Consider the following 143637-nt stretch of genomic DNA (forward strand, 5'->3'; position numbering starts at 1 on the left):
GTCACAACACATTTTTCAATGTTATTTTCACTCAGAGATGCATCTCGTAGCCAACTTTTATCCTGGGCTTTGCATTCTTTGGTGTACATTCCTTGGCCAGAGAACCACATTGCAAAATGTGGAGAAGTGCAGATTTCAAAGGGTGTGTGTGTGTGTGTGTGTTGGTTCCCTCATTGTTTTGGAAAAAGAGAATATAGTAAGTTAAAGGCAAATGGGACTGATTTTATCTCCCTTCCGTACCTCTATCCTCCAAGCACAGTCGCAAGAGGCATTATTCAAGGACACTTTCCTTGCAGGCAAATCTACTTAATGGTAGGATTGTTTAAGTAAAAATGGGTTTTCTTTGGGCATTATTTAGGTCTGCCATACATCTGGAATTTCCCAGACATAGATGGAATATGGCAGTCATCTGGGCGCAAATTCCTGAAATGTCCAGAAAAATCTGGGCGTATGGCAACCCATACTGGAAGTCTAGATTTTGGCAAATTTCCTTTAAAATAGCTCAGACTTATTTTGGGGGGATACAGTATTACCAAAAGAAGCTCAACAAGTTCTGTGTCTGGATTTTAACTTTTTGCAATCTGTCAACCCTACGAAAATCAAGTCCCATTAACTAGCCAAATTCCACCATTCTTTCCTCCCCTTTAAAAATTGACTGGCCAGTTTACCTGTGAGATTGCCTTACCCCAATATACCCACTCAACAGCTTCAAACTGCAGAACTGTCAAAAACCCCAGGTGCTGCATGACATTCATTTTGCATTTGTTAGAAAACAGTCTTTGGAACTCCCTGCCTATTGACCTCAGGCAGGTGCATTTGGTGTACTGTTTCTGGCGCCTGCTAAAAACATGCAGGCCTACCCAAGTATGAAGTATATTGACAAGCATTTAATGCTGCTTTTGATCATTTTTTGAACATTTTAAATAGTGGGTTTAAATTATTTTTGGGACATGAGTGGTGCTATGGTCTAAACCACCAAACCTCTTGAGTTTGCCGATCATCATAAGGTTTGAATCCATGCGTCAGATTGAGCTCCCGTTGCTCTGTCTCAGCTCCTGCCATCCTAGCAGTTCAAAAGCATACCAGCATGAGTAGATAAATAGGTACCAATGCGGCAGGAAGGTAAACGACATTTCAGTGCACTCTGGTTTCCATCAGTGTTTCTGTTGCACCAGAAGCGGTTTAGTCCTGCTGGCCACATGACCCGGAAAGCTGTCTGTGGAGAAACACCAGCTCCCTCAGCCTGAAAGTGGAGATGAGCTCTGCACCCCAAAGTTAAATTTGACTGGACTTAACCATCCTAGGGTCCTTTACCTTTACCTTAACTATTTTTATGGATCATTTTGTTATTTTCTTCTTTTTGGAAACTGCTTTGAGGTTTCTAGCAGTATATACATTTCATGAAATGAATGAATGAATGAATGAATGAATGAATAAATAAATCCCAGATTACAACAGTGCCCATAATTGATTAAGGCTCAGGAAGGGAGAGGAATATATATCTATATATCTATATATCTATATATCTATATATCTATATATCTATATATCTATACCTAAACCTATATCTATATCTATCTATATATCAATCAAACAAGGTCCTTCTCAGAGTAGGCCAGTTGAAATTAATGCACATGAGTTGGTCATGGGATGCAACCCAATGTCTTTGCAGGCCAATTTGAGGTAAGGAAATAAACTTAACAATTTCCTCATTTCAGCCAGGTGGGTGGGGTATAAATAAATTATTATTATTATTATTATTTATTGTGTGTGTGTGTATATATATATATATATATACGAAAGCAAATATATATATATATATATATATATATATATATATGCAGGTTTTGGTGTCCTCGGGTGTCTTCCCGTGTAAAAGTTGGGGTGTCTAGGCGACGTTTCGACGAGGTCTCACTCGTCATCTTCAGGCTGGTGCTTTCGGCTTCTTGTTACTGGAACAGAGCAGGATCTCAGTGTTTGAGTTCCTATAAATACTGTTGAGGGGGTGTGGTGTATAGCCTCCAATGTTCTGGGCAGAGAGGAAGTTCCCAGGCTAGTGTGCCTTTTCTTCTTTTGTTCCTTAATTACTTGAGGGATATCTTGAGTGATTTCTTGAGTGATATCCTGAGTACCACTTAGGTGGGTCATTAGGTGTGGATTAGTTGCTAAAGTCTTTGTGTCTTGACCTCTTGAACTTTGTGAAGAGTTTTTCTGAGAAGATGGCTGTACTGCACTTAGTTGTGCTCTGGCTTGGCTTCGTGTATAGTCAGAACACAAACCCAAACTTTGGCTCAGATATGTTGATGACACCTTTGTAATTTGGCCACACGGGAAGGAAAAACTGGATAGCTTCCTCACACATCTCAACAGCCTACACCCCAAAATACAATTCACTATGGAAATAGAAGCCAACAACCAACTTCCCTTCCTTGACGTCCTAATCTACAAAAAACCTGATGGCTCCCTAGGACACACTATCTACCGGAAAAAAACACACACCAACCGCTACTTACATGCACAATCACACCACCACCCTGCACAAATAAACTCCGTAGCCAAGACTCTCATCTCCAGAACCAAACGCCTGGCTGACAAAGACCACTTGACAACTGAGTTACAGAATCTCTCAAATGTGCTAATTGCCAATGGATACCAGCAAAACAGGGTTACGAAGCTAATCCAAAAAGAAACACCCCCCAAAAACCAAGACACAGAAGAAAACAATGGCATGGCCCTCCTTCCTTATATCAAGGGCACTACAGATAAAATTAGCAAAATCCTCCATAAACACAATATCAAAACAGCCTTTTGCACCAACCAAAAAATAGCCAATATCCTCAGAAACCCCAAGGATAAAATCCAGTTGGAAAACCAAGGGGTCTATGAAATACCCTGCAAAGTCTGCCCAGCCACGTACATTGGACAAACAAACAGACGAATAAATGCACGTATCGCAGAACACAAGAATGCCGTCAAAAAAGAAGAAAAAACTTCCTCTCTTTTCCAACACATGAAAGAAACAGGACACGAAATTAATTTTGCAGATTCCAAATTGCTCTTTAACATGGAACATCACCACAAGAGAATAATCATGGAAGCCATCGAGATAGAGAAACACCCTCACAACATGAACAAGCGTGACGACACATCCCGCTTGCCAGACATCTGGAAATTAGCCCTCCTCACAAAAACTGACACCAGATCCAGAGGCACACAGAACGCCATCACCAATCAACCACACCAGACCCAAACCCAGACCCTCTCCACAGATAAATTACAGACACCATCCAGTAGCCAAACCATGGTGGCACCTCCGGATGCTGCACCCCCCTGCAATCCCTACACAGATCTGGCTGACACAGGCCACAAAACCACAGCTCGCCCCTATACACGAAGCCAAGCCAGAGCACAACTAAGTGCAGTACAGCCATCTTCTCAGAAAAACTCTTCACAAAGTTCAAGAGGTCAAGACACAAAGACTTTAGCAACTAATCCACACCTAATGACCCACCTAAGTGGTACTCAGGATATCACTCAAGAAATCACTCAAGATATCCCTCAAGTAATTAAGGAACAAAAGAAGAAAAGGCACACTAGCCTGGGAACTTCCTCTCTGCCCAGAACATTGGAGGCTATACACCACACCCCCTCAACAGTATTTATAGGAACTCAAACACTGAGATCCTGCTCTGTTCCAGTAACAAGAAGCCGAAAGCACCAGCCTGAAGATGACGAGTGAGACCTCGTCGAAACGTCGCCTAGACACCCCAACTTTTACACGGGAAGACACCCGAGGACACCAAAACCTGCATTCCTGTACCCGTGAAAATCTACGAAAGCAAATATATATATATATATATATATATATATATATATATACACATAGAGAGAGAGAGACTAGCCATGAAAATGCTATACACCTGTCGACTCAGAAAGAAGTCCAAATGCATTCAGTAGCATTTACTCTCAAGTAAACATGCATAGGGCGGCAGCCAAAAGGGATTGATAGGAAATGATTGAGAAATGATCATCCCATCACCATTTCCTTAACAACCACCTCATATCAGGGGGCATCGCTAAGGCTGAAATCCTATGCATGCTTACTTGAGAGTAAATTCTACCAAACTCTGTGGGACTTGGAGTTATGCATGCGGGATCAGAGTTACAAACTCTGTCACAATGCTCATCTTCCCATTTCAAGGACTTTATATATTCCCTGGAAGGTCCCTTAAGATGGCTGCATCTCAGACTACGCCATTGTTTCGAGAAAGTGGCCTCTGAACTTTTGTCCTGACATTGTTTTGATTCCCCCCCCCTCCCCGCTAGCCAAAGAGTGGAATTCGCCATAAAAAAAAATGGAACCCAAATCTCAAGCTGGGTTTTGAAAGAGCCAGTTGTTTTGCTTCTCCTGGGCGCCGTGACCTGACCTGCTAATCTCTTTTTCTTCCCTTAAAGTTGTCTTCTAAATCTGAACATTAAAGGTGATTAGATACTGAAGGGACTTCTCATGCCATTAGTTAATGCTTCAAGAGTTTGCCTGGGTCCCAGGAAAGCTGCTGCCTAGTGGCAAGGTCAATACATCACCCTCCTTCGACTACGCCTGCACATTCTCTAGATGATATGAGCCACCGTGGTCTGCCTCGGACCGGCTGGGAGATCGGAGGGGGTCTGGAGACGAGCTTAATTTAAAGATGAGCCGCCCTTGGGCAGCCAAAGGAAATGGCGTGTCAGCTACGTCAAAAATAGATACTGTTGCGCAGATATATGGAGGGAGAGATGGACGCTGCCAGGGTCATTAATTACCCAGATTGCCTTTAAATGTCAGAGCAAATCCTCACCCATTCCTTCTTCAAAACTTAAATCACCGAGAGAGACAAGGTCAGCCCAAGTAGGCTGGAAGCCTGTAAAAAAAAACAAAAAAGAGCAAAAAAAAAAAAAACCCAAAAAACCGTGATGTTGTGTATATGTGCAAATGCCCAGGGCTGAAACAGATTTGAGAACCCGGGAATTTTCCCCTGGGAATTTTGGAGTTACGATATTCTCCCACTGTTCTCAGAAGAACTGATTAGGGTTATCACCCAAAGGCCTTGCTTGTTTAGGAGATATCCTGGTGGATCTGGTCTGAAGGGGAAGGGCTGTAGTGTACAGTGGTTGGAGCACATGCTTTTGTACGCAAAGGGCCCAGGTTAACTCCTAGGTGGGGCTATTCCTGTCTAAAAATCTGGAGCGCTGATGCCAGTCAGAGATTTGGAAGCTGTGGTCCTCTAGATTCTCCTGAACTCAAAACTCCTATCAGCCCCAGTCAAAATGGTCAATGGGCGGAATGATGGGAGCTGCAATCTGACAATAGCCGGAGGGCCAGATCCGCCCCCCCCCAATTTCTGGTACTGATAATTATGGGCTTGATTGGATCATGGTCAGAAGCTGCCTTATTCTGCGACAAAACACTGATCCTGTTTGTTCTACAGATTCCATATTTGAAAAGATGGGATAGCTGAATTACAATGGCATTTCAGATCTGAAAGTATTTGATGGCTGGCACATAGTGTAGCATGACTTTTTGACTGCATAGCTGGCATGCAATGGTGCAAGTATTTGGAAGCTGACATGAAATGGTGCTGAGTATCTGTCAGCATTTGGCTGATCTCATGCAATGGTGCATTCACTGTCTCGGAAGTTCTGCATTAAGGATTCTTACTATTTGACTTCTGTAAGAGCCGGTATGTAATGACCTTTTGTATTTGATTGCAGACAGCTGGTAAGATTTCAAACAGAGAGTCTAGAGTCACATTTAAATGCTGACTGAGGTACAATTTCACGTTTTGGTTTTCACATTCAAAACCCGAGTGCTAAAATGGGATATTGTGACACCCGAAAGATATTAACAAAAATCTAAGAAATAACAATATCAATGAACGAACAATAATGTTTATTTCCTTTCCTCTAAGGGGGGCTCCCTCCTAATTTACACCAGCAATTTAAGGGATACAAAAGTTATTTGCAAGATTATGTACATTTCTGATTAAAAATTCTAATGCTGTTTAATTTAATTCTAATTAAAAACATTTCAGCCACTTGAAGGTCTTCTCATTTCTCCAGCCAATTCATCTCTCCACCTTTCTGCAACAAAACCTACTTTAAAAAAAATCCTTATGAAAATCCACCAACATTTTAGCGCAAATTTTCCTAAAAAGTTTTTTTGTATGTGGTTTGGACTAAAGTACACATTTTTGGGCCAGCAATTCCCCCATATATAATTTGTATGTTGTTTTCACTAATAACTGCATTTGTATACAGATTTTCCCTAATACAGTATATGCATTTAGTAGATGTAGATTGGTTAGAGAACTGCATCGCAACATTTCGATAAGTGTGGATTTTGTAGGACGGTCACGTTTTGGTTCCCTATCATTGCAGACAGTGCGAATTTGATAGATTTGGTACTGAATGCAAACAGAATAGAATTTCTCCCGCATCCCTGGTAAGAATACAATTTGCAGGTGGAAGGGCTTGTATGCTGCCCTAGCTACCTCGGAAGAAAGGCAGGATCTGCTCCCTAAAATTATTCGGATTTTCCATCATTTGTTCATATTTGTGTTTTCTGATATTGCCACTCTTAGCATTGCCTGTACTACAGTATTTTTACCAGCCTTGGGCAGATTGGTTACATCTTTATGGAGCCTGAGCCCTTAAAACCAAGGAAGGAATAATGCTGGGAGCACATCACTAAATGTACATAAAGTACCATGGGATTGTAGTTGTACGCTGAAGACACACTATGTTTTAACAAAACTTACAATAAATGCACAATTGAGTGCAAATAATTGTAGTGAGACACTTACTTACTTACTAAAAGAATGTAAGAAATCAATAATGCCAACAGTATACTACAAGGCACCTGACAGAGTTACATAGGCAACACAGGCAGGTATCTCCCACTTTGTTGTTGTTTAGTCGTTTAGTTGTGTCTGACTCTTCGTGACCCCATGGACCAGAGCACGCCAGGCACTCCTGTCTTCCACTGCCTCCTGCAGTTTGGTCAGACTCATGTTTGTAGCTTCGAGAACACTGTCCAACCATTCTCTTTGTGCCCTCCATCTTTCCCAACATCAGGGTCTTTTCCAGGGAGTCTTCTCTTCTCATGAGGTGCCCAAAGTATTGGAGCCTCAGCTTCAGGATCTGTCCTTCCAGTGAGCACTCAGGGCTGATTTCCTTCAGAATGGATAGGTTTGATCTTCTTGCAGTCCATGGGACTCTCAAGAGTCTCCTCCAGCACCATAATTCAAAAGCATCCATTCTTTGGCGATCAGCCTTCTTTATGGTCCAGCTCTCACTTCTGTACATCACTACTGGGAAAACCATAGCTTTAACTACATGGACCTTTGTTGGCAAGGTGATGTCTCTGCTTTTTACGATGCTGTCTAGGTTTGTCATCGCTTTTCTCCCAAGAAGCAGGAGTCTATTAATTTCGTGACTGCTGTCACCATCTGCAGTGATCATGGAGCCCAAGAAAGTAAACTCTCTCACTGCCTCCATTTCTTCCCCTTCTATTTGCTAGGAGGTGATGGGACTTAACAATCTAAAATTGACAACAGAAGAAAATAGGGGAGGAGAGAAGAATGGGGAAGCGAATTGCTGCTCTTAACACTTGGTTACAGTGAAGAATGAGGATTAAGAGGATAAGCAAATAAATTTTAAAACAGGCAACATTTTAAATCCTCACCCTGAAAGTGAAACCCTGGAAGATTCAGGACAGACAAAGGAAATACTCTTTTGCTCAGATCCTGCTTCAGTTGGCCACTCTGAGAACAGAACTGAATGTTTGGGGGCAGGGGTTGCCTGATACTAGCAGGGATCTTATGTTAAATTTATCGATGTGACAGACAGTGAAACTCACAGAGTGGTTTTGCACTACAGTGGTACCTCAGGTTACATACGCTTCAGGTTACATATGCTTCAGGTTACAGACTCCGCTAACCCAGAAATAGTGCTTAAGGTTAAGAACTTTGCTTCAGGATGAGAACAGAAATCGGGCTCCAGCAGCGCAGCGGCAGCGGGAGGCCCCATTACCTAAAGCGGTGCTTCAGGTTAAGCAGAGTTTCAGGTTAAGTACAGACCTCCGGAACGAATTAAGTACTTAACCTGAGGTACCACTGTACGAGATTATATTCAGACAATAACACCAGTAGCTCATACCTAGCAAGGAATAACAGTTGCATTTTTTTTTTTTTAACCAATCTCTACCTCAAAACCCAATTCAATTATAAGCTCTCTGCTTAGATTTTTTTTAAAAAAGTGTTTTCCCTGTGGTGTAAATATTAGTGCAATACAGTGGTACCTTGGTTCTCAAATGGCTTAGTTGTCGGAACAAATTGGCTCTGGAGTATTCTGGTTTGCGAACATTTTTGGAAGCCGATGGTCTTTTTCAGCTATCGGCATTGTTTCCAGAGCCAATCAGAAGCCGTGCCTTGGTTTTTGAACGGTTTCAGGAGTCGAACGGACTTCCGGAATGGATTAAGTTTGAGAACCAACGCACCACTGTATAGCCTGTGTCCATGAGTTCCACTGTCAAACACACCCTCTTTGAAAGAGTTTATTCAGGAGGCTGTTGAGAGTTTTATGGTCTTTTGGTTTTGGGTCTTCCATCCTTGCATCCTTCTGCAGCTGTTATCAGCGACTTAGCCACAACCAATGTCCTACAGCAATCAATTAGTGCCTTTAATCATCAGGGTTTGGGGGGGAGGGGGGAAACAGCTTCTTGTTCAATTTGACTGAATCAACATGTTCACCTTCAAAGCTTGGCAGAACATGAGGTTTTAAAACTAGAATACTGCCACCACCTGGAGACTGTGTGGAACAACACCTTGCCCAAACCACCACAGGTTTATTGCTTCATCAACGGTGTCTCCAAAATTTTTTACTTGGGAAGACAGGCGAACTAATACCAGTGCACTGGAAGAAGCAAAGATCACCAGTGTTGAAGCAATGAATCTTCAACATCAACTTTGTTGGACTGGTCATGTTGTGTGGGTGCCTGATTATCGTCTTCCAAAACAACTCCTCTATTCCGAACTTAAAAATGGAAAGCGTAATGCTGGTAGTCAACAAAAGAGGTTTAAAGACTGTCTCAAGGCAAATCTAAAAATTGTAGTATAAACACCAACAATTGGGAAACAGTGGCCTGCAAGCGCTCCAATTGGAAAACAGCCTTTACCAAAGGTGTCATGGGCTTTGAAGACACTCAAACTCAGGGCCCAAGGGAACAACGTGCTAAGAGGAAGACACGCTTGGCAAATCCACACCGTGATCAACTCCCACCCAGAAGCCAATGTCCCCACTGTGGAAGGACGTGTGGATCCAGAATTGGCCTCCACAGTCACTTACGGACTCATGGTTAAAACTGTGTTTATGGAAGACAATCTTACTTGGCTACGAGTGATTGCCAAAGAAGAAGAAGAAGAAGAAGATTGATTTGTTTATTGCTTTCATAACCCACTTTTTTTCTCCAAAGAGATCAAGGTGGCATACATGACTCTCCCCGTCCTCATTTAATCTCCACAACAATCCTGCAAGGTAGTTGAGGCTGAGAGGCAGTGTCAGGCCCAAGGCCACCAAACAAGCTGAGTGTGGATTCGAACCTTAGTCTCCCAGATCCTAATCTGACACTCTAACCGCTTGGCAAACAAGAACAGTAAAAATAAAAAATGAAAATAATCTAAATGGCAAACATTTGAGAATATATTGTGCAGAAATAACAGAAATTGGAAAAGTGTGTTTAGGGAGCAGGGTATATCTCTACAGCCATAAATAGTACACAATTATTACACTATTGTGTAATAAACAGTCAAATATATACGTATTTCAGGGAAGCAATTTTGTGTCAATAAAAGCTCCAGACACAAAATTGCTTCCCTGAAATGCGTATATATTTGACTGTTTATTCTCAGGTGGATTATACAGATTCCAAAATACAGTAGAGCAGGTAAGAAATCCCACTGATGGGAAAAGAAGTACAGTATCATATATAACATTTTAATGCCCCCTGGTGGTAGAAATTAGTATTCTCAGCCAATCCCAAAGCACCTTATTATAACCATGTCCACGACTTCTCCATCTGTTAATGTTAAGTTGCTATTTATACTATATGGAAATGCATAAATATGCCCTTCACCCACAAGTCTCAAAGATCACTAGATATCCATAATACAACAGTACGACAATGCACAGGTGTACAAACATTTAAAGGGGGCTTTCAATGCAGCACTAGACTCATGCAGTATGGCTTTCCATTTGCTTACCAATTATTATTCTTATTAATTTATTTATAATATTTCTTTGCTGCCTTTCATCCCTAGATCTCAGGGCGGTTCACCAAAAAAAAACACCCCAATATAAAAAAACACACAAAATGCATAATAAAATAAAAATAAAAAAGAAACCGAGAATCCCTGCTTGCACAACACATTCAAAAGGATATCAGTTGTTATATGTCTCTTCTATTTTGATTGGTTTTGCCTCTATGATTGCAAAATAGGAAAGTCACTCTATATGTCTATGGTCCCCCGGTCCTATTCCCTTGCGAGGATTTCCCCCGCAGAAACTCCACTCAGAACCGGAAGTGGTGACCAGCCGTCATTTTTGCTCTGCATCCCCTTTGGGTGACTTCCCAATCTAGCCTCAGCCGCTTTAACAGAGGAGGAGCTTTTCCTCCGCCGCGCATGCGCTTTAGTGTGGGGGTGGAGCCTCTTGTCACGTGACCTCGAGCTATATTGCAACATGGCGGCGCCCAGGGAGCGGCGTGGCTTCCAGGAGTAATGTTATTGCTCCCTTGAAGCGGTTCTCGCTGGATTCTGGTCCTGAAAGAGGCGGAGAAAACGCAGCTGTTTCAAGATGTCGCGACTTATCGTGAAGAACCTGCCGAACGGGGTGAGAGGCGGTGTGCAGAAGGCAGTTTGGACGTGGCTCGCGTGGGGTAAAGGGACTCTGTGCCGAGAGCATAACAGTCTGATGGATCACGGCAACTGCGTGCTACTAGCCATAATGGCTATGCTTTATTTCCAGTGCTAGAGGCGTTATGCCTCTGGTTCCCAACTGAGGGGATTCAAAGGTGGGGAGAGTTGTTCTTGGGCTCGAATCCTGCTTTCCCACAGCCATTTGGTTGGCCAGGTTGAGAACAGGATTACTGGACTAGATGGGCCATTGGCCTGACCTAGCGGGGATCTTATGTTTGTATGTGCTTAAGGCACAAATGTGAACACAGCAGCACTCCCCACTTATTGTGATTCCCAGCAACTAGTATCCAGAGGCATACTTCCTCTGGCAGTGGAATTAGCACACAGCCATTGGGGCTAGTATTTGTCTAAGCTTCTTATAAAGCCGTCTGTGTTGGTGTTGATCGCTGTCTGTTGTGGGAGAGAATTCCATAGTTTAACTATGCTGCAGGGATAAATTTCTTTTCTTCTTTTTGAATGCTTCAGCATTCAGTTGTATTGGATGTCTAGCGTTACGGGAGATGGGGGTGTTCTCTACATCATGCATGATCCTTTACATCTCTATTGTGCTGCTTCCTCTTCACCTTTTCTCTAAACCATCCTTTCTCAACCTGTGGGTCCCCAGATGTTGTTGAACTACAACTCCCATCACCCCTAGCTAGCAAGCCCAGAGCTCAGGAATGATGGGAGTTGTAGTTCAACAACATCTGGGGACCCGCAAGTTGAGAACCGCTGCAATAGCCCCAGATGTTTGCCACTTCATTATAAAAACAAGCCTGATGGATCAGACCAAAAATCTACCTAGCTCAACTTCCAGCCTCCCACAGTGGCTTGAAGACTCCTCCTGCCCACAGACTGTCTGCTGCAGGGATGGGGAGCCTGTGGTCTTCCAGATGGTTTTGGAATCCCAGCTCCCACCAGCCCCATTGCTAGGGATAAAGGGTCGCAGCTCAGTGGCAGAACATCTGTTTTGCTTCCAGAAGGTCTCAGGTTCAATCCCTGGTAGGGCTTGGAGAGACCCTAGCCTGTAATTCTGAAGAGCCACTGTGAGTCAGTGTTGACAGTACTAAGGTAGGTGGACCAATGGTCAGACTCAGTGTTAGGCAGCTTCCTGTAATGGGAGCTCTAGTCCAGCAAGACCTGAAGGGCTTTGAGTTCCCCGTTACCGACATGTTGTGTTCTTAACACTGCTTGAACAAATCTGTTTCCTCTAGATGAAGGAAGAGCGCTTCCGGAACCTCTTTGCTGCATTTGGCACGCTGACCGACTGCAGTTTGAAATTCACCAAGGATGGCAAATTCCGCAAATTTGGGTTTATTGGTTTTAAATCAGAAGAGGAAGCCAATGTGGCCCTTGCCCATTTCAACAAAAGCTTCATAGACACAGCCAGAGTGACGGTGAGGTGTCTTTCAGATGCACTATCATGTCAAGTAATGGGGCGGGATGTTGAGGTTTTTTTTTTTTAACCAGGTGGGGAGAAAGAGTCGGGATTGCTGTGCACTACTCTGAACCTAGCTACCTATCAAGAAGACAAAAAAAATAAAAAAATAAAATCTGGAGTGGGTTGTATCCAACTAAGACTGCATTCACACAGCAGCTTATTCCATTTCCCTGTCGTTTCCTTGCCTATATCTGCACATGATTTAATTCCAGAAATATAATGTACTGTATTTTTCGCTCTATAGGATGCACTGCACCATAGGACGCACCTTGTTTTAGAGGGGGAGAACAAGAAAAAAAATATCTCCCCCTTTCTGCTCAGCGCCCCTTCAGCGAAGCGGCAGGATAAACGAAGCCCCTTCCATTTTTCATCCCACTTTGCTGAAGGGGCACTGCGCAGCTCTCCCTCTCTGCTGAAGCCAGGAGAGTCTTACTTTCCCGGCTTCAGCAAAAGAAACGCGTAGCCTCCGGAGCGTGGAGGGAGCACTCCCTCTGCGCTTCGGAGGCTTCGCGTTGCTATCACTGAAGCCAAGGAGCCTGCATTTGCTCCATAGGATGCACACACATTTCCTCTTAATTTTTGGAGGGGGGAAAGTGCGTCCTATAGAGCGAAAAATAAGGTATATAGCATAAGTTTACTGTGAATCTCTCTGTGATTTGCTTCCAGAAAACCCTCCACAGTACTATACATTCACTATATTCCTGGAAGTAGCCTTTATGTTGTGTGAAAGTTCATATATACCATATTTACTTGAGTCTAATGTGCCATCAAATCATAAAGACCTGCGCCATAACCATTTTTTATTCTTTTGCAGGTTGAATTTTGTAAGTCTTTTGGGGACCCACAGAAACCCAGAGCCTGGAGCAAACACTCTCTCAAGCCCCCAGTGTTAAAGGAAGCTCCTGAAAAGTTTACAAAAAGTTCTGGTAATAAAGAAGCAAAACAAGTAAGATTTATTTTTTAAAAAAATTAACTTTGTCAAAAATATCTTAAGGAAAACCTCTGGTGTTTGCTTTTCTTGGCCCTGTCTTTTATTCCCTTGAGAGCTGACTGCAAATTGGTATTAAATGTCTCCTGTCATTTAAAGTAACCATTTTGAAAACCCATATTTTTCAGGAGAAAAAGAAAAAGAAGAATCGACCGGGGGAGTTAAAGGAGGCAAGCATAAGCTATTTATTTATTGGCCGCATTTATACCCCACCTTTTTCTCAAATGAGCTTAAGGTTGTGCATGTGGTTCTCCCTCATCTCACTTAATCCCCCCAAAACAAACCTGGGAGGTTGGTTGTGGGCTAAGAGACAGTGACTGGCAGAAGATCACCCAGTAAACTTCATGGCCGAGTGGGGATTTGAACCCTGGTCTCCCAGGTCCTAGTCTGACCAGATTCACTGCCAACTTCCCATAAAGCATGCTACATTGGAAATGCCAGGGGTGGAATTACCGAAGAATAAGAAAGTACTGTTTATGTATGTGACAACCGTGGCTAGAATACTATTGGCCCAGGGATGGAAAGAAGAAAGAGCCCCATCGAAAGAAGAATGGATAATGAAGACGATGGACTATGCGGAGATGGCAAGACTGATGGGGAAGATCAGGCACCAAGAGGATAAAAAAATTAATGGAGAATGGCACAACTTTATAGAATATATTAAAGAACATTGCAAAGATTTAAAAACATTAGCAGGATTGACATAGCACTGTAACTTAAAACGACAAAGGATAAAAATGAACTACAGTGGTACCTTGGTTTACAAACTTAATCCTGTTCTTAAACCGAAACCGTTCTTAAACGAAGGTGCGCTTTCCCTAATGAGGCCTCCCGCTGTCGGTGCCCTTCCACCGTTCAGATTCCGTTCTTAGACCGTGGTAAAGTTTGCAACCCGGGACACTACTTTCGGTTTTGCGGAGTTTGTAAACCGAATCGTTCGTAAACAGGGCTGTTCTTAAACCGAGGTACCACTGTATAATTATTTGGATAAAGGTAATTAAGGTAAAGGTAAAGGGACCCCTGACCATTAGGTCCAGTCATCACCGACTCTGGAGTTGCGGCGCTCATCTCGCTTTATTGGCCAAAGGAGCCTGCGTACAGCTTTTGGGTCATGTGGCCAGCATGACTAAGCCGCTTCTGGCGAACCAGAGCAGCGCACAGAAACGGCGTTTACCTTCCCGCCAGAGCAGTACCTATTTATCTACTTGCACTTTGACGTGCTTTCGAACTGCTAGGTTGGCAGAAGCTGGGACCGAGCAACGGGAGCTCACCCCATTATGGGGATTCGAACTGCCGACCTTCTGATCGGCAAGTCCCAGACTCTGTGGTTTAACCCACAGCACCACCTGCATCCATGTCTAATTTAAAGGCAATTAGATGCAGTTTAAAAAGGAAGATAAATTTTGGAAGCCAAAGGCGGGCGGGGAAAGTCTGGGGGTTCAGGGAACCCCATAAAGATATGGATATGAATTATGGTTCAATGTAAACAAGTGTGTGTGTGTAAAAAACTTGTTTTTGAATTTTTTTTGGGGGGGGAAGAGGAAATGCCGGGGGTGGAACCGGGGACCTTCTCACATGAAAGACAGACTCTGCTACAGTGCGGGGAAGTCCCTTCATGCCAGCTTTTGATGTTCTCTCTTACCTTGGTGACCCCTTTTCCATCTCTCCTTCTTTTTGACAGCTGGAAGAAGAGGAGACGTTTCAAGACTTCCTGGCAGTGCACCAGAAGCGGTCTAAGGCGGCCACATGGTCCAACGATGCCAAAGTGGAGGAGCCCAAGAAGAGCAAAGCCAAGCAGACGGACGATTATCTGAACTTTGATTCCGACGGGTCGGAGAGCCTAAGCGAGAGGGAAGCCGAGGATGGAGAGGAGGAACGAGAGGAGGGAATTACCCGAGGTAATTGGACATAGGGCTTGTTTGGGAGACTCTGCATCTCACAAGTGGCTTTGCTCTGCAAGGAGACTCCAGCTCAGTGTTTCTCAGACTTGGGTCGCCAGCTGTTTTTGAACTACAATTCCCATCATCCCTGAACAGTGGTCCTGCCAGCTAGGGATGATGGGAGTTGTAGTCCAAAAAGAGCTGGAGACCCAAGTTTGGGAAACGCTGGTCTAGTTAGCATAGCAGAACAGCAGGGCTGTGCATGCATACACACTCACTCCAAGCCTCACGGGGGAAGGGGGTTGGGTCCTGAACCAAATTGAGCTGTGGTGTGCCCAGTTTAATTAGGGTTTAACACAGGGTTCGCCCAAGTTTTTGTGGCTTGGGCCGGTTCACGGTCCCACAGATGCCACGGTGGGCCGGAGTAGACACGCATGCACAAATGCTATTTCCAGCTTGGAGGAGGTGTGCACAGCTTCCCATTGGCTGCAGGAGCTTCCTGCAGCCAATGGGAAGCCGGCCAGCGTCACGGAAGGCGGTCCCCGCTCTGTTCTTCACCGGTTTAGCGAGGTGCACAGGAGCCGACTGAGCGAGTGGTGGGGGTCCATGGGCCAGTTAAACGACCCCCATGGGCTGCTTGTGGCCCATGGGCTTTAGGTTTCCAACTCCTGGTTTAACACCTTAATTACCTGTGGTTTTTGAGGGGGAAGGGGCAAGAAGGACGAGTGTCATTTCCTTGGTTTTTGCGACACCACCTGAGTACAGAATTGTCAGTTTGCATTTCTTAGTACAGAAAGTATGGATCTGATGAGTAGAGATCTTTCTTGTTTTGCTTAATTCAAGAGGGTTCTGGGAAGTTTTCTTTCTATGTGAAAGAAACAGGCAGAAGGCTCTAGTTTGGGTTATTTCTCCTGGGAAGCTGAGTACAGCTGGTTTAAACTGGTTTTGTTACCCTTTCTGCCAAGGTTGTTCTGACTATTATAGTCAGGCCAGGAGGAGCCAGGGTTTCTTACGTTCTCTTTCTACCTCTTTGTTCTAGTGTTCTGTATGCTGTAGTGTTAAGGTTTCATCTTATTATAAGTTCTTGTAAGTTACTTTAAGTTTTAAGTCTGATGCAACTGGATTTCTTATGGACTGTGCCAGTCCTGAATGTATTGGATTTGTGACCATTATGCTCATTTGCCTTCAGTATAATTCGTTTTCATAGGGCAAGATGTTTATTTATTTTAGTTCAGTATCTCATTAGTCCTAACCAATATTAGTCCTACTCAGAGGAAACCCACTGAGATTAATGAACATGATTTAAGTTTGGCTCATTGATTTCGAAGGGTCCACTATGCTTGTGGATATGGCTTAGGTGGATATAAACTGATATTTTAAAAGGCTGCCCAGTAATGCTGATTTCTTGGTGGGGCCCATAAAACAGAAATGAAAATATATAACAGGTTGCATAGCCAACTTAAGATCTACTCAAAGTAGACCTGTTGAAATTAATAGGCCTAAGTTACCCATGTCCATTGTTTTCAATGGGTCTACTCATACTGCTGGATGCAGCCCAATAAATATGTATGCACAATATATATGTATATTTACAAAGCAATAGAAAACGTTTATTTAGTTAAGCAATTTTATATCAATTTTTAATTCTTTTTTTTGTAAACCCACATACCGCCAACTGTTTTATGTCACAACAATGTAAAATATTAATAAGGATATACCAATAGAGTCAATATACTTTAATAACAAGTAGATGCAAAAAAATTATCAAGATAAGAGTCGGCACATTTTTTAAACACATTTACAGACGTAATAAAATTACATGTCTAAACAGAAAGGTTTCCAGCAGATGTTGAACACAGTGCAGTGAAGGGGCCTGTGTAATATGAATGCAAAATGAATATTTACAATACAATGCCACTGTTTGCAGCATAAAAGGCTTTCCTAAGAGAAAGAAAGATGAAAACCAGATGATTCAAAAGTACTCATCTCACAAATGGACTAACGGCACTGGAAACACAATAGAATTTTATTGAATTAGTTCATTGATCCCATAATAATAGAATAAACTATATTTAAACTCTGCATGGAAGTAAAATATATTTAAAGCTAAATTATGTACTTGTTAAAATTGGTTTGTTTGTTTGTTTTAAAAAAAGAAGACTGGGAGAATAAAATGTTTCACAGGTTTGGAAGAGACCACAGGAAAGTGCCAGGGCAGCCTCTCTAGGGAGAGCATTTAACAGCCATGGTGCCACCACTGAGGGGTCTCTTTTTCTTTGGAGAAATTTGCTTCTGTTTTCGTTTGTTGGGGGGCCCTGTAGCAGGCTCTGGCACCGTCCACCATGTGCCGAGGCCTCTGACTGCTTCCTCCCAGTGGATTAGCAGATCTTTATAGGGGGGAAAAGTTCTCCTCCTGCCACTATAAAAAGGTAAAGGGACCCCTGACCATTAGGTCCAGTTGTGACCGACTCTGGGGTTGCGGCGCTCATCTTGCTTTATTGGCCGAGGGAGCCGGCATACAGCTTCCAGGTCATGTGGCCAGCATGACTAAGCCGCTTCTGGCGAACCAGAGCAGCACATGGAAACGCCATTTAGCTTCCCGCCGGAGCAGTACCTATTTATCTACTTGCACTTTGACATGCTTTCGAACTGCTAGGTTGGCAGGAGCTGAGACTGAGCAACAGGAGCTCACCCCATCGCAGGGATTCGAACTGCCAACCTTCTGATTGGCAAGTCCTAGGCTCTGTGGTTTAACCCACAGTGCCACCCGCGTCCCTCCCTGCCACTATAGGTATTTACTAATAGTGAGACTTGCTCCCTCTATGGCAGGCATAGGCAAACCCGGCCCTCCAGATGTTTTGGGGCTACAACTCACATCATCCCTGGCTAACAGGACCAGTGGTCAGGGATGATGGGAGTTGTAGTCCCCAAGCATCTGGAGGGCTGAGTTTGCCTATGCCTGCTTTATGGCCACATTAACACCACACATTGAAAGTGCTACTCTACCACTTTAAACAGGCCCAAAGAATTCTAGAAGCTGCACTTTGTTTATAGGGTGTTGAAAGTGGTCAGGGGACCTTCAGAGAGCTACAATTCTCAGAGTTCCCTGGGCTATTGGGGTCTTCAGCTCTCAGCACCCTTAACTGCAATTCCTTAAGTGTGATGGCACTTGTTCGGAGAGGCTCTCTGTTACCCTCACAGAGCTGCCATTCCCAGAGTGGTTTAACAGTCAGTCCCTCTTCATAGGCAACTCTGGGAGGTGAATGGGAGTCTCCCTCTCTAAATCTGAAGCCATATTGTTCTGTGAGCAAGTCCTTTGCTTACCAGGTAGACTCCCCAAAAAGCACAGAAGGAGGTGACTCTCTGTTCCTTCTCCTTGTTCCCAACTTGCAGGAAAAACCTCTGAGGGCAAGATGGCGGCCAGGCAGGAGCTCTCTGACATGGACTACCTGAGGTCGAAAGTGGTGAAGGGCGATGGGTCCTTGCCTTCGTCTGGGGAGGAGAGTGAGACCGAGGAGTTAGACAGCAGGGGCTTCGATGGAGGAGAAGAGGAGGCAGAGGATGAGGAGCCCCGCCAGAAGCAAGCCCCAGGCGCTGTTCTCGCCACGGGACCTGGGCTGGATGAAAAGATCAAGGGACAGGGAAGTGTCACCAAGGAGAAGAAGAAATTGAAAGCTGCATCCCAGGTAGACCCGCAAGCCAACCCTAGATGGCATTCTCCTTATAGTGTAGACTAGTGTTTCCCAAACTTGAGTCTCCAGCTGTATTCAGACTACAGTTCCCATCATCCCTGACCACTGGTCTTGCTAGCTAGGGGTGATGGGAGTTGTAGTCCAAAAACAGCTGGAGATCCAAGTTTGGGCAACACTGGTCTAAGGGAAGGGAAGAGTTTTCAAGACGAGGGCCACATTCCGTTCTCAGCAACCTTCTGGAGGCCACATAGCAGCAGTGGTCGGGGCCAGAGTCCTAAAGGGGAAGGCAGAGTAATAAATGTAAATTTTATCTTTTGTACAGTAGTCTAGTTTCTGTTTCTTTGCTTATTACATTTGTATCCCACTTTTCCTCCAAGGAACTCAAGGTGGCATACAAAGTTCTCTTCCTCTCCATTTTACCTTCACAACAACCCTGCGAGGCGGGTTGGGCTGAGAGGCAGCGACTGGCCCAAGGTCACTTAGTAAGCTTCATGGCTGAGTTGGGATTTGAACTGTGGCCTCCCAGGTCTTAGTCCATGTTCGGATAGATATCGATCTGGCCCTTGATCGATAGAGCCGCGACGTCAGACAGCTTTACGATCCCAATCAATCGCTTACAGCGGTCCGGCACGCTTCCTCCCAAGCTGCGCAACTCCTGCTGTCTCTTCTCAGTCACGGCTTTTAGCAGAGTAGAACACAGCGTGTAAAGCAGTCTTGCTTCTTGTAAGCACACATAGACAGGTTCGTCTATTTACAGCTCTTTATTAAAACATTTCAGCATCAAAGTCCGTCACTGCTGGCAGCCATTGCCATGTCTCCCTCTCAGATACACAGAGGGAACATTCTTCTCCCCTCAGGGTCACAGGGGAACTGAACAAACAGGGAAAAAGCTCCTCCTTAGCTTCTGTCTCCTCCCAGCTTCTAACAGCTGACGTCGGAATGTGACGCACACTCAGAACAACTTAACCAGTTAAGTTCTGAACACTCACAGTCCACACTCACTGTTGATGTGCAAACCAGGTAGGTGTTAGGTATGTTGAACAGATTGTCTGACCTGATATTAGGCGGTTTGTGTTGTGTTCCAGCATGCCTTGGCCTAGAGAGATTATAAAGGAACCACCAAAAAATACCTCTTTAGACTTTCGTTGACGGCATGTGTCTTTCTTTGCACAGGCAAAAACTCCGGCCGGTGCAAATGAGCCTACCACTCCCTACACGGTGAAGCTGCGAGGCGCCCCGTTCAACGTCACAGAGGTAGGTGCCCTTTGCAGGAGCTTATCTAGGGCTCCAATCGCTCCATTCATTTAAAACGCTGTGATACCACTTTAAACATCCTTGACTTGTCCCAGAGAATTCTGGGAGCTGTAGTGTGCTATATATGGCTTAGGCCCAGCTATCTGAGGGAATGCATTATCCCATGCAAACCTGCCCGAGCTCTGAGATCTTTGGGGAATGCCTTCTTACCATGCTTGGTGGGGTTGCAGGAGAAGGGCCTTTTTGGTGTCTGCTCCCAGATTTTGGAACTCTTCCCTCTAGAGAAGCCAGACTGTTGTTTTAATTTTTGCAAGCTGCTTTGAGTCCCGGCCTGGGGAATAGGTGAGATATAAATAGAATAGTGATGATAAAGTTGGGGGACCGACCCCATGTCCTCTCCCAGAGCTACAGTTCCCTTTGTGGCTGAACAGTCAATTCTTCTTCACAAGAAACTCTGAGAATTGTAGTGTGGGGAATAGGGGCCGCCTAACAACTCCCCAAGGGATGTGGGTGGTACTGTGGGTTAAACCACAGAGCCTAGGACTTGCCGATCAGAAGGTTGGCGGTTCGAATCCCCATGACGGGGTGAGCTCCCGTTGCTCAGTCCCTGCTCCTGCCCACCTAGCAGTTTGAAAGCACCTCAAAGTGCAAGTAGAGAAATAGGTACTGTTCCGGCGGGAAGGTAAACGGTGTTGCCGTGCGCTGCTCTGGTTCGCCAGAAGCGGCTTAGTCATGCTGACCACATGATCCAAAAGCTGTACGCCGGCTCCCTCGGCCAATAAAGCGAGATGAGTGCCGCCACGACTGGATCTAATGGTCAGGGGTCCCTTTACCTTTTTAACAGCTCCCCTGTGAACTGACTTGAACTTCTACTCTCCGCAGCAAAACATCAAGGAGTTTCTTGTGCCTCTCCGGCCAGTGGCGATCAGGATTGCAAGGAACGCCCATGGGAATAAGACAGGTAACATTCATTTCATTCATTAAACTTACTAGTTGCTTGTCACCTGAAGGTTTCCAAGCACCATAACAAGTGGCCTTTGATGTGGGGATTTTTTTTTTTGTGGCGAAGGGTCATCGCTCGGTGGCAGAGCGTCTGCCTTGCATGCAGAAGGTCCTGGGTTCAATCTCTGGCATTTTCAGTTAGGACTGGGGAAGGACTCCCATCTGCAACCCTGGAGAGCTGCTGCCAGTCAGTGTAGACAATGCTGAGCTAAATGGACCAATGGCCTGACTCGGCATAAAGCAGCTTCCTCTCCTGCCCCAACGTAAGATCTGCTCTTTGTAAGACCTAAATGAAACGTCATAACGTTCTTCCCTGTGTGTTTTCCTCCCTCTCCCAGGTTATGTGTTTGTTGATTTTAACAGTGAGGAAGAGGTGCAGAAAGCATTGAAACGAAATCACGAATACATGGGTATGTATCCATGAGGAGGTTTAATAGTCAATTTAGTTTCTGAATTTCTAGGTTTGCCAAAGATGCTTTTCTTTCCTGATACAGTGGTGCCTCGCAAGACGAAATTAATTCGTTCCGCAAGTCTCTTCGTCTTGCGAGTTTTTCGTCTTGCGATGCACGGTTTTCCATAGGAATGCATTGAAAATCAATTAATGCGTTCCTATGGAAAACGCCTTCCCCCGACCTCTTCTGGCGGGCGGCATTTTAAAATCACCCGGGACAGCGGAGGACTTCTCCGCTGTCCGGGGCGATTTAAAAGCCCCTGGGAAGGCAGGCAGGGGGGACAAAGGCTTTCTCGCCCCGCCGCTCGGCTTCGGGACATCGTTCCGATGCCGGGCGGCGGGGGGAGGCTTTCTCGCCCGGCCGCCCGGCTTCGGGACATCGTTCCGATGCCGGGCGGTGGGGGGAGGCGTTCCTGCCCCACCGCCCGGCATCGGAACGATGCCCCGAAGCCGGGCGGCTGGGGGAGGCGTTCCTGCCCCACCGCCCGGCATCGGAACGATGCCCCGAAGCCGGGCGGCTGGGGGAGGCGTTCCTGCCCCACCGCCCGGCATCGGGACGATGCCCCGAAGCCGGGCGGCTGGGGGAGGCGTTCCTGCCCCACCGCCCGGCATCGGGACATGGTTCCGATGCCAGGCGGCGGGGGGAGGCTTTCCCGCCCCGTCGCCCGGCATCGGGACATGGTTCCGATGCCAGGCGGCGGGGGGAGGCTTTCCCGCCCCGTCGCCCGGCATCGGGACATGGTTCCGATGCCGGGCGGCGGGGGGAGGCTTTCTCGCCCCGTCGCCCGGCATCGGGACGATGCCCCGAAGCCGGGCGGCTGGGGGAGGCGTTCCTGCCCCTCCGCCCGGCATCGGGACGATGCCCCGAAGCCGGGCGGCTGGGGGAGGCGTTCCTGCCCCACCGCCCGGCATCGGGACGATGCCCCGAAGCCGGGCGGCGGGGGGAGGCGTTCCTGCCCCACCGCCCGGCATCGGGACGATGCCCCGAAGCCGGGCGGCTGGGGGAGGCGTTCCTGCCCCACCGCCCGGCATCGGGACGATGCCCCGAAGCCGGGCGGCTGGGGGAGGCGTTCCTGCCCCACCGCCCGGCATCGGGACGATGCCCCGAAGCCGGGCGGCGGGGGGAGGCGTTCCTGCCCCACCGCCCGGCATCGGGACGATGCCCCGAAGCCGGGCGGCTGGGGGAGGCGTTCCTGCCCCACTTCCCGGCATCGGGACGATGCCCCGAAGCCGGGCGGTGGGGGGAGGCTTTCCCGCCCGGCCGCCCGGCTTCGGGACATCGTTCCGATGCCGGGCGGCTGGGGGAGGCGTTCCTGCCCCACCGCCCGGCATCGGGACGATGCCCCGAAGCCGGGCGGCGGGGGAGGCGTTCCTGCCCCACCGCCCGCCATCGGGACATGGTTCCGATGCCAGGCGGCGGGGGGAGGCTTTCCCGCCCCGTCGCCCGCCATCGGGACATGGTTCCGATGCCAGGCGGCGGGGGGAGGCTTTCCCGCCCCGTCGCCCGGCATCGGGACATGGTTCCGATGCCAGGCGGCGGGGGGAGGCTTTCTCGCCCCGTCGCCCGGCATCGGGACGATGCCCCGAAGCCGGGCGGGGGGGGAGGCGTTCCTGCCCGGCCGCCCTGCATCGGGACGATGCCCCGATGCCGGGCGGCGGGGGGAGGCTTCAAAAGCCGTCCGGGGGCTTTTAAATCGCCCCGGACAGTCCCGGGGCGATTTAAAAGCCCCCGGTTAGGCAGGCAGGGGGGGCAAAGACTTTTGCCCCCCGCCCGCCTTGGGAAGAGGTCCAGGACCTCTTCCCAAGGCGGGCGGGGGGGCAAATGTCTTTGCCCCCCCTGCCTGCCTTCAAAAGCCGTCCGGGATAGCGGGAAGCGCTTCCCTGCTATCCCGGACCGCTTTTAAAATGCTGGCGGTGGGGAGCAAAGCCTTTCGCCCCCGCCGGCCTTCCTGGACCTCTTCTGAAGTCCGGAGGGGGGAAAAAGGCTTTGCTCCCCACCGCCAGCATTTAAAAAAAGGTCCCCGAGATTTCCCTATGGGCTTTCGTCTTGCGATGCAAGCCCATAGGGAAAATCGTCTAGCGAAGCGTCGCAAAACCCGAAAAACCCTTTCGTCTTGCGGGTTTTTCGTCTTGCGAGGCATTCGTCTTGCGGGGCACCACTGTACTCAGATACATGCCTAAAATTATAGTGTGTGAATGTCACAAACACATTACAAACTTGGGTACCATTTGGGTACAATATAATCAGAGCTTTGCAGATGACTTTGAACTTGGACCTAGGTTTGCCTCTTTCCTCTTCCCTCTCATTCTGTTTTCCTTTTGCGCTGTGTGTTTTTATATTTATTTCTCCCCTCCGTCTGTGTTTTGTTTTCACAGGTGGGCGGTACATCGAGGTATTTCCTGAAGAGAGCGCTGGGAAGGCGAAACTCCCTTCAAAACACCTGGCCCAGGTCTGGCAAAGGACGAAGAAGGATGATGAAGAGGAGGAAGACCTCTCCGAATCTGGGAGGCTCTTTGTGAGGAACCTTCCCTACTCCAGCACCGAAGAAGACTTGGAAGCAATATTTTCCAAATATGGTAGGCCTTCGGCAGTTGAACAATAAATTGCTCTGGAGTTCTAGCTCTGTGAGGGAAATAGCAGGAGTCTCCTAGTAACCCTCAGCACCCTTCGCAAACTACAGCCCCCAGAATTCTTTGGGGGAAGCCACAGTTTTTTAAAAGTGATATCACAGCACTTTAAATCTATGGTGCAATTGTTGCCTCAGCGCTGCATTGCATCTTCTTTGGCTGCTGCGTTCTGCAGCCACAAAAGTTTCTTTGTGGAAATGTGTGTTTGTTTCTCGTTCTCTCCAGGGCCCCTCTCTGAGATCCATTTCCCCATTGACAGTCTCACCAAGAAACCCAAAGGTTTTGCTTTCATCACCTACATGATCCCAGAACATGCCGTGAAAGCCTTTGCAGAAGTGGATGGGCAGGTTTTCCAGGTACGACTGATTTGGGACGGGCTGTCACTTTGTGATGAAATCCACAAGTTCCATCCCAGGTTTCTCAATTTTTCTTTTTTAAGGATCAGGTTGCAAGGAATGGGAAAGACCCAGCCTGGAACCATCTCAGGCTCTGTGGGAAGGGAAGCTCCTTTCGGTTTTGGTTCTGTCTCTGGGTGCTGACCCATAACGGGACCTTCATGGTGGTGGCTCCCACTTTATGAAGCACCTTCCCTGGTGAAGTGCTTCATTCAGTAGACGTCATTTAAGAACATTCCTGTTCATGAATTAAAAAAAATTCTTAAATATACGTTTGTTAAAAAACCCGAAGCCTTCCTGCTGGGGATAATTGGTAAGGATATCAAAGAAGAAGATAGAACCTTTTTTCAATATGCAACAGTGGCTGCCAGAGCCCTCATAGCACAGTACTGGAAAACACCAAAAATCCCAACACTAAAGGAGTGGCAACTTAAATTATCTGATTATTTGGAGTTGGCTAAATTGACACAGAAAATAAGAAATCAAAGAAGTGCAAAATTTAACAATGAATGGGATAAATTTAGGATATATATGGAAATAGAGACAAGGGGAAAATCAAAATGTTGATTAGAAACACATATGTATTAACAGAAATCACAGTAGGCATGAGAATAACGCTTACTACATAAAAAGTTTTATTAAGGAATAGACACAGCTGATAGATAAACAAGGTAATATTTTCCGAAATCGAGATAAAGGGAAGTCGATCAATGTCATTAAAGTTGTATGTATTTCATGTTTTTCTTTTTTTCCTCTTTTTCTTTTTCTTTTTCCTTTTTTTTCTTTTTCTGTTTCTTCTTTTTCATTTTGTCTTTGTACGTTTGTGAAATATATTTATGTCAAAATTTAACAAACTAAATAAATAAGAACATTCCTGTTCACCGAAGACTTGGAGGATGCTGCTGAAGTGGGGCCAGAGTTTGAGAAGGGTTTTTTCTTTTTCTTTCTTTATGTTGTCTATTTTCATGTGGCATGGAGTTCCAGAGTTGCTGTCTTTTCTCCTAGGGCCGGATGCTGCACGTTTTGCCCTCCACCATTAAGAAGGGAGAAGGGGAGGATTCAGATGCTGCTGGGGCGTCGTCTTACAAGAAGCAAAAGGCTGCCAAGGACAAAGCCAGCAGTTCCAGGTTTGTTTGTGTGTGCGTTAAGCCCCAGCGCTGCCTACTTATTGCTAATCTTACTAACTGTGTACAGTGGTGCCTCGGGTTACATACGCTTCAGGTTACAGACTCCGCTAACCCAGAAATAGTACCTCGGGTTAAGAACTTTGCTTCAGGATGAGAACAGAAATTGTGCTCCGGAAGCGCAGCAGCAGCGGGAGGCCCCATTAGCTAAAGTGGTGCTTCAGGTTAAGAACAGTTTCAGGTTAAGAACAGACCTCCAGAACGAATTAAGTACTTAACCTAGGTAAAATCAGTTCAGTTCCAAAACTGACACCGAATGGGATATTTATTTATTTGTTTAATCCCCGCCCCCCCCCCCGAATATAGCTCTCATAACTGGAACACCCTTTTCATGGGAGTGAATGCGGTCGCTGATGCTGTTGCGCAGAAGTACAACGCCACGAAGAGCCAAGTGTTTGATCACGTGAGTCTTCTTTTAAAAAATCATTTTTTATTGTTTTTTATTTATGCTTTTAAAATTTATACATTTCATCAATTTTACAATCCATTTAACATTTCAGAATTTGACTTTCTTCCCCCTCTTTCTGCAGTTCCTTAAATTTATTTTTTCATATCTTCTGCATATCCAAATTCGTTTAACTCGCTCATTTAATTATCTACTGTAAATACATACTCTTGTAAAACTGCAGGCTGTTACAATGACCCTGCTAATGTTTTTATTTGTTTACAATTCAACTATAAATATCCAGCAAACCATTCCCATTCTTTTATAAACAGTTTGTTATCTTGATTTCTTATTCTTCCAGTAAGTTTTGCCATTTCTGCATATTCCATAAGTTTTTGTATCCATTCTTCCTTTACTGGGACTTCTGTTTCTTTCCACTTTCGGGCAAGTAACGTTCTTGCTGCTGTAGTAGCATACATAAATAAATTTCTATACATTTCTGTCCCCTGATTCCCTAAAGAAAACTTTGGTTTTCTTTTTTTAACAAATAAATGTTATTTTGAACATCCTTTTCAGTTCATTATATATCATTTTTTAAAACCTCTATGCCATCTTTCAGCTATGTTAATGGCAATATCCATATCTATTTATGTATCTAAAATCCTCTCTTGCCAGGAGAACAAGGGGAACATGTTGCCTTTGTAGAATCACAGAATTGTAGACTTGGAAGGGTCATCTAGTGCAATGCACTTTGGAACTCCCTGCCTATTGAGATCAGGCTGGCGCCATCACTGTGTACTCATTTTGGCACCTGCTAAAAGCATTTTTGTTTAGTCCAAGCCTACCCAGACATCTAGAAGTCTGGTGCATATTTAGTTTCTTTCTGGTTTTAATTCTTTCGGATGTTGCAGTTGCTTTTGTCTGTTTGTAGATTGCTTTAAGGTTGTTGTTGTTGTTTAAAAAAGATCGGGTGATGTATATAAATTTTATGAAATAAATAAATGATATTATTGTCTCTTGGCAGGAAGGCAAGGGGAGTGTGGCCGTGAGAGTGGCTCTGGGGGAAACGGAGCTTGTTCAGAAGGTCCGACAGTTCCTGCTGGACAACGGCGTCAGCCTGGATTCCTTCAGCCAGGTAAACACCATGTGCCCCCGGGAGAGGAACATGCAGGTGTTCCTTCTATTGAGTTCAGATCATTGGCCATCTAGCTCAATATTGTGTACACTGACTGGCAGCAGCGGTCCAGGGTTTCAAGCAGGGAGTTTCCCCCAGTCAGAATTGCCCCTCTACTGGGATTTACCTCCCTGTAAAATGTGCATCGGCTTTGCAATCTTAAATCACTGGCTCATTATTGACCACACTGGCTGGCAGCAGCTCTCCAGGATTCTCAGCCACTGAGCTATGGCTTCTCCCCTTCGAGACATAGGAGCATAAGAAACTGTTTTATACTGTCATACCATTGGCCCTAGACAGCATCTTAAAAAGCAGAGACATCACCTTGCTGACAAAGGTCCATATAGTTAAAGCTATGGTTTTCCCAGTAGTGATGTATGGAAGTGAGAGCTGGACCATAAAGAAGGCTAATCGCCGAAGTATTGATGCTTTTGAATTATGGTGCTGGAGGAGACCCTTGAGAGTCCCATGGACTGCAAGAAGATCAAACCTATCCATTCTTAAAGAAATCAGCCCTGAGTGCTCACTGGAAGGACAGATCCTGAAGCTGAGGCTCCAATACGTTGGCCACCTCATGAGAAGAGAAGACTCCTTGGAAAAGACCCTAATGTTGGGAAAGATGGAGGGCAGAAGGAGAAGGGGACGACAGAGGACAAGATGGTTGGACAGTGTTCTCGAAGCTACCAGCATGAGTTTGACCAAACTGCAGGAGGCAGTGGGAGACAGGAGTGCCTGACGTGCTCTGGTCCATGGAGTCATGAAGAGTCAGACACGACTAAACAACAACCATTTGCCCATCTAGCTCTGTATTGTCAGCACTGAATTGCATCAGTTCACCTGGGTTTCAGGCAGGGATGTCCCCCCCTCCCGCCCAGCCTGCCCCAGCCCTACCTGGAGATTTTGGGGGTTGAACCTGGGACGTTGCATATGCAAAGCAGGCATCCTAACCACTGAGCCTACAGCCCTTCCCTTTAGACAGAGGAAGCTGCCTTATACAGAGGAAGACCACTGGTCAATTTAGGCTAGCGATTGTATACACGGACTGGCAGCTGCTCTCCAGGGACTCTTCCAGCCCTAACGGGAGATGCTGGGGATCAAACTGGGGATCTAAATGCAAGGCAGATGCTCTCCCACCAAGCCCATGGCCTTCACCCAGTATGTTGCTGTAGAGAGGCACACACTCTGCTTGTCTCTCTTGGGAGGAGAGGCATTTTCTTCCCTCAGAAAGTGCTGGATAACTTGGGAGGCCAGGTGGACTGCATTTTGGAGCCCGGTCGGAAATGAATCCTGCGCCTGCTTTCCATTCTAAGAAGAGGCTGCTGGATCAGGCCAATGGCTCATCTAGTCCAGCATCCTGTTCCCACAATGGCCACAGCCCATGGGAAACCAGCAAACAGGATTTGAGCGTTCCCTCCTGTTCTTTCCAGCAACTGGGATTCAGAAGCCTTGCTGCCTCCAGCTATGAAGGGCAGATCATAGCCATCCTGGCTAGTAGCCTTTGATAAAGGGGGGACCCCTGACCATTAGGTCCAGTCGTGACTGATTCTGGGGTTGCGGCGCTCATCTCGCTTTACTGGCCGAGGGAGCCGGCGTACAGCTTCCGGGTCATGTGGCCAGCTTGATAAAGCCGCTTCTGGCGAACCAGAGCAGCACACGGAAACGCCGTTTACCTTTCTGCTGGAGTGGTACTTATTTATCTACTTTCACTTTGACATGCTTTTGAACTGCTAGGTTGGCAGGAGCAGGGACCGAGCAACGGGAGCTCACCCCGTTGCAGCGATTCAAACCGCCAACCTTCTGATCGGCAAGTCCTAGGCTCTGTGGTTTAACCCACAGCACCACCCGCGTCCCCAGTAGCCTTTGATAGACCTCTATTAATTTGTCTAATCCTCTTTTCAAACCATTCAAGTTGGTGGCGATCACTGCCTCCTGCAGGGGCGAGTTCCATAGTTTAACTATGCACTGCATAGAGATGGCCTTTCTTTTTACCTGTCCCGAATCTGCCAACACTTTTTTAAAAAAGTTTTAATTTATACCTTTCAAGTTTATACATTTCATTAATTTTACAATCCATTTAACATTTCAAAAATTGACTTCCTTCCCCTTCTTTCTGCGGTCCCTTAAATTTATTTTTTAACGTCTTCTGCATATCCAAATTCATTTAACCTGCTCATTTAAGTGACTCCTGTAAATATATACTCTTATAAAACTGCAGGTTATTACAATAACCCTGCTAATGTTTTTATCTGTTTACAATTCATCTGTAAGTATCCAATAACCTTTCCCATTCTGTTTATAAACAGTTTGTTATCTTGATTTCTTATTCTTCCGGTAAGTTTTGCCATTTCTGCATATTCCATAAGTTTTTGTATCCATTCTTTCTTTTCTGGGACTTCTGCTTCTTTCCACTTTGGGTCAAGTAACTTTCTTGCTTCTGTAGCTGCATAAATAAATTTCTATACAGTTTGGTAGTTCTGTCCCTATAATTCCCAAAAGAAAAGCTTCTGTTTTTTATATAAAAGTTATTTTGAACATCCTTTTCAATTCATTGTATAATTTCCCTGTAAGCTTTAACCTTACTACATGAATCTTCCAACATTTAGTTTCATTGGTTGTCCACAAGTTCTGGCTCGATGAGAGAGGGAGGAAAACTTTTCTCTATCAGTTTTTGTAAACTTCTGTTGTGTTACCTCTTAACTTGCCTCTTCTGCAGCCTGTTGTTGTTGTTTAGTCGTTTAGTCGTGTCCGACTCTTCGTGACCCCATGGACCAGAGAACGCCAGGCACCTCTGTCCTCCACTGCCTCCCACAGTTTGGTCAAACTCATGCTGGTAACCTCGAAAACACTATCCAACCATCTTGTCCTCTGTCGCCCCCTTCTCCTTGTGCCCTCCATCTTTCCCAACATCAGGGTCTTTTCCAGGGAGTCTTCTCTTCTCATGAGCTGGCCAAAGTACTGGAGCCTCAGCTTCACGATCTGTCCTTCCAGTGAGCACTCACTTCTGCAGCCTAAGAAGTCCCAAACGTTGCAAAAGCTTCCTTCGTAGGGCAGTCACGATCTTCCCTCTTCTTCCTCCAGGCTGCGGGCGAGCGGAGCAAAACCGTGATTCTGGTGAAGAACTTGCCTGCAGGAACAGAGGCGGCCGAAATAGAGAATGCCTTCGGGGCTCACGGCAGTCTTGGCCGGGTGCTGCTCCCCGAAGGAGGGGTGACGGCCATTGTGGAGTTCCTGGAGCCCACCGAAGCTAAGCGGGCATTCACGAAACTGGCTTACTCGAAGGTGAGGATGTGCGGTGTAGTGGTTAGAGCCTAGGCCCTGGGAGACCACAGTTCAGATCCCCTGCTCAGCCATGAAGGCCACGGTGGGTGACCCTTGGACCACAGTCACCGCCTCTCAGCCTAGCCTACCTCACAGGGCTGTTTGCAGATGAAATGAGGAGGGCCGGGGTGTGTGTGTTTTCAGAACCACCTTTTGCTCCTTGAGTAAATAAATGAATAATTGTGCATAGCTTGGGCTTAGCCAAGGTGGCTGCCCACCGCGCAAGTAGCCTCATGGAACACCATGCACCCGCAGGGCTATTTCTGTGGAGCTCTGACTTTTAACTCCTTCCCCGACTACATTTAATTTAATTTAATTTTGTTTGCTTACTTATTTATATCTGTTACATCCATTAACTGGACAAACCCCTGTGTTGCAAAGAGAATGTCAGCAATGTCTAGGCAACACAATGACCATGTACATATGCAATAGAGAATCTTTATCGAATTCCTTCAAACCATAACAAGTACAAAATGAAATCTTTAGTCTCAAAGTCTCTGAAAATCTTTAAATGAAGTGAGGTACCAGACTTTGAAAGACAAGCTGTGAAGCTTTGTATATTCAGCAAATATGATGTCCAACACTGAACAGTGATTCTGGATATTGACTACTGTTTCGTAGAATTCTTCGTCAGCGTGGTGGGAGGATATGGAATTGCTTCATAAACCCATCTTATATTGAATGAATGTATGTAAATGAAAATATCAAATGCTGTGGAACAGTGCTCAAGTAATAATGAGAGTCTTTGAGACTAAATATTTCATTTTGTACTTGTTATAAAGATTGTCTATTGCGTGTGTACATGGTCATCGTGTTGCCTAGACATTGCTGATGATATCCATTAACTGAGTAGGAAGCCCATTGGGATTGGCTTCTGAGAGTACCTACGTAGACATTTGTCCTGGAAAACACCCACCATTGTCTGAGAATTCTTAGATGGGAGATGGAGTGGGTTAGATTACGAGAAAAATTAGCAGTAAAAAAATAATAACCTTTGGGATGAATCTGACTGCCAGTGTGGTGCAGTGGTTAAGAGTGTTGGACTAGGATCTGGGAGACCAAGGTTCAGACCCCCACAATCGGCCATTAAGCTCACTGGGTGACCTTGGGTAGCAGCCACCACCTCACAGCCTAAACTACCTCACAGGGTTGTTGTGAGAGAAATATGGGGAAGAATGTGCCATGTTGAGCTTTTTGGAGGAAAGGTGGGGTGTATGAAAATAGAAACTGAAATAACAATTTACAAGCCCGGATGCTAGGAAGTTTAAAGCAGCGGCTTCTCCTTTCTGCTGTTTGCACTAATGGCAATTTTTTGTCACGGCTAAAAATTGGCCGCTGTTTCTTTAATGCTAAAAGAACTAAGTCAGCATGAGTCAGCGGCCTACAATGACTCGGGCAACCTTTCACCAAATTGTACCTAGATATATAGAGTGGTCAATGGTTGTGTTGGGTGTGGGTTGGTTGGATGATAGAAAGCTGCTTGCATTTGGTGTGTGTGTGTGTGTGTAAAAGCTGTTGGTCGTGGTTGGAGAAGACTTTTTAAGAATAAAAGCAGCAATACTCTGCAAGAATACTCTTTCTCAAAGACTCTTTTGTGCCAACTAAGGTCTGAAGACTAGGCAAAGGAGTAAAAAGGAGGTCAGAACCTTTTCTTTTTTACAAACACTGATATTTTTCTCCCCACCACACAGTTCAAGAATATCCCCCTGTATCTAGAATGGGCACCTATGGGTGTCTTCTCCGGCCCTGCAAAGAGAGAACCCGAGATTCCAGGAGGCAAGAAGGAAGGCGATGGACAGTCTGGAACTGGTATGCTCTGTCTGTTTTTAATGTATGTGTGGGTGCTTTTTTGTTGTTGTTTTTAAATGGTTTGCCTCCAGACCCCCACTTCCCACTTGCTCTGTGGCCGGTCACCTTTTCCCTCCTGAAGAAATTGCGGGCTGGAATCTTGCAGCACTCTCCTCCTAGAGAGGGAGAGGGAATTCTAAAAGATGCTTTGCCCAAGCTCCTCAGGGTCCAATCCTGCAGCTTTAAATGAATGTACATGTAATGCAATCATCATCTGAGGCCCTTCTTCGTGTGGAAGACTGAAAAGGGGCAAGACAAGAACGGGCTCCCCAGGGAGACTCGTGTGACGCCTTCATTACATATCATTAGGCTCCAGGCCTAATTACCGTATTTTTCCGTCTATAAGACGCCCCCCCCCCCATGTATAAGACACTCTCTATTTTGGGGGACTCAGATTTAAGAAAATCCACCCTCAGCACTATCCGTGTATAAGGTGCCCAATAATTTTCAACATTAATTTTTAGGGGGAAAACCCTAGTCTTATACACGGAAAAATACGGTATATTCCTCTCCTAACAGGCTTACCTATAGCCTTTTAAATTTGTGGGTTGGGGGGGTATCATTTTTGTCTGTTACTATGTTACGTATTTTTGTGTTTTTATACGGAAACCGCCCTGTGATCCTCGGATGAAGGGCAGTGAAGAAATTTAATAAATGAAATTTAGAAATGCTGCCAATAGGGCCTAACTTTGGCCCATTATTTTCGTTGCTGCTTTGCTGAAAAGAATTTGGTCAGGTACAACCCAGGCTCACTGATCACATCCTGGGGGTGATCCTGCCAGAGAGGGCAGAAGGAGGAGCAAATCTGTGGTTGGCAGGCCCTGTTGGTGTGTTAAAAGTACTTCTTCATGCAGCACATAATTAACTCCCTGCCACAGGATGTGCCAGCTCGGATGGCTTGAGAAAGAGGATTAGACAAATTTGTGGAGGAGAGGACTGCTAGCCATGATGGCGAAGCTCTGTCTCCACGAGGCAGCAATGATTCTGAATAAAAGTTGCTAGAAGCCACAGGAGTCTTCTCTTGTTCTTGAATCCTGCTTGCAGGTTTTCCCACAGGTCCAGGAACAGGATGCTGGACCAGTTGGGCTACTGGCTTGATCCAGCAGGAATCTCTTCTTATGTTTTTAATTCCCAGCTCTGCTGCAGATGCCCTGATTTCGGCAACACGACCCTCCTCTGTTTTCATTTATCAACTTGCTTTTTGCTCCCCCCCACTAATTTTAAAAACATTTTTTTAAAAAAACCCACCATCTCCTGCTTGTATGTACTCGTTCCCAAAGGAGAAGGGAGGCACGGAGGCAAAGCCATACGTCCTTTCTGCACGCCAGCCCCAGCAAGCAAATTCCCCTTTTCCCATAGCCAGGACCCTCACCTCTAGATAAAGGGCTTTTAGCGCCGCGGCCCTCAGAAATCTGCTCGCGGCCGATAAGGGTCTCTGCTGCCAGCCTCTGGCACCCAGGGGAAAGTGGCAGTAAATTCCTCCGTCTGAGTACAAAAGAGCTCCGTGAGGCTGACTTCGTTTTATTATTATTGTGGAAACGGTAGATCGGGGGGAAAGGGGGGGTGTCTTCATTCCCCATGGCTCTAATCTGGTTTCTTTTCCAGAGAATCAACAAAGTGAATGTCTGTGTTTGCTAATTCGCTGCCTCTCTAGGGTCGTTCCCCCCCATTTAGAAAAGGCCTGTAATAGGAATTTTTGCCTGGCTTTAAATAAAGGGGAGGGGGACTCTTTTTTTCCAGACTGAGGGCCGCATTTCCTTCGGGGAGACCTCCTGGGGGCCACATTCCTGCAGTGGGCAGGGTGAGAGTCAAAAGTGGGTGGAGCAACGAATGAAACCCCACCCCCTCGTTTGTGCAGTAGGCTTGTTTCTATAGCTGCATACCCTTCATCCTTCAAGCATTATCAAAGTTCAGGGACAAATTTCCTCTTGGCATTTGAATAGATTCTAGGAGAGGATATATTTATTAGATATTATCCTTCCTTCCTCACGTTTGTGAGTTCAGCAGAGTGGCATCCCTTTTGCAGCTTAAAAGGAAGCTTAGATAGGCTAGTTTTAGCCTTTTAGTTTTAAATAATCCAGGATGCCTTAAGGCAGACTGGATTCTCCTGGTATTCTCCCCCCCCCTTTCTTCCCCACAAAACAATATTGACATAAACAGTCTTGTAAAAGGTGAAAATAACATTTACTGACTCAGAATATTTGTTGAAGAACCGCTTTGTTCAGTTAGCCTAAAAATGGCAATTCATTTACAAAAACCTGCTTTAGTCTTGTTTGAGATGGAGGCTGAGCTCCAATGCAGATGTTTTCATGTTTCTGGCTTGGTAGAAAGAGACGAGAAAGAGATTGTGCCCAGGCAGGTAGGAAACTACATATAGCTATGCCCTCCCACTGTCAGGCCACAGTGGGAGTGTCTTTCACAAAGTCTCTCTCTAGCAAATTTGCAGGAAAACTCCGTGAGTGTCAGCTCCTACCGTGTGCCTATCTAGCAAGACATGAATCGTTGGTTTGACTATGTTTTTAAATATCTCGCATCTTGGGGGGGGGGCTGGGTCTGAGGTTCCCCGGTTTGGGGCTAAACACAGAGAGAAGCGCTCCGCAAATGTTCAGCCTGGATGCGTCAGGTCAGAAGTGTGTAGAGCGGGCTTCTTCAGCCTCAGACGTTGTCTCCGGCCAGCATAGTCCAGTGGTCAAAGATGCTGGGAAGTGTAGTTCAGAAATATCTGGAGGTTAGTACAGTGGTACCTCGGGTTAAGTACTTAATTCGTTCTGGAGGTCCGTACTTAACCTGAAACTGTTCTTAACTTGAAGCACCACTTTAACTAATGGGGCCTCCTGCCGCTGTGCTGCCGGAGCACGATTTTTGTTCTTATCCTGAAGCAAAGTTCTTAACCCGGGGTAATATTTCTGGGTTAGCGGAGTATGTAACCTGAAGCGTATGTAACCTGAGGTACCACTGTATATAAAGCCCTTAACAGCTTGGGGGCAGTTTACCTTTGGGATCTCTTCTGTCTGTACCAGGTGCAACATGACACCCATTCCACATTTGTAAGAAATCAGTATTTCACCTACACTTTGGAACTCCCTGCCTCTTGAAATCAGGCCAGCGCCTTCCCTGTGCTCTTTTTTTTGCACCCGCTTAAAATGTTTTTGTGTAGATGAACCTATCCAGACATGTAGTTGCATGTGTTTTCATTCACTTATCCTTGATTTTAATTTTTTTCCAGGTTTTAGATAGTTTTAAAAACAACAACTGATAATTTTTTAAAAAAAAATTCTTCCTCTAAAAGAAATAAATGCTTCCTCTGACAGTGGAGGCAGAACACTGCCCACCCCTGTCTGGTAGCACCCTGTCTAGTCTTACCCTCCACAAATGTGTCTGATTCTCTTTCAAAGCCATCCAAGCTGGTTGCTGTCACAACATCACATGGGAACAAATTCCGCAATTATGGCGTGCGAAGGAAGTACTTTCTTTTGCCTGTCTGGAATCCTCTTTAACATTCAGGAGTGTCAATGTTCAGTTGTGCCACCTGCCTGTTTTGAGTCCCTGAAAAAGTGGGTAAACTGCAATGCTTGCTAACCACCAGGTTGCAAGCTTGTTATAATGTCCCTTCTTTTTAGGAGGGGTGGGAATCCAAACTAAATCTGAGTAACTGGCTGCTAGGTGGCGATGGCTGTGATCCTGCCTGATATTTTGCAGGTGATTGTGGAAGCCAAGGAGCTCAGCCGCAGCCAGTGGAAGCCGAAATAGAGGAGGAAGAGGAAGAAGAGGAGGAAAGCATTCCTGGGTGCACGCTCTTCATAAAGAACCTCAACTTTGTCACCAAAGAGGAGACTCTACAAGAGGTGTGTATCTAATGCCTGAGTGCATTGTGTTTATTCCCCAGGCCTCTGACCAAAGGCAGGAACTTCAACTTTTATTTTGCATTCACAACAGAAGTCTGTTCTGTTCGTCTGCAGTTTTCCTAACTGTTAGCTGCCTGCGTTATATCTGAGCTATTTTTTTTTACGTGAAGTAAAAGCCGCTTCCAGAAATATACTGGAATGTGGTGCAAGTTTAGCATTTGTTTCTGGGTGGTTTGCAAATTGTTTTTATTTTTCCCCTCCTCTGGGGTTAAACTAAGAAGTGCACAACTTTTTCCTTTCCAGGTTTTTTCCAAGGTGGGAGCCGTGAAGAGTTGCGCCATCTCAAAGAAGAAAGATAAAGCTGGTACGTCCTCTTGTCCAATTAATTAGCCCTTGGCACCTGTAGTCCAGGTTGGCAAAAACTGCTCTAGGGTGCATTCCACCTCCCTTTTTTGGTGAAAATAACAGGTGCTGGAACTCATATCTTGGTCAAAGGGTTACTATAGCAGTATGGATGCCATGAGCAGCAGAAAAAGAGTCAACATTACTTGGTACCATCAAGTACTGCCACAAAAAGCACCAACTTATGTATTCCCCCCAAAAAAATTATAAATAAAATATCATTGTGTCTTAAGAATCTTATTACAGCAGTTTGCATCAATATAAAAACATAACACAACAATGCAGCCATACCTTGGAAGTCAAACGGAATCCGTTCCGGAAGTCTGTTCGACTTCCAAAATGTTCGGAAACCAAGGCACGGCTTTCAGTTGGTTGCAGGAAGTTCCTGCAGCCAATCGGAAGCCACGTCGGACATTTGGGTTCCAAAAAACGTTCACAAACCGGAACACTCACTTCTGGGTTTGCGGCGTTCGGAAGCCAAAATGTTTGACTCAGAAGGAGTTCTACTTCTGAAGTACGACTGTATAAAAATATAAACAATGATGATGCTTATTATTAGCATTTCAGTGTGTACATGGCTCTTCATACTGAAGGAACCCAGGGCAGCAAACAAACCAAGAATGAAAGGTAAAATTAAAAATCTAGAAATGGTTAAAAGCATTATAAAGACACCAGTTCACAGGGTTGCCAGGAACAAGATATTTTAGCTGTCAAATGCCTCGGTAAACAGGGATGTTTTTGAGAGTCTTCCTGAGAGTCAACAGTGAGGGAGATAGATGCACCTCGCCAGGGAGGGCATTGCACAAAGGGGGAGACCCTGTCATGGCTCAATGCCAACCCCACCCGACCCCAGTGGCAGAACCACCAGCAAAGTTTCAGCTCGTTGGGCCAGTGCAGCGGAGGCTGGTCTGTTGGAGCGAGTGGGGCACTGCCCCACCTGCCTGCCTTTTTACGTAAAAACCAGCCCATGGGATGGACCCTGCTGTCATCTTCCTACTCTCTGTTTTGCTGTTGTGGAACTGAGCAAGCAGAAGGATGGGAACAAACCAAGAATTAATTGGCTTAGCCTGCCGTAGCCTTTGGCGCCACCTACTGTTGGCCTCCCTGCTTTCTGCCCTATCAGCAAACACCAGTCATCATGTCACTGTGGTCTCTCGCCTAGACAGCTTCCGATATTTCTGTCCCTCTAAAACTGGTAGGTAATGTTTTCTCTCCCCTCCAGTGCCCCCAACACTTTTTGCACTTATTTTCCAGGAGCGCTCCTTTCCATGGGGTTTGGATTTGTGGAATACAAGAAACCAGAGCATGCTCAGAAAGCCCTCAAACAGCTACAGGTAATGGCCGAACGCCTCTTCTGTTCCACATGCAGAGAGTGGGGACTGTAGCTTGTTAAGAGTGCGTGCTTGATGTGCTGAAGGTCCTGAGTTCAATTCTTGGCCCCTCCAGTTTACAAGGGACCAGGCAGGAAGAAAGGACTGTTCTCTGCCTGAGAGAGCTGCTGCCAGTCAGAGTAGGCAGTACTGGAATAGATGGACAAATGGTCTGACCTGGCGTAAGTCCGCTTCCTAAGTTGGGGAAGGGCCATAGTGCAGTGGTTGATCATCTGCCTTGCGTGCAGAAAGTCCCAGGTTCAATCCCTGGCCTCTCAAGATAGGGCCCTTGCCTTGAAACCCTGAAGGGCCACTGCCAGTCAGTGTAGACAAAACTCAACCAGATGGACCAGTGGTCTGTTTCTAGATATAAGGCAGCTTTGGGTGTCTTATACTTGGAGGTCTCTTGCATTCCCCCTTAGCAGTCTTTGCTTTCTTACAGGGTTGCTCCGTGGATGGTCATCAGCTGGAAGTGAAGATCTCCGAAAGAGCTGTCAAGTAAGTTCCTGACTTGGGAGTTGAACCTAGAATTGTACAGTTGGAAAGGGGACCCCAGGGGTCATCCAGACCAACCCCCTGAAGTGCAGGAATCGAAACCTGCTCCTAGCCTTGGCCAAACTAAAGCTCCTGCTTTAAAAACAAAAACAAACCAACCCAATTTTATTGAAGTAAATTGAACAAATCAATACAATAAACCTAATAGAGGTGCAAAAAACCCCCCCAGCAGTGCAGTGTATCCGGGAGAGACTTAATTTCATGTTGCACTATGGAGAGGGAGTCCTGTCTGTGTGTGCATTTGTTGTATATGAGATAAAACCCCACCAAACAGCATGGTTTTTTTCCAGGTTTTGCAGGCCTTTTATGTTGTTTTTTCAGCTAGTGCTGAACTCACCAGTATGGTGCATGCTCTAGCTATTTCCCGCTTGGACTACTGCAATACTCTGTACGTGGGGCTAACTTTGAAGGTGACTTGGAAACTACAACTAATCCAGAATGCAGCAGCTAGATTGGTGACTGGGAGTGGCCACCAAGACCATGTAATACCAGTCCTGAAAGACCTACATTGGCTCCCAGGACATTTCTGAGCACAATTCAAAGTGTTGGTGCTGACCTTTAAAGCCCTAAATGGCCTCGGCCCAGTATACCTGAAGGAGCAACCCCATTGTTCAGCCTGGACACTGAGGTCCAGCTCCGAGGGCCTTCTGGCGGTTCCCTCCCTGTGAGAAGTGAGGTTACAGGGAACCAGGCAGAGGGCCTTCTCAGTAGTGGCACCCTCCATGTGGAATGTCCTCCCATCAGATGTCAAGAGCTCACCCCTGTCTCTTTTGATCCACCAGATCAGCTGCGGTCTCAGCCCGGAAGAAGCAAACCGGCAAGAAGCAAAAGAGCTCAAAGATCTTAGTGCGTAATATCCCCTTCCAGGCAACCGTGAAAGAAATCAGAGAGCTTTTCAGGTAAGGAGGTATTTCTTGTAGCCACATTCAATGTCCCGTGTCTTAGAAGTGCAACAGTAGGGATTTGTTGATTCTGTTCAAGTTCAAGTCACCTAGCCCAGAGCGGGGCAAGTGCAGGTGTTGCTTAGTGACCAATCACTGCGGCATGATCCTCACATAGTGTGCTCTGATTGGCTGTGTAGTTCTGAGGGAGTTTTGTCTTTATACATTTCATTGAATGTATTCCTGCTATGGACAAGGCCTGGAGTATTTCCCCCTCAAGTTATATGCTGTTCTTGTTCAGTTGGCTCAGTACAGTGCTATCACGATCATCTTTCCTTTCTCCGGACTTCTGCCTGTGTTATTTCACTGGCTTTTGCGTCTCCCTGGACTAGCAAAGGGCACAAGCTGTGGCTTTCATTAGCCAAGTTGAACTGGCTGAAAACAAAGAGGGGGGTTGCCTTTAACAGGGTGTTGGGGTGGGTGTGATCTACCACTGCCTGTTATGGAATTGTATACTCTCGTTCAGGGTTCCTACCTGCCACGATCTCTTCAATGATACGCCGTTCCACCTCTGCACCCTCTGGTTTTCTGTCTCTCCCTTACAACAGTCTGGAAGAGACCCCATTGTTGGGTTGGAAAATAGAGACCCCCCTCTCCCTTCCACCCATCAGATGTCCTTGGGTGCTGCTGCCGATCAGTGTCAACAATATTGAGAGAGATGGACCCATTGGCCTAATTTGGGGCATTTTCCTCCCCTCAATTATGCCCTTCTGGAACTGAGCAGGGAGGAGGATGGAGCCAAAGCTAGCATTAGCTAGCTCTGCCATCTGCCATTGCTTCTGGGTCCACCTCCCTGCCTCCTGCCCCACCAGTCCCTGTGCGCAGCAGCTGCCGCAGGTTGTGATTCCTGCACTGCAAGGGGGGTTTGACTGGATGACCTTTGGAGGGCCCCTCCCTACTCTTAACAAGCCTGACCCCTTACCTGGCCAATCCCCTGGCAACGCCTCCCCAGGCAGGATTGGGCAAATGGCTGGGGTAGGTGGAGACCTCCAGGTATCCAGCCTGGGGAGGATGAAGCCAGCCCAAACTACCAGGAGCCACACTGGGATCTGGGGGGGCCACACAGGACTGCACAAAAGGTGCCCCCATTTGATGTGGGGAGCAGTCATTGCGTGGACAGACGGAGTCCCCCCAACCCCAGGCGACCCCCGAGCAGAATAATGGCTCAAGACAACATGCTATGGGATTAAAATTGCCCACAACTTTATTAAGTTTCAGATGTAGTTTATCCTTCCCAGTTCCCCGCCCGGGGATCTGGGAGACTTCAGGGTTATCCAGAATGCGTGGGGATTGGGCTGGCTCTGGAGAAACGTGTGTTCCAACAGAGAGCCCGCCCCCCGTTTTGCCGCCGTTGGAGGGGAGAGCAATGACAACCTCTCGGCGTATGGCCAATGCCTCCCCCCAATACCCCTTTAACGGGGAACCCTGGTATCACCATGGTTCTATGCTTTTTACACCCCTGTGAATAGAAGGGTTGTGTGGGTACCAACTGCTCTTCCTTTGCCGGACCGCCAGGGGGCACTCTTAGCCTTTGCTGGAGAGGAGAGCTCAAGCTCTCCCTGGAAGGCTCTTTGCTAGGCAATGATAGCTGCCGGGGGAGGTTAAAGGCTCTGGTCAGGTGGAGGTGGGAGAAACAAGGTTCTTGTGTGTGCGGAAGCCGGCGTCTGTTGCCTTAACCTGCATCCTTAGAAATGGTTGTTGGCCTGGGCCAGGGATGCTCCCCCCTGCATTGATGATGGGAATGGCTGGAGAGACGTTTCCTTGCTATTTTTCCCCTTCTGTTTGAGCTGGAGGAAGCGCTCATTTCCCCACCAGGATTTGCAAGCTTACAAATTAGCTGGGGGTGGGTGCGAGATGGCAGAGGGAGAGGGAGCACAAAGCACACATAGGATTTCGCTTCCCAGCTCGGAGCCAAAAGGGTGCCCCTCGCCTTTGTACCTTTCTCAGAAGCCACAAGTGTGGCTCAGAGCATCTCGGTGGACCCAAAAAACGCATGTCTCGTTTTCTCACCCTCCAGAGCGTTTTTATTTATTTTTTTTGTTTTTGGTTGTTGTTCCTGTGCTGACAGTGTGTAAAGGCTGAAGACTTAGAATTTACCCAGTGGTTTGGTTTTGGTTTTGATTTTGTTCGGGGACCTTCTGAGTACATGCCAGAATACAAAGACCAGCGCCCCTCGCCCCCTGCCTGTGAAACCCAGGAAAATTCAGGACTGGTGTCAAATCTATCTATCGCTCTTGTATTTCCTAGCGGGTGACTACAGTGGTGCCTCGCAAGACGAAATTAATTCGTTCCGTGAGGCTCTTCGCATAGCGTTTTTTTCGTCTTGCGAAGCAAGCCCATTGACAGCTTAGCGGATTAGCGCTATTAGCGGTTTAGCGGCTTTTAGCGATCAGCTGTTAAGCGGCTTAATGGCTTAGGAAAAGGGGGGAGAAGGGGAAAAAAACCCGAAGGAATTCGCAAGACTTTTTCGTCTTGCGAAGCAAGCCCATAGGGAAATTCGTTTTGCGAAGCGCCTCCAAAACGGAAAACCCTTTCGTCTAGCGGGTTTTCCGTCTTGCGAGGCATTCATCTTGCGGGGCACCACTGTATTTCTCTGTCTCTTTTGCAATGACTGCTGCATTTTGAACTAAGTGAGGGCCGGAGGACTGGTGATGACTGCTTTGCCCTTTGACTACTCTGCCTGCTCTGAAAAACAGGGGAGAAGGCTCCCAGGCGCAATGAGCCGAGAGGAGCATCGGTGGAGTCCTTCCCTTTTGCATGACAGTGGCATATACCCACCCCTTTTTTTGCTTTGCATATCTGCTTGTGAACAGGAGTTAGCAGTAGTCTTGCAGAGTGTGTGTGTGTGTGTGTGTGTGTGTAGAAACATTGGGATTGGGAAACGAGGGGTTAAAGAGAGCTTGGCCAATGTCCCATTTTAGAAGAACCTGGGGGTAGGAGCTGCTTCCTTGCTTGCTCCCTTGGCTAACCACCCATTAGTCTGACTAGGTTCCCACGTGCAAAAAAAGGCTTCTCTGAGCATGTGCAGAGTGCCTTTCCCTCCCCCATTGAGTAAGGGACAGTCAAAGGCAAGAGAGCAAAGTTGGCAGGAGCAGAAGCTTCATTCAGTCCCCATCTCACATTTAGAACTGTGGAACGCAGCACGATTCTAGTGCAGGTATAGCATGGAGAGAAATGAATGAGGTAGGAAAATGATGTGCTTGGGATCAGAGGTTATTTTAGGAGCCAGGGAGGAAAGCCACTAGGTAGGGGGAGTGGGTCATAGTTCAGTGTGAGAGCACTTTCTCTGCACGTAGACCCCAGTTCAGTTCTTGGCATCTTCAGGGGAAAAGGATCAGGTACCAGGTGACAGGAAAAGACCCTTCTCTGCCTGAAACTCTGGAGAGCCACTGCCAGTCAGAATTATCAATGCCCGGCTTGATTGACAAGTGCTTTGACCTGGTTTAAAGAACAAAGGAGGGTCTCCAGGTGCTTTAAATGGTTTATTATGAGCCCAAAGCATTTTTACGTGGGGTGGGTGGTGGGTAGAGGGAAATCATTTATCAGCATACAGACAACATAAAGGGAGGGGAAAGATAATTGGTTCGAAATACAATAGAGGAAAACTTGGAAAATGCAGTGTTGAAGGAGGAAGGTGGAAGAATGGCGCTCTTTCTCGCTTCATCTTTCAGCTCTATGTGCTTTTCAAGGCTCAGGTTAACTCTTCCGGGTGAGGCTCTTGCTCAGATACCTACAAAAGTGAATTTCGTGGGCATTTTCTCTCTCTTTTCTGTCTCAAGGGGTGGGGTCCGTGTGTGTGTGTTTGTGTGTGTGTACAGGAGCGGGCGAGAGAAATGACCAGAGTGGGTGGCACCCCCGTGGTACGACCTCAAAAATCCAGCTATGCCCATTGACCTAAAATGCGGATGACTGCTAGAGCAAGGGCTCTAAATGGATGGAGCTGTATGTGATTCTCAGGGACCCTCCTGCATGCCACACCCTCCCCCCTTGAAACTTTGTGCATTGAGCTTGTAGGCCTACAGGACAGTGCTACCCATGTTCAGCTGAATGTGCTTGGAAATCGCCCCTTTGATCGGGAACCTGAAAACTTGGGAGAGGATGAAACCTTGGAGCACCACTTTCCATCAGTGTAGACACTGCTAACTTAGATGGATCAATGGTCTGGCTTGATATAAGGCAACTTCCTATAATCTCATGTGATTTCATGATGAGAGCATGTGCGAATTTTGTATGGGACCTAGCCACAGAGACCCTGGGAATCTCACTCCCATTATCCTGGGTTTCTGTTGGTATGGGGGTGGGGAACCAGGTTTTCTTTTGCTTGTGCATGGATGGCTCCAGGTAATATCAACTGGTAATTTATTTTGCTTTTATTTGCTTATATGGAGTTTTAAGGATTTGCGAAATTTCTGACTCTTGTGAAAACCTCTGCCTTTTACTGTTATTAAGCTCTGTGTATGCAGTCTGTGATTGCTGGCTTTCATGCTGCATTTCGATTCTATGGTCTATGTCTTTTGTTACCTAATTGTGTTCTTAACTTCTGCTGAAGTACACCCAGAGATCTTTTGTCATTGGACAGCATCTAAGTATCTTAAACAAATAATTGCTCAGCTGTGTTTGGCGGTTTAGGTAGCTGTAGCTTAGACCAATATTATTTTACTTAAAACATTGAAATGTTTATTGTTATTTATTTATTCAAATGCTTGAAGATCGCTGTTCATCAGAAAAGATATCAAAGCGATTACGACAGAGGTATATATCTATACCATGAAAAACCATGTAAACATTTAAAATTGGATATTGAGTAACTGTTACGTGCAGATGTTTTCTGAATTGCCCGTGCATATAAGCTTGGCGATAGAAAAGCTTTCAGCAGGAGTTTAAAGACTAAAGCAGAAACTCTGTTGGCAGAGTATTCCACAGGACTGCCAATAATCTCAGTGGTCAAGTTTACATGTAAGGGTTAAGCCAATCCCTAAGGTACCCTGGACCTAAGTTGTTCAGGCTTTGTAGTAACACAAGACCTTGAACCTGTATTGGTGGTAGATGGGCAGCCCGTGCAAATATTTTGGCAATGGGGTCAGCTATGTGCCTCATCAGCTGTCTGGCCACCACGTTCTACATCAGCTGGAGCTTCCGAACCAGGCCCAAGGGCAGCCCATTGCAGTAGCAGACCCTCCAAGTGTCCCTATTTTCCAGTAATATGTGGGGGATATAAATAGTAAAATCATCATTATGTAATGGGACGTCCCTATTTTCATCGGAGGAATGTTGGAGGGTATGCAGTAGTCCAGCCTCAAGGTTATGTTGACATCTGCAGGTGTGGAAGTCGGTGTGCTAGACTGGCCATGTTAGTGGACTGGATGAGAGCCATTAAAGTGAAGCTCAATCCAGATAAGGCTGAGGCACTGTTAGTGGGCAGTTCCCTTCATCGGGTGTCTGAGACATAACATAGCCTGCTCATAATAATAATATTAATAATTTTATTATTCGTATCCTGCCCATCTGATTGGGTTGCCACTCTGGGTGGCTTCCAACATATATAAAAACATAATACAGTGGTACCTCGGGTTAAGTACTTAATTCGTTCCAGAGGTCCGTTCTTCACCTGAAACTGTTCTTAACCTGAAGCACCACTTTAGCTAATGGGGCCTCCTGCTGCTGCCGCGCTGCCGGAGCACGATTTCTGTTCTCATCCTGAAGCAAAGTTCTTAACCTGAAGCACTATTTCTGGGTTAGCGGAGTCTGTAACCTGAAGCGTATGCAACCTGAATCGTATGTAACCTGAGCTACCACTGTAAAACTTTAAACATTAAAAACTTCCCGATACAGAGCTGCCTTCAGTTGTCCTCTAAAGCTTGTATAGTTATGTATCTCCTTGACATCTGATGGGTGGATGTTCCACAGGGTGGGTGCCACTACCGAGAAGGCCCTCACTGCCTGGTTCCCTGTAGCCTCACTTCTCGCAGTGAGGGAACCGCTAGAAGACCCTCGGAGCTGGATCTCAGTGTCTGGGCTGCTCTTAATGCGGTTGCACACCCTCTGAAGGAGCGGGTCCATAACGTGGGGCTACTGCTGGATCCATCTCTGTCGCTTGAGGCTCAGGTGGCCTCTGTGGCCCAGCTGCACCCCTTTCTGGACAGGGATAGCGATAGCCTAACCTCTGGCTTAGTTTGCTGCAATGTGAGATATGTGGAGCTTTCTCTGAAGACAGTTTGGAAACGTCAGCTGGTGCAGACTTCAGCAGCTAGGCTGCTACAGGGGCAAGGCAGTTTGAGCAAATAACGCCAAACCTGGTCTGACTGCACTGGCTGCCGGCTAGTTTTTTCCCCCTTCTCTTTTTTGTTCCATGCACAGAGGAGCCCAGACCCACAGATAACAGCCTCGCTCCAGAGAACAAGGAGTCTTGCTGTCGGTTGTTTGTGCCGGGCAGCTCCTTCACTCTGGGCTTTAGAGCAAAGATATATATTCCAGAAGAGCATCTAAACAAAACTCAGCAGTGTCTTCGTTTCCCTCCTGCAAAACACACGCACACTGAAATGAACACTTCTCAGAAGTAGTTTTTCTCCTCCTGCGGTGACTGCAATCGAAATGGCAGTGGGCAAAGGATTTTTCTAGCTGGCAGCAGAATTGAAAACTCTCCCTGGTAGTTTTAGGTGCAAATGCAGGTAGACGGTGGCTGAGTTCTTAAAATGCCTAATATATATATGTGGGGTGTGTGAGTGTGTGTGTGTCTTCAGCCAAGCTCTGAGACAGCTGGCACCAGCTGGTCCCATTCTGGCACGGACAGACCAAAGTCGAAAGAATCAGAGGCAGGTGATGTTGTCAAAGGTAGGCTGGCAATCAGGTTCCCAATCAGCAAGGGAAGGCGAAGGACGGGCGGTCGAAGAAAGTAAGAAGAGGGTTCTGGATTAGGCCAGTGGGCCCATGTAGACCCACACCCTGTTCTCACAGTGGCCAACCATGGGGAAACCTGCAAGCAGGACCTGACATAAGAGCCCTCTCCCCTCCTGCAGTTTCCAGCAACTGGTTTTCAGGTGCATCACTGCTTTCGACCACGGAGGCAGAGCACAGCCATCATGGCCACTGATACCCCTCTCCTCCATGAATTTGTCCAATCCTCTTTTAAAGCCATCTAAGTTGGCGGCCGTCGCTGCCTCCTGCAGAAGCGAGTTCCATAGTTTAACTAAGAGCTGCATGAAAAAGTCCCTTTTTTTAAATCCTCCCTGAATCTTCTGCTTTCCATGGAGCTCCAGGCATTTCCTAGGTTAGGGATAGGAAGAACTCCTGTCTAGGGAGCTGCTGCCAGTCAGAATAATAATAATAATAATAATAATAATAATAATAATAATAATAATAATAATAATAATAATAATTCATAATAATAATTTATTATTTATACCCCACCCACTGTGGGTGGCTCCCAACTGAATGTTAAAAACACAATACATCATTAAACATTAAAAACTTCCCTAAACAGGGCTGCCTTCAGATGTCTTTTAAAAGTCAGATAGTTGCTTATTTCCTTGACATCTGATGGGAGGGCGTTCCACAGGGAAGGCGCCACTACTGAGAAGGCCCTCTGCCTGCTTCCCTGTAACCTCGCTTCTCGCAGGGAGGGAACCACCAGAAGGCCCTCGGAGCTGGACCTCAGTGTCTGGGCAGAACGATGGGGGTTGAGACGCTCCTTCAGGACCGAGGCCGTTTAGGGCCTTAAAGGTCAGCACCAACACTTTGAATTGTGCTCGGAAACGTACTGGGAGCCAAGGTAGGTCTTTCAGGACCGGTGTAATATGGTCTCGGTGGCCACTCCCAGTCACCAGTCTGGAGAGCATCGCACAAATCCGCAGAGGACATTACTGATCTTCATTGGATGTCTAGGAGTTCTAGTGTCAAGAGAAAAGGAGAATAACTTTGTCCACTTTCTCTCCGCACTGCACAATTTTATCAACTTCTGTCACGTTGCCTCTTGGCCCTCCTTTTCTCTAAACATCGTTCATTTGCTCATCGTCTTTTCTCTGCGGAAGATGGTGCTGGTTGTTCCGTGGGCAGTGGGCAGGTGAGCAGGCAGTGGAGATAACAGAAGGAAGAGAGGGTAGGTTTCTTTCAGAAGGAGAAGAGACCCACAGGTAGAGAGCATCTTTCCCAGTGGCCCCCATTCTCGCTCCCAACTCCCAACAGCTACCTGGGACCGTCGCCGGTGCTCCCCACAAATTTCCCAAACGGGGCGGTGTTCGTGCCGTGGCCCTGCTAGAGAGCTGCAGCAGTGCAAGGGTTAAAAGAGGCGAATGGAGGAAACAAGGTATTTCAGACTCTCATTATTCACTGCCAGCTTTCCCCAAAATGGTATTAATTTCGTGCTGTCACGCAGGACTGCATCGTGTCTGTTCCAGTGGAGCCTAGCAGGGGCTGGGTGGGGAAGGTGCACACGGCCTCCCTGCCAAATGGAAGCTTTTTTCTCTATTTCTTTTTTTCTTTCTTGAAGGAGCAGCTTTGGCTGTTTTTTAAAAAAAAAGGGGGGGGTTATTTATTTATTTTGCTTCTTCCCCATCCTGAGTACCTTTAACCTGGGAAGCTGGTGGGATTAGGTGCCTTGTGTTGTGCTTCTCCCTTCAAATTTCCCCCCACCCCCTCTCAGCTACACAACTGGTTACTCCAAAATTTCATGGCAGGTTGCAGGGAAGGCATATCCTCTTGAGAAATTAGGTGCTGTTGTATTTTACAGTGGTACCTCGGCTTACATACGCTTCAGGTTACAGATTCCGCTAACCCAGAAATAGTGCTTCAGGTTAAGAACTTTTCTTCAGGGTGAGAACAGAAATTGTGCTCCGGCGGCGCGGCAGCAGTGGGAGGCCCCATTAGCTAAAGTGGTGCTTCAGGTTAAGAACAGTTTCAGGTTAAGAACAGACCTCCGGAACGAATTAAGTACTTAACCAGAGGTACCACTGTATTTGCATTTAACCTCCTACACCAAGGTAACACCCAGCTCCATATATTTATCTGAGAGGAGTGAGGAACCCTGTGGGACAGTGGTTCCCAATGGGCTAAAGTGCTGTGGGCCCCCTGTTTTTCAAAAGCCAAGCCATGGACCCCCTACTTTTCAAAATTTTGATATCTCTGTGGTAGTTTTTGATATGTTACGTGAATGGTGCCACGGACCCCTTGTGGTTTGTGGACCAGCACTTGGGAACCAATGCTGTAGGAGACTATAACACCTGCCCTCATAAGCTGCTATATATGGTCTTTATACCCCTTAAAAACTCCCCTCTTTGTAGCCTGCAATTTTACCTATGGTTCCCTGAGGACTAGAACCATGCCTACATGACTGTACGAAGAATGAGTAGTCAGCATGCTGCTCTCTGGCTGTGGGACTGCAACTCTCATCACCCTTGACTCTTGGCCATGCTGGCTCAGGCTGATGGGAACTTGAAGCTGCTATTGTATTGGCCAGCCCTGGTGTAGATGTAATGATTCTAGGGGTTGCTCGTGCGTAGGTTGTCGCCACTCCTGGCTAGGTTACCTGGGTGAACCCTTTCTGTCTGGACAGCCTCCCACCTGTGGCTGTCTCAATCGCTGGCAGAATCCGTCAGTGGGCGTTTCTTGAATTTCTTCCAGCAAAGAAGTTCTTTGACGCCTAGTCTCCTCCTACTCTCCCTGCGTGGTAATCTTCTGCTCAGGGAGGGTGTGGGCAGCGGAGGACCCGTGCTCTCCCCACTGGTCTCCGGCGAGGAGTCCTGGAGCCCCCTCGCCGATTCCCCCTTCTGCCCCCCTTCTCCATTGGTGCTACGCTGATTTCCTTCCCCAGCAGATGGGCTGCCTCTCTCCCTACTAGGACCCTCTCCGGCACCCCTCTGGAGCCTTCCCTCCACCTCTGGCTCCGATGGCAGTTCCCTGACAGTAGAGAAAGACCAGTCCAATTTTCCTACCTCTTCTGCATACATTTATTCATGTTCTCATCCCTAAGCATTTACTGGGTTGTCCTATGTTTTGGCTACAGATAGGAGATAAAATCTTCTTTCCTTTATGTAAACAAAAACTTCCTGTATGAATAAAACAAGCATATTAAGGAGAAGAAAACAAGCATATCAAGGAGAAGATTAAATCTTTTTCCTTATCTGTGTTTGTATTTTATATATGCTAGCTGACAGTACTTCCTGGCATTGCTAAGGAATTCTTAGAAACCAAAAAACACTGGGATTTATACATGGATAATTATTTGTATAGCTTCTTAATAGGGCTGGGCGATATATCTTCCAAAACTGTTTTGAAGTTCCTATCTTGATATCTGTTTCATATTTTTTGACATGGCAATATATTGTGAATCATGATGTGTCGTCCAAAACCGGTTTCAAGTCCATATCATGATATTGGTTTCATAATGTTTGACCTGGCAGTATATTGTGAATCATGATGTGTGCATGCTATGCAAAAATCACAATGTGGGAGAAACCGCAAAGCTAGACAATGCCTCTACATAGCTCCATCCTTATTTCAGACACTGTATCGCAATATACAGTGGTATATCATGATGTTTAGCTGATGATATATTGCGATATTGAAAACCAGATATCGCCCAGCCCTACTTCTTAATGCTCGGGAGACGATGACACCTATTTCCATTCTAAGGCTGTTGGGTATGGCATACAATCCTGCCAAATTTTCTTAAAAGCATTGGAGTTTTGAAAGGTTCGCGTCTGCCATCTTGCTTCAAAATGGCGTCCAATTTGTAGCCGAACATAGAGAATAACCTGCTCCTCAGTCTCAGGAACCATCACGCCAAATTTTGTTACGATACCATTATGAGTTGTCTGAATGCATAGGAATTAGATGGACAGGCAGACAAAGAAACTTCAAAATCTATGCATGATTATAGATGTGGATGATTGAGGAGGATGTTGTAGATGATAGACATGAATAAGATCAGCTTTGAATTTGACCCAAAGAAGCTGAATGTTAGAAGATTCAGGATAGACGAAAGCAAGTTTGTCACACACTGTGTAGTTGAACTATGGAACTCACTTCCACAAGAGGTAGTGATGACAGCCAAGACAAACCTAGACAGCATCTTAAAAAGCAGAGACATCACCTTGCTGACAAAGGTCCGTATAGTAAAAGCTATGGTTTTCCCAGTAGTGATGTATGGAAGTGAGAGCTGGACCATAAAGAAGGCTAATCGCCGAAGTATTGATGCTTTTGAATTCTGGTGCTGGAGGAGTCTCTTGAGAGTCCCATGGACTGCAAGAAGATCAAACCTATCCATTCTTAAAGAAATCAGCCCTGAGTGCTCACTGGAAGGACATATCCTGAAGCTGAGGCTCCAATACTTTGGCCACCTCATGAGAAGAGAAGACTCCCTGGAACAGACCCTGATATTGAGAAATATTGAGGGCACAAGGAGAAGGGGACGACAGAGGATGAGATGGTTGGACAGTGTTCTAGAAGCTACTAACATGAGTTTGACCAAACTGCGGGAGGCAGTGGAAGACAGAAGTGCCTGGCGTGCTCTGGTCCATGGGGTCATGAAGAGTCGGACAGGACTAAAAGACTAAGCAACAACAGCCACAATGGCTGTGTTCTACCTTCCCTGACCAAGCCAGTATGCTTCTGAAGACCAGCTGCTGGTCTTCAGCAGTGGGAGAGAACTTTTGCCCCACCCTCACCACCTGCTTGTGGGCTTCCCATTGGGGCACCTGGTTGGCCACTGTGAGAGACCAAGATGCTGGACTAAATAGTTCTTTGGTCTGATCTAGGAGGGCTGCTCTGGGCTTCTTATGGGCTGGATTTGTCCACAACAAATCTCAGAATCCAGCCTCATTTGGTAAGCCACGACCTCTCAAAGCTTCGATTCCCCCACCTGCATAATGGAAACAAGAGTGGATCTCTTCTGCAGGGATGTTTGGAGCACCGATGCAATGTCTTCAACTATCTCCCTGTGGCGGCCACCACTCTTCCTCCACCTGGTACTCCTTTGTGTTTGTATGTGTCCACCTCCACCGACGATTAAGTGTTTATACCGCATCTTTAACATTTGCTTGGATATTTCCTTTTTATCCCAAAGCTACTCAAATTGGGGGGGGGGGGTGAGCAGCTACTTCCCCACACCTTTCCCCATGCCCCCTTGTTTTGTATCTCATTTTCGCACTATCATCGAGCTCTCCCCCCTCCTTCTCCAGCTCCTGTTTGCAAGGCTGTTTTGACAGCTTCTGTCAGTAAAGTGCAGCTGGCTGCCATCACCTCTTATTGGCTGCAGACACCTCTGGCATCATGCTGAATATGATTAAAATCTGATTAATGGCGGAGGGGAGGAGGCGAAGGAGGTGCTCCCCACCCCAAACAAGCCCCTCGCAACACCACCATCTTAAACTGTTTCAAAGGCCGCTAGGGCTGTTTGTATTTCTCCAAGCGCTGGGGCCCACAGAAGGAATAAACAATAGGATGTGTGCTAATGGCCCCTGGATAGTCTTTTCACATCACTGCTTTTGGGGTGGCGGAGTTGAGACTCTGATAGGTATAGCCAACATGGCGGAATACAAGTCCTAGTGTTCCTAGCCAGCATGGACAGTGAAGCTAAGAAGAGATTTATTGCTGGATCAGGCTGATGGCCCACCTTGCCAGGCATCCTGTTCTCACAGTGACCAAAAAGTGGGAAGGCCTCAAAGCAGGAGGTGAACATAGCTGTCATGATGATGATGATGATTTGTATCCCACACACCTGACTGGGTTGCACCAGCCGCTGTGGGAGGCTTCCAACATATATAAAAACACCATAAAACAGTAAACATTCAAAAGCTTCCCTATATAGGACTACCTTCAGATGTCTTCTAAAAGTTATATAGTTACTCATCTCCTTGACACCTGACATTCTAACAGGGCGGGCGCCACTACTGAGAAGGTCCTCTGCCTGGTTCCCTGTAGCTTCACTTCTTGCAATGAGGGAACTACCAGAAGGCCCTCAGTGCTGGACCTCAGGGTCCAGGCTGAATGATGGGGGTGGAGATGCTCCTTCAGGTATCCAGGGCCGAGGCTGTTTAGGGCTTTAAAGGTCAGCACCAACACTTTGAATTGTGCTTGGAAACATACTGGGAGCCAATGTAGGTCTTTCAGGACCGGTGTTATATAGTCCTGGTGGCCGCTCCCAGTCACCAGTCTAGCTGCCGCATCTTGGATTAGTTGTAGTTTCCGAGTCACCTTCAAAGGTATCCCCACGTAGAGCGCATGGATTTGCCTAATCCTCCTCGATCAGTCCAAAGGCCCATCTACCCCAGCTCCCTTATCTCGCAGTGGCCAAGCAGTTACCTATTCCTTAAAGAAATCAGGGTGGTTTGCAACAGCCATGCATAAAGCCATACAAATTTTAAGATCAGAAATCAGCTGTTATGGAAAGAAGTATTCTTAGTTGTCTGCATAAATAAGCCTGACACCATAGCAAAGTTTTCAGCTGGCTTTTGAAAGTTGAAACGGAAGGCGCCTGCTGAATCTCTATTGACATAGAGTATTCCACAGGATTGGGCCAATGGCAATAAAGGCTCGGTTTCTTGTTGCTATCAAATGAGCCTCAGGGAATGGACAACAATGTTCCTACAGATGATCTCAGTCATCAAACTGGGATATAAGGGTACAGATGGTCCCTGCGGTGCCCCAGACCTAAGTTGTTCAGGGCTTTGTAAATTAATGCAGGTTAATTGCAGAAAAGTTAAAATTAATAGCAGTTGCTCCTATATAGGCACAAGGAAAGGTGTGGTCCCTTTTTAGTACCATATTATAAAAACGGTAGAATAATATAGAGTGCATTTTTTAAAAAAGTCATCTAACAATTTGATAGATCATTCTAACATCTGTAGTATTCGATAAGTGGTTCCTTTTATTTTATCTGTTAAGAAGGTTACAGTCAATGTACTTGATGCTGTTTAGGAATTTTGAGAAACCACAGAATCAGTGCAGTTTTGAAGGTTCGATTCGCAATCTTGGTTCAAAATGGCGTCCAGTTGTATTGCAACATAGACGGAAACCTGCTCTTTTCTCCCAGGATTTTGTTACATAATCAGTGGCATTTTGAAAGTTTCAGTCTGCCATCTTGATTTAAAATGGCACCCAGTTGTATAGAAACATTAGGGGGGGAAACTCTGCTCCTTGATCTTAGGAACTGCCATGGCAGATTTGGCTATGATATCTTGAGAGCTGTCCAAATGCAGAGCAAGCAAACAACTTTCCAAAATATGTAGTAGATGTTACTCGGAAAACCCCATTAAGAACGATTGCCTCTGTGGCAGATGAGCTAATGACAGAGAATTTTTTCATTTCTCTTCTAAGGTTGTGCCAGATCTTTCTGGCTCCAGTTCAGTTTTCTGTGCCCATTTTCCTGGCTTTGAAGCCCTGAAGGAGAGAGCGAGCAACCTCTTCCTTTTCTTTTGGAGAATTATTTCACATTCCAAGATATTGCCATTTCTTTAATGGAAATGCTTAATGAGAATCCCCACAACCTTAGTGGATTTGCATTTATTTGATCTTCTGTGCACGTTTTCCCTGTTCCCCTCATTAAAATAATTAATCTAGCCAAAGTCGTTTTCTGGAATTATACAAAGTAAAGTTCTTCAAAGTCTACTTAGTTTAAAGAAAAAAGAAAGCATCATTTAATTTTTGATAAGGACACCTCCCTCCTAGGTTCATTCTTTTGCAGTTTGGTCACTATAGTGACCCACATGTGGCCACCTGGCTTCTGTAAAACTCGTCTTCAGTTTCAGTGACCAAATCAGGTGTGGATGGGCGTAAGTAACCTGTTGCATTACATCTGAACAATTACTCGCTGCTGAAATTCCCCAGAAACCGCTCCTGTAATAACTAGTACGATGACTCCCAAACTGTATTCCAGGGTGAGTATTTCAATTAAATATGAGCCTCAGTTGCCCATCCAGAGTCGAGGAGCCTATGATAATTGCATTGCAGGACATTGGACTAGATTACTTCCACCTCTAAAGCTCTTGGATCCTTGTCATGGCAGGGGTGATCTTAGACCCCAGCATCCCAGCCCACATCCCAGCTACAGGACTAAGTGGTCCCAGCTCAATATCCACGGGCAGCTTCCATGTCTTTGCCACTTTATGCAGCATGGCACAGGCCACCACCAGCCAGGACACCCTCCTTGGCCCTGGCCATGCCACCTCGGGAGCCCTCGCCAACGTGTAGCCATCAATCTTACAGCAGCCCCCTCCCACGATTCCTGAAGACCAGAATTCCCCACCCGTGGTGGGGCAGAGACTCACCCCCTCCGATGATGGTTGATGAAGGGGACAGCAAAGGTGAAGGCGGCGCCACCAGCTGTGTTGATGGTGCCACGGTTGACAGTTCAGTTGGTGACATGGAGGGGCCTGTGGCCATGCCCTCTCCTGTTCCCCCTCCCTACCCAGCCTGTGTCATGGAAGTAGGGCCCAGTTCAGGTTTGATTTGCCTTGGCTGCCTGTTTGTAGTCTTAATAATGCCTTCATTTCTCTGGTTATTAATATGCTGGGCCCGGGAGTAACCCGAGCAACACTGTCCAGGTCCGGTCCTAAATCCAGGGGTTCCGTGAGGAGTCAGTCCGACAGGGCCAAGGCAGGACATGAGGCAGGAAACCAGGCAAGGTCAGGTACAGGGTCTCAGGCAGGTACTAGCAAACAGCAGTGTTGCTCCTGCAACCTGGGGCGGGGTCCGACTGCCCTTTATCTTTGTCGGGGTAACGGGTGGTCCTGCTCCCCCGGTGACTCACCTCCCTGTTTTGCCCGAAGGCGAGCACTCCTCCTGCGAGTACTCAGGTCTCTTTCTCTCAGACTTTAGTCTCTGCAGCTCGGGAGATGTCAGTGGGTTACTAGACCCAGAAGCTGCCTCAGCTTCTCCTGACCCAACTGGTAGTGGAGCAGCTGTAAGTGATTACCCAGCTGAAGGCACCAAGGTATTCCCTGTATCTGGAGCCAGGGCAGGCTCAGGCCCCTGACTCGGCCCAGCAGGTGCTTGTTGCAAGGGAACGTGTGCAGACTGAGGCTCTTCGGAATCAGGCCCCAGACTTGGCTCAGATGCCACCTGAGGCAAAGGATCCGGTGCGGACTGAGACTCCTCTGGTTCCGAGCCTGAGTCCCAGGCCATCACAATTAAGCACGGAGCCTCCCAAATCTACCCCTTTCCTTAGATATGGGCATGGGGCGGAGGGAAGAGAGTCTTGTGCTAGCAGGACAACTGAGATCCCTTGGGCAACACCACCCAGCAGCACCCACCCCTACCCATTCACCCACCTCCTCCTTGGTTAAATTATTCCGTGGGAGCCGCTCTGGAGTGCTAAATTACTGTGACAGTTGTAGCAACGCAGACGTACCTGTCTCTGCCTGTCATTCTCCGCTCCAGCTGCGGCTGAGAAGCTGTCAAGAAGTAATCATTCGGGGAGTGGGCTGTTGGAGAGGGTGGTGGGCCGGCAGGGGCTGGCTGGGAGCTGAGACAATGCAGCATGGATTCCAATTTTGAGAAAATTGGCCCAGGTTATTAAGTCTTAGGAAGCTGCCTTATATTGAATCTGAGCATTGGTCCGTCTTATCTCAGCATTGTCTTCACCAAGCATGGGACACTTTCCGTTCTTCCAGATGTTGCTGAACTACAACTCCCATCATTCCTAACAAGCAACCAGGGATGATGGGAGGAGTTGTTGAGCAGGCATAGGTAAACTCGGCCCTCCAGATGTTTTGGGACTACAACTCCCATCATCCTTGACCGCTGTTCCTGTTAGTTAGGGATGATGGGTGTTCCAAAACATCTGGAGGGCCGAGTTTGCCTATGCCTGTTGTTGAGCAACATCCAGTGGGCCAAAGCTTCCCCATATAGTGGTCCAAGGTTGCCAGGAGGGAGGTGTTGGTGGAAGACACATCACTATTTCTGCAGCAGAGTCCCCTGTATCCAGCATTCCAGAGCCACCCAATCAGCATGAAAGGGGAACATTTCTTAGCCACTGAGAAGAAGCCTTCTCACCCTTCGTGCTGATTGGAGCCAATCAGAGTGAAAGGAGGAGAGTCAGCCGCTGAGGGTGGGCTCCTAGGATCACTCTGGGGAAGGTATGCTCCAAAGCTAAGCCTTAAGGGGCACTGAAAGCATAAGGGTGGCAGGCAGGCAGGGGCTGGCCGGGAGCTGAGACAGTGCAGCACAGATTCCAATTTTGAGAAAATTGGCCCAGGTTATTAAGTCTTAGGAAGCTGCCTTATATTGAATCTGAGCATTGGTCCGTCTTATCTCGGCATTGTCTTCACCAAGCGTGGGACACCAAGCAACCAGGGATGATGGGAGGAGTTGTTGAGCAGGCATAGGCAAACTCGGCCCTCCAGATGTTTTGGGACTACAATTCCCATCATCCTTGACCACTGATCCTGTTAGTTAGGGTCAAGAGAAAGGGGTGCAAGTTCTGTTACATACAATGGGACTTCAAGGAAAGCACAGCTTAAGTCGCTCTGAAAGCAGATATTGGAGCACTCTAAATTGTTTCTCCGGGTTCACGTTCCAGAAAATAGTAGGTCTAGCTGAAAAGGCAACACATGGAGATCTGTACAGGTATCCCATTCGTGTGCAATCACGTCTATGCAGGTTGCTGTGAAATAAATTAATTGGCTTTCCCTTTCTTGGGATTGCTGCCTGGAAGTTGCTTGGGAGTTCTGCTCCAGGGTGGGAGGTGCCTTTTCCACGCCTCTGCTGCACATCCACATGCCATTCCTGGCACCCCTCGCTATTAAATTGGGATGCTCCCCACATTATGCGATTTCACTTATGTGTGCAGTGGCCCCGGAACATTGCAATGCATCCTTAAATGCTATTATTCTGTAACCATAAGATTCCCGTACAGTGGTGCCTCGCAAGATGAAAAGAATCCGTTCCGCGATTCTCTTCGTCTAGTGGTTTTTCCGTCTTGCGAAGCAAACCCATTGACAGCTTAGCGGATTAGCGCTACAGTGGTCTAGTGGCTTCTAGCGATCAGCTGTTAAGCGGCTTATCAGCGGATCAGCTGTTAAGCGGCTTAGCGGCTTAGGAAAAGGGGGGGAAAGCGAAAAAAACCTGCGGGGACTCGCAAGATTTTTTCGTCTTGCGAAGCAATCCCATAGGGAAATTCGTTTTGCGAAGCGCCTCCAAAACGGAAAACCCTTTCGTCTAGCGGGTTTTCCGTCTTGCGAGGCGTTCATCTTGCGGGGCACCACTGTATAATATTAGAAGGGGTGTTGCTGTGACCATCGCAAGCGTACCACTGCATTTCTGTCCCCTTGTCTGCTCTGCAGTGATGGGCAGCTGTTCTCTGGGCTTTCAGGCAAGAGGCTTCTGAAGCAACCTGGAGAGGCTGGGGGTTGAACCTAAAGCCTTTGGTGTGCAATGCAGATGCTCTACCACGTAGCTCCTGCCCTTCCCTAAATAAACACCCAAGCACACAATTCACAATGTGAGCTGCCAGTGGACTGCAAGGGGACTAGCAACCTCAGACCTGATCTAACAATTACACCCAGCCCAACCCATGCCCTCCAGTTGCCCACATTCCCAGCGCAACATCTGCATCTGCCTTTGACTGCTTACCCAGACACCAGATCAGCTGTTGCATCACAGCCCCCACCCCAGGATAACTGTCCCTCTGAAGTATGGATGGTCAATCCAGCAAAATGCATGACATGTGGGGAGATTTGAACCTAGGTTCTCCCCAGTCTCGGTCCGACTGGCTCTCAGCTGATGACTGGCAGCTGTCTATGTGTGAACTGGCTCCACCAGAGAGATATCACACTTTTCGCTGAGGAGAGGCAGTGTGACAGCTTTGCCAGTGGTGGTGGATCTGCGATTACACATTCACTTATACATGTCATCACTTGGGTGTGTGTGTGTCTGTTCATGTTCATATATTCTTTCTGCAACACCACCTCAGATCTGCGTTCCCATTTCTGTTTAACCCCCTTTCCTCATCCTCAGGTTCTCTTGCTCCCCCCACCCCCGTAATCCTGCAGAGTTAGCTATTGCAGAACTACAAAAGGGTTGCAGCTCAGAGGTATTTTGAGGGACGCGGGTGGCGCTGTTGGTTAAACCGCAGATCCTAGGACTTGCCGATCAGAAGGTCTGCGGTTCGAATCCCCGTGACAGGGTGAGCTCCCGTTGCTCGGTCCCTGCTCCTGCCAACCTAGCAGTTCGAAAGCACGTCAAAGTGCAAGTAGATAAATAGGTACCGCTCCGGCGGGAAGGTAAACGGCGTTTCCGTGCGCTGCTCTGGTTCACCAGAAGCGGCTTAGTCATGCTGGCCACATGACCCGGAAGCTGTACGCCGGCTCCCTCGGCCAATAAAGCGAGATGAGCGCCGCAACCCCAGAGTCGGCCACGACTGGACCTAATGGTCAGGGGTCCCTTTACGTTTTACCTGCTGGGTCAGGCCAGTGGTCCAACGAGTTCAGCATCCTGTTCTCACAGTGGCTAACAAGATGCCCATGGCGAAGTCTCAAGCAGGACATGAGCGCAAGAGCACTTTCCTCTCTGGTGGCTTCCTGCAACTGGTATTCAGAAGCATAACTGTCTCCCAAACACAGATGAAAAGCACAGCATCCTCATCATGGCTAGTAGCCATCGATAGGCTTATCCTCCGTAAATTTGTCCAATCCTCCTTGAAAGCCATTGGAGGAAGTCATGCTTCAGAATATCCAATTGCAAGAAACCACAGTCAGGAAGAACCGCTCTTGTGGCTTGGGTCCTTCTTGTGTGCTTCCCACTGTTGTTGGCCTCTGTAAGAACGGGATGCTGGACTAGATGGGTCACTGGGCTGAACCAGCAGATTTTAACCCAGATTCTGACATTTGTTGTGAACAAACACACATACACACCCCCCTTTCCATAATAAGAACACAACAAAATACCTCCTGCATCAGCTCAAAGGCCTGTCTAGCTCAGCATTCTGTTCTCATCGCTAGGGCTGGGCGATGTTAGCTTTTCAACATCACGATGTATCACTAGCCAAACATTGCAATACAGTGGTACCTCGGGTTACATACGCTTCAGGTTACATACGCTTCAGGCTACAGACTCCGCTAACCCTGAAATATTACCTCAGGTTAAGAACTTTGCCTCAGGATGAGAACAGAAATCACGCAGCAGCGGGAGGCCCCATTAGCTAAAGTGGTGCTTCAGGTTAAGAACAGTTTCAGCTTAAGTACGGACCTCCGGAACGAATTAAGTACTTAACCTGAGGTACCACTGTATAGTGATATGCTGTGATGTTGAAAAGCGGAGGGAGGAACAAGCAGCCTTCGCCACCCGGCCTCAGGTCCCTCCACCACCAGTGTCTGGCCCAGGGAGGAAGGAGGCAGTAGAGAAGGCAATGCACAGAAAAGCCTCACCCACAATATACCTCTGAGTGAGGGCGCCATTTCTCTCTGGCCCTCAAAACGATCATGGGCGATGTATCAGGCCTACTTATCACTGCCACATGCGCGCTCTCTCTCTCTCTCTCTCTCTCTCTCTCTCTCTCTCACACACACACACACACACACACACACAGAGCCTACCTCACAGGGTTGTTGTAAAGATAAAACAGGGTGGGGAGTGCTCTCTATTTTGGAGCGAAATATCTAAATGTGATAAATAAGGACATAGTCATTTGGTCTGGGGCTTGAATTGAAGATTAGAGAGTAGCTCCTCTCTCTTTCTCCGATGTCACCTGCTAGAATCTTAGCAGCATGTTAAAAAAAGGAAAAAAAACTTGTCGGCAAAAAGTGTCATTTTTCGTTTCCTGCCACCCCTGGCAACTGGTCCCATTAACTAATCCGACTGATTGTTCATATTCCCGGTAGGTTGAAAAGAGACCCGAATCTACACTTCATTTGCAAGACCCTCTGCTGAGTGTGCCGCTAATGACCGTTCTAATTATGATATCTCACGGCTGCCTTTTTTTTGGTTATTTTATTCAGAGGCTGCCCGATCCTTGCTTGCCTTGTGACACCTCGCCAGTTTCGGGGAACGTGTGTTGCAGGATGAATGAAAAACGGGTCGAAAGTGGGAGGGAGGGAGGCAGAAACAGATGGTTCTACTGGAGGGGGATTTTTAAAGCCAGCGCTCATGCTAAGCGTGCCACTCTTTCTCTTCCCCCATCACCCCTGTGGTAGCTGTGGCGGTGGTAGGGGCTGTTTATTTCATTCACAGAGAGAAGGATAGAGGGAGAAAAGAGAAAGACTGCTTTGTACCATAACAGTCTCTAAAATGGATGAATGAGTCTCTGCCACGATGTGTGCCTGAAAAGTGACTAAGAAAAATAAATAAATGGTTTATTAAAGAGTTTCTAAATACAGTACATATAGGCAGAGATAAAGATATCACGAAAGAAAGAAAAATCCCACAATACCAGACGAAGCAATGAAACCTCCAAAAAGCAAAAACACAGCCACACGCTTTGAAAACATCTTAAATATCAGGCACTTGGCCACCAAGCTTTTGCAAACAACCCAGTCAAAAAGGCATGATTGCTTATGTTCCTCTTCTGAGTAGAAGCAACGGGCGTTAGGATGGTGGCTGCAAGGGGCAGGGCCTTCTTAATGGTGGCTCCTATATTTGTGAAACTTCCTCCTCAGAGGTACGCTCGACTCCCTCCTTGTTTTCTTTCAGCTGTGATTTGAAGATTTTCAAGAAGCGAATCTGCTTTTCATTCATTTGCGTTGCTGTATGTCAGGGGTGGGGAACCTCAGCCCTGAGGGCCAAATGGAGCTCTCCGTGTTTCCATATCTGGCCCTCAGGACTCTCCTCGGGCCACACCCCTTGTCAGAACCTTCTTCATACTCTCCCAGATGTTTTGCCTGGCTGGGATGCATTCTTAAACCCCAGTGGTGTGACTCTTTCTTGCTGTTATGGGAGTTTAGAAGGCTGTGTGTGTAGAAACTGGTCTGCTGTACAAAGGTAACATTTTCATCCACTGCTCTGGCCACTTTTGCCTCTGGCCACCCAAACCATGTGGCCCTGGAAGTCTTCCTAGATGGGAATGTGGCCTTTGGGCTGGAAAAGCTTCACCATCACTCCTGTAAGTTGTTTTCGTTAAGTGTGAGTTAGCGTTTTGTAATTGTGTGTGTGTGTGGCTGGCTTGATTTGATTCTGTTTGCTTGTTTTAATGGTGAATTTTTGATGTTTGCCACAAAATGTTTAAATACGGCTTGCCACGCTGGGAAGATGTTTGCACTTTGAAGGTGGCTGAGAAATTCCTTAAACTAATCATGAAAGAGCGGGGAGCATTTTTTGGCAAAGAGCAGAACTGGAGAAGGTTGAGAATTACAGAATGGTAGAGTTAGAAGGGATCCTGAGGATCATCTAGTCCAGGGGTCAGCAAACTAAGGCCCAGGGGCCGGATCCAGCCCAATCGCCTTCTAAATCCGCCCCGTGGACGGTCCTGGAATCAGCGTGTTTCCACATGAATAGAATGTGTCCTTTTATTTAAAATGTATCTCTGGTTTATTTGTGGGGCATAGGAATTCGTTCATTCCCCCCCCCCAAAAAATAAATAGTCCGGCCCCCCACAAGGTCTGAGGGACAGTGGTCCGGCCCCCTGCTGAAAAAGTTTGCTGACCCCTGATATTAGTTCAACCCCCTGCAAAGCAAGAATATGCCGCTGTCTCTTTTGGGGATCGAACCTGCAACTTTGGCGTTATCAACGCCATGATTTTATCAACTGACACAGAAGAGCTTCTTACAAGGCAGACAGCTAACTCCCTTCTTCCCCAGCACAACATGGCCCATCAGGGATGATGGGAGTTAGGGTCTGATAACAGATCAAGGGACAAGTGGGCATGAATCCCCTACTCTGAGGGTGAAAGGTTTAAATAGTTTGCACCATTTAAAGAAACTGAATTACATATTTTTTGCCCTATAGGACGCACTTTCTCCCCTCCAAAAACGAAGGGGAAATGTGTGTGCATCCTATGGGGCGAATGCAGGCTTTCGCTGAAGCTTGGAGAGCGAGAGGGGTTGGTGCACACCGACCCCTCTCTCTCTCCAGGCTTCAGGAAGCTATCCGTAAGCCTGGGGAGCCCGCGGGAGTTCCCGCAGTGCTCCCTAGGCTGCGGATAGCAGCCTGCTTGCCCGGAGCGCGGGGTGCACTGAAGCAGAGCGCCCCGCACTTCGGGAAGCTATCTGCAGCCTGGGCAGCCCTGCGGGAGTTCCTGCGGGGCTCCCTAGGCTGCGGATAGCAGCCTGCTTGCCCGGAGTGCGGGGCGCACTGAAGCAGAGCTCCCTGCGCTTCGGGCAGATACCCGCAGTCTAGGAAGCCCTGCGGGAGTTCCCACGGCTGGGGGGGGGAAAATAATTTTTTCCCCTTTACTTCCCCCCCAAAATACTAGGTGCATCCTATGGGCCGGTGCGTCCTATAGGGCGAAAAATACGGTACATTTATTTAAAGCATTGTTAACTCCGAAGCTTCATTAGCAAGGCAGTCCCTCCCCTCAGGTTGGCAGAAGAGGAAAACGGGTTTGGAGGGAGGAGGAAAAATTAAGCATGGGCACTAATTCTTAGGTGCAAGGTTCTTGTATAACCAGCTGGAATAGAAACAGTTCAAAGAGAGGAGGAGCTCAGTGTTAGAAACTGAGTATGAAAGCTAGGAGCTAAATGGCACATTAAACCTAGGTTATGGGCACAACAACGGAATATCTAGGCACGCTTTTTTAATAACGAGAATACAAAGCTGAAAATGAATGAACTGCAGCTGAAATATTATGTTCATTTTTCACATGGTCTAGTCCTTCCCTTGCCCACGCCCCTGATATTCTTAAGAGGGTCTCTTCTCCAGTCTGCAGAGAGTAGCTGAAAGTGGGGAGGCAGAAAAAGGTCCTCCTTTCTTTCCACTTTGCAGTCTTAATCTGAAATCTTAGGCGCGGTACTGCGCCCAGAGCTCAGAACCTGCACGCGCTGATGAAATTCCCTGTCGCAAAATTCGCCTAGAACAATGGGAGTTTCAAACACTGGAGGAACCAAATGGTGCTGGTTTCTCTGTCTGGCATCTTGTTACTGCCAGCGCTGCAGCTTGGTGGAATGGGGTGGGTGGGAATTCTGAGAGCAGAAAAGCATTAAAGGATTTGCAAAATAACCACATACCAAAATGCACAGATTTTATTTATTCAATACACTTTCATCCTGGATTCATTGGCAATATGCAATGTGCAAGCTGGGTGGATTTAGATAACTTAAATTCCCCAACTCTTCAGAGTTCTGCTATTTTCTGACACGACGAAACTTTATTCAAATTTTTTAAGGGATATCTTGCAAACCAGTGGGCTTGTTGTTTTTGTTGTTGTTGTTGTTGTTGTTCCATGCCTTTTTCTGAGGCAGTTGTTTGAGAACTGCTTCACAAGGGCTTGCTCCTTCCACTTTGAGGTTTGTTAAGCAGACTGTACTGATCCGCATTCCAGAATATCTTCTCAGTGCTAAGGACTAGCATCTTGGTTTTTTTGTATTTTGTTTTAAATTAAAAGTTGAGATTCTTGAAATGCTATACTCAGTGCATTTTAATAGCACTTCCTCTGGTTCATTCCTGCATCCTCTGTCTGGCAGAACTGGTAGCATCTGTAACATTTCAGGCGTAGAGGGGATAACATCAGAGTCATCTTACACTCAAACCTACACCAGGAAAACCCAGCCACAACCATTGTGAGATCCAGCCACTCTCAGAGAATGGCTGTAGCCCAGTGAGAGGGCATCAGCTTCACATGCCAAAGGTCCTGGGTTCAATCCCCAGCATCTCCATTTGGACGGAAAGAGCATCTCCCCTGGAAACCCTGGAGAGCTGCTGCAAGTCAGTGTAGACGATACTGAACCACATAAGCCATGGGCCTAACTCAATATAAGTCAGCTTCCTATGTTAGTAGTTGCAGATGGATGAGAGTTGTGTGTTCATCATAAACCACTGTGCATCCATCCATCTGAGAAGGCTTCTGCTGTGGATTTCAGTCGACTTAGATCAGGCATAGGCAAACTCGGCCCTCCAGATGTTTTGGAACTACAACTCCCATCATCCCTAGCTAACAGGACCAGTAGTCAGGGATGATGGGAATTGTAGTCTCAAAACATCTGGAGGGCCGAGTTTGCCTATGCCTGACTATATAACCATGCATGGCACGGAGAGAGTAGATAGAGAAAGGTTTTTCTCCCTCTCCCAACATGAGAACTCGTGGGCATCCATTGAAGCCAAACGCTGGAAGATTGAAGACGGACTTCTTCACTCTGCGCCTCGTTCAACTGCGGAACTCCCTTCTGCAGGAGGCAGTGACGGCTGCCAACCTGGCTGACTTTAAAAGAGGACGGGAGAAATTCACGAAGGATGAGCCTGTCGATGGCTTTTGGCAGTGATGGGCTATGCTCTGCCTGTGCAATTGGGCAGCAGCGCTTCTGAATCTCAGTTTCTGCTTGCGGTCTCCCTTCAGGCATCTGGCTCTGGCCCCTGTGGGAGCAGGATGCTGGACTAAGATGGGCCCCTGGCCTGATCCAGCAGCCTCCTCTTCAGTTCTTATGTTTGTCTGTGTCGAAAAGCTTCCGCTCTTTCCTCCTGCAGACAGGGAACAGGCTTGCTGTAGCATGTCAGGAGGTATATTCCCATTCTTTCCTTTTTGCACATTGTTCATTCATTATTCCCCCCCCCCAGGTTACCAAGGAAACGTTATTGATGACCGTGATCATAGTAATATGGGGAAGGGGGGGTGAGAAATGGTTCAGACCATTCCCCTTGAATTTGCTGCCCAGATCTTCTGCAATAATGAGAGAGGAGGGCTGCCTTTTTTTTTAGGGAGTTCCCCCTCCCCTCCTTCTTCCTTTCTCCTCCACCTACAGATATTTCCTGCGCCGACGCTGGAGAAAGAGTGTTTAAATTAGCTCTCAATGTCCACCTCTGGCTGCCTGCATCTTTGTAATGATTTCATTAGCTTGAATTATCCACGTTATTTTCTTGTAATGGGATTAGCTGAACTGGAGTCATCTGAAGAGCAAAGGGTGGGATGGCGGGGAGGGGAGGGGGCCATTTTTGAGGGGTAGGGGTGGGGAGAGAGAGCATTTTCTGCCTTGCATGTTTCATTGAACCGCCTTACGCCAAGGGGCTGGTACTGACCGTGGATGGGAACCTTGGCAGAGGAAAAAAGCTCGCCCTATTGGGCAGAACACTCGTTCCTTCCTTCTGAGAAGAAAGGGATGAGATAGGATGGAGAAAATCAGCTATTATCCCTCTCTAATCATCCAATTGGTGGAAAGCAGAGATGTTTAAAGATAGTTTGCAGAGGGGGGCGGGTGGTGCTGTTTTTGCAGTGGTTAAAAAACGAGGGAGATTTTGTGGCAATGGGATGCATTTTGCAGAGATGAAGCCCATCTTCACCCCCACGCCAGGGACAGGGGGCGGGTGGGGCTGCAGGATTGCGATTCATGGCTCATCCAGGCCCACAAAGCCTCTGCCAGCCGTAGAACCGAAACTTGCTTTTTCCCTGGGCTTTGTTTGAAATAAAGGAGTGTTTTCTTTTCTTTTTGTTTTTTTAAAGCCAGTACAGTGGTACTTTGGGTTAAGAACTTACAGTGGTACCTCGGGTTAAGTACTTAATTGGTTCCCGAGGTCCGTTCTTAACCTGAAACTGTTCTTAACCTGAAGCACCACTTTAGCTAATGGGGCCTCCTGCTGCTGCCGTGCCGCCAGAGCACGATTTCTGTTCTCATCCTGAAGCAAGGTTCTTAACCTGAAGCACTATTTCTGGGTTAGTGGAGTCTCTAACCTGAAGCGTATGTAACCTGAAGCGTATGTAACCTGAGGTACCACTGTAATTTGTTCCGGAGGTCTGTTCTTAACCTGAAACTGTTCTTAACCCGAAGCACCACTTTAGCTAATGGGGCCTCCCGCTGCCGCCGCGCCACCAGAGCACGATTTCTGTTCTCATCCTGAAGCAAAGTTCTTAACCCAAGGTACTATTTCAGGGTTAGCAGAGTCTGTAACCTGAAGCATCTGTAACCTGAAGCGTATGTAACCCAAGGTACCACTGTATTTAATTCTCAGCATCGCCACAATATCTTTATTTTTCTCCCTTCTTGAAAACTAACATTAACACTGTGTTTCTGCTCGAATCCCTCCAATCTCATAGGCCTCACAAACGGAGTCTTAGCGCGGTCTCAGGGTCTCGCTGCCCGGGCAATGTCTAAACAAATTTCATGTAGACATCAGACATGTGAATAACCTATGGGATGTGCAGGAGGCTTATATTAACTTGAGCTTACAATGCATGAAGCGAGAGTATCTGTTTCTGTAATATAAATGGGTGGTGAGTTTGGGGGAGGGGGTTGGTCACTATTAGTATTATTCATCTATTATTATTAATAATCTTTATTTCCATGTCTTATTTTGTTAAATCTGCAAACAAACAAACAAATGAATAAATGGTAGAGTTGGAAGGGACCCCAAGGGTCATCTAGTCCAACCCTCTGCAATGCAGGAATTTTTGGCCCAATATGGGGTTCAAACCCACAACCCTTAGATGAAGAGTCTCATGCCCTGCCGATGGAGCCATCCCTGCAGGAATGAATGAATGAGTGAGTAAATAAGCAAGTAAATAGAATACAGGCCAGTTGGTGGTTAGATTTTTAAGTGGTTTGGAAATGCTTTTGTTTGTTTGTTTGTTGCATTTATATCCCACCTTTTCCACCAAAGAACTCGATGTGGTGTACATGCTTATCCTCCCCCCCCCCAAGTTCGTCCTCACAACAGCCCTGTGAGGTAGGTTAGGCTGAGAGGAAATAACTGGCCCAATTTTACCTACCCGGTGAGCTTCAGGGCTGAGTTGGTATTCGAACCCTGGTCCCCCAGGTCCTAGTCCAGCACTCTATCCACTTTGCCACACTGGGTTTTAAAGTGGCAACTTGCAGCTGCCCTGCCACTGCCTTCAGGGAAAGCCTTGGCTGGTTTGGGAGGGTGTGATTGAGGAGGGAGCCTATTTAAGACCCTTCCCAAGGCAGCTCCCACCATCCTTTGCTGAGCTTGAAGACACACACACACACACACACACACACACACACAATTTGAACGGGTTGCTTCTTCCCGTTGTGGAAAAAAACAGCTTGTTCTTCTGTGCCACATCGGAAGAGAATGCTTTGCAGATAATCAGGTTAATAATAAAGATTTATGGAGGGGAGCGCTCGGTGTCGTCGGAATGTGTTTGTTCTTTTCATTTCTGCTTTTTTCTGTTGTTGTTTTTTTACTTGTGAAGTCCCATGCACGCTGTTGTGAACGCAGAATGTGCCACGGAGACTGCGGGGGGGGGGGGGGAGGTGGGCAGGTTGGGGAAGTGGAATTGCTGAGCAAATCTGTTCCAATGGCTCGTTTGCCATCTGTGACTCCTGGATTGCCTTTTAAATCCTCCAGAGCTGGCTGGAAACTTTCTTTCCCCCTCCCTGGCTCCATCCTGTTGTTCTTGCTTTGGATTGTCTTTTTGGAAGATGGCAGATGTAGAAGAAGGGAGATTGGAGAACAAGGCGCAGTCACGGCAGCCATGGGTCGTTGGGCGATCCAATGAAGGTGTGGGGTTATGTGTGTGTGTGTGTGTGTGTGTGTGAGAGAGAGAGAGAGAGAGAGAGAGAGAGAGAGAAGATTAAGGATAGCAAAAAGAAAAGTACGTATTTTTCGCTCTATAAGACGCACCAGACCGCAAGACGCACCTAGTTTTTGGAGGAGGAAAACAAGAAAAAAATATTCTGAATCTCAGAAGCCAGAACAGCAAGAGGGATCGCTGCGCAGTGAAAGCAGCAATCCCTCTTGCTGTTCTGGCTTCTGGGATAGCTGCGCAGCCTACATTCGCTCCATAAGACGCACACACATTTCCCCTCCCCTTTTAGGAGGGAAAAAGTGAGTCTTATAGAGCAAAAAATACGGTATTTCTTCATGCCAGCGCATAGTTTAAACTCTGCCTCTCTCACAGGAGGCAGTGATGGCCACTAACTTGGGTGGTTTTAAGAGATGTATTTTGGGTTTATGGACTGCAATAAAGCTGTGTGGTTGGATATATAGTGGTACCTCGGGTCAAGTACTTAATTCGTTCCGGAGGTCCATTCTTAACCTGAAACTGTTCTTAACCTGAAGCACCACTTTAGCTAATGGGGCCTCCCGCTGCCGCAGCGCCGCCACCGCACTATTTCTGTTCTCATCCTGAAGCAAAGTTCTTAACCCGAGGTACTATTTCTGGGTTAGTGGAGTCTGTAACCTGAAGCGTATGTGACCTGAAGCGTATGTAACCCAAGGTACTACTGTATCCCTAGAGGAAGAGGCAATAACATTCCTGATGTCCTTTCTCTTCCTTCACAGCTGGAGGCAGTGAATGCCTCTGAATTACCAGTTCCTGCAAACTGCAGGGTGGGTGATAGTGTTCTGGAACTCAGGTCCCATTTATGTGTTTCCCATTGGGGCATCTAGTTAGCCACTGTAAGAACAGAATGCTGGACTAGATGGGTCATTGGCCTGATCCAGCAGTTCTTCCTATGTTTGTATGTTCTTAAATACCTTTTGTTGTTGTTTTTTTAAAAAAGGTGATTTTGTGTGTGCGCGCTTGTAAATCTCTCTTGAGGCTTTATTGCAGCCAAGTGCAATTTTGTTGAATAGATGCATGCATTTGCAAGACTGAGTGAGCAGCTCACCTTGCAGATTTCATTTTGTTTCGCTTTTGATTTGCACACCCTTTTTTATATTCTATATTCTAAACTATACACAAGGCGGCTTAGAAGCTGAAGAAACAACAAAAGAGACAGCAAAAGATCACATACCCAATAACGATATGATCCAATGAAAAAAAAATCGCAATAAAAACGTAACTTTAAAACCAACAACTTATATAAAATAAACAGCTTACATAAAATAAATAAATAAAACGGCTTTGATCAAATCAACAACCTATACCAAATAAACAACTCATATCAAATAAAGAAACATTCAATAATCCATTAGATATAAAGTAAAAAGGTAAAGGTACCCCTGCCCGTACAGGCCAGTCGTGTCCGACTCTAGGGTTGTGCGCTCATCTCACTTAAGAGGCCGGGGGCCAGCGCTGTCCGGAGACACTTCCGGGTCACGTGGCCAGCGTGACGAAGCTGCTCTGGCGAGCCAGCACCAGCGCAGCATACGGAAACGCCATTTACCTTCCCGCTATAAAGCGGTACTTATTTATCTACTTGCACTTAGGGGTGCTTTCGAACTGCTAGGTGGGCAGGAGCTGGGACCGAAAGACGGGAGCTCACCCCGCCGCGGGGATTCGAACCGCCGACCATACGATCGGCAAGTCCTAGGCACTGAGATTTTACCCACAGCGCCACCCGCGTCCCTTAGAATATAAAAGCAAACAGTAAAATTAAATTTCAAGAAATAATAGTAATTAAAGAGTTTACACCTAACAGAATAATGAATTACTCAACAATAATCAATAAAATAATGGCAAGTCACAATGCATAAAATACCACAGAGCATACAAAACCATGTAAAAGGGTCAACTTGAAAAACAGGGACACTCAACTTTTAAAATTATTTTTTAAAAAATAACCCCTGTACTCCTCTCTTCCCAGTTGTTCCTGCTTTTCTCAAAGTCATGGTCTAGGAAAGGCTCCTAGGGGCAAGGCAAGTGGAAGAAGCTATGGTGGCCAGCACAAAATCTCTCTCTCCCCTCAGACCCACTTGCCTGTCAGGAAAAAAAGAAACCATTCTGGGCTAGCTGGGCCCGAGGGCCTTCCCTTGTATAATGCAGCATACTTGTTGTGCCTCTCACAACGCATATTGGATAATGCCTATTAATCAGGGGCGCCGACTTATAAAAAATATTGGGGGGCGGGGGCCCATACCGACTTATAAAAAATATTGGGGGGGCCCAAGACCTCCAAACCGCTGTTGCTGGGGGAACGAAAGGGGCGAGCCCCGGGCTGCCCCGACCTTAAGTGAACCTGTGAGGGCCCGCCCTTTGCGGCAGCTGATTGGCTGCCGCCGTGGGCGGTGAATATTAATGAGCTAGGGGGAATCCCCGCTTCTCGCGGGGCTGACGTCAGCCCCGCGAGATTGTTGATGGGTCGAGAGCCCGCAACCCCACCCCCTCTCTAGATCGGGAGTGGCTTTGTTTTAACTCATTACTGAATGTATTTTAAAAGGTAAAGGTAAAGGTACCCCTGCCCGTACGGGCCAGTCTTGACAGACTCTGGGGTTGTGCGCCCATCTCACTTAAGAGGCCAGGGGCCAGCGCTGTCCGGAGACACTTCCGGGTCACGTGGCCAGCGTGACATCGCTGCTCTGGCGAGCCAGAGCCGCACACGGAAACGCCGTTTACCTTCCCGCTGGTAAGCGGTCCCTATTTATCTACTTGCACCCGGAGGTGCTTTCGAACTGCTAGGTTGGCAGGCGCTGGGACCGAGCAGCGGGAGCGCACCCCACCGCAGGGATTCGAACCGCCGACCTTTCGATCGGCAAGTCCTAGGCGCTGAGGCTTTAACCCACAGCGCCACCTGCGTTAAAAGGTAACTATCGTCAAACAAGGAAAATAAAAAATACCAACATAATTTTGTGATTTGACAAAGCATAATATAACTAATAATTTTCTTAAATTATTGGGGGGGCGGAGCCCCCCAAATGAATTTTTGAGGGGGCTCGGGCCCCCTCAGGCCCCATGGAGTCGGCGCCTATACTATTAATAGGTATCAGTTGGCGGTGCGGGAGAACCTTGGGTCCAGGGGTCAAATGTGACCCTCCTTTCCTCTCTGTTCTGGTCTTCAGGACACACCTCTTTTGCCTCTGGCCACTCCCACTTTTGCCCCTGGCATGCAGCACTTTGGTAGCTTGCCCTCTGAGGAGCACATCCCTCAGACTGGAAGAGATTCCCCCAGACCTCCCCAGTGCAGATAAAATCCTTGGGGGGTTGTTGTATCCTTCTAAGTCGCATACAGGTATCCCACGCCTTTAAAAAACAAATTATTTGCACATTTTATTTACAGTGGTACCTCAGGTTAAGTACTTAATTTGTTCTGGAGATCCGTTCTTAACCCGAAACTGTTCTTAACCTGAAGCACCACTTTAGCTAATGGGGCCTCCTGCTGCCGCTGCGCCGCCGGAGCATGATTTCTGTTCTCATCCTGAAGCAAAGTTCTTAACCTGAAGCACTATTTCTGGGTTAGCAGAGTCTGTAACCTGAAGTGTATGTAACCTGAAGCATATGTAACCCGAGGTACCACTGTATTTGCTTATTGCATTCATATCCCTCAAGACAGCGTACATAGCTCCCTCTCCTCCATTCCCCGTGACAACCCTGTGAGGTAGGTTTGGCTGAGTGGCAGGGATTGGCCCAAGGTCGCACCCAGCGAGCTTCAGTGCTGGGGATTCGAACCCTGGTTCTAGTCCGATGCTCTCGCCACTGCACCACACTGCATCTCTGCTGTGCCAGGGTTGTTGTGGCGCATGCCGTTGAATGCATTGAGTTGCATGTGCAGTGCTAGGGCCCTTTAACAAATTACTGTCCAGCCTTGCACACGTGCGCGCGCGCGCGCACACACACACACACTGTATCCAACCCCCTCCCTGTTGCCACCTGCGCGCATCTGCATACAAACAGGGGCTTGTGCACATTTTAGCTGCCAGAGCTCAAGAGGCCCATAATTATTCCTGGGTTCCGGGGGGGGGGGGAGGTTCCCCACCCACCCCCGGTGCACACCCTTTCTACTCATGTGCACACAGACCCCCAACCCCATCCCATGCTACAAAACAAATTAGGAACGTGAGAACTCTTCTTGTTGATCAAAACATAAATTATTCTTCACAGGCAGGGCACATTGTGCTCTGGAGAGGGTAATTGGTGCCTTCTCCCACTCCTCAAAAGGTGAACATCGTAATTGGAAAAGAGAGGTGTTAGCGGCTTGTTTGGGCTTGGAGAGGAAGGGGGGGCATTAAAGCATCCCCCCCTCCCCTCCGTTTTTTTCGCAGCTTGGGGATGTCAATGGCCGTGTTATGGATTCTAATTATCAACACAGTGGGGGAGGGAGGGGGGTGTCCCTGGACAAGGAGTCCTTGGTTACCCCATTGTTCCCCCTGGCTCGGTGGGTAAGGAAGCCTGCTGGAATCTTCTCCCCTTCCTGTGGCTCCCTAGAAAAACAGTTGATTCCCGAAAACCTCCCCCCTTCTCTCTCTCTCTCTCTCTCTCTCTCTCTCTCTCTCACACACACACACACACACACACACACACACACATATACAACCCTCGCTCCCCCCATATATACTTTTGGGTTATAACTGCAGCCCTGTTCTCACTGAGGTCATCGACTTGGGTCAGAACTGTACCCCTTCAAATTGCAAGCAGGAGCTGTCATAATTTGAACACGCTTCCAAGGAAAGAAGGAAAAATCCCTTGCATCTAGAAGAGTAGAATTTTGGGCAAGAGGATGCTGCTTTTTAACTAACCCAACCCAAGGTTAGTTTTATAACTATGATTTAGAGCAATGTTGCTCAAACTTACAGGACTTGTGTACTCCTTTTGAGAGTTTATAGTCTTACCGGTGTACTCCCTTCTCAGGTGAAGACAATTTGGGCATAGTTTTATAGCACTATCTTCCCTTTGTATTTTTTTTGCCACCCCCAAAACCTAGGATGGAGTAAAATAAAACAAATTCTGCCATGTGCCCATTAAATCCCTTCTGTGGACCCCGGGAAGAAACAAGCCAGGGTTGTTAACCATCGTTTAGAAGTTGTCTTTGTTTCACTAACCTAAATCATAAGTTTAATGCTGACCACAGTTTACATCTGGGTTCGGATGTCACCAAAACCCAGTTACTTCAAGTCGGAAGTGAAAGCTTACAATCTTGTGGCTGCGGCAGAGGAGAATTGACAGCACGTCAGGATGAGGCCTCTCTGTTTTGCTACTAGAGATTAGCGTGGCTACATTCTTGGATGAGATCCGAAAGGGCTTGATTCAGACAAACAGTGGCGTGCCTAGGGGTTGGCAAAACTGGTCCCCACTGGGGGTGCAGACCCGTGTGTTTGTGCGCACACCAAAATAATCTGTCAGACTGTGGGATGTATGACATATATGCTTGCGGCGATGCTCTGCCGCTGTCTCTGTGAGATCAAAGGCAGGAGAAGCTTCCTGTCATTCTCACACTGTAGCACAAAGGCATGCAGTAAAGTGGATTTTTTTGGGGGGGGGTCCCCCAAATGCAGCTCCTTGCCTAAGGGTCTAAGGGACCCCAGGTCCTTTCTCTGCAGGCAAAGTTTAGCGAGAGCAGTCAGCGTTTGGCTCCAGGTTCTTAACCTCACCAGCTTCATTGTAGAGTGGTTCAGACAAGAAACAACAGCCCTTCCTTGTAAGTAGGGGTGGGAGACCGCAGAAAGCAGTGCTGGCTACGCCCTCCATTGTGGCTCACAGCATCTATACTCTCCTCCATAATATTTAGCTGACGTATGAAGAAGCTTTGCTTCTGCATCACTGCATATGTGGGGTCATTTCACATCCTCCACGAGTGACTTAGGAGCCCTTGATACGGGGCAGAAAAAGGGAATCGGTTCTTTATATGATGCAGAATTAGCTTTTGGAACTCACCGCCCCAAGATGGGGTGATGACTGCCAGCTTAAATGTATTTGTTTCTGTGTTACTTATTTAACAAAATTTATATACTGCTTTGTTGTATTAAAACCTCAAAGCCATTAAAAAAAGGTGTTAAATTTTATTTTTATTTTACTTATTTATTTCGTGAATTATAGAATGGTAGAGTTGGAAGGGACCCCGAGGATCATCTAGTCCAACCCCCTGCAATGCAGGAATGCATCTGCCCCATATGGGAATCAAGCCTGCAACCTCGGTGTTATCGGAACCAAGCTCTAACCAACTGAGCCAGGTGGCATACATGGTCCTCCTCGCTCCCTCATCAGTTATTCTCCACAACAGCCCTGTGAGGGAGTAGATTAGGCTGAGAGACAGTGAATGGCCCAAGGTCACCCGATGAGCTTCATGGGCAGAGTACAGATTTGAACCCTGGTCTCCCAGGTCCTAGTCATAAATGCTTAAGCACTAGTTATACCTTCACTTTCAAATTTAATCCATTCTGGGAGTCCGTTCGACTCCCGAAACAGTTTGAAAACCAAGGCGCGGCTTCCGATTGGCTGTAGGAGTGTCCTGTAACTAATCGGAAGCCACGCCAGACATTCGGCTTCTGAAAATCACTTCCGGTTTTCGATCGCTAGGGAGCCGAAACATTCAAGTTCCAAGGCGTTCGGCTTCCAAAGTTCCACTGTATACTGTACTGCCCGTTATCAGTAAAAAACAGTTAAATACAGATACAGTGGTACCTCGGGTTACAGACATTTCAGGTTACAGACGCTTCACGTTACAGACTCCGTTAACCCAGAAATAGTACCTCGGGTTAAGAACTTTGCTTCAGGATGAGAACAGAAATCGTGCGGCAGCGGGAGGCTCCATTAGCTAAAGTGGTGCTTCAGGTTAAGAACGGACCTCCGGAACAAATTAAGTTCTTAACCCGAGGTATCACAGTACATAAAAAACATTCAAAGGATAATGAAAATAATCCATAAGCTAGAGAGAGAGAGATTAAAACATATGTAAACATTATCCGTGACTGGTAGACTGGTAAGACAAATGTTTTAAACGGGTGCCAAAAAGGAGTGTATGCCAAGTGTCAAGAGGCGGGGAGTTCCAACGGGTCGGTGCTGCCACACTCGAAGATGGCTTCAGAGGCAGATCATACGAAACTGCGGGTGAGAGATCTATCAAGGGCTCCGAAGTCAATCATGCGCTGTCCTTCCATGCCGGCAGAACGCCCGAAGGGGTGTTGTAGGAGTCTCAACTTTGCAGCCAACAATGACCTGCTTAACAACAAAGGCCCTCGGCTTCTTGTTTACTTCCTTCCTTCCCTGACTCCTGGAAGATTACGCGCAAGGTTCCCGCTGCTTTAGCCTCCCGACAGCGCTGCTGATTCTCCGAGGCCGCTGCCGCCTCTCCCTTGTTTTAGTTTGTTTTGTGTTTTCGTTAATGCTGCTTTCAAAGAAAAAGAGGGAGGGAGGCAGGGAGAGGGGGGAGGCTCGGAGGAGGAGGGAGACGTGCAGATTCATTTTGAGGCTTCATAATGCCCTACTTACACACGGCGCATCCCGAGGAAATTCGGCAGATGGATGCCTGGTCATGCTGGCAGTGCAGCAGGTTAACTCCCCGGATTTAGCTTCTATCATTTCACGAGAGCGTTTACGGCACTTTACCGCGTTTATTCCCAGCCGGTGCACTGGCCCAGCCAACTGCCGCCCCCCCAACCCCGCCCCGCTAGCGTGGAGATTGCTGGAGAAAAATATCCCCCCCTCCTTCCTTATTCTGGAGCCCATGCATTAAATATTCATTGTTCTCAATTTGTGCATAGGTGTTGATAAGCAGACCTGGCGAAGAAGCGACTAGTTCTTGGCAGTGGGGGGAAAACATCACAGTGGAATTTCAAGGTGGAGCAGGGGGGCAGTTAAAATCTATGGGACAGGTGCCCCCACCCTGGTACCACATGCACACACTGGATCGTAAAGCGAGGCGTATATAATTCATTGGGCTCTATTTATGCATTTATACCTTGCCTTTCTCCCAAGTTGGGACTCAAACCAGTTGAAAACAATAGTTTTGGGCCCAAACGGTATAGGGCAAGGGTTTTCAAACAGTGTGCTGTGGCACCCTGGGGTGTTGTGAATGATGGTCAGGGGTGCCTTGGGCAACACCGGCCTCTGTCTCTCTTTCCTTCCCTCCCTCCTCTGATGCCCTCTCAAGTCTCTGCCTCCCAAAGGCTTGCACAGCTGTTTGTTGCAGCAGCCCTGGCTACAAGCTCCGCAGGGGAAAGGTGCGTCTGGGGATGGCCAGGGGGTGCTGGTTGCCAGGAGCTGAGGCAGCATCAGAGTTAGCAAACAAGCGGGTGAGGGAGCCCAGTCAGTCCACCAGTCTTTGCTGTTGGGAATGGACGGGCAAGTGGGAGGCCGGGCACTGGCATTTCTTGTGCTTGCTGTGTGCAAGGCCTGCCTGGGAGCTAAGTGCCCGGTGCTGAAGGAGAGCCTTTCCACCATGCAGGCCCAGCAGCGCCCGTTCCTGCCACTGCTGCCTTCCAATGTAAGGTGTTGGCCACATGTTCACCTTTGGCCAGTCTCCGTTGGGCCACTAAAGCTAGGAGCATCCTCTTCCAAGGCCCCTGTGGGGCAATATGAGGAGGCACCTCTCTTTGGGGCAGAAGGGGGCACCTCAGAGACCAGGGGCGGCAGCAGCAGCTGCCCAGAGGACTCCCAAGGAGAGGGGAGAAGAGAGGAGGCTGAGGGAACGCTCCACAAGGGAGGGTGTTCGAAAACAGGCCAGATGCTGCCAGCTCTGCAGGCAAGGGCAACATAACTGGGCTCCTGAGCCCCATAGGGGTGTCATAGAAAGAATGTAGATGGTCAAGGGGGCCGTGGATTAAAAAAAGCTTGAGATAGGGCTTTATAGGTCTACAAAGAAAGAACTCACTTCCCTACAATGTGGGGCTGGGGGGGGTGTATTTTTTCATTCTGTGGGTCACATATCCAACATTCTTTGTCCACTGTAAGGAAGGCACTTGCTCAAGCAGATAGGTGGGTTGTCCATGCAGGGGTTTGAAACCTAAGGCCCAGGGCTGAATCCAGCCCAATCACCTTCTAAATCCAGCGTGTGGCTGGTCCAGGAATCAGTGTGTTTTTACATGAGTAGAATGTGTCCTTTTATTTAAAATGCATCTCTGGGTTATTTGTGGGGCATAGGAATTGGTTCATATTTTTTTTCAAAATATAATCCAGCCCACCACATGGTCTGAGGGACGGTGGACCAGCCCATGGCCAAAAAAGGTTGCTGACCCCTTCATTAGAATCATAGAATTGTAGAGCTGGAAGTGACCTCAGGAGTCTACGAGTCAAACTACCTACGATGAAGGAATAACAGCCAAGGAATCACATACAGACGGCCATCCAATCCATGTTTAGAAACCCCCAGTGAAGGAGAGACCCCCACCTTCCGAGGAAGTCAGTTCCGCTGTCTAACCACTCTTACCATTAGAAAGTCCTTCCTAATGTTTCATGGGAATCTCTGGATGCCAGGACGGCAGCGACTGCAGAAAGCAAAACGTCACTTAGAGAAGGATCTGAAATACTTTCCTTCAAGCTTGAATTTGTTTCGTTCTGGATGGTTTTATTTGATGTTTCAGTGTGTTGTAAACTGCTTTGAGATTTGTTCTTTGAAATACGAAGCGGTATAGAAATGAAAATAACAACAAAAAAAGGCTCCTGGACACCTAGGTTTAAGGTGCTATTTGGCGATTAGATTATATATCTTGAGTTTCTAACGCTGCCTGTGAGCATGTGTTGAAAGGGAGGTAAACCCCCCCCCCCTTTATGCCCTTGATTATTTATTGCTTTTGATTTATTTCTTGCTCTTGTTCTCTCCCTTGCTCCCCAATCCCCTGCCTTTAGTACCTTTGGAGAACTGAAAACCGTTCGCCTGCCGAAGAAAATAGCTGGAACAGGAAAGCACCGTGGTTTCGGTTTTGTGGACTTCCTCACAAAGCAGGACGCTAAGGTGAGCAATGAGAGGCGCTTCGGGTCTGTGGCTGATCTTGGGGTGAGATTCAGTCGTGTGCCGGCAAATCCTACCTGTGCATTTAAAGCCGATATGGCGCTCTTGCGTGACAATTAAGGAAGGTAACGGGGAAATTCCCTAGAAAGTGTGGGGGTCACACTTGTTTCGGCGCAGCATCGCCTAACCTCCCCTGCAAACAAATCAGGCCGAAAGCCAGGGTCGCCTCATCCACCTCCCAACGAATCAGAGTGAATTAATTTCTATAAGCAGTTTGTTACAGAGGATCAGACTATCAGTGGCTAGCCATGATGCCTTTGTTCTCTCTCCATTGATGGAGGCAGCATGCCTCTGAGTACCGGTGCTGGGAGTCAAAAGCGGGGAGAGGTTCTCCTGCACACAGGTGCTCCTTTGGGGCATCCCGTCGGGGTATCTCATGAGTCGGCAAACTAAGGTTCGTGGGCCAGATGAGGCCCAATTGCCTTCTGGATCCGGTCTGCGGACAGTCCAGGAATCACCGTGTGGATCACCAGCGCGCGTGTTCTTTCCCTCTGCCTCCCTCTGCCTCACACGGCGGCGCTGGCGGTGCCTCCTCCCTCCCTCCTCCTGGCTTCTCCCCGCCCTGCCTAGAGGAGGAAGGGGGCTGGGCTTTATTGGTGCCAGCAGCAGCAGCACTCAAGCAGCTGCATTATAAGCAGCCCCTCTGCGGAGCCCTTTTGTGCACCACTCATTGTCCCACTGCTGCGGGTAAGCAAGTAAACCTGCGGGTAAGCAGGTAAACAGGTAAGCAGCCACCAGGGCTCGTGGTGCTCTTTCATCATTCCCCTTCCCCCCAAAAAAAAATAGTCCGGCCCCCCACAAGGTCTGAGGGACAGTGGAGTGGACCGGCCCCCTGCTGAAAAAGTTTGATGACTCCCTGTGATCTGGTTGGCTGCTTTGAGAACAGGATGCTGGACTTGATGGGCCATTGGCCTGGTAGCCAGCATGGTCGTCTTCTGTACATACATTCTTAACCCTATAACACCAGGATAGCCAATTTGGTGCCTTCTGGATCAGTACCTCCCAAACGATCTTTTTAGGCCACTGCCTCCTTGGCTCTATAAACTCACCCCCAGAATTCCCTACCCTATAAAAAGCATTATTTGGAAGAGTGGTTTGCAAGAGCCTCTAAGGAAGGTAGAGTAAACATTCAAAACAGGAACAATTATTTACACATCTATTCAGAATCCAATAAAAAATACTCAGTTTAATTAATTCAACAAAACAGATGAACATGAGCCAGCGATACCCGCCTTTTAAAAGTCTGATAGTCATTTTCACCTCTAGGCTCCCCCTGCTGCCCCCTTGCCTCTTTTTTTTTTAAAAAAAGAAATTAATATTTTATTAAAAGGTTTTAAGTTATAGAGAATAAAGTGATGAAATAAAAATAAATAAGAGAAGAGAAGTTTAAAAAAAATTAAGAAAGAAAGATATAGTATAATACACCAAACAGAATCAGTTACATTTCTATACATTGTTATATAGAAATATGAATACAGTCATACCTCTGTTCCCAAACACCTTGGGAGTCTAACGTTCCGGCTCCCGAATGATCTAAAACCGGAAGTGAGTGTTCAGGTTTTCGAATGTTCTTTTGGAAGCTGAACGTCTGGCGGGACTTCCGTGGCTTCCCGATTGGCTCCAGGAGCTTCTTGCAGCCAATCAGAAGCTGTGCTTTGGGAGTCGAATGTTTCGGAAGTCAAATGGACTTCCGGAACGGATTCTGTTTGATTTCCGAGGTATGACTGTAATATTATCGTCCTAATATGTGGCACTGTGGGTTAAACCACAGAGCCTAGGGCTTGCCAATCGGAAGGTTGGTGGTTCGAATCCCTGCAAGGGGGTGAGCTCCTGTTGCTTGTTCCCTGCTCCTGCCAACCTAGCAGTTCAAAAGCATGTCAGTGCAAGTAGATCTATAGGTACCGCTCCGGAGGGAAGGTCATGTGGCCAGCATGACTAAGCCACTTCTGGCGAACCAGAGCAGCGCACGGAAACGCCGTTTACCTTCCTGCCGGAGCGGTACCTATTTATCTACTTGCACTTTGACGTGCTTTCAAACTGCTAGGTTGGCAGGAGAAGGGACCGAACAATGGGAGCTCACCCCGTTGCGGGTATTCAAACCGCCGACCTTCTGATGGGCAAGCCCTAGGCTCTGTGGTTTAACCCACAACACCACCCACGTCCTGCAACTCTTTTTAATCCTCCCCAAAAGAAGCTCAACAACTCTGAACAACAACCCAAACAGCTCAGCAACTCTGGTCAATCCTCATTGACAATGGGTAGAACACTGCCAGTTTTTTTTTATACAGGGAGTAGATCTCATTCTCTTGGGAGTTGGACGGGCCTGATCTAAAACATCTGGAGGGCACTGCTTTGGCTACCCCAGGAAGAGATATCAATATGGGATCTGTTTCGGCATCATCATTGCAAAGCGTTCCTCTTTTCCCCGGCCCTAGTCTGTGTGGCTGCCCAGAGCGGAGGCCTGGCGCTGGCAGTATTAAAAATTCAGCTGCTCCGAAGGACCAAGAAACCACCCATTTAGGAGTGAGGCACAGACCTCTCGCACCAGCAGCAGCAGGAGGAGCTCAGCTGGCACTGCAGGGAACGTCCTCCACCTGAGCGCTGATGAGCCTTTGTTTTTTAGGAAGAATGGGAAATCTATCAACAGCCTAATGTTGTCTGCCTTTTGTGTCCTGCTAATGGTCTTTGCCTCCAGGCTCTTTGGGCCGAGCATTTAATAGGGCAACTGGGAGCTGAGAGGCAGAGTGGCCCTATCCCCCAAATTAAGAGCATTTAGATCTGGTGAGCTGTTGTCCCCCTGGGAGGTGAACTCGGGCGGCCTGCTTCCTTGATCTATGGCAGCTCTGGAACCCAGACAGTTGCCTCCCTCCCTCCCTCCTTGCATCTGTGAGCTACATGTACAGTCATGCCAACAAGACTCCCAAGGTGTGTGGGATTTAAGCCCCAATTCAGACAGAATACAGACAGAGGGTGGTGCTGTGGGTTAAACCACAGAGACTAGGACTTGCCGATCAGAAGGTTGGCGGTTCGAATCCCCGCAATGGGGTAAACTCCCATTGTTCGGTCCCTGCTCCTGCCAACCTAGCAGTTTGAAAGCATGTCAAAAGTGCAAGTAGATAAATAGGTACCGCTCGGGCAGGAAGGTAAACGGCGTTTCCGTGCGCTGCTCCCTTTACCTTTACCTTACAGACTGAACAGGCTGACAGGTGGAGATTTGCTTGTACACTCATGTTTATGGATGCTTTGTATATTGCATTTTACAAAATAAAACATGTGCAGCACCAACAGTAAGCCAGATATTTAAAGCTGGGCACTGCATGTAAATTGACACCCGATACAACCCCCCCCCCGGAATGGAAATTCATTTTTTAATAATGATTTATTTAGGGGGGGTTTACACAAAGTTTGACATTATTTAATTCCCTTCCAATATAATAATTTCTTACATTTTGGCTTCCCCCTCTGCAACATATCTGTCAACGTTTCCCTTTTCAAAAGGGAAATTTTCTTATTCCGAATACGGCAAAAAAAGGTTGACAGCTATGCTCTGTGATGTTCCTGTTGCATTCCTTTATCTGCTGCTACAACGGCCATTTATTTTCTATTGTATTATAGCTTGTATTAAAATCATTTATTTATTCTCCTTTCCTTGCCCATTATTCAAATATCCCACTCGCAATTTCATTTCATTTCTGTAGTTCTTTTCTCAAATACAGTGGTACCTCGGGTTAAGAATTTAATTCCTTCTGGAGGTCCGTTCTTAACCTGAAACTGTTCTTAATCTGAAGCACCACTTTACCCAATGGGGCCTCCTGCTGCCGCCGCGCCACCAGAGCACGATTTCTGTTCTCATCCTGAAGCAAAGTTTTTAACCCGAGGTACTATTTCTGGGTTAGTGGAGTCTGTAACCTGAAGCGTCTGTAACCCGAGGTACCACTGTAGTCTGAAAAGAACCTCCACTCTTCGACAAAGTTCTCATTCTCTTGGTCTCTTATTTTTGCTGTCAACTTCGCCATCTCCGCCCAGTTCATTAACTTTAAAATCCATTCTTCTTTCATTGAGACTTCCTTCCACTTCTGCACATACAGAATTCTGGCTATGGTAGAAGCGTACCTAAACAGCTTTTGGAATCTCTGCCCCTATAATCCCCAGAAGAAATGCTTCAGGCTTCTTGGCTATTTTAAACATCTTTTTTAAATTCATCATGTATCATTTCCCAGATGTCTGTCGGGATAGAAATTCAGAGGCATCACGAAGCTCCGTTTAGCTCTCGCTCTCGCTAAATATGGAGTCGCACATATTATTAGTTCACCCAGTGAGCTTCGTGGCTGAGTGGGAATTTGAACCCTGCTCCCGCAGGTCCTAGTCCAACATGCTAACCATTACACCACCACTGGTGCAATATGGTTCTGAGAGCATTCCTACCACCTGTCCTTAGGGCTGTGAAAAGCTGAATGGAAACTGGTAGGGCTTTGGAACTGACATGACACTCCGCTTGGGTGAGACCTCAAGAATCTGGTGGCGCCCAGCTGTCGAGGCTTCATGTGCATGCAGGTTTGCGCAACGCAACCTTGCGTGCTCTCCCTCTCGCACGCGACGCTGGGAAGTGTGAAATTAAAAAGTACAAATTAGTAGACGAGAGCCTACAATTAGAGCCACAGTTGCTTGCCAGGGCGGGGACGACGACGGTTTCTGCCAACATAAACAGCTATTGCAACTCCCTGCAGCTGGCTCCTCCTCTCCTCTCCTCTCCTCTCCTCTCCCTCCACCCCACAGCGGTGTTTATTTAAGCCAACACATTGCGCTGCTAATTGGGTAACATTTCGGTGTGAAAATAGGCATTTAGAAACACGCACACAACAGCAGCAGCAGCAAATAAAAACAACCGTAAGCTTGCGGCATTCCAAGGAATGTCAACCGCAGGAGAAGGTAACCTTAAGCAAATAAATAAAAAAGTATTCCCATTCTCCGGAAGAGGACACAGCTAGTGCCAAGGAAAGGCACCCTTTCCAATGCCCAGGGAAGGCCTTCTCTACAGTTCCCATTTCCAGGAAAGGCCTCTTCCTTCGAGCCCAAGCTAGCTCCTTTTCTGCCCACCTACACCTATGTTGTCTGCAAGAAATGACCCAAATCACCCCATCACTTCTGTGATAAACTCCACCATCTTCCTGATGACATGATGTGAGGCCTGGTCGCCTCTGAGATGGATGTTCCAGTGGCAGCTCTCCCATCAAAGACTCTTCCACCCTTGGGCTCGGGAGAACTTCCGGCAGAAAAGCAGGAGTCCTCTCTGCCCAAGGGAAGGACCAGGGGCGTAGCTCAGTGGTAGAGCACCTGCCTTGGGTTCCAGAAGTCCCAGGTGGCATCTCCAGGTAGGGCCGGGAATGTCCCCAGTCTGAAACACTGGAGAGCTTCTGCCAGTCAGTGCAGACAGTACTAAGTTGGGTGGTCCAAGGCACTTCCTTATGTTGCCCACCAGGATGAGGTGTATCCTAGTGAGAGGGCCATAGCTCAGTGGTTAGAACAGGCAGAGGCAAACTCGGCCCTCCAGATGTTTTGGGACTACAACTCACATCATCCCTGACCACTGGTCCTGTTAGCTAGGGATGATGGGAGTTGTAGTCCCAAAACATCTGGAGGGCCGAGTTTGCCTATGCCTGGTTTAGAACATCTACTTTGCATGCAGAAGGTCCCAGGTTCAGTCCAGGGCATTGCCAGCTAGAGCTGGGAGAGACCCCTGTCTGAAACCCCAGAGAGCCACTGTCACTCAATGCAGATATTTAGCTCAGACATCAATGCAGACATCTATTGTATTGGCAGTGGGTGGCTTTCTGTTCAACTTGAGCAGCTAGCTTTCCCTTGTGTCTCAAGCAGCAAGCTTTATATTGTGCGTTGAGCAACTAGCTTTCCAGCCTCACTCCTTATCTTTCAACCATGTACATACACTTTTGGGGGAAGGTGCTATCAGAAAATGCCTTTTTAGGAAAAAATGCACCCCCTTTATCTTTCACATGGCTCAGTTTGTGATGGATCTTGTTTCTTCGAAAACGCTCCTTTCCCAGGAAGCCCAGCCGAACCAATTCGGTTCCCCTACCAAGGAAACTCGGTGCACACCGGGGCTCCATCGACCTCTACATTTGTGGGGAGGACAGAACGAGAGAGGTGCAGTGGTGACAACTTTTCTTTAAAACCACCTGAACAGCGTCCTTCCTGCTTTCTTTTTCCACAGAGAGCCTTCAACGCCCTCTGCCACAGCACTCATTTGTACGGCAGGAGGCTGGTCTTGGAATGGGCTGACTCGGAGGAAACAGTGGAGGCCCTGAGGCGGAAAACGGCAGAGCATTTTCACGGTACTGTAGCACATATGTACTATTTCAGTTGTCATTTCTGTTGATTTTGTTTCCACTGATTACTATTATTATTATTTAGTGGAATTTGTATACTGCTTTTTTTGTAACATGCAAGCCATTGTCTGTCAGGGCCGAGCTGTGGCAATACAGTGGTACCTCAGGTTAAGAACTTAATTTGTTCCGGAGGTTCTTTCTAAACCTGAAACTGTTCTTAACCTGAAGCACCACTTTAGCTAATGGGGCCTCCTGCTGCTGCTGCGCCACCAGAGCACGATTTCTGTTCTCATCCTGAAGCAAAGTTCTTAACCCGAGGTACTATTTCTGGTCTGTAACCTGAAGCGTCTGTAACCTGAAGTGTATGTAACCTGAAGCGTCTGTAACCCGAGGTACCACTGTAGATTGTTGCACCTAGAATAATGAAATCACAGAATTGTAGAATTGGAAGGAAACCCTTGGGGTCATCTGGTCCACCCCTCTGCAATGCAGGGATGACAGCTAAGGAATCCCTGGCAGAAGGCCACCCAACCTCAGTTTGAAAACCTCCAATGATAGAGAGTCCTACCACCTTCTGAGGCTGCCTGTCCCACTGTTGAACAGTTCTTACTGTCAGACACTCCTCCTCAGTGTATCGTCGAAATTGCCTTTCTTGTAACTTGATTTGGGCTCTACCTCCTGGAGCAGCAGAAAACAAGCTTGCTGCATCTCCCAAGGGATAGACCTTCAGATATTTGAAAGCTGCTTATCATATCACCTATTAGTCTTCTCTTCTCCAGGCTAAACATACCCAGCTCCCTCGACTGTTCTTCATAAGGAATGGCTCTTCTCTCAACTTGTTCAAGCTTTGCCCCGACCCTATTGCCCTTTTGCCATAGCTCAAATTAGGTTGTGCACGTGGATATTGGGGGGGGGGGGATGGCTGCAGCTTGGTGGTCCTAGGTTCAATCCCCAACATCTTCATTTCAGGAGTGACCCCTGAAACCAGACAGGCAGAGCTACTGCCGGTCAGTGCAGACTATAGTGAGCTAGATGGACCAAGGGTATGACTCAGTATAACCCCGGAAAGTTGCTGCTAGTCAGTGTGGGCCGTTGACCAAGATGGGCTGATGGCCTGATTCAGTATAAGGCAGCCTCCTGCATTCCTGTGTCCGGCTTCTAATACAGTCGTACCTTTGATCCTGAACGCCCTGGAACTCGGACATTTTGGCTCCCGAATGCCGCAAACCCGGAAGTGATTGTTCCAGTTTGCGAACGTTCTTTTGGAAGCCAAACGTCGGACGGGGCTTCTGATTGGCTGTAGGAGCTTCCTGCATCCAACCAGAATCTTGCGATTTGGTTTTTGAACATTTTGGAAGTCGAACGGACTTCCAGAATGGATTCCGTTCGACTTCCAAGGTATGACTGTATTTGTAGCAGATGGGTCCCATTCACTGGCCTCATTTTGCCTTCCAACAGCTGCAGTTGTACTCTCCCATCTAATCACCTAATCTCAAGGAGGCTTCTCCCCCATCTCATCCCATCCCCACAACAACCCTGTGAGGTAGGTTATGCTGAGAGACGCAGTGACTGGGCCAAGGTCATACCCAACGAAATTCTTGGCGGAGTGGGGATTTGAACCCTTGTCTCTCCCAGATCCCAGTCCAACACTCCAACCCAGGGCTAAGCAAACCTTTTCAGCAGGGGGCCAGTCCACTATCCCTCAGACCTTGTGGAAGGCTGGACTATATTTTGAAAAAATAATAATGAATGAATTCCTATGCCCCACAAATAACCCAGAGATGCATTTTAAATAAAAGGACACATTCTACTCATGTAAAAACACCAAGCAGCCCCCACAAATAACCCAGCGGTGCATTTTAAATAAAAGGACGCATTCTACTCATGTAAAAACATGCTGATTCCCAGACTGTCTGTGAGCCAGATTTAGAAGGCGATTGGGCCGAATCCAGCCCCTGAGCCTTAGTTTGCCTACCATGCTCTGACCACTACACCATCAAGTTCTCCCTTCTCTTCCTAAAGAGGGCCCTGAAACCTGGATTCACAAAGCCCCACATAGCTCCCTCCGGTTAGCCGCTGCTTCTGCTGTGCTGCCTCTGTTGACGGGGATTGCAACCCTACTGAAAGGGAGAAGGCTCCTCTGAGGAGCAGTGGATTAGTCTCTTTGGATCAGAGTCCCAGCATTGACAGGGCCAGAGACGGAAACTGCTGTTCGACGCAGCTATCGACAAGCATTGACAGGCGCAAATGTACTGGTTGGCAAATATTAGTGTAAGGCTCTCATCCCTGTCCCCAACCTAGCACAGGGAATAAGACGTAGATCAATGGTCTTCCTTTGGCTCAATCTCCCCCTGCCCACCTTGCACTTCTCGGAAAAGAGCTGATGTCAAGTCCCTTGCTTGTCTGGAGGGAGGATGCAGAGGGGCCTGCGCTGAAACTGCATAGATAACATTTTGTGTTTCTTGCTCCGCCCACTTTTGCCTCTGGCCCCGCCCACCACCGACACATGGTCCTTGGGAGTTTGCCCAAAGGGGAATGTGGCCCCTCAGGCTGAAAAGATGGGATCCACACATGTTGTAAACGTTGGAACCCTACCACTGCAGACTTGAGGTTGAGAGAATCCACACAAGATCAAGGAAGGTGTTGAAACAGAATCAGGATCCTGTGTAGATGAGGCCTACGGGGGTCAACTCAGAATCAATTTATCCAATGCCAGGGGTTGAGAACCTCTGCCCTGCGGGTCAGATTTGGCTCACCACGCCTCTCTATATGGCCCACAAAGCCTTTCCCCCCAAAACCACGCATCTCATACACAATCCCTGCAGAAAGCAGGCTGGAACTCCCTGTTCAGAAGATGGCGGGTGTAGAATTCAATTCTGTTTGTTTCAGGTACACGAGCAAGTTCCCTACAGCAAACTCGCTAGCGCACTTGCACATTGCAGAAAGCAGGATTGAACTACCTGCATATCAGCTGATGGGCAGAGAGCTCAATCCTGCTTAGTCGCTATCTTCCTTCCACCCCGCTAGCCCTATGGGCTGACTTTGACAGGTAGGTTGGACAATCCTTTCAAACACCTAACGTCGTTAGGATCGGGCAGCATCCTCCACCATACCTGAAGGCAGCAGACTGGCTTAGGGTGGACAGGCCAACCCATGCACGGTGCCCAGAGCTCTGTTCTCTGACACTGCACCACCACTCCCTGCCCACCCCGACCCCCCAGCATATCGTACCTGAGGCAGCCACCTTACTTTTCCTAATGCAGGAGTGGGGAGCCTTTGGCCCTCCGTATGAATGGCCATTTCTGTCGGCTCTACTGAGCATGGCCAATGGCCAGCAATGTTGGGTGTTGTAGTTCAGCAACATTTGATGGGCCAAATGTCCCCCACTAATGTTCCCCCAATGGTAGGGCCGGCCTTGAGGTATGCACAGAGCAACGGAAGCAAACCCCCACAGACTATGGAGTGCTAAATGCATTTCTGAAACCAGTGCTTTTAATTTTGAAAGGCAGGAAACAAGTCACCCCCTTTCCTGATGAGGTTTTACACATTTGCAAACAACTAATTGTATGCATCGCCTTTTTCCCCTCTGCCAAAGCCTAGACTACTATTTATTTTTATTTCTCGTCTCTGTCCCTCACTTCTCCAAGCCAACAAAGAGGGAACATGCTACTGGGGATGTGTTTGGGTTTTGGGGGGGGGGGCAGAGAAAGATGCTGGCAGAAAAGCCAAGTGCAAGCGGGGGCAGAGAGCGAACGCTGCTAGCTGTGTGCTATTCATCCAGAGGGCATTTCAAACAGCAGGCCCACAGCAGAGAGAGGCTTTCAGCCCCCATTTCCCGGCTGCAGTACCTAGAAACCCGTTGGACAGAGCATAATGGTGCCGGAGGTATCTGCTCGAAAAATCTTTGTTTGCTGTTCTCTCGGGTCGGAGGAAATGGGTTTTAGTATTTGGCTACATGCTCCTCTCTGCCTTTCCTCTCTGCCCCCCTCCTTCCATCGCTGGTCCCTTTTGTTGCTGGCAGACCACTCCATGCAGAAGGTCAGTGCACTTATCTACTCACCTTGGACGCTGCGACCTCTGCAGCTGGCAGCGTGCCACTTGTCCCTGAAGGGCTGGCTTCCGTGGGCAAAAAGGGAGCCAGCCCCAATCTGCTTTCCTTGAGGCTGAGGATTGTCTTTTACTGGGGCAGGCAAAACATAGGCAGGGTCTCTGGAACCAGAGCTCTTTCCCCAGGGTTTATCTGGAGTGAGGGATTTCTGCCCCTGCCCCCAGCCCAAGGGCCGTGTTTTCTCATAGATGGCCTTCTGGGGTCCGCGTGCCAGCAGTGGCTGTGACAAAAGCAGACGTGACCCATCTCCACCCCGGGACGCAAGAGGCATCATCACAGTTCAAGGATCATTATCATCATTTTTATACCCGCCCATCTGGCTGGGTTTCCCCAGCCACTCTGGGTGGCTCCCAACAGAATATTAAAACCACAATAAAACATCAAACATTAAAAACTTCCCTATACAGGGCTGCCTTCAGATGTCTTCTAAGCGGCAGGTAGTTGTTTATTTCCTTGACATCTGGTGGGAGGGCGTTCCACAGGGTGGGCGCCACTACCGAGAAGGCCCTCTGCCTGGTTCCCTGTAACTTCTCGCAGTGAGGGAACCACCAGAAGGCCCTCAGAGCTGGACCTCAGTGTCCGGGCTGAACGATGGGGGTGCAGAAGCTCCTTCAGGTATACTGGGCCGAGGCCATTTAGGGCCTTAAAAGTCAGCACCAACACTTTGAATTGTGCTTGGAAACGTACTGGGAGTCAAGTCTTTCAGGACCAGTGTTATATGGTCTCGGTGGCCACTCCCAGTCACCAGTCTAGCTGCGGCATTCTGGATTAGTTGCAGTTTCCGAGTCTCCTTCAAAGGTAGCCCCACGTAGAGTGCATTGTAGTAGTCAAAGCGGGAGATAACCAGAGCATGCACCACTCTGGCGAGACAGTCTGCGGGCAGGTAGGGTCTCAGTCTGCATACCAGATGGAGCTGGTAGACAGCTGCCCTGGACACAGAATTGACATGCGCCTCCAAGGACAGCTGTGAGTCCAAAATGATTCCCAGGCTGCGCACCTGGTCCTTCAAAGGCACAGTTTCCCCATTCAGGACCAGGGAGTCCTCCACCCCCACCCTTTCCCTGTCCCGCGTAAATAGTACTTCTGTCTTGTCAGGATTCAACCTCAATCTGTTAGGCGCTATCCATCCTCCAACCTCTTCCAGACACTCACACAGGACAGGACAAGGAGTCATTCCAACCAGTTAAAAGCATCAGAGTGCAAAGCAGGGACAGTGATGGGGTGTAGACTCAGGAGGATGTGTGGCTTGGGTACCATTCCAAAGGTTGGCCAGAACCTGAGGTTCTCCACCTCTGATGCAGATAAGCCATGAACTGTTCACATCACGAGAACCCTAATTTGCAGGGAATCCACTTTGCACCTTTGTATTTGTTTTGGGTTTTGACGAAGGTGGCAGTGAATGGGGTGGGGGATGCTCAGAGGATGTAGACCCTCAAGAGAGAGGAATTGTGCCTCCGTGGACCTCCTTGGAAACCTCAGCTTCAGATCAGCTATTACCGTTTTCCTCTGTCTTTCCAACGAAGTTCATATATATCCCGACTTGTGTTATTTGAATATGTGGTTATCCTGTAATAACTTGACATCTTTTCCCTGGCTGACTTTCCCAGTGCCTCTGGAGCTCTCTCCGTTCCACCGTACAGGATTCCCCCTCTATTAATTTGCTTTGGATTGTCTTTTAAATACTTTTTTATTTGCCCAGGCTTTCCCCTGCCCCCAAGGTGCTGAATCTGGTCACTGAAGCGCTGGGCTCCCGTGCTCAGCAGTTTGGGGCTTTGTGTTTTATCCGCTGCTATAATGATGTGGCAATCAATATTTTTGCACTGCTGATTTTATGCACCGAGTTTTGTATGCCACTTAAGCGTTTTTCTTTAAACAAAATACTGGCAAATCCTTATACGCACGAGACACACCAGTCCTCCTGAGCCATACCAGTCTGTCGTTGAAGTCGGTGTCAAGTTCTTCTCATTGTGTTGCAGGCACTGGCTTCGATGTCTCTTAATCTTGCCTTGGAGCACCTTGTGTCCCCCCCAAGCTTTCTAAAAGTGACACCCCCAAGTACCGTTCGTTGGCCTCACTGGCGTAACCTGACTTCTGTTGAACGTTGGCATTGCAAGAGCTCAGTTTGCTGCGTCTCCTTGATCTTACGCATGCTTTCTTCATCTATTTATTTATTGCATTTATAACCCACCTTTTCTCCAAGGAGCTCAAGGTGGTGTACGTGGTCCCCCACCCCCATATAATCACCACAACAACCCTGTGAGGCAGGTTGCGCTGAGAGCCAATGGCTGGTGGCAGTGGTCACCCAGTGAGCTTCAGAACCTGAGCAACACAATTGCAATTCCCAGTACAGTGGTACCTTTAGGTTACATACGCTTCAGGTTACAGACTCCATTAACCCAGAAATAGTGCTTCAGGTTAAGAACTTTGCTTCAGGGTGAGAACAGAAATCGTGCTCTGGCGGTGCGGCAGCAGCAGGAGACCCCATTAGCTAAAGTGGTGTTTCAGGTTAAGAACAGTTTCAGGTTAAGAACAGACCTCCAGAACGAATTAAGTACTTAACCCGAGGTACCACTGTACAGTCATACCTCTTGTTACGTTCGGTTCAGGTTACGTCTTTTCAGGTTGCGTCCCGTGGCGACCCGGAAAAAAACGGAGCGGGCTACTTCCTGGTTTCGCCGCATGCGCAGACGCTCAGAATGATGTCACCCGCATGTGCAGAAGCAGTGAATCACGACCCACGCACGTCCAGACGCGGGTCGCATTCTGCTCATGAAGCGAACAGGGCTCCAGAACGGATCCCGTTCGCATCCAGAGGTACCACTGTAGCTGGTATTGGGAGACATCTTACCTCTGACACAGGAGGGCGAACATAGCCGTTGTACCTAGTGATCCCGGACAGCCTTACCGTCCATATTCCGGATTGCAAGGCCTCTCAAGAGCACCGCTATCCCTTCCAGAACCCAGCAAGGCTTCCTCCAAATCCTGAGCCTCGCCCATTCCTTCTGCTCCCAAGCTGAGCAACCAGCTTCCTTCGTGACTGCCTGAATTTCTCTCTCTCCGCTTGCGAGCTCCGTGATGGGTTTGCGAGACATTTTAGTGCCTAGCACGGCAGCCGCCGGCTCCTGTGGCCCCCCGCCCTTCCTCTCCACCCCCTTTAATCGGAGGCTTGTTTTGGAAATATTTCCGAGTGAGTCAGTAATAATCCTGTGCACACTTCCCCCCTCTCGGGAGCCGCGGTTCGTGCGGAGGAGGTGCCCGCTCCCAATCCCGCTAAATTACTATTGACTTGTGTTCCGTGCGCTCCACAAACATTTCACTCAGCCGTCACCAGCAGGGCCGGCGGTCTCCTGCCAGGGGTAACTTGGGAGGCCAGCTGCGCGAGGCCAAGCATCCTGCTCTTCCCCATCGATCAAAGAATTAAACTGACAGGAGGGGAAATTTTCAGGCCCGGCTGAGGCTTGGGATGGAGGGTGGGGGGGAAGCGAGCACGCCTTGGACGGAGGGGGGCGGGACGAGACGCAAATGGAAAGCTTGGGAGGTCGTGGGGGTCCAGGATGTGGGGAGGCGGGGGTGTCTCTGTTTCATATGTCAGGCGCTGAAATGATGAGAGCAGATTTTGCCAGAAGTGCTTCATCCAAGCCTGGTTCTGTTGTGTTGTTTCTTTTCTCTCCCCTCTCCCAATTTTTATTAAATTCTTTCAACATATAGCAACGCCATACAGATAAACAATGCTTTTTCTGGGAAAACTCACCAAAAAGGAAGTATGTTTATTGTGGGCCCAGTCACGGTGCCGCAGCCACCCACCAGGCAGTGGATAAATGTAAGATGTGATTAATAAACGTAAGCAGATAATGATCTGGAGTAGCAACGGCCACAACTTTATTGATTACAGATATAGGTGGATTTTTGGTTGAGCCATTGGGCATATATCCGTTCCAGCACACCCAGACCAAAAAAATAATTAATATTTTATTTTTAAAAAAGTAAGGGAACTCAGCTAAAAAACAAACAAACCCACCCTGCAGATAAATAACCGTAACCCAGGAGCCGGTGTTTAGGCAATGCATGCAAAATAACAATCAAATAGCACAATTTCTTATCCCGGATCATGGGTATAGGAAGGTGATAGACGGTTATCCAGAAAGTTTTGTAACTTGTGGTGAGTCCCCTGTTTTCATTTTTCGCTGTGTAATTAATGAAGCTGTTGCAAAAGGGTCTTTGTGCAGAATGACACACACCCCTCCTCTGAAATCTTTGCACAAAGAGTGGTTAAGAAACTTCTTTTTTTAAAGTTATTGATTTGTTAACAACAGCAAAAAGTGCAAAACGAGAGGAAGAAAGCAAACAATCAAAAAATTAAGCCATAAAGCAGTGGTTTTCAACCTGTGTGCCATGGCCCCCTGGGGTGCTGTGAATGATGGTCAGGGGTGCCATGGGCAACACTGGCCTCTGTCCCTCTTTCCTTTCCTCCCTCCTCTGATGCCCTCTTGCGTCTCTCCCTCTCAAAGGCTTGCACATCTGTTTGTTGTAGCAGCTCTGGCTACAAGCTCTGCAGGTGAATGGTGCCTCTGGGGCTGGCCAGGGAGGGCTTCCCAGGCCCCTGTGGGGCAGTGTGAGGAGGCATCTCTCTTTGGGGTGGAAGGGGCCACCTCAGAGACCAGGGGCAGCAGCTGCCCAGATGACTCTCAAGAAGAGGTGAGAGGAGGCTGAGGGAACACTCCACAAGGGAGGGTGTTTGAAAAAGGGTGAGAGGCTGCCAGCTCTGCAGGCAAGGGGTGACATAACTAGGCTCCTGAGCACTTGGGACTTTCTAGTTTGGAGACAAGGCAAGTAAAAGGAGGCATGTGAAAAGTTTATAAATTGATGCATGGCACAGAGAGAGTAGGTAAAGTTTTTTCTCATAATGCTAGAAATCGTGGGTGTCCCATGAAGCTGAATGTTGGAAGAATCAGGACAGATAGAACAAAAGGACTTCTTCATGCATTCTTCATGCTTAACTGGATAGTTAATGATAATAATGATTTTATATATATATATATATATATATGCTTTCGTAGATTTTCACGGGTACAGGAATGCAGGTTTTGGTGTCCTCGGGTGTCTTCCCGTGTAAAAGTTGGGGTGTCTAGGCGACGTTTCGACGAGGTCTCACTCGTCATCTTCAGGCTGGTGCTTTCGGCTTCTTGTTACTGGAACAGAGCTCTGTTCCAGTAACAAGAAGCCGAAAGCACCAGCCTGAAGATGACGAGTGAGACCTCGTCGAAACGTCGCCTAGACACCCCAACTTTTACACGGGAAGACACCCGAGGACACCAAAACCTGCATGCATATATATATATATATATATATATATATATATATATATATATATATATATATATATATATATACCCCGCCCTCCCCAGCCAAGACCGGGCTCAGGGCAGCTAACACCAAATATAAAAACAATTGATTGAAATACAGATTTAAAAAAACAAGATTAAAATACAACATTTAAACTTTAAAATGCAGCCTCATTTCAGTGGAAACTCAATCAAAAACTTTTTGGGGATGAAAACATCAAGTCTTCACCAAGGCTTACTATCCAGACTGGTCCTACATGGGCCAGAAAAAAGCCAGGGAAGTCCCCAAATAGGATTTCCAACACAGAAGGAGAAAGCAAAAAAGAAAGAGGGGGAGGGAATAAAAGTGACTCCAAGCCAAAGTTAAGCTATGGAACTTAACTCCCACAAGAGGCGGTGATGGCCACCAACTTGGATGGCTTAGGAATGGACAAATGCATTGAGGACAAGGCTATGAGCCACAATTTCCCAGTAGTGATGTATGGAAGTGAGAGCTGGACCATAAAGAAGGCTGATCACCAAAGAATTGATGCTTTTGAATTATGGTGCTGGAGGAGACTCTTGAGAGTCCCATGGACTGCAAGAAGATCAAACCTCTCCATTCTTAAGGAAATCAGCCCTGAGTGCTCACTGGAAGGACAGATCGTGAAGCTGAGGCTCCAGTACTTTGGCCACCTCATGAGAAGAGAAGACTCCCTGGAAAAGACCCTGATGTCGGGAAAGATGGAGGGCACAAGGAGAAGGGGGCGACAGAGGATGAGATGGTTGGATAGTGTTTTCGAGGTTACCAGCATGAGTTTGACCAAACTGCGGGAGGCAGTGGAGGACAGAGGTGCCTGGCATTCTCTGGTCCATGGGGTCACGAAGAGTCGGACACGACTAAACGACTAAACAACATGAGCCACAATGGCTATGTTCTGCCTCCACTGTCAGAGGCGCTAGGCTGAGAATCTCAGGTGGGCAGAGTGCTGTTGGCTCATATCCTGCTTGCAGGTTCTCTACGAGCATCTTATGGTTGGCCACTGTGAGAACAGGATGCTGGCAAAGATCACCAGTGTTGAAGCAATGATTCATTAACATCAACTTCGTTGGGCTGGTCGTGTTGTGTGGATGCCTGTTGATCGTCTTCCAAAGCAACTACACTGGTACCTCGGGTTAAGTACTTAATTGGTTCCGGAGGTCCATTCTTAACCTGAAACTGTTCTTAACCTGAGGTACCACTTTAGCTAATGGGGCCTCCTGCCGCTGCGCCGCCAGAGCACAATTTCTGTTCTCATCCTGAAGCAAAGTTCTTAACCCGAGATACTATTTCTGGGTTAGCGGAGTCTGTAACCTGAAGCGTATGTAACCTGAAGCGTATGTAACCTGAGGTACCACTGTGCTCTATTCCGAACTTAAAAATGGAAAGCGTAATGCTGGTGGTCAACAAAAGAGGTTTAAAGACTGTCTCAAGGCAAATCTTTAAAAATGTAGTATAAACACCGACAACTGGGAAACACTGGCCTGCAAGCGCTCCAGTTGGAGAACAAATGTGTCATGGGTTTTGAAGACACTCAAACTTGGGACGCAAGGGAGAAATGTGCTAGAAGGAAGGAGAATTGGCCTCCAAAGTCACTTATGGACTCATTGTTAAAACTGTGTTTATGGAAGACAATCTTACTTGGCTACAAGTGATCGCCAAAGAAGAAACAAGGACTAGATGGGCCACTGGCCTGATCCAGCATACCCGTCTTAGGTTCTTTTGTTAAAATGAAAATCCACCCACCTAGCCCCCCCAATCAGATTTTTATTTTTAGCAAGAGTGAGTTAGCAAATCTGTAGAGACAAGACATGACTTTTACCTCCATTAAAAAAATAAATAAATGCATGCAACCAAATCGTAATCTTGTCCCAGCCTCGAAACAGGTGTGGGCACCTGTCTCCAAATGACGCCTTCCCTGGCTCTCAGCTCTGACGCTTGGACAAAGCTACGTCAAGTCGTTGGTGGGATAGGAAGGGCTCCTGTCACTCCCCCACCCACCCCCGCCGCCTATTCCATCTCCCGCAACGTTCGTAAAAAGTACAAGACCAGAAGTACAACTTGGTCCTGGCATTCTGTCAAGGAATTAATTGGAAAAATAAAAAAAAAATCATTAGATGGGGGGACTCCAGAAATGCAAAATTGTTTGGTCGAGGACGGAGCATGGGAAAGCACGGCTTTTGTCAGGTTAATTTCTCCCGTATTGATGTTTTGTGACATTTACTTGTTGTTTATCTTCGGAAGCAGCTGTAATGCTAAAAGAAAATGCAGCAGCTTGTCCTATGTGTTTATTTTACACCCTCTCCCCGAGTCCTGCAAGTACATTTTATTTGTTTGTTTGAGATGGGTGTTTTGATGGCTGAGATCGGGCTTTGAACAGCTGTTCCCCACATGGAGAGCTGCTTTCTAAAATTGCGGAGGAAGTGCAGAAGGGGGGGGCGTGTTTTGCAAGGAATGTTCACAGTGAGCCACTGCTGTTCACTTGATCCTTCTCTGAGTTTGGGAAATAGTAAAGGAGATATCTGTATAAAATATATATATATGGCTTTGTGTTTTCGTCTTTACTCCTCTGCCAACTGCTTAGTTTTTCTTCCTTTCCCTAGGTTTTCCCCCAAAAGAAACCTGTTTGCCACCTCTTGCATGCTCTTTCCACATTCCATCACTGACACTTGCCCTGCAGAAGTTAAACCAAACTTAGTTTGGTGAAGGAGTGGGGAGACTTCATTTCCCCCTATTCTGCCCACCAGCACCCAGGATTGGTTGAAATAGTGTGAGGTCACGGAATGCTGACGAACAGTCTCCAGGGGAAGGGCCAGTCATGGAATGTGGGCAAAGCATGCAATAAACGATGGGCAGGGAGGGGGCGGCTCTTAGAGTCTAGAAGCAGGAAGAAGCTCTAAGGTGTTGCTAGAGAAGAAGGGTAAAGAAAAATTTGCTGAGAAACAAAAAGAAATGGAGTGAGCAGAGGAAAGAACAGTGAGGGTAGAAGGCAAGAAAGCCAGAGGTGTCACAGTGAGGCAAGAGATGCTAAGAGGAGGAGGAGGAGGAGGAGGAGGATGATGATGATAATAATAATAATAATAATAATAATAATAATAATAATAATAATAATAATTTATTTCTACCCTGCCCATCTGGTTGGGTTTCACCAGCCACTCGGGGAGGCTTCCAAAAAAAGATTAAAAATACATTAAAACATTAGTCATTAAAAACTCCCCTAAACAGGGTTGCCTTCAGATGTCTTCTAAACGTCAGATAGTTGCTTATTTCCTTCACATCTGATGGGAGGGCGTTCCACAGGGCAGGCGCCACTACCGAGAAGGCCCTCTGCCTGGTTCCTTGTAACTTCACTTCTCGCAGTGAGGGAACTGCCAGAAGGCCCTCCTTTGGCCGTTAATTATACTTAGTGGGGCTCTACATTGCTATTCTGCAATGTGGTTGTGGTGCTAATGGCTGTCGATCAGGTGTAGGGGGCAGGAATACGCCTCCTCTTCTTTTCTGCTTTACAACCCAGCCAGTTCGTCAGCTCCTTCCTCAGTTTCCCCTCCGGCAAGTGGGGATTTTGAGAGGTCCTGTCCACCCCTTTGAGAAAAGCGTGCAGTGTGCCCGTGAAATATTTCAAGTTCATAGCAGTGAGCAGTCAGCAATTATTTCCTCCTGCATCTTAAATGCTCCTCATGGGCTGCTCTGAGGCAGTTGGCAAGGCCACCTAAAGATGAAGGCAGGACCGCGAGGCCATAGCCAGGGAAGTCCGGGTGCGGCGCTGCAGCAGAATTGCGCAAGCCTGCTGCACCAGACCAGTGGCCCATCTTGTTCAGGATCCGGTTCTCACAGTGACCAACCAGATGCCTGCAGCAAGCCGCCAAGCAGGACCCCCAAGCCCAAGAGCCCTCTCCCCTCCTGCAGTCTCCAGCAGCTGGTATTCGGAAGCATTTGCTGCCTCCAACAGGGCGTAGCCGTCGGAGTCAGGAAACAGCAGAGCGCAGCTCTGAACGCCGCCGTCTCTGCAGGCTAAGCTCTTTGCCCTTGTGGCCTGTTTGCAAGCTCCCGCGTGGCACTTGGTGGGCAGGGCGCCAGCTAGGTGGGCCTCTGGCCTGACCCCACGGGGACCTTCCTTACATCCTTAGCTGCAGCCACCCTGCCTTGCCCTTCCGCAGCCCCAGAGGTGGCCACATTTGGGCTGTGGCGGCAGCATCTGTTACTGCCTGGAGGGTCTTTTCTGATTGCTGGCTGGAGCAGCCTTGCGGAGAGAGCCGCGGCAGGAGGGGACCGGCCTCGGTGACCCTTCTGCCTCAGTTCCTGCCATGTTACCGACACCACCCCCACCTGAATTGGGGGTGGGGGATGGGGAGCTGTTTCCTCTCCCACATTTAGAGCCACAGCCTTGCTCGCTTGCCCAGGGGTTTCCCTGCATCTGCACACCAGCTCCCCATTCTTCCCACCACCGCCATCAGCTGCCGCCGCCGCGCTCTCATTACGCCGCGGTAGGTTCGGTTTCTGGCGGTCTTTGTGCAGTGGCATCGCCTTGCTGCCCTTGCAGCAGAGAAGCGATTGCCGAGAGCTTCATTGGGAGAACACTCTGGTCAGCGACCGAAATAAATTGATTCATTTGTTCACACTGGGGGAGGGAAAGGCAGAGAAAACAACCATGTGTGCTCTTCGGGAGATTCTTGCTAGAAAATCCATAGAATATAAAGCACAGAAAAGGTTGGGGTTGGGGTTAGGACCATTTAGCACATCATGACCTCCTCAATGAATAAAAATTTCCAGAGGTCATGTTACATACGTCACAGTTGCCAAACATCCATAACAGATGTGGGGATCTTCGAAGGGGAATATTCTGATGGGTTGTGCCCCATTGGGAAGGGCCAAAGCTCGTTGGCAGAGCATACGGAAAGGAAGCTGTCTTCTACTGAACCTGGCGATTGTCCCACCCAACTTTGTGTTGCCAGATAACAAGGTTTCAGGTGGGACACATTACTAGCCCTAGCTGGAATGTCTTCATGCCGATTGGCTGCTGGGAGCACAAAGTGACAGCTGCCTGCTTCCCCCTCAACACAACCTCAACCTTTTCTCACTTGGCCCCTTGCAGATTCCCCGACCGCAAAGAAAACAAAGCGATCAGCTGTTCTGGAAGAAATCCTGGAGAAGCTGGAGGATGAAGGGGGTGAGGAAAGCAGCTAATGCCACTGGCCCCAGAACTATGAGGTAAGGGGAGGTATCTCTCTCGTTCTTCCTCTCTACTGCTAATTTGATAACAGGGAAGGTTATTTGAAAGAAGGCCTAAGAGAGGATGCTCCATTCAATTGTAAACCTCTTTTGTTCCTATTGTTCCACCAAGGCCAGGTGGGTGTAGTAAGATGTAGTTGTCACAGCACTGGACTAGGACCTTGGAAGACTAGTGTTCAAGTCCCTGCTCAGCCGTGAAGCATGCTGGGTGACCTGGAGGCTACAGTCTCAGCCCCTCAGCCCTAACCCTCAGCTTAGCTCGTAGGGTCGTTGTGAAATATAAAGATGCAAGGGAGAGGAATCTTGAACGTCAGATTAAGCTCCTGGAGGGAAGGTGGGAGATAAAGTTGCTAATAGGTCAACAGTCTTTTTGAAGCCTAAGCCTGCGTTCCCCTGTGGTCAACCTTTTGGGATGAGGACAGGACCGGGGGCGAAAGTGGATGTTGGCAAGTACAAAGGATGGCAGAGGAGAGAGTCCCGAGAGCCAGGCATGTTTGGAAGCTTGCCTTTGACCTGGAGCAACAAGGCTTCAGCTTAAAGTAGGGCACCCCAGACTTACAGGCAATGGCAGATGATTCTGATTGGGCAGAAGGGAGGAAGGCCACCAGTAGGTGGGGCTAGAGCCAACAATAGCCAGAGCCCATAACAAGCAGGTCCTAGTTTTGTCCCCATATCCTTCTCCCTGTTGGATTAAAACAGGAGAATACAGATATTAAGTAGGAGGAGCAGGAAACTAACAGCCTTGAGACCTCTGAAACCACCCTGAGACCTCCAGATATAGGGTAGTATATCAGTTCAAAAAATAATAAACCTGCCCCCAGGACTGGTTGCAGTTAAGAAGGCAGGCAAGTGGGGGCTGGTTGAGGGCAGTCCGAACGTGGTGGGGCATTGTCCAGTTTTCCCCTAGTGGGCCAAGCTCCTCTGATCAACAACAATTGAAGAAAGCAGAAGAAACCATTCCTTCTCTCTAAAATGAAGGACCTGGATTCTGGAAGTCATGCTTGCTGTTTTCCCTCATGCCCCCACCCCACCCTGAGGGGGACTGCAAAGTTGGGGGAGCGCTGTCCTCCTCTACCATATTTAGATGTCTTAAGTTATAACGTCTTAGCTGTTTCAGGTTGCTTTTGCTTTCGAATTGTGTGCCTGTTTGCCTCCTTGGGGGGGACAGAAGGGCAGGGTGTAAATTCAATAAATATCGAACATAAGAAGTGCCTGCTGGATCAGACCGGCGGCCCATCAAGTCCAGCATCCTGTTCTCACATTAGCCAACCAGATGCCTTTTCTGGGAAACCAGCAAGCAGGATCCGAGCACAAGAGCCCTCTCCCCTCCTCTGGTTTCCAGCATCTGGCATTCAGAAGCATCGCTGCCTCTGACGGTGGAGGCAGAGCAGAGCCCTGCAAAGTGTTGGTTGTCACTGCCTCCTGTGGGAGTGAGTTCCACAGTTTAACTGCGCAGTGCATGAAGAAAGTTTTTCCTTTCGCCTGTCCTGAATCTTGCCATTTCATCCTGGACTGCTGCAGAACCATGTCATGTGGGCAAGCATGGGCATAGCCAGGATATATGATGGGGGAGGGCAGGACTTCGGTGGGGGGGGCAGAACCGAGCTATCTGCGACTCGGTTGGTCAGTTAGTTAGTTAAGTATTTTTATTGATTTACAGTGGTACCTCGGGTTAAGAACTTAATTCGTTCTGGAGGTCCATTCTTAAGCTGAAACTGTTCTTAACCTGAAGCACCACTTTAGCTAATGGGGCCTCCTGCTGCTGCCCCGCGATTTCTGTTCTCATCCTGAATTGAAGTTCTTAACCTGAGGTACTATTTCTGGGTTAGCGGAGTCTGTAACCTGAAGCGCCTGTAACCCGAGGTACCACTGTACTTGATTTGGAGGGGGGCAGCTGCACCCCCCGGCTACGCCCGTGTGGGCAAGCCTCATAATCTGGGCCACTGATTGGCCACATGGTGAAAGGCCTGCCTTCATTCACTGAAGCCTCCTCACAGGCCAGAAGGCAGTGTTTTGCTCTCAGATCTTTGGCCACCCTGGACGTTCCCCAAGCCTTCCCTCTGGCTGCTGCTGCTGCTGGCATTGAGCGCTGGCCCTCATCAAGATTGGCTGCTGCCCTCCCTCCCCTCTCTTCCCACCCCCCCTCCCCGAATCCAAGCTGTGCTCTCTAGAGGAAGATGTCAGAGTCAGAGGCATCCAGAGGCACCCTGAAATTAAGAGCTCTTCCAGAGGCCCTGTGCTTATTCCAGAAGCGCAGTGGGAAGGTGGCTGCGACTTAACCTGGCAGGGATTAGCCGGCAACTTCCCTTTCATCACGAGAGCCCCCCGATGCCTCCCACCACGGAGGCAGGTGTATTCGAGAGGCAATTGTTGGCCAGATGGAGCCCTGAGCCGCCACTCGAGAGGCTTCCCCGCCGCCAAGGGGTCTCCAAAAAAAAGCCCAGTAATCTGCCAGGGGGTGGGGAGTAAGTTGCGGCCGCCCCACTGCTTGGCCCATCAGCAAGAGTGCCACGCAGCAATAGGCCAGGAGCAGGAGGGAGGGAGGGCACATGGTCTCAGGTAATGCGGGTGCTGGCTAGGAGGCTCCTCGCACCATTGCAGGTTGTCTGCGACCGTCTTCCATGCAGATCAATGATGGCACCTCTGCAGCTCAAAGGGGGAGAGGTGGGGAAACTCTGAACCATCACAGAGGGAGAGATGCCTTGATGGCAGCCATAGAATTCAGGAGTCAGAAGCAGCAATGCTTCTGAATGCAACTTGCTGGAAAGCACAAGAGGGGAGAGGGCTCTTGTGCTCAGGTCCTGCAGCAAGCGTCTGGTTGGCCATTGTGAGAAGAGGATGCCAGACTAGATGGGCCATTGGCCTGATCCAGCAGAGCTCTGCTTATGTATTTATGGATGGGGTGACCCAGGCTGATCCAACATTCCCCTAAAGGTAAAGATACCCCTGACCATTAGGTCCAGTCGCCCACGACTTTGGGGTTGGGCGCTCATCTCGCTCTATAGGCCAAGGGAGCTGGCGTTTGTCCAGCATGTGGCCAGCATGACTAAGCTGCTTCTGGCGAACCAGAGCAGTGCACGGAAACGCCATTTACCTTCCCACCAGAGTGGTACCTATTTATCTACTTGCACTTGACGTGCTTTCAAACTGCTAGGTTGGCAGGAGCAGGGACCAAGCAACGGGAGCTCACCCCATCACAGGATTCGAACCACCGACCCTCTGATCAGCAAGCCCTAGGCTCTGTGGTTTAGACCACAGCACCACCCGCGTCCTCTAAACATTCCCCTAAAGACTGGGTCTAAAGCCGTTTCTGCACCAGCATTCTTGTTTCTTAAGGACAGAGTTTGCTCGCTTCTCAGCGAAGCCTACTTTGTTTGCCAAGTGTATGTAAAAGATCTTTTCCTCCCCCAAATAGCTGGGATAATTCTTTCCACTTCTGGGGACAAAATGTTTTTCCTTGTTTTAGAACAGGGACGTCCAACTCCCGAGAGACTGTGATCTACTCCCGGGGAGACTCCATCTTCCATTTTGCAACCGTGCGCAAATGCAATTGTGCTCTTTTGCTCTTTTCCCCCGGCAGAGGAAAATGAGACCACAATCGACTGCTATCACCAGGGGATCAAGCTGTTGATCATGGTCGACCAGTTGGACATCCCTGTTTTAGAACAACAACAACCCACATACGCTCACAGCCATTTCTGTACATCAGTAGGCACTGCTTATTTTGCACCATGCTAAATTTCAAGAGAAAACACCAGAGGAAGTTGAGTCACAAGCCTCTGGCCCTTGTAAGCGGTGGAGATGATTGGTCCATTTGGGCTCCTGGGCCACTGTTCCACCAAGCTCAGTCTCAAGAACATCTCAAGGAGAGCCCTGCTGGATCAGGTCCATCTAGCCCAGCATCCTCTTCTCATTGTCGCCAACCAGATGCTCCTGGGAAACCTGCAAACAGGACCTGAGCATGAGAACAATTCTCCCCTCCAGCAATTGGAGAATGTACCCATCATGGCTAGTAATCTGCTCTCAGACAGCCCCCAGCTGCCTGCCTTCTTACTTGCAAGCCGTCCAGGAGGTGTATAATTCAGCAAGGAGGAGGAGGATGGGGACAAAACTAGAATTTCATTCCCTGTGCCTGTCATTAGCTCTGGCGCCACCTACTGTTGACCTCCCTCCCTCTGGGTTTACACCAGAAGCAGCCAACATGGTGCCTGCCAAGTGTCATTGGACTCTAGCTCCCATCAGCCCTAATGGTCAAGGATGATAGGAGTTGGAGTCATCCAAGGGGGGACCACGGTGGCCAACCCTAGTCAACACACTATGTAACGTAGGTCAATCTTCAGCTGGTGTTGGTGGCAATTCTTCACTGAGAACCATGTACTGAAATGAATGCACCCCTTAGGGCTGGGCAATCTTATCAATAGATAGTTCAAAAAAAGTTTCAAGTCCGTATCGTGATACTGGTTTCATAATTTTAGACCTGGCAATATATTGCAAATTGTGGAGTGTGTGTGTGTTATGCAAAAATCACATTGCCACAAAAACCATGAAGCCAGCCAATGCCTCTACATAGCTCCATCCTTATTTCAGACATTGTGATATATCAGTATATTGCAATGTTCAGCTGGTGATATATCGCAATGTTGAAAACCAGATATCGCCTAGCCCTGGCTCCCATATAAATGCCAAGAGTGGAGAGTGGTCTATTAGTGCCTCGGAGAGCAGTTCAAATCCCATCTTGGCCATGGAGCTCTCTTAGGGGACCTTGGGGAAGGGACCAGTCCTTGCCTGCCTCTTAGCCTGACCTACCCCACAGGCTTGTTGTGGGGATTAAATGAGGAGGGGGAGAGAGAACCATGTACGCTACCTTGGAGATACAAATGCAGGCAACCCATCTAGGATTGAGTTGGCTCTGCCTGTCATTGGCTCTGGCGCCACCTACTGTTGGCCTCCCGGCCTCCCACTCCAGCACTCCCAGCTGCAAGTGATGCTCATGGATAATAACGAGCGAGACGGACACCCCTAATAAGCATGCAGCAAAAGTGTTCAGCCACAGGCAGCATGTATCTCCCCTCCCCATACCGTCTTCCATAGCAGGGTGGATTCCTCGCGCCCCCCCAGCTGCCTCCCCTGCAGTAGCAAGGCAAAGGATTAGTGCAGGCAGAGCAGGTAGGCTTTCGCGTACAGAGGCGAGCTTGGTTTCAACATCTAATTCAATTTGTTCTGCTGAGATTGAAATATGAAATGCTTGCCAGTCAGATGTTCAAAGGCACCAGAGGTTGGGATGGGGGGGGCAGTGAGGAGGGAGGGGTTGAAGAGAACAGAGAGCGCTTTCTGAAGTTTGCATTTTTATGAAAATCAATTTAACCGTTTGATTTCCCCCTCCCCACCCGCAGCACACGATTGGGTTTTGTTTTCTTTCCACCCCCCCCCCTTTTCCAGCCTTGATGAAGACTTTTAATATCTCAAACCACACAAACACACACACACACACACCCCTCAATAATGATTTTTATCTCCTTTCACCAGGGGTTTGTTTGGGGCTTTTTAAAAAAAGTGTTGTGTTTTGTTTTGTCCTAATAATGTTACGAGTATAAAAGGAATCTCTTCTGATGGACAATTGCACACACAGCTGCAAGGACCACTTGTTGACAGTTTGTCAAAAGGAGACTCTGGCCTCCATGATGAGTTTTGGGGGCGGTGTGCGGGGGGGGGGGTGTTAAAATAAATAAATAAATGCTCCTCCTCCTCCACTGAAATATTCTAATCACACTGAATTTAGTGGTGGGGGAGGGAATTGCAAGTTAATTCATTAATTACACCAGAGTGGGTGAAACTTCAATCTTAATTAAGAGTTTTTAAGTAGTAGAGCACTGGCTGGTTGGCTGTTTTTCTTCTTGTATTGAAGATAACACTGAGGCAGTGCAGGTTGTTGTTGTTGTTGTTGTTGTTATTATTATTATTATTATTATTGTAGTAGTAGTAGTAGTAATAATAATAATAATAATAATAATAATAATAATAATAATAATTCACTTTTATATATCTGGAAGGCTGGATCCTGCCCCTTCACATTTTACACTCCAGTTGGCTTGTTTCTACGTTCGGAAGAGATATCTGGAGAGCTAAAGGTTCCCCACACCTGCTTGAGGCAATCCAGAATAAAGGAGCTTTTAAGACTTATATCTGCCTGCCGTTAACGGACCTCTGGAGTTATTAAAAATCCTCCCTCCTGTTTTCAGTGAGACGAGCAGGAAGGTAAAACATAGCGGAAGATGGATGATGATAATTATTATTATTATTCTTTCATTATTTATATGCCGCCCATCTGACCGGGTTGCCCCAGCCACTCTGGGCGGCTTCCAGCAAAACATAAAAGCACCACAAAACATTTGGCATTAAAAACTTTCCTCCACAGGGCTGCCTTCCGATGTCTGGGTTCCAGAGGTGGGAAAGATGTGGTGGAGGTCGAGGAGTTAACTTTTTTTGTTCGTCAGCCAGGGAAGGACTCATGATTATCAGGTGTTGATTAGGGGCAATATCGTTGCAGTCCAACTGGGCTGCCTAAATTTGCTGAAGTTTCTGAACCATCTTCAGATGGTCTTTAATCCCATGGTGCCTGGTGCAGTGAAAGTGGGATAGGGCAAAGCTTTCCTCCCTCTTGCATAACACTAGGACTCGTGGACAATGAAACTCCCAGGGGAGACAGTGATGGCCATCAACTTGAGTGGCTTTGAAACAGGATTAGACAAATTCATGGAGGAGGAGGCTATCTATGATGACTACTGGCCCCGTCTTCTATGTTCTGCACCCACCGAGAGAGCCTGCATGCCTCTGAGCAGCGGTTGCTGAGGATCGCAAGTGGGGAGAGCGCTGTTGCTCCCGGGTCCTGCTCAAGGGTTTCCCCACGGCCATCTGGTTGGGCACCGTGAGAAGAGGATGCTGGAACCAGATGAGCCTTGGACCTGATCCTGCAGGACGTGTCTTAGGCGTGACTGATCTTGGCTCTCCAGAGCCTCAGGCGGAGAGAGATCTTTTCCCACCTACTTGCTGCTTGGTCAATGGAGGAAGTAGTTGGGGATCAGTGGGGAAGGTCAGTAGCTCAAGTACGCGGCAAGGTGCCTGCATTGGTGGGCATAGCCATAGGCAAAAGTGGGAAAAGCAAATAATGCGCTTGCTGCCCCCTTTGTACAGTTGACTGGCTTCTGTACACATTCCTCTCCTCATTCTCCATCCAGGCAAGCCAGGACACAACCCAGCAAGGTTTGAAAAAGTGGTAGAGAAAATCTTTTTCTCTCCCTCTCTCATAACAGTAGAACTCGTGGACGTTTGATTAAGCTGAGTGTCGGAAGGTTCAGGACAGATAAAAGGAAGGACTGCTTCATGCAGAGTTAATCTGCGGAACTCACTCCCACAGGAGTACCCACTTGGATGGTTTTAAAGAGGATTGGACAAATTCATAGAGAACAAGGCTATCCGTGGTGACCAGCCATGATGGCTGTGCTTGGCCTTCATGGCCAGAGGTTTATGGACACCTGTTGCTGGAAACCACAGGAAGGGGAGATTGCTCTTGTGCTTGGGTCCTGCTTGCGGGCCCCCAAAGGCATTTTCTGGGCCCACTGAGAGAGCAGGATGCTGGACTTGCTGAGCCATTGGCCTCATCCAGCAGGCTCTTCATACCTTCTTACTAACAGAGGATAGAAAGCAAGGCTGGGAAAATGTATGTGGTCTGGGGAGATGGGGTATGTCCTGGGGAGAGTTCCAATGGCCAGTTAGAGAGAGGCCTGGAGGGCTGTATCCTGCCACCCTCACAGGCAGGCTCGAGGTGTCTGCAGGACAGGGCCTTCACGGTGACTGCTCCCAGACTGTGGAACTCCCTCTCTAGGGAAGTCAGACTGGCTCCCTCCTTGTCCTTCTGCTGCCAGGTGAAGACTTTTTTTATTGCAGCAGGCTTTGGGGGACTTGGTCTTCTATGTTTTAATAGATCAGAGAGAGAGAGAGAGTTCTGACTTTATTAATGTTTAGGTTTTTTTAAATGTTTGCTCTCCCCCCCCCCCATGTTTTAGCTGTTCCTATTTTACCTGTTAGCTGCCTTGAGTCCTGTTCAGGCATAACAACAGCAGCAGCAGCAACAGGCCTGAGGATAATACAGTCGTACCTTGGAAGTCAAATGGAATCCATTCTGGAAGTTTGTTCGACTTCCAAAATGTTCAGAAACAAAAGCGCGGCTTCTGATTGGCTGCAGGAAACTCCTGCAGCCAATCGGAAGCTATGGAACCCACATCGGACGTTAGGGTTCCAAAGAACGTTCACAAACCGGAACACTCACTTATGGGTTTGCGGCATTTGGGAGCCAAAACGTTCCACTTGCAAAGTGTTCGGAATCCAAGGTACGACTGTAATAGGCTTGAGGATCCCCTTCCTGGTATTTGGAAAGTTAACACCAATGCCTTGACTCAAAAAATCAGAGGGCAGGCACAGCACAGATCACACACAACCTCTGCGATGGGAGTCCGAGGCGCCTCAGGTGGTCCTTTTGAGGATGGCCATGTCTTAGGTTGTCCTTTCAAAAATAAAAGGGTGGGGTGGGGAAGCGGGAAGTTTAAACAAGGGGCTGTGTTAATTGGATTACAGGGCAGCTGCCTGTGCTTCCTGCAGGGAGGCATCAGGTGCACAGAGACAGTACCTTCATTTCCAAACCTCGGGTTATATATCCAGGAAGCTCCTTTGCCCTTGCTGCCAAGTTAGGAGCAAACATGCATTTTGCCATGCCACTTCCCTTTACATTTGGGGGTGGGGATTAAAAATACACGTGTTTCTCAGTGGGGGGGCATCGGATCCCATATGGTTTAATGCCCCCCCCCCAATTTGGGGCTGCAGGGAAGAAGGCACCCTCCTCCCTTGCGCCCCGGAGAACGAGCGGCACTTCTGCCTCCCTGTTTTCCCCCCTCCAAGCGTATTCATTCGGGAGAGGGAGAAATGGCGTAGCAGGGAGCTGAGATTTCAGATTTATCCATTCATGAATAATAATCAGGCTGAGCAATTCACAGTAAATGGGTATCCAAATTGGCTAATAAGGAAGGCTTTCACCTCAAACTGGAGCTGGGCGAGAGACCGAGAATATCAACAGACGTTGGCTGTGGCATGTGTGTGTACGGCGATGTGACCTGAATCAGTGAAATATGCAAACCAGGGCCAGGGTGCCAGCAAAATAATAGGCATCTCTGTTAGCAGACGGAGGAGAGAGCAAGGCTGGCAGGCTGACAGCTTAGCAGCCTTGGCGGGGGCTTCCCATTTGGCGCCTGGGGCCCTGGTTAACTTCTTCCTGGCTCTCTCCGCTGCCTGCTCAGCTGAGTCACAGCAACGTCCGCTCTCACAGAATCACAGAACTGTAGAGGTGGAAGGTATCTCCAAGGCTCATCTTGTCCAACCCCCTGTGGTAACAGGAATTGCAACTGAAAAATCCCCAACCGATGGCCAGTTTAAAAGCCTCTGATGAAGGAGAGCCTGCCACCTTCTGAGGTGCAGATAATACTGACCTGGATAGGCCAATGGCCTGACTCATTATAAGATTGTTGTTGTCGTTTAGTTGTGCCCGACTCTTCGTGACCCCATGGACCAGAGCACGCCAGGCACTCCTGTCTTCCACTGCCTCCCACAGTTTGGTCAAACTCATGCTGGTAGCTTCGAGAACACTGTCCAACCATCTCGTCCTCTGTTGTCCCCTTCTCCTTGTGCCCTCCATCTTTCCCAGCATCAGGGTCTTTTCCAGAGAGTCTTCTCTTCTCATGAGGTGGCCAAAGTATTGGAGCCTCAGCTTCAGGATCTGTCCTTCCAGTGAGCACTCAGGGCTGATTTCCTTCAGAAGGGAGAGGTTTAATCTTCTTGCAGTCCATGGGACTCTCAAGAGTCTCCTCCAGCACCATAATTCAAAAGCATCAATTCTCCGGCAATCAGCCTTCTTTATGGTCCAGCTCTCACTTCCATACATCACTACTGGGAAAACCATAGCTTTAACTATACGGACCTTTGTTGGCAAGGTGATGTCTCTGCTTTTTAAGATCCTGCCTAGGTACCTTTCTGTATTCCTGTGTCTGTAAAGGGATGGGCCATAGCTCAGTGGCAGATCATCTGCTTTGCATGCAGGTCCCAGATTCAATCCCCGATGTCTCCAGTTTGGTCTAGGAGAGTCCCCCTGCCTGGCAGTGGCTCTGTCAATGCAGACAACACTGAGCTTGATGCACCAAAGCTGTCTGACTCGGTTGTTGTTGGCATCTATCTGTCTTGAGAGACAATGGAGTGTGCCTGTAGGTGAAGTCAAGCCACTGCATTAGCAGTACCCAAGTGACCTGCTGCAAACCTGGGCAGTGTGTATGGAGGTCCTGGGCTGCCCAGAGGACAAGACCCCCCTCTTGGCCTCACTGATGTAGTCCAAAGGGAAGCAGAGCAAGATGATTGGCACCAGCCTGGCTTCAGGAGTTGCTGGAAGGAGGTGTACAAGGCGCCATCCAACTGTCTTAGGGACTGCCCTCCGGATTTGTGACTTCATATGAGGCAGTTTTCTGTGTCCCTGGACCGCAGTGCTTGAGGTCCCAGTGCCTGAATTGAGACTAGAACCGATTTCTCCATCACCATTTGAAGCAGGTGGGATCAAGGCAAGTCCAGGACCAGAGTGCTTACAAGTAGGCACCCGGTGAAACGAATCAACGTTGCTTTGTGGCAGAAGGTGGGGGAGCCTTTTGCTCTCCAGATGTTGCAAGACTTCCATCTGCCTCAGCCAGGAACGCCGGGAATAAGGGATTGTGGTAGTTGGAGTTCCAAAACATCTGGAAGGCCCCAGTGTTCCCTATCCCCCTGACTTAAGGCAAGGATAAGGAACCTGTGGCTCTCTAGGTGTTGCTGGATCCCAACTCTCATCAACTCCAGCCAGCAATGCGCAGCAATCTCAGACAGTGGGAAGAGTCCCAGACCAGAGGAAGAGTCAAGCATAGGTGCCACACCTCAGCATGAAGTGGGAAACTTGACATTAGCTGGGAATGCACTCCTCATGGACAACCTTCAGAGTACCATGCAAGCTACCCTCAATTTATTTTCCTGTACTTTTTTTAAAAAAAGAAGAAGGAAAGCTCAAAGATTTAGCTCCTTGGTAGGGAACCTCTATCCCCAGATATGTTGCATAACTACATCTTCCATGGCCATTGGCAGTTTCGAAAACAGTCTTCAAAGGCAGCGCCACACAGAGCACATTGCAGTAGTCTAGTCTGGATGCCTAAGAATGTAAGACTGGGTTGTGGAACCAGTGACGCTGTTGGATCACAGCTCCCACCATCTCTGGCCATTGGTCATGCTGGCTGGGGCTGATGGGAGTTGGGAGTCCAACAACGTCTGGAGGGTCAGAGATTTCCAATCCCTGCTTTATTTATTTGCATTCGGAGCCAAATTGCCTCGTGACAACGGGGGCAAAAGACAGCCATCATGGCCGGCAGCCATTGGTAACCCTACCCCCCATGAACCTGTGCTAATCTTCTCCCAAGTTGGTGGCCCTCTTGTGGGAGCGAATCCCCGCAGAATATGTGTACGCGCATCGTTGGTACATGTAGACAGGGAATTTGCACTCTCTCCTTCTGGAGGCGCTGGGTATAAATAAATGAATTAAGTCTGAGAGGGGAAGGAGAAGCCTCTGCATTTGCATGCAGGCCTCTGAGATTATTCGGGGAGGAGGCAGAGTGGAGGGGAGAGAGTGACTAAAGGGCTGGGAGCCTTGGACTTAGTTGGAATTCAGCCGCCAGAGCTTTGCCTCTCCCTCTGATGGCTGAGCGTGATTGACACTTACAAATTACCCAGCCAAAAGTGTCGAGTCTTTGACCCCTCAGTAACATCTTCGGCAAGCTTGAGATTTGCCAGCATTTTGTCATCTAATTACTACAAATCCCTTGAAAATTCACTGGCTGGTGAATTTTTAATGCGGGGCGCCGTTTTCAGCGTGATGCATTGCCCAGATGGGATTGCGTTCCCCTCTTTCCTTCTTTACTTTCTTCCCTCCCCAAGCTCTTCAATTCTTGCTGGGTGGGGAGGGGGGGAGAGTTGTGGGGTGGTGGGCTCTGCTGGATGCCATTGCAGAGCCAATGGCCCTCAAACCAATTATTTCGCATTTATAGTTTGCAAGCACCTAGATCTGCATCTGCGGAACTGCTTTCTGTCTGTCCGAACCTTCTCGGCTGCAGTGTGCTTCAGAGGCGACAGGTGCCTGTCAAGTCCAGTGGGGCGGAACGTGGGGAGCCCATGCCGTAGGTGGAGCCTGAGCCATTGAGAGGTGGAGCCAACAGATTCCAGCTTCGTCTCTCTCCTCCTCCTCGCAAGGGGCAGCACTAAAGCCACATTCATGCCATACGATTGGGGAAACTGGGGGTTGTCAAGGATGCTGAGTTGTTGGGAGACCCCTATTCCTCTGCTAGAGCCACAGTTCCCAGCGTTCCCTGGGAAGAGGGATAGAGGCTTAAGGGTGCTTGTTATGTGACCCCACCCTAACAGTCTGGCTTAACCTTCATTCCCTGTTCCCAGAGAATTCTGGAAAACGTAGCTCTGGAAGGGGAATAGTGATGGGGAGATCCCCTATCAACTTTCAGCACCCTGGATAGCTCCCAAGATTCTGTGAAGGGAGCCATGGCTATCCAAAGTGGTATTGCCCTGCTTTAAACATTTGGTGTGAATGAGCCCTAAGACGGAAGAGCAGGAGGCAAGCAGTGCCAGCCCTTGGAATAGCTGTAAATAAGAAGGCAGGCAAGGTGGGGCTGGCTGGGGGCAGCGTGAAACTGGAGGGGCAGTTCCGCGGTATTGGGTCAGAATGTCCTAATTACATGAGCTTCCTCAGGTCCTTCCCTGGTGCTCAAGTTTGGCTGGGCAGAATGCTCCCTTCCAAGGATCAAGCCACCCACGTAACACTCTGTATCTTTTCTCTCTCCCGCCAGCCCCAGTTCAGAACTGAGTCATGGCCGAGAGAGCAACAAGGGGGTTCTGGCCCCTCCTCGAAGCCAAGTGGATCTGTCCCGTGAACCCCGAAGAGGAAAGTCCTTTGAACAAGCAGCTTCGAAGCGATGGCACTCATCATTTTCATTCATCTGCCATTTCCTGGCTAGGAAAAGCAACAACTCGGCTTGATGAACCAGCAAAAGGAAGAAAAAGCTATCCGCAGTTCAGTTTTTGCCCTTCCTTAATAACTTGTATAGTTTTGAAAGAGAGAAAATGTGTACATAACTTATTTTTAAGGAATGCGTCCTAATATATAACAACCTATCCTTTGTTCCCACTGCCTGGTTTCTCTGTTTTACTTCCAACTAGTGTTCACTATTCCATTATTTTGCTCTCCCTTCAGTTTCACAGCATTTGCAGCCAGGGATGTAAGAGCAGAAATAGGAATCCTGGTAGGGTTTGAAGCACCAGAGTTGTGTGGGACACCAGAATAGATTAAAACATTAAGAAGAACCTGCTGGATCAGGCCAATGGCCCATCTAGTCCAGCATCCTGTTCTCTTGTGGGGTCCAACCAGATGCCTTTGGGTAACCCACCTGAACTCAAGAGCCCTCTCCCCTCTCGTGGTTGCCAGCAAGTGGTGTTCAGAAGCACTTTACTATCTCCAGCTGTGGAGGCAGAGCATAGCCATCCGGGCTAGTAGCCAAGAGCCTTCTCCTCCATGAATCTGTCCTGCCCTCTTTTAAAGCCATCTACCAGTGGCCATCACTGTATCCTGTGGGAGGGAGTTCCACAGTTTAGCTATGTGCTGCGTGAAGAAATTGCTCCAACGTTCTTCCAACAGTCATCTTCATGGGATACCTGCAAGTTCTAGCATTAGGAGAGAAAGAAAGGAAACTGTTCTCCATCCACTTTTTCCATAGTATGCATAATTTTATTGCTGTCTAACCAGGTCACCTCTCCCTTGCTTTTCCTCTGAACTCATAAGTCCCAAATGTTGCAACCTTCCATCATGGAAAGTCTCCCTGCAGAAGAGTCCAAAATGGGAGATGGGTCCAGCTGGAGAAATTCACCCAAAGATAGGCAAGACAAGCCTTCCTGGATGAAGCCAGTGGCTCACTCAGTATCCTGTTTCTGCATTTCCCAACCGGCCACCTTTGGAAAGCACACACACAATATTAGAGTGATTTGACAGTCCGTCCCTCTTTCCAGGGAACTCTGGAAATGGTGCCTCTTGTTAGGGGAATATGGGTCTCCAAGCAGCTCTCAAGAATCCCTCACAAACTACATCTCCCAGGATTCTCTGTTGGAATCTGTGACTATGGGATAAGAGAGCTGTAAATGTCTGGCGCTGATGCAGGTGTGGAGAACCGTTGGCTCTGGATGTTGTGGAACTACAACTCCCAAAAACCCCTTAGCAAGCATAGTGGGCCAAAGGTTCCACAACGTCCAGAAGGCAAAACATTCCCCCCACCTGCATTAACAGGAGCCCGTGTGGTGTAGTGGTTAAAGCAGGCTTCTTCAACCTCAGCCCTCCAGATGTTTTGAGACTACAGTTCCCATTGTCCCTGACCACTGGTCCACTTAGCTAGGGATCATGGGAGTTGTAGGCCAAAAACATCTGGAGGGCCAAGGTTGAGGAAGCTTGGGTTAGAGTGCTGGACTTGGGAGACCAGGGTTCAAACCCTACGTGGGCATGAAGCTCATTGGGTGTCCTTGGGCCAGTCGCCTTCTCTCAGCCTAACCTACCTCACAGGGTTGTCGTGAGGATAAAATAAGAAGAAGAATTGTGTGCATCACCTTGGGATATAATAATAATAATAATAATAATAATAATAATAATAATAATAATCTGATAGGAACAAAAACGGACAGCTTAGCTCATCTCTGCTGGAAGCTGGCTGTGGCTTCTTGGCTGTGGTCCAGCTGCAATGGGTGCCCTTCACTCCTTGCGGTGTGGGGAGGAGAGGCTGCTCCCCATTTGATAGTGCTCTTTGAGCCACCGAGGGGCTGGGAGAGGAGAGGCGTTTGAGCATCCGCTTGGCCGTCTTTCGAATCCAGTTACTGCATCCAGAAGCGTGAAATCGGCAGCTCTCACTGGGCCCCACCAGAGACAGCTGCATCTCATTCCCACCTCTGCCTTGTGGAGCCAGTGGGGGATTTTCTCCTTGAAAGATTCGCTCCCTCCCCTCCTTTTTTTAAAAAAAAAGGAAGAAGAAGAAGAAGCGGGGGATGGTTTGCCACCGCTCTCTCTTGCACAGTCTTGTCCAGGCAGCTCTTGCGGCCCTGAGAATTAAGCTAGGAGGAGATAATTTCCTCGGGAGGTGTGAATTTTCATTGTCGGCTTCCTGGCTGGGGAAAGGAGGAGCCGGAGGAGGGAGGCATCTTACAAGGAGTGAGGAGGGAGATCCAGCCAGGACGGTCGTCGGGAGTCCTTCTGCAGCCCGCTTTGAAAAGGGCAGAGATGTCCAGCACCAAGAATGGAATTGGCATAGGTCCCAAGCCATTCAAAGTGTTGGTGCTCACCTTTAAAGCCCTAAATGGCTTCGGTCCAGTATATCTGAAGGAGCATCTCCACCCCCATCGTTCAGCCCAGACACTGAGATCCAGCTCCAAGGGCCTTCTGGAGGTTCCCTCACTGCGAGAAGCCAAGTTACAGGGAACCAGGCAGAGGGCCTTCTCGGTAGTGGCGCCCGCTCTGTGGAACGCCCTCCCACCAGATGTCAAAGAGAACAACAATTACCAGACTTTCAGAAGACATCTGAAGGCAGCCCAGTTTAGGGAAGTTTTTAATGTTTAATATTTTGTTGGAAGCCGCCCAGAGTGGCTGGCGAGGCCCGGCCAGCTGGGTGGGGTATAAGTAACAAATTGTTGTTGTTGTAGGACAAAAGTGGGGGAGCTTCTGGCTTTCCAGATGTTGTGGAACTACAAACCCCAACAGCCCTAGCATGAATGGCCAGGGGCCAAAGCTAACGGGAGTTGTAATTAAACATGAGAACATAAGAGGAGCCTGCTCACCCTGTTGCCTTTGATCAGTGGCTACGAGTCACGATGGCTTTGTTCTACCTCCACTGCCAGAATCACCAATACGTCTGGATCTGGAAACCTCAGAGGAGTGGAGAGAAGCTCTTGCACTAGGGTTCTACTTGCGGGGCTTCCCATTGCGGCATCCGGTTGGCCGCTGGGAGAACAGGATCTTTTTCAAAAATTTTATTGATTTTCCAAATTTATAACAAACATCAAAAAAACAAACAAACATAAATCCTAGCTATAATAATTCCACTTCTGTTAACATTGTTATGTGACTTCCTTGAATCCCCCTGCCTGAGTTTCTATGTATATCATTGTAACAGTTTTCCAAAACTAATTTCTCATAAAATTTACTTAATCAATTAACATCTTTCTTTCTTTCCATTTTAACTTTAGATATATTATTCTATAACTTCACATATTTAAATCCTAAGCACCAATCTGGTACTTGCAAGTGTTTCTATTTAAATTATCTTAGCATATTTAGCTAAATAGCTTTTAAATTTCATCCATTCCTCCTGGTACTCCTCCTCCTTCTGCTCGCAGACTCTTCCGGTCAGGTTGGCTAGCTCCCTAAAGTCCATCATCTTCATCTGCCATTCCTCCACTGTTGGTACTTCTTGTGATTTCCAATTTTTGGCCAACAAAATTCTAGCTGCAGTTGTGGCATACAAAAAGGGAGAGCAGGATCTTGGACTGGATGGGCTATTGGCTTGATCCAGCTGCCAGGTCATCGAATCATAGAATTCAAGAGTTGGAAGGGGCCATGAGAGTCATCTAGTCCAACCCCCTGCAATACAGAAATCTTTCACCCAAGGTGGGGCTCAAAACCATGCCCCTTGGTTCAGCAGGGCCCTCTCTACCCTCCATCAGAGTTCAATGGCACATTCCACCCAGGCGAAAGAAGGGATGTTGAAGAGTGTGATCCGAGGGGATTCCCAAGGGCCAAAGAGATCTGAAGCGCCACGTTGCTCCCCGGCTCTGAGGCTCGCCATCCCTGCCCTAATGATTTCATTCTTTTATTCCTCCCCAGCCCCCTACTTGAGGTGTGTTTTCATTGCATTGTATTTATCACATCTATGTACCACCTTCTTGCCCAGGGAACTCGAGGTGGCGTACATGGTTCTCTGCCCCATTTCATAGAATTGTAGAGTTGGAAGGGGGATCCCCAAAGGTCATCTAGTCCAACCCCCTGCAATGCAGGGATCTCAGCTAAAGCATCCATGACAGGTGGCTCCTCCGACCTCAGCCTAAAAACCTCCAAGGAAGGAGAGCCCACAGCCTCCTGCTGGCGACCGTTCCCCTCTGACTTACTGCCAGAACTGTTCGTCCTCATAACAACCCTGTGAGGTTGGTTAGGATGAGAAGAGGTGACTGGGGCAAGGTCACCCAGTGGGGATTTGAACCCTGGTCTCCCAGGTCATAGTCCGACACACTAACTGCTACACCATACTGCCTCTGGGCTGATCTAAGTATTGATAGCACAAGAGGTGTTGGATCGGGGTGCATGTGGATCTCACCAGTTCCACGCCAGGCGGCAGGTAGGACTTTGCCACAGCTGTCTCCGGCACTCCATAAAAATCCTTGAGCTTGCTGCCGCTGCAGTGAGACGCAGAAGTAATTAGTGCTGCTTTCTACAGTGAGTAAAACCCAAATGTCAAACAATGCCAGAGCTATTAAGTCCTCTTTTTCACAAAAAAGAAGTAAAAGTAAGCGGCATATATGAGGTGGAATGGTTGTGTCCGCTGCCTTCTTATTGGAGTTCCCTGTGGCAACAGGAAGAGGTGATAATTTAGAGTTGGCCGAGCAACATTAACCGGAGAATATGGAGCCGCCACTTCCTAGGAAGGTCTAGCAGTATTCTCTCTCGCCACCAGAGGGTGCCGTTTCTGTTCCTCTTCTTTACCTAGAGATTGGGGGGGGGGCGTGTGGAGGGGGTTGTTCCCCTTGCAGTTCTTCCCAGTAATTTGGAGTACCTTGGGGGGGGGGGCAGGTTTACCCCAGCAGCCAGGATTGATTCTGCTTGTTTTATTGTCCATCAGGCATGTGCCTTCAGGCACGGGGGAGCCAGGATCTGTGCCATGGAGAATCAGAGCCAAGAGGCAAAGGAACGATCCATGCTTTATTTCTGGGGGGGACGCAGACCCCTAAACATTTCCTGAATCTAAGTTTGGCCTCATTGAGGGGCAGCATTTCAATATGAGTAGGAAAATGAGAGTACACCTAAACATTTTTATTTAGAAAAAAAAAAAGCACTGGGTACGAGCACCATCCTAAAATCCCACTAAAACACAACAAAGAAAATTAAATCAGGAAGCTCAGGATCGTGCCTTGACCGAAGGGAAACTACTGGAGCAAAAATTGCTAGCGCTCATAATCTCTGGATCATGAGTTTACACAGGAAGCTGTTCTCTACTGAGTCGGTCCGTTGAGGATGCCTTGGGTTCACGACGAGGGAGTGAGAATGCAGAATAAATCTATGGAATGAAAGGCAAAGATCTCTCCCCTCCTTCCTTCTGCTCTCTGGCGAGGCAACCTTTCGCAAGGTTCAGGCTGAATACTAACAGAGGGCAAGTTTCAGCAACAATCACACACTCGGACCAATCCCTAGGTAAGTTGTATTCCAGTAGCAAGCTCTGCCTTCCCTGAAAGGTGGCTCTCCAACAGTCTCCTAATTCTACGGAACAGGGAAGACTGGTCACAGTGAAGCTCCTGAAAATGTGAGTCATAGGGTAGTAGTACGCATATAATGGATGCTTTAGTTGAGATTGGTACGCGGGTGGTGCTGTGGGTTAAACAACAGAGCCTAGGACTTGCTGATCACAAGGTCGGCGGTTCGAATCCCCCTGATGGGATGAGCTCCCGTTGCTCGGTCCCTGCTCCTGCCAACCTAGCAGTTCGAAAGCACGTCAAAGTGCAAGTAGATAAATAGGGACCTCTCCGGCGGGAAGATAAACGGTGTTTCCGTTCGCTGCTCTGGTTCGCCAGAAGCAGCTTAGTCATGCTGGCCACATGACCCGGAAGCTGTACGCCGGCTCCCTTGGCCAATAAAGCGAGATGAGCGCCGCAACCCCAGAGTCGGCCACAACTGGACCTAATGGTCAGGGGTCCCTTTCCCTTTGTTGAGATTCCTGCGTTGCAGAGGGCTGGACTAGATGGCCTGTGGGGTCCCTTCCAACTCTACAATTCTATTATTCTATGAGCCGCCATCTATACTGACTGAGCAGCAGTACCCTGGGGTTTCAGATAGAGAAGTTTCCCTGCACTACCAGGAGATTGCAGGGATGGAATCTGGGACCTTATGTATTATTAAGATTGTTACATTTATACCCCACTTTCCTCCAAGGTGCTCAAATTGGTGCACACAATTCTCCTCCTCATTTTATCCTCACCACAACCCTGCGAGGTAGGTTAGGCTGAGAGACAGCGACTGGACTGGGCCATGCCCCTCCGGTTATTGCAAATCAACTGGAGGAGGGTTTGAAATGTGATCGGTCCTATAGCAGACAGAGGGCTGTAGCCTAAGTTCTACTCGGAAGTTGGTGTTGTAGGCGTCCATCTGCCTCAAGAGACAATGGAGTGCACCTCCAGGGGTGAAACCGCTGCATTAGCAGCCCTAAGGTGACCTCTCCAGGACGCAAGCTTGGGCAGTGTGTACGGAGGTCCTGGGCTGCCCCGATGACAACGCTCCCTCTGTCGGCCTCACTGATTTGGTCCAAAGGAAAGCAGAGCAAGACATTTGGCACCAGCTTGGCTGCAGGAGTTGCTGGAAGGAGCCGCACAAGCCGTCATCCAATTTTGGCCGATTGGTTTAAATCAATGGACCAAAATTAATCCTCTCTGTCGATTTCAGTGAGTCTGCTTCAGAGGCAGCCCATGGTTAACACTTTCAGTTTCACTTTTCTCTGCAATTGAGACGACCTGACCTTCCACGAATCCACCATTATCCCATAGGTTATTCGTTTTACTGCTTTAGGTTGATGAACCTTTTGACCAACAAATCGCTTTTATTTCTGGGCTGAGGAGATACCCAGGCCTTCCCTGGAGTTGCTGAGGATTGAACCTGGAACTTTCAGCATGCAGAGCAGATGCTCTGCCACGGAGCCAGGGCTTGTCCCACAATTTGAGATTTGAATTGATCTTAGTACATAAAAACCAAGCCAAAGGGTTGGATTGGTCTTTGGAAACAGCATTGGCAGAAGGGAGGGAAGGAAGGAGGCAGAAACAGAGGGAGGGAGGGGGAAGGAAGGAAGGAAGGAAGGAAGGAAGGAAGGAAGGAAGGAAGGAAGGAAGGAAGGAAGGAAGGAAGGAAGGAAGGAAGGGACGATAACAGCCCAGTTTTGGTCACCACATATGAAGAGAAAGAAATAAGAAATTGGATGAGGAAGGGGGGGGGCGGAGTGAAGACAATGGATTCCTGGCAGAGCTGCAATCTAACAATGCCCCTCCTTCCCAGATCCAAGGCCAGCGTTCAGTCTGTTGCACAATCCATGCGTGCACCTGGACACCCCAAAGATGCTCAGGATGGCATGCGCCTTCCATCAAAAGGGCCCAGACAGCCTTCAATATTTCCTCGCTGCACTCTCCCCCCCCCCATCCCTTTCTTTTTTGCTTTTCTTCCCTCTTTTCTTTCCTGGCAGGAAGGGCCGAGGCTGCCTCCTCCTCCAGGCCCACCGGCTCCGAGGAGGGCGATTTACAGCTGCCGTATCCCGGCTTTATGGAGAGAGCCTTGGGGCACATCCTTGCGCCATCACTCATGCCTGCCTCCGCCAAGCCACAGCTGCTGCCATGGCAACGGGGCGAGTGGCTGGACCCCTCGGATGATGAGTTGCCTCTCTCTCCCCCCCCTTCTCTCTTTTTTCTCAGCTCAGGTAGCTGCGAACCACCACAGATGAGCAGTGTGTGAGGAGGGGGCCACAGTGTGTGTGTGTGTGTGTGTGTGTGTGTGTGTGTGTGTGTGTGTGTAACCGTCTTGCATCTAAGCTCCAATGTCACTCCACACACACACACAGCTACAGCAAGACCAGCCACCTTAGCTGAGCCAGAGGCAACTTACAGTCACCTCCATCACATCGGCTGCCCAAGAGGAAACCTCGAAAGCTGCTTTTTACTGAGCCTAGCCCTTGGTCCATCTACACTAGCAGTGTCTACACTGACAGGTAGTGGTTTCAGGCAGGGAGTCTCTCACAGCCCTACCTGGGGACCGAACCTGGGGCTTTCTGCACACAAAGCTCTGATACGGATATGCAAAAATAATGCAAGATTCTAGCCCTCATTGTTCTGAACAAAAGATTGATTGAAAAGGGAGGAAAAAGAAGCTGGCGTATCCCAAGTAAGACCCCATGTCCATCGAGCTCAATATTGCCTACACTGACTGGCAGGTGCTCTCCAGGGTTTCAGGCAGGAGTCCCTCCCAGCCCTACCTGGAGATGCTGGGGATTTGAACCTGGGACCTTCTGCATATAGAAGAGAGGCTCTCCAGTCCTTCTTTTAAGACATAAGAAGCTAACCTTATACAGTGGTACCTCGGGTTACATACACTTCAGGTTACATACGCTTCAGGTTACAGACTCTGCTAACCCATAAATAGTACCTTGGGTTAAGAACTTTGCTTCAGGATGAGAACAGAAATTGTGCTCCGGCGGCGCGGTGGCAGCGGGAGGCTCCATTAGCTAAAGTGGTGCTTCAGGTTAAGAACAGTTTCAGGTTAAGAACGGACCTCAGGAACGAATTAAGTACTTAACCCAAGGTACCACTGTACCATATACCAGTGGTTCCCAGTTGGTGGTCCATGGCACCATTCACATAACAAAAACTACTGTAGAAATGTCAATAGTTTCAAAAGCCTTGGCTTTTGAAGAACGTAGCTCATTAGGGACCACTGCATTGTGCAATTCCTTGAGTGGTTTAACAGTCAATCCACCTTCCCAGAGAACTCTGGGAATTGTAGCTCTCTGAGAGGAATAAGGGGGTCAGCTAAAAATGCTCAGCACCCTTAGCAAATCACAGCACCCAGAATTCTTTGGGGGAAGTTGAGACTGTTCAAAGGGGCATCACAGTGCTTTCAATGCATGGTGTGAACGTGGCCTTAAAGTTTCCTACCTGCATGGAGGTTTCATTGGGAATGACTGCTGGTCATCAATATTTCACCCTCACCTGGATTTGTATCCAATGTTAGTCCCGCTCAGAGCATATCCATAAAAAATAATGGATGTGATGAGCTGAGGCTCCTTCAGATTTACTCTGAGTAGCAGAGTTGTGCGCAGGGATCAGTGAAACCGGCCCTTGCTGCGGGTGCACGCCAAAGGGAAGGACGCCAAAATCACCTATGGAGTATATGACGCAGGCCTGCATGACAAAACAGCCCTGCTGTCTCAGCGGGATGAGACCCATGTGGTCTCAGCTATACAGCCACAAATAAAATGTTTATAGTATGTTTTTAGTGCAATATACAATGCAACACTAGATGGCGATGGTGAGCCTTATGGAAAATTCAATGTATTTTTAAAAACGCTTTTTAAAATAGCATTTTCAGAACACTTTTTATATGCATGTAGATTCCACCTCAAAAAGAAGCTTCTTGGCCTTCTTGTACTGTGACACAAAGGTGTGTGAATTTTTCCTGCCCTTCCTCCTCTGCTCCCCTTGGGTTGTGTAAAATGTAGGAATTTCTAATGCGTCTATTCAAGTAAAGTGATTGGGGGGGTGGATACATCTCCTTGCCAAAGGGTGCAAGGACCCTAGGTAAAAGGTAAAAGACCCCATGACGGTTAAGTCCAGTCAAAGGGGATTGCAGCACCTATCTCATTTCAGGCCAAGGGAGCCAGTGTTTGCTTACAGACAGCTTTCCGGGTCATGTGGCCAGCATGACCAAACCACTTCCGGTACAACAGAACACTGTGACAGAAACCAGAGTGCACGGAAACACCGTTTACCTTCCTGCTGCAGCGGTACCTATTCATCTACTTGCACTGGTGTGCTTTCGAACTGCTAGGTTGGCAGGAGCTGGACAGAGCAACAGGAGCTCACCCCTGTTGTGTGGATTTGAACCACCAACCTTCTGATTGGCAAGCCCAAGGGGCTCAGTGGTTTAGACCACAGTGCTATCTGCATCCTAGGTACACTTCTGCTAAGTAGAACTTAGTTGTGTATCTGTCTATCCATCCATCCATCCATCCATCCAACCAACCAACCAACCAATCAAACCCACAAGTTCCATCCTCTGTGCTATCAGTTCTGTTATTCCTAAAACAGCTGGGGGCAATTACTCCTCATCAAGCCATTTGAACTTGACATGGGTTTCCTTTTCACATCTGGAGGGCACTGTCCGCTTCGAAATGATTCATGCGGCGAAGGGGTTTGTCCTAGTCTCCCCAGGGCACACAATAGGATGGCCCTGAGCACAATCACAAGGCAGCTTACTGTCTGTGACTATTCGGTTGGTTTCAATGGGCGCCTCATAATTTGCTGGGTGGGCAGCAATTTATTTTATATCATAAAAGGGATACACTGCTTGACTGCAGAAAACAAACCTCAAAGCGGTTTACACACACACACACACACAGAGTCATACCTTAGACGTTGAACAGAATCCGTTCCAGGAGTCCTTTAGATTTCCAAAATGTTCAAAAACCGAAGCGTGGCTTCTGATTGGCTGTGGGAAGCTCCTGCAACCAATCAGAAGACACAGAAGCCCTGTCGGATGTTTGGCTTCCAAAAATAGTTCGCAAACTGGAACACTCACTTCCGGGGTTGCAGCGTTTGGGAGCCGAAATGTTAGAGACCTAAGCTGTTTGAAAACCAAAGTATGACTGTACCTAAGAAAAATGAGCAATAATGAAAAGTTAAAATGGCAATAGACTTAAAACTGATTAAAACTCACATCAGTTTTGTAAGCATTTGGGTAAAAGGTAAAGGTACCCCTGCCCGTACGGGCCAGTCTTGCCAGACTCTAGGGTTGTGCGCTCATCTCACTCTATAGGCCGGGAGCCAGCGCTGTCCGCAGACATTTCCGGGTCACGTGGCCAGTGTGACAAGCTGCATCTGGCGAGCCAGCGCAGCACACGGAATGCCGTTTACCTTCCCGCTGGTAAGCGGTCCCTATTTATCTACTTGCACCCGAGGGTGCTTTCGAACTGCTAGGTTGGCAGGCGCTGGGACCGAACGACGGGAGCGCACCCCGCCGTGGGGATTCCAACCGCCGACCATGCGATCGGCAAGTCCTAGGTGCTGAGGTTTTACCCACAGCGCCACCCGCGTCCCAAGCATTTGGGTAGTCTTGTCTAAACAAGAATGCTTTGCGCAGGTACCAAAAAGAATATGGTGAAGGTGTCTGCCTGGCGTCAACAAGCAAGGAGTTCCAAAGTTGTAAGTGTTGCCATGCCAAAAGATTGTGTTATGTGGGACCTGTAACCTGATTGAAGTGGGCAAGGTGATCTTGCCGGTAAACTGGTCTCATGATGTTGAGAGCTTTACATGCTAATAGTAACACCTTGAGCTCATCCTGGTAGCAAAACGATGACCAGTGCAGTTGTCTGAGCTCAGGTGTAATAGCTGACAAGTTAATGGGGAGACATTTAAGCATATGTCACATGGACAGCCCTAATCTAGCCAGCATCTCTCAGGTGCAGCAGGGGATCCTGACCCAGTTACAGTGCCAAAGTAAGATGCAGCTGCCAAACTGGTTGGCTTTTGCACATGGAAACAGGAGAGAGGGGATATATTGACCTTTGCCTCAGGCAGCAAAACGTGTTGGGCTGGTCCTGGTCATTTGACTAAGAGATACTTCTGAGATCCAAAATTAGTTGCTTTGCAAGTAAAACTTAGTATGGCCGTACCTCTGGAAAATGAGTCCTAACTTTGACCCAACAAAATTTATTGTTTGCATAATTCAAACCAAGATTGATCATAAGTTCATTAGTTTGTTATTTATTCACAACAAACTCATAAATTTGTTAGCCTCCACCATGGCTAACCTTAGCCTCCAAGAAACTGCCTAATCCTCTTTTAAAGCTATCCAAGTTGGTGGCCATCAAAGCCCCAGGTGGAAGGGAGTTCCATAGGCTGCGTGTATAAATACTTTGGGGGAAGCCTCCTGCCCAATACCCTGGAGAGTTGCTGCCAGTCTGTGTGAGCTGAACTGGGTGGACTGATACTCTGACTCAATATAAAGTAACCAGCTGTATTTTTAGAATAGCACATGGCTTGTGCATTTCTGCATACAATTTTTGTTCGGTGGTGCAGAGCTAAGGCAGCACACTCCACCTGCAAATGAGGCAATGCGGAGATCCACGCGCGCATTTCTTTTTTTCTTCACTGATGTATTACAAGGAGAAATGAGACCTCAGGCAAATTGTTGCAGTATGAATTCCTGTCCAGGGTTCAAGCCATCACAACTTTTGTCAGCATGCTCACATCTATTCCTCAGGGCAGGGCCAGATTTAGGTTTGATGAGGCCCTAAGCTACGGAAGGTAATGGGGCCCTTTATATGTCCAGCTGTCCTTTGTCAACAACAAATTGTCACTTTTTTGTGTGTTGAATATATGCTATATGGTAATTTATGGACCTAATAGGCATCTAAAGCCATTTGCACATGTTGCCAAGTAACCAGTCCATGCAGAATGTAGGCACCCTATATATAGAAATGAACAAACCAGTGATATTTTAGGGAGCAGGCTAGCAGGCGGGGCCCATGATTTACAACACAAAACACTGTTGCTGTACTGTATATAGGTTTTATTTTATTTGTTTTTTATATTATATTTTGGAAATGTACATCCAGTTTTCTTTTCCTTTTATTTTTTTGGGCCCTAAGCTATATCTTATTTAGCTTATACGTAAATCCGGCACTGCCTCAGGGTTTCCATGGTCTGAGGCAGGGGATATTCCAACCCACCCCTGGAGATGCTTGGGGCTTGAACCTGGGACCTTCTGCATGCAAAGCAGATGCGCTACAACTGTGGAAAGAGAGATTTTGTGCTGGCTGTCAAGGAATGGTTTATTCCACCTGCCTTGCCCCACCCTCCAGCCCAAGGAGCCTCTCCCAGACGATGAAGAAGAAGAGTTTGGATTTGATATCCTGCTTTATCACTACCCTAAGGAGTCTCAAAGCGGCTAACATTCTCCTTTCCCTTCCTCCCCCACAACAAACACTCTGTGAGGTGAGTGGGGCTGAGAGACTTCAGAGAAGTGTGACTGGCCCAAGGTCACCCAGCAGCTGCATGTGGAGGAGCAGGGAAGCGAACCCGGTTCCCCAGATTACGAGACTACCGCTCTTAACCACTACACCACACTGGCTCTGACTTTAGGAACAGCAGAAGCAGCTGGGAAGAGAGAGAGGAGGAGTTCAGGGATTGGAAAAAAATAAACCATTTTGCAAGTTATGTTTCTTTGTTTCTCAATTTGATCCTTTAACAAGGTTTGCCTGTATTGTGGTTTTATTTATTGCATTATTTTTATTGCTGTTATTTACATTGCTTATAATCTAGTAATTAATTGTTGTAATTGTTAAGAGTGATTTTATATCTAATCATTATTCGCTGACGTTTGTTTTTTGCGTACTACAGTGGTACCTCTGTTTTCGAACGTCTCCGAAGTTGAACATTTTGGTTTTCAAATGCCGGAAACCCGGAAGTAACTGCTTCAGTTTTTGAACGCTTTTCAGAAGTCAAATGTGCCACGCGGCTTCCGTATTGAGTTTTCTGTAAGTAAATGCTTCCAGAAGAAAACGCTTCAGTTTTTTAACGTTTCAGAAGCTGAACGGTCTTACAGAACGGATTACGTTCGGAAACCAAGGTACCACTGAATTATATTCTAATGGATTATTGAATACTATTTTGATATAAGTTGTTAAAGTTACATTGTTGTTGTTATTAATTATTATTATTATTATTTGCATTGGATTGTGTTGTTGTAAGGTGTGTGATGGTTGTATGTTTTGTCGTTTCTTCAGCTTGTAAACCACATGACCCAGAAAGCTCTCTGTAGATAAACGCCGGCTCCCTTGGCCTGAATACGAGATGAGTGCCACAACCCCATAGTCACCTTTGAATGGACTTAATCATCCAGGGGTCCTTTACCTTTTTACCTTTTTTTTAGTAATATAGAAAGTTTGTATACAAATTAAAAGTGAAATGAAATGAGTTGCAGCCCTTCCTCTAAAGGAAGAAAAATGAGGTTCTAGTCCTCAGTGTTATAAACGAAGCGCTGAATTAAATAGGAACATAGGAGGCTCTCATATATCAGTCTGAACATTGGCCCATCCAGGCCAGTATCGTCTGCACTGACTGGCAGCTGCTGTCTGGGATTTTAGGCTGGTGATATTCCCAGCCCCACCTGCAGATGTTGGGGATTGAACCTGTGAACCTTCTGCCTGCAAAGGAGATTCTCCAACCACCAAGCTAAGGCCCTTCCCTACTAAAATACGAAACTCTCCTTCTTTCAGAAATTGCCCCCCTGTGCCCAGCCCACCTGGAAGACATCCCTGTAAGCAGCCAGGCCTCTGGAATGTGACAGGGACCAAGCAGCCCCTCTCGTTGGACTTTTAACAAGCAGACGAGAAAAGGAGACCAATCAATCATATTTAAACAAAAGCCTCTCCGGCCCAAGGGTCTTTTTAAAAGCTGCTTATTTAATTAAAAGTCCCATTTTCCATATTTATGGCTCTTGATTCAGTTAAATATTAACCGCCTGGGCCAGGGCGGGTTTATTCTTCGCAGAGAAGGTTCATTACAGGCGCACACATTCATCAGAGAGAGCCCACCCACTCTGACTTGGCAGTGCCTGTCTGCGAGTGGACGTGTTCCCTTCTAATGTGCCCAGGCGCACACAGGTGCCAGGCAGGAACCAAAAGCATTGGGGGATTTTAAGGGGGCATATGTTGTATTAGTGCCATTAATAATAATCCCCCACACCCCTTTGCCAAAAAGATTCTCAGGGAGCCAGTGTGGTGTAGTGGTTAAGAGCGGTAGACTTGTAATCTGGTGAATCTCCGCTCCTCCACATGCAGCTGCTGGGTGACCCTGGGCCAGTCACACTTCTCTGAATTCTCTCAGCCCCACTCACCTCACTGAGTGTTTGTTGTGGGGGAGGAAGGGAAAGGAGAATGTTAGCCACTTTGAGACTCCTTCAGGTAGTGATAAAGCGGGAAATCAAATCCAAACTCTTCTTAACACACACACACACAAACACACAGTGTGTAAATAAGGGCCCTGCCCTACGGGCCAACATTTAAAAGCACATGACACACAAGGAAAAGGAAAGAGGAGGGATGAGGAAAGGGTTGCCAATGAAGGAGTTGGATATCAAGGGCAACCAAAGAACAGGGGCTTTGCCCAAAATCCATGCATCCTATTTACTAGGGATAGGGATCTCCCAGTTTTTAGTTTCCTTCAGCAGCTCATTTTCCCCACGCTTAAGCTTACTTCACCACATTTTCAAAGCAGTTTGCAATTTTTAAAATATATAAAAACAGTCCTTTTGAAAAACCATCAGCATTGTAGCATTCACTGTGCTGAAAATAAGCCTTTTTTGTTTGTGGTTTCCGCCTAATGCACACTTTGCAAAATTGCAAAGCAGTTTTCCCAATGCAATGAATTTTTGCATTTCATTTCTCACGAACGCATGTCTTTTTACTCACACTTTTGCGCCCATGCAGCTTTGCACACTTTACTTAGCTGGAGGAACTTCCTTGCAGAATTTGGAGAAAGGCAAAATTTGAAGGTGGGCTACGGTTTCGCTTTGGTCTGGAATGTGCAAATCAGGCAGGCTTGCCTTTGAATGCAAACCAGATCTAATTTCTGCCCCCATCCCTAACCAAGGACAATCCCTGTTTCCTGGTCCCTGCCCCTGATGAAACAGTGTCTTTATTTAGTCCCTGGGGAAGATATATATGGGGTGCCCTTTAAACAGGTTGGCCGCTGATGCCTCACTAAGTAAAAGGAGACCAGTTTGCAGGAAAGCTACACAAAATCGAATGTATATGTGTTGTAGAAAAATTGGGGGGATGGCTTTTGCTGCCCAACTCCCCAAGGGACTCTGAGTCCCCTAAGTCCATGATTGGTCAGAGAAGAATAAATGGAGGCAGGATCCAGAAAAGCAAGGGAGGTGTTTATTTTTCTGTTGCAAAACAGAGTTCCCACCCCCACCTTGCAAAGAGGTGAGAGAGACCCGAGCAAAGGTATGCAAGTCTCTTTAAAACCTTTAGACACTGCCCAACCCCTTAACCAAAGACCACCCTAAAAGCATCATATATACATCACAGAAATAGGCGGTCTATCACAGAAATTTGAGAGTGTTTTACTGGTTGCATTACCTGGGCAGCCTGGCCATTCTTTTTGAGATGGCAAATATTTCGATTCTTGAATCCAGGTCACAGGCATACCCTATTCACACACAAAATATGCTCTTAAGACAGGATTTGTAGGGTTTGTAAGGGAAAGAACTATTGGGAAAGGGGTCTCCAAGATATTTCCTTCTGTAGAGGAAATATTTAGAGTAATTAAGAGAGCCCACAGATGGGATTGTTCTATGTGCTAAAACAATGTGTAATTTTCTCAGGGAACATTTCCTAAATTTTGAAGGGCGAAGGATTGGCTTTCTGTGGAATGTGCTATGGGGGTGTGCCCAAAATTTTTAGAGCGTAAGTATAGATGCAAATTTAGAAATAATGGCTGGGGGGGGCAATAAAAACATGGAATATCTCCCCATCGTGGAGAAAATGATGACCTGTGTGCCTGATCTGCCTGCTATAAAGGTGCTACCTGTGGGTGGGCAACTTCAAGCCCTGCCTGCTCCCCATTCCAATGGCATTTTATAAATCTTTCTTCTTCTTCTTCTTTGGTGATCACTCGTAGCCGAGTAAGATTGTCTTCCATAAACACGGGTTTAACAGTGAGCCCATAAGTGACTGTGGAGGTCAGTTCTGGATCCACACATCCTTCCACAGTGGGGACATAGGTTTCCGAGTGGGAGTTGATCATGGTGTGGATTTGCCAAGCATGCCTTCCTCTTAGCATGTTTCTCCCTTGCGTCCTGAGTTCAGGTGTCTTCAAAGCCCATGACACCTTTGGTAAAGGCTGTTCCCCAACTGGAGCGCTCGCAGGCCAGTGTTTCCGAATTGTTGGTGTTTATACATTTTTTTAGATTTGCCTTGAGATAGTCTTTAAACCTCTTTTGTTGACCACCAGCATTACGCTTTCCATTCTTAAGTTTGGAATAGAGTACAGTGGTACCTTGGGTTACATACGCTTCAGGTTACAGACTCCACTAACCCAGAAATAGTACCTCAGGTTAAGAACTTTGCTTTGGGATGAGAACAGAAATCGTGCTCTGGTGGCGTAGCAGCAGCAGAAGGCCCCATTAGCTAAAGTGGTGCTTCAGGTTAAGAACAGTTTCAGGTTAAGAACGGACCTCCGGAACGAATTAAGTACTTAACCCGAGGTACCACTGTAGTTGCTTTGGAAGACGATAATCAGACATCCGAACAACATGACCAGTCCAACGAAGTTGATCTTTAATGCCCCACCCACGCTATGCACCCAAAGCAGTATCGTGACACTTTAAACATGGCTTCTCCCAGAACAGCCTGGGAACTGTAGTTTGGCAAGGGTGCTGAGAATTGTGAGGAGCCCCCTGTTCCCCTCACAGAGCTACAATTCCCCAAGTGGTTTAACAATCAATCCCTCTTCCCAGGGAACTATGGGAATTTTACCTCTGTGATTGGAATGGGGTGTGTGTGCCTGCTAACAACTGTCAGCACCCTTAACGAACTAAGTCTCCCAGAATCCTTTGGGGGAAGCCATGGCTGTTAAAATGATATCATAGCACTTCAAATTCAAGCTAAAAATGGGGCCATAGACCTCCTGGTCATAGGACCTTGAAGACTGGTATCATTATGATTACAGTCATACCTCTGGTTACAGCCACTTCAGGTTGTTGTTTTTTTGGGGTTATGGACCACTGAAACCCAGAAGTACCGGAATGGGTTACTTCCAGATTTTGGCGGTTGTACATGCGCAGAAGTGCTAAAGCGCTTTTTCCGCATGCGCAGAAGCACTGAATCGTAACCCACGCATGCGAAGACAAGCAGACACGGGTTGTGAACGCTGCGGGTTGCAAACGTGCAACTCACACAGATCACATTCGCAACCTGAGCGTCGACTGTATTTTGCAGGTGTAGCCTGAAACATGTCATGGATGCAATAATAATGCCTCAGTGTGAATTTATGCCAGGCGTGCTGCACATTCTTCTGCCACGCTTCTCCAGCGTTACCACATTCTTGCTGTCGGGAGCGACACCCTGGTGCCCCAGTGCAAGAATAGAAGAGCAGTGCTGCATAGTGGTTAAGAGTGTCAGGCTAGGACTTAGGAGACCATGGGTCAAATCCCTGCTCAGCCACAAAACTCACTGGGTGACCCTAGGCTAGTCACAGTCTCTCAGTCTAAGCTTACCTTGCAGGTCATCCTAATGATTAAAAAGGGGAGGAAGAGGAGAGCTCCTTGAGCAACTTAGAGGAATAGCAGGATATCAGTGTCATCAATAAGAACTGGAACATTTGTGGTGTTAAAAAGTTACCGGATTTCAGCAAGAAGCAATGGGGTGTGCAAACTTTTGCGGGCACCAATGGTGTTGAAAGCAGGTTTGTGTGTGAGCAGCAAGAGTACTGTTGGCTCAGAAATGGAAGCAAGAAGAAATACCGATGAAAGAAGAATGGCACACAAAATTAATGGACTACGCAGAATTGGATAAAATGACAGGAAGGATTCGAAACCTGCGGGACCAGAGATTTACAGAAGATTGGAAGAAATATACAAATTATTTGAAGAGCAACTGTAATCAACAAATTACGCTAGTAGGACTACAAGAAGTTTTGTAAGGAGAAATATATGAAATATTGCAAAGAAGAGAAAGAAGAGAGATAGTAGTTATGAGATTTAATTGTAATAGTGAAAATAATAAATGTATATTAAGAGAACAGATTGGAAAATTTTCAGATGTGATTGATGGAAGTAAAAAAAATTGTATAAAGTACGCTTAATTATTGTTGAAAATGATACGTTGAAAAATTAATTAAAAATTTATAAAGAAAAGAAAAGAAAGCAGGTCCATGTGTGACTGCTGTGAGCACAAATAATCACAAATGAAGGACATCTGGAGGGACCCACAACCTTCCTCAGTACAGCAAGTTGAACTGTATTTCTATTTTAATTTGGGGGAGTTTTTTTTCTAAATTTGCATTTAGAGGGGGGAAAATAGCACATGCAAATCTGTGCATCCTTCTTTGGTGAGGCAAAATTGGGCACCCACTGCTGGTTCACTGATGTAGGAGGCGTTCTGCAGAGGGCATTTTGCTCTGGGCTCCTTCTAACCAAAGGACAGTCCCATGCAATGAGGTGTTAGACTACCGTATTTTTCGCTCTACAAGACGCACCTAGTTTTTGGATGAGGAAAACAAGAAAAAAAATATTCTGAATCTCAGAAGCCAGAACAGCAAGAGGGATTGCTGCGCAGTGAAAGCAGCAATCCCTCTTGCTGTTCTGGCTTCTGGGATAGCTGCGCAGCCTGCATTCGCTCCATAAGACACACACACATTTCCCCTTACGTTTTAGGAGGGAAAAAGTGAGTCTTGTAGGGCAAAAAATGCAGTAAATCAAAGTGAGGGATTGACTAGTCTTTCTCCTAGGTGAGACTGTGCTTTTGCTCTGAGGTCTTTCTCCTATACAGAGACTACTCTTTTGCAAATTTAAAGCACATTCCACACACACATACTCCCCCCAAAAACCTGGGAACTGTAGTTTACCCCTCACGGAGCAGCAATTGCCAGCACCATTAACAAACCACAGTTCCCTGGAGTCTTCGAAATGTGTGTGTTTTATGACACATGCACAGCCTTATGACACATGTACAGCCCTGGTCCTTGCTGAAAATACGTTTTCCCTTTTGAAACGGATCTTTAATGCCACGTAAGAGGCACCTTGCTCCTATAGCCCCACATTTCTCCTGGGTCTCCTAGCCATGGGTGACAGGAACTAGGTCTAGAACCTGTAGCCTCCTGACCCCCCCCCCAAAAAAATACCAGCCCGATTCCAGGGAGATTTGCAGGAACAACTGTGCTTTTGCTATCATCGCTGGTGCACGCACACACACAATCCATGTCTCATTTTCATATCTAGTGAAATGAAATGACACCAGACCACACAGTCAAGCCCCAAAGGGGAGAAGCGTGTGTGTGTGTGTGTGTGTGTGTGTAAGAGGAGGGGTGATGATGGAGGCTAGAGCAGGTAATGAAATAGAGCTGGTAATTTTCTCCTGGGATGCAGGGGTTTGCAAAGAGGGGGGCGGCGGATTGGTGCGGGGAGGAGTTGAGGGGGGGGGAGACAGTGAAAACCACAGGGATGTTGGAGAGGAGGAGAGAGACACCAGGTTATCAGAGAAGTGTGAAGACAATAATGCAATCTGACATTTCTGAAATGAGACCCCCTGGTTGCCCTGGCAACAGCTCACGTGGGAGCCGTTCCCAGGAGACGGCTGCGAGATGTACTATAAATGATGTTTGATTAGAATTTAAATCATTTAGGTGGAGAGAAGATAGGCCTTTTGTCAGCAAGGGGGCCTTTGGGGGGGAGGAAGGGGGGTCAGCTGCTCAAACAGCTGGACTCAAGTGTATTAGCCCGGGCATGTGTAACGCCGAGGAAGGGGTGAAGGGTCGCCCGGCGGGTTGATTACTTCTGGCCTGCCTTGCCTGCCATTTCCAGCAACCTCTCCATTCCGGGCGATGGTTCCATCTGGGGCTATGGCGGGGGAGAGGCTGTGAATATCTTGGGGTGAAGGACTGCAAGCCCATGCATGAGCGCACACAAAGGGCCTGCGAGATCAGGCCAACGGCCCATATGTCCCCGCGTCCAGCTCTCGTGGTGACCAGCCCCATGTACCCTCGATCAAGACTTTGTGGGTTGCCCTGCCTTCACCCTCCTAGAATGTCTCTACATGAGAAGATTCCTCCTGGATCCAACCAATGGTCCATCTATTCCAGCATACTGTTCTCACAGCGGCCAAACTGATGCTGAAGAGCCCTTTCGTCTGGTTTTCCCCTGAATACCAGCATTGCTGCCTCCAACCGTGGCTATTATTTTTATACATGTTGGGCAACTTCCAACACATATAAAAACATGATAGAGTGGTACCTCTGGTTATGAATTCAATTTGTTCTGGAGGTCCGTTCTTAACCTGAAACTGTTCTTAACCTGAAGCACCACTTTAGCTAATGGGGCCTCGCACTGCCGCTGCACGATTTCTGTTCTCATCCTGAAGCAAAGTTCTTAATCCAAGGTACTACTTCCGGGTTAGCGGAGTCTGTAACCCGAAGTGTTTGTAACCTGCGGTACCACTGTAAAACACAAAATATTAAAAGAAACTTCCCTGTACAGGGCTGCCTTCAGATGTCTTCTAAAGGTTGTATAGTTACCAGTACTTATCTCCTCAGTGGACAGTTACTAAAGGTTGTATGGCTCAGGGGTCACTAACTCCATACCCTCCAACTTTTCTTGGATGAAAATAGGGACATCCAGTGCTTTTTTGTCTTTAAAAAATGTTAAGAGGTACTCTCATTTTGACTCAAGAAAATCACCACTTTATAGTTCAAATCGGGGGAAATAAATACAGTAAATGGACAAAAGTACAAAGATTCACAAAATGTATGAGGTATGCGTACCCCTGCATCAAACTAGAAACTGGGATGGCTTCTGTAAATCAAGGACTGTCCCTGGAAAATAGGGACATTTAGAGGGTCTGCAGTCTAGACAACAAAGGTGTTGTCCAGCTGTGGGTTTTGGAGTTTAAACCTCGGGGGGGGGCATCAAATCAAACCCTGATCCAGTTTTGAAGGTAGTCTAAACCATTAGATTTGAACCATTTCAGACCAAGGACCTGCCTTAAACCCAGTTATGAATTTGGGGACTCATTGCTTATTCTTTTGCCCTATACAGTGGAGCATTGGTTGTTGAAGGTAATCCGTTCTGGAAGACCATTTGGCTTCCAAAATGTTTGACAACTGAGGCGCAATGGTCGGTCGGCAAAGTCCATTGAGAAAATGGAGAAATGCGCCCCTGAAGCTGTTTGACTTCTGAGGCGCATTTGAAAATGGAAGCATTCACTTCCGAGTTTTCAGCATTTGGGTTCCAAATCGTTTGGCTTCTGAGACACTCAAAAACCGAGGTTCCACTGTATCTGCTTGGTGATAATGCTCCTGTTGTGACCCACCTTGGTTCAGGCTGTGACCCAGAAGAGGATTCTGACCTACTAGTTGAAGACCAGTGGTCTAAACTATCAGACTTCCACTGGAGCCTCTTCCACTGATCCACCAGGACACACAATCCAAACAGTGAAACTGAGAGCTGAATACTGGAGCTTTATTGTTTGCTAGCCAAGAACCCAGTTTCTTGATTATGTGACCCAACAAACAAAACCAAAAATCTGAACTCCAGGGACATATATTTACCCCCCAGCACCAAAAGCAGGTTGAGAAATGAGCTGAAACAAGACAAGAAGTTTGTCGAAATGGTCTGATTCATGGTTGATTTTTTGAATGAAGTTTCGCATCAGCAGAAATGGTGCATAAGGTTTCTCCACTCAATTCTACTCTGAGTGATGTGTGTGTGTGTGTGTCTTTCAAAATATGAAATATGAAATTTGAAATGCTTCTCAAAATATTTCCTTATCCCTCATCCGAATTTTTTTTTTAATTAACTACCTAAACATTAGAGTTTTTTAAACAGGGATTATTTAACTGTGATTCCTGCATTGCCGGGAATTAGACTAGATGGCTCTTATGGGTTCCCTTCCAACTTTATGACTCTTCCAAGTTTTGCTCTTGTAATTTATCTTGGTGAGGTTAGGTGGTGAGATTTAAGGCAACAATATTTAACATATTCAGTTGCACAAGATTCAGTTCTTTTCTTAAAACTGTTAAACCCAATGATACCTATAATAGGAATATCAGAAACTTTCAGAGAAAGAATGTGTTATATACAGCATCAATTTTTATGCAAACGCATTCAAATAAGATTTTTCGTTTGAGATTTTTGTCGTTCAGATGTATTCGAGGTATAAAAGCAGCCTTCAGGCAAAAACGGATCTGCAAAATTTCCCCCCACAGAAATTAAAAATATTCTGATCCTTCTTACCTGTAACCTTCCTCTCTGGTTTCCTTTACTGTATACATTTGGATTGCAAGCTCCTCAGAGCAAAAACCCACACTTTCTGTTGTTAGTGATGTTACATATATATAATGAAATCACGCTTTTAGGGTGGCAGCACCCACACTTGTCTGTTGACCTACTCCCTGCCTAATGACGTCAGGCAGATGCCTTCACTTTACTCTTTTTGGCACCTGGTGGGGAAGAATGTTGTAACAGTTAGTTATTACCTTGTGTTCATGAAAGGGTTAACCTGAGCCTTGAGCTCAAGTAGCCAGTGGGTGAGACTTAGCAGGTTTCCAGCAGGCTTTGCTTCCTCCCTTTCTCTGAGCTTCCTCAAAGAAGCTGGAGCTGCAGCATGGCTCCCAGCTGTAGAGAAAAAGCAAGTGAATGAATCTCTCTAAAATGATATTTCTACTGCCTTGAATTTGCAATGACCACATGATTTTATTTTATTTTTGTAAAGAAACGAAATCCTTTAATTCGCTTGGAACCCCTTTTCTTATTTTACGGCCAGTGGATGGAGATTTGGTTGCTGTAGCTTCTGAAACTTTTGGAAGTGAAAATGTCCACCTGTTTACAAAGCTAAATGCCTGTGATTTATTCTAACCTAAATGTTTTGGTGTGGAATGTTTGTTTAAAGGTGGATGAGGGCAGATGAAAATCTAACCAATTTTTAATGTGCTCGAAGTAATTGCCATTGGGCTAACTCTGCTATGAGCAAGTAAGAATCTCTTCCAAACCTACCTCTCTCTCTCTCTCTCTCTCCCCAACAGAAAGCACTTCTTCAAACCGCACATAATTAAACGATTGAACTGCCACAGGAGGCAGTGATGGTCACCAACTTGGATGACTTTAAATGAGTATTGGACAAATTCATGGAGGAGACCATGAGTTGATGCCTATGCTCCACCCTCCACAGCTGGAGGCCACAATGCTTCTGAATACCAATTGCTGGAAACCACAGAGGGGAGAGTGCTCTTGTGCTCGAATTGTGCTTGTTGTTGTTTAGTCGTTTAGTCATGTCCGACTCTTCGTGACCCCATGGACCAGAGCACGCCAGGCACTTCTGTCTTCCACTGCCTCCCGCAGTTTGGTCAAACTCATGCTGGTAGCTTCATGAACACTGTCCAACCATCTTGTCCTCTGTCGTCCCCTTCTCCTTGTGCCCTCCATCTTTCCCAACATCAGGGTCTTTTCCAGGGAGTCTTCTCTTCTCATGAGGTGGCCAAAGTACTGGAGCCTCAGCTTCACGATCTGTCCTTCCAGTGAGCACTCAGGGCTGATTTCCTTCAGAATGGATAGGTTTGATCTTCTTGCAGTCCATGGGACTCTCAAGAGTCTCCTCCAGCACCATAATTCAAAAGCATCAATTCTCCGGTGATCAGCCTTCTTTATGGTCCAGCTCTCACTTCCATACATCACTACTGGGAAAACCATAGCTTTTACTATACGAATTCTGCTTACTGGTTTCCTATTAAGGGCAGCTGGTTGGCTACTGTGAGAACAGGATGCTGGTCTAAGTGGATCATTGGCCTGATCTAGGAGGCTGTTCTTCTGTTCTTATTTTTGTTTAGGCAAGCCTCTCCTAATATTTTAATCTGAATTTCAGTTTATTCATTTAAAAATTGAATGCTTTTTTTAAAAAAAAAATTGTTTTTCACCATTTTTACTGGTAATTTCATTGTTTTACAATCAAGCAGAATATAAAATTCAGGAAATAAATAAAATAAATAGTTCACATATGGAACACTGGATGATGTACCCAGGGGGTCCCAAGGTTGCACCACCCCCTCCAAACACCCCCCCCCCAAATCTCAAAACTACCAGACTTCTCCCCCCTTAGAATCGGCAAGGCTGTTGGTTCTTGTTACCAAATTTAGTTATTTGTAAAATATTTATAGACCACCATCTCATGCATAACATCAAGGCAGTGTACAACAATATTTCACAAATACATTGTTATTGTTGGTGGTGTCCATTTGTCTTGAAAGACAATTGAGTGCACCTCCAGGGTGAAGTCAAACTGCTGGAGAATCACAGCGCCTGCTGTGGCTGCAAAGGCTAGTAACTCGTCACTGCTGCCTCCTGCATTGTTTCCCCTGCATTAGCAGCACCAAAAATGATCTCTCTGGGCAGTGTGAATGGAGGTCCTGGGTTGTCCCCTCTCAGCCTCACTGATGTGGTCCAAAGGAAAGCAGAGCAATACATCTGGCACCAGCTTGGCTGCAGGAGTTGCTGGAAGGAGGTGTGCAACCGCCTTAGGGACTCTACTCTCCCGAAGATTTCTGCAAGGCAATGGGCTGGGACTTCCCCTCAGGGTTTGCTCCTGAAACCTTTCTCACGAGTGAGTATAAATAAACGAAATGAGTAAATCCACAAAAGAGTGGACCCATAAGACTGGGGAGAGGAAGACTGGATAGATCAACATGAAAATAAGTCTCTTGGGAGTCAGAAGGAAGGGTGCCTGCTGAATCTCTGCTGGAAGAGCGTTCCATCGCATGAGACCAGTGTTATGAGAAAATACTGCTCCTTTCCCCTTATGGGGTATCCAAGAGCCTGTACAGAGTCTGTAAGTAGGTCCCCTATTGGAAGGAGAAAATAACAGAGGCCAATCGGAGAATATTGAGAAGCAAGGCAGCTAGTAAGCCTGATCTTTATTAACTGTTGCAGCAGGGTGCTCCCTGCCACACACAGGAGGCAGGAGGGACCCAGAACAATAGTGTGCAAGCCCTTATATAGACTTTTGAAATTGCCCACTCTGTAACTCAGGACCACCCCCAAAAAAAAATCATACACACATCACAGAAAGAGGCGGTCTCCAGCAGAAATCCTGTTTGCCAGGATACTTGATAATGGTCACTGATTGCTTTACCTGGGCAGCCTGGCCATTCTTTTGTGATGGTAAATACTTTAATTCTTGAATCCAGGTCACAGTCTCACCCTATTCACACACGCATATGGCTTTTAGACAGGTAAGCAATAGACAATGGGGAAGGTTTCCCATTTCCTTCCTCCTTGCAGAGAAATATTTGAGGTCAATGGAAGAGTTAAAATGGCTTCAGGATTGCTCTCCTGTACTATTTCAGACACTTGTGGTTTATATACTTATGTATGTGTTTGCCTTGTACATTTAGGAACGTTTATTTTATATTTGGGACCTGAGAATTCTTATAACACGAGCAACACTACATGCCTGACTTGTAGATGAGGCCAGCCAGGCCTCCATAACGTGGAAGAAGTCTAACAGCACTCTTCCATATTTGTTCAGAGATTGAGCTATATCAGGAGCTTCATGGCACAGCACTCTGGGAATTAAAAACAGAGAAAGCAACAGAATGAATGAATAATAGGTACAGTGGTACCTCGGGTTACATATGCTTCAGGTTACAGACTCTGCTAACCCAGAAATAGTGCTTCAGGTTAAGAACTTTGCTTCAGGAAGAGAACAGAAATCGTGCTCCGGTGGCACGGCAGCAGCAGGAGGCCCCATTAGCTAAAGTGGTGATTCAGGTTAAGAACAGTTTCAGGTTAAGTACGGACCTCCGGAATGAATTAAATACGTAACCCGAGGTACCACTGTAGATGGTTAGAAGTTTGGGTGTAACTCATCTTGCAAAAGAGGGGAATGCATGGAGTTAAGACAGAGAAGGTGAGGAACCTCCAGATTTCCAGCCTAATTCCCGTACCTTGATCTCTATGCTGACTTCTCTCTCTGTCTCTTTGTTGTTTTGACTGATAGGTCGTAGGAGGCATCTTATTTTACAACTTCTTCTTGGATCTCAGGATGAGAGGTCACTCAGAAGCTATCATCTGAGAGAACAAAGGCACAAGCATGGCTCCCTGTCCTTCTCTAGATTAGTTCGGTGAGAACTAGAAACTTTTCTATCCAACTTGCATTTCCTACAACAGACGACTTTATTATTTTCTTACCTACAAGCATCTCTGAGTGTTTGTGTGCTTGTAACAACTAAAGTATGCTCTCTAGACAAGATTCCCTAGCTAAACTCTGCGCACTCTGTGTAAGAAAAAGTGCCATCGGCTAAGAGGACACACTCTTCCAATATAGATAAAAATCACTATTAAAAGAAAACTGCAGATCAGATAAAAATTCAGCACGGTGGATAGAACAGTCATTTAAACCAGTAAATGTTGCATGCAGGAAATCCAGAGCAAATAAAAACATTTTTCTCCTGGTGCCAGAATCATAACGCAGTTGGCACTAGCCAAGTCTTCCTGGGAAGGGCATTCCATAAGCATGGTCCCACCTCTGAGGAGGCCCTGCCTGTTAGAATTCCTGATCTATGATTGCAGTCATGGGATTTTTGTCTTTCACATGACGGTATATGTTTTGACTCCACAGAGTGGGAAGTGACAGAGACAGGATGTTTGTGTTGCTGTGTTCCGTGAAGTGGGACTATTGTCCTTTGTTGTTGTTTTTCTCTTTGCTGTCTGATGCTAGAGAGAGGGAGCCATGTTGCAGTGCTCTGTGTGTGTTTATATGTAAATAAAGTACTGTATTTTTTGCTCTATAGGATGCACCGGACCATAGGATGCACCAAACCATAGGAGGGGGAGAACAGGGGAAAAAATCTCCCCCTCTCTGCTCAGCGCCCCTTCAGCGAAGTGGCAGAAAAAATGGAGCCCCTTCCATTTCTCCTCCCGCTTCGCTGAAGGGGCGCTGCGCAGAAAGGGAAAACTGTGCAGCGCCTCTCCAGCGAAGCGAAGCCTGGAGAGCAAGAGTGATTGGTGTGCACAACCCCTCTCGCTCTCCAGGCTTCAGACAACCATCCGCAAGCCTTCAGAGCACAGCAGGAACTCCTGCTGTGCTCTGAAGGCTTGTGGATAGCTGCCTGAAGCCCCTGGAGCGCAGAGGGAGTTTCAGGCGGCTTCAGTGAAAGCAATGCGAAGCCTCCGGAGCGCGGGGGGAGCTCTCCCTCTGCGCTTCGGAGGCTTCACGTTGCTATCGCTGAAGCCAAGGAGCCTGCATTCGCTCCATAGGACGCACACACATTTCCCCTTCATTTTTGGAGGGGGAAAAGTGCGTCCTATAGAGCAAAAAATACGATAGATCAGCCAATATGCTGAGTTGCTGAGGTCTGTCACGCAAGATGCACAAACTCTGCGGATCCCTAAGTGTGCCGGTGTCAGTTGGCATCGGTTGCTGTGATGTTCGGGCTGAAGAAAGCTTATGAAGCTCCTGAACGATAGACCAGGAGGGAGGGAACATGCCAGTCGGGCATGTGTCTCTGCCAGAGTCCTACTCGAGTGTAGGCTGAACTCCTGACACTGCCTTTGCTTACCAGGAATCTAATCTCAGAAAAGACCTGGAGCAGAGCTGCAGATTGTTATCTAAGGCCATGTACCTGCCATACATTTCAAGCACATGACTTACCTCAAAGACTCCTGGGAGCTGTAGCTTGTTAAGGGAGCTGAGGTTTGTAGCTCTACGAAGGTTAAACTACAGTTCCCAGGATTCTCTGGGGGAAGCCATGTGCTTGAAACGTATGGCTACAGTGCTTGAGCAGTTTCTTGTGGTAGGGGGGGTCTGTCCTTCACAATCGCACTGCATTATGGGCTTCGTAGTCTGATGAAAGCAGGGCAGGTTTGATCATTGCTGGAATCCACAATAAGGGAGAGCAATCTGGTTGGCTGCTGTGAGAACAGGATGCTGGACTAGATGGGCCGTTGCTCTAATCCAGCAGAGCTCTTTCTTATATACCCTTGCAATTTAGCAGGAATATTTTCCAATATATCAGAAGGCTGGTTTGCCCCTGCAGGGCTCCATATTCTACTTCAGGGGAGATGCAGCAATGATCTGGAGCGAAAATCAACACAACCTCTCCAGGGGTGGGGGTGTCTGCTCCCCCAGGTATCACGGAATAACCCCACCACTTGGCCTTCCATCATACATGTCATCTCTTTCATCTGTACCACACCGACTTGCATTTATTCGTGCAAGGTTCAATGTTTTTCCATCGAACCTGCTGAGCCACAGATTTTCCAAGGGTTTGGTGTCTCCGCTATGCGAGTGTGACGGGAAAACAGTTGAATCTCTTCCACATATAATGTTCAACTGTCCCTTACATAGCATAGCTAGGACTAAATTCCTGGGTCCTGCTTTATTGCACTTGGTTGGCAGGCCTGTTGAGTCACATGCCGCACTGCTCTTGCAGGATACAGATCCTTCTGTAACTCTGCAGGTGGCGAGATTCCTGAATGCGGTTATCTCACACACAAAAACCACCAAAAAACAACAACAACAACAACAAAAACTAATCGGACAGTTATGATGAGAGTGCATGATGGATCTCGTCTCCAGTTCTCCTTTTTCTGTGAACCATCCCTTGGATCTTTCCGGGCCCCAAGCTGTTATTTGTCACTGCTCAATGACCCACCCTTGCATCGTGGTGTTCCCCTTCTGTTGTTAGATGTATTGGTTTTTTATGCTTCTGTGCTTTTATGTTTGTACATATTTTATGGGCTAATAGCCGTAAATAAATTTGAATTTGAATTTGATCTGGAGGGTGGGGGGGAAAGGGGCTATGTAAATGGTCGGCGATGATCCCGTGGAGCAAAACCTCCAGCCTCGATCGTCACGACCGCATGCAGTTCAGACAAAAATGGTATCTGATGTGCAAAGCTGAAAACTCAGCAGGGCGGGAAAGATGGAAGGAGGGGACCCTCGTCTCAGAACAGGGCAGCCCCTGTTACTGCAAATGGGAGAGTGTGAGAGGCTGGACTGGACACGTCAAGTCACCCCAGACTTTGCAGGACACAGCTGTCTTCCGACCAGAGTGAGAGTATTTTAATTGGGCACTTGATAAAACTGCAAAGCTGTCGCAGGCGCAGGCTTGCTGCCTGCAGGGCACGTGGCCTGGAGGACGCTGGGCAGCTGTTTAACAGCCTTGCGCATCCTGAGGTGCACAGCGTCAGGCCGCCTGAGCAAACTTCTCCATCTGAGCTAGCGGGAGGCAAGGAGCTAGAATTGCAGGGGCCTGTTTAGCTGCACATCCAATTGCAAAGAGACACAGGCAGTTTTGTCCTGTATTGTTCTTAAGCTCTTCGCCATGGAACCCCGGCCAGATATTCTCCATGCTCGTCCATACATTTCAGATGTTTCCAATTTCTGCCTTGTGCTGTGAGACTCGGAAGCCTTTTTTTAACACAGATGTGAGGAAGCTACCTTGTACAGAGTCAGGCCATTGGTCCATCCAGCTTAGTCTTGCCCACGCTGAGTGGCAGCAGCTGTCCAAAGGTTTCAGGCAGGAGTATCTCCTAACCCTACCTAGAACCTGGGATCTTGTGCATGCAAAGTAGGTGCTCTTATTACTAAGCTACTGATATATATATACCGGTATATATATATATATATATATAGAGAGAGAGAGAGAGAGAGAGAGAGAGAGAGAGAGAGAGAGAGAGAGAGCGCACTTTGAAAATGTTTGCCATCTACCAGATATTGGCAAGTTCCTCCCATGCTCAAAACCAATTCACTGAGCTGCTGTGATGTCACAGAATATCAACCGTTTATAAATGGAATGTAGGTGCACTGAGGGGGGTATATTGATATGGCCAGACCCTCCAAGTGTTCCTATTTTCCACGGACACCCCCGGATTTACAGAAGCTGTCCCAGTTTCTGATTTGATCCCAGAATGTCCCACTTTGCCTTAAGATGTCTCTGTTATCATTGGAGAAATATTGGAGGGTATGGAGTTATCCAGCCCCCAAGCTATCTGAAGGCACCCCTGTATAGGGAAGATGGGTTTTTTTAATGTTTAATGTTTTATTATGCTTTTATATATGTTGGAAGCCACCCAGAGTGGCTGGGGCAACCCAGTCAGATGAGCGGGGTATTATTATTATTAACCCCTATTTTCATCAGAGAAATGTTGGAGGGTATGTATTGCTAGTAAGGAATTGTGAAAAAGCCTGGCTCCTAGAGGATACCTGCTGAATTTCCTTGAGCTAGGGCACCTGGAGCAGGACTACCACCAATCCTGAGCCGCCTGCATGGTGGGGTTACATA

At 47.6% G+C, this 143637-nt stretch overlaps 1 protein-coding gene across 2 annotated transcripts; it reads left to right on the forward strand.

Moving 5' to 3' along the window:
• Positions 1 to 10748: 10748 nt before the first annotated feature.
• RBM19 (RNA binding motif protein 19) lies at positions 10749 to 112720 on the forward strand. Of its 2 annotated transcripts, XM_081892280.1 has the most exons (25): positions 10749 to 10926; positions 12206 to 12388; positions 13247 to 13378; positions 13549 to 13590; positions 15102 to 15318; positions 18694 to 18986; positions 20166 to 20246; positions 21129 to 21207; positions 21587 to 21658; positions 24076 to 24276; positions 24553 to 24683; positions 25728 to 25849; positions 26213 to 26309; positions 27316 to 27426; positions 30544 to 30744; positions 32475 to 32592; positions 36331 to 36476; positions 36780 to 36840; positions 38133 to 38212; positions 38691 to 38746; positions 39586 to 39702; positions 78213 to 78318; positions 84605 to 84725; positions 99281 to 99396; positions 112383 to 112720. In XM_081892280.1, the coding sequence occupies exons 1-24, from the start codon at positions 10891 to 10893 to the stop codon at positions 99370 to 99372; spliced, it is 2895 nt and encodes a 964-aa protein (XP_081748406.1). In that variant the 5' UTR covers positions 10749 to 10890; the 3' UTR covers positions 99373 to 99396; positions 112383 to 112720. The 2 variants fall into 2 exon arrangements, 1 of the variants encoding a protein (XP_081748406.1); XR_014163673.1 differs by lacking the exons at positions 39586 to 39702; positions 78213 to 78318; positions 84605 to 84725; positions 99281 to 99396; positions 112383 to 112720 and having other exon boundaries at positions 36331 to 36478; positions 36781 to 36840.
• Positions 112721 to 143637: the final 30917 nt, after the last annotated feature.

This window comes from Podarcis melisellensis, assembly GCF_964234715.1.
Source record: "Podarcis melisellensis genome assembly, chromosome: 16".
Classification (NCBI taxonomy): domain Eukaryota; kingdom Metazoa; phylum Chordata; class Lepidosauria; order Squamata; family Lacertidae; genus Podarcis; species Podarcis melisellensis.

Bases quoted from the DNA above. Each gene is read 5' to 3' on its own strand.
- RBM19 (XM_081892280.1), top strand. From the start codon at position 10,891: ATGTCGCGACTTATCGTGAAGAACCTGCCGAACGGG. The intron at 32,593-36,330 runs GTATGCTCTGTC...GATATTTTGCAG, and splicing joins CGATGGACAGTCTGGAACTG to GTGATTGTGGAAGCCAAGGA. The intron at 38,747-39,585 runs GTAAGTTCCTGA...TTGATCCACCAG, and splicing joins ATCTCCGAAAGAGCTGTCAA to ATCAGCTGCGGTCTCAGCCC.